At 40.0% G+C, this 143,301-nt stretch overlaps 8 protein-coding genes and 1 long non-coding RNA gene across 15 annotated transcripts in view; 4 read left to right on the top strand and 5 right to left on the bottom strand.

Moving 5' to 3' along the window:
• LOC110001774 (uncharacterized) overlaps nt 1-3,086 on the bottom strand; it is a 3,228-nt gene extending 142 nt beyond the window's left edge. The window contains exons 1-7 of the mRNA XM_065949151.1: nt 2,273-3,086; nt 2,097-2,183; nt 1,851-2,003; nt 1,655-1,732; nt 922-1,098; nt 227-789; nt 1-45 (exon numbers count right to left, since the gene is read on the bottom strand). The exon at nt 1-45 is cut by the window's left edge and continues 142 nt beyond it. Coding sequence (XP_065805223.1) covers nt 1-45; nt 227-789; nt 922-1,098; nt 1,655-1,732; nt 1,851-2,003; nt 2,097-2,183; nt 2,273-2,443 — 1,274 coding nt within the window. The 5' untranslated portion in view covers nt 2,444-3,086. The remainder of the gene's footprint in view (nt 46-226; nt 790-921; nt 1,099-1,654; nt 1,733-1,850; nt 2,004-2,096; nt 2,184-2,272) is intronic.
• Nucleotides 3,087-9,709: 6,623 nt separating this feature from the next.
• LOC136177190 (uncharacterized) lies at nt 9,710-10,165 on the bottom strand. The gene is made up of 3 exons (XR_010664830.1): nt 10,078-10,165; nt 9,920-10,001; nt 9,710-9,793 (listed from the first exon to the last, which is right to left on the bottom strand). It is a non-coding gene; the product is annotated as an uncharacterized lncRNA (long non-coding RNA).
• A 3,472-nt stretch (nt 10,166-13,637) lies between these two features.
• Nucleotides 13,638-15,499, top strand: ccl20b (chemokine (C-C motif) ligand 20b). The gene is made up of 4 exons (XM_020657282.3): nt 13,638-13,827; nt 14,066-14,168; nt 14,922-14,996; nt 15,084-15,499. The coding sequence occupies exons 1-4, from the start codon at nt 13,746-13,748 to the stop codon at nt 15,124-15,126; spliced, it is 303 nt and encodes a 100-aa protein (XP_020512938.1). The 5' UTR covers nt 13,638-13,745; the 3' UTR covers nt 15,127-15,499.
• Nucleotides 15,461-22,293, bottom strand: LOC110001777 (toll-like receptor 13). The gene is made up of 4 exons (XM_020657281.3): nt 22,134-22,293; nt 19,074-21,667; nt 17,805-17,922; nt 15,461-17,274 (listed from the first exon to the last, which is right to left on the bottom strand). The coding sequence occupies exons 2-4, from the start codon at nt 21,601-21,603 to the stop codon at nt 17,034-17,036; spliced, it is 2,889 nt and encodes a 962-aa protein (XP_020512937.2). The 5' UTR covers nt 21,604-21,667; nt 22,134-22,293; the 3' UTR covers nt 15,461-17,033.
• A 4,602-nt stretch (nt 22,294-26,895) lies between these two features.
• Nucleotides 26,896-96,955, top strand: cnksr2a (connector enhancer of kinase suppressor of Ras 2a). Of its 6 annotated transcripts, none has more exons than XM_065949116.1 (24): nt 26,896-27,075; nt 41,818-41,981; nt 42,398-42,600; nt 49,142-49,229; nt 49,655-49,696; nt 51,764-51,883; nt 54,201-54,260; nt 55,724-55,792; nt 57,792-57,938; nt 59,524-59,636; nt 59,729-59,883; nt 60,871-60,960; nt 62,673-62,887; nt 66,151-66,205; nt 69,754-69,929; nt 70,630-70,703; nt 71,099-71,170; nt 72,187-72,254; nt 72,496-72,593; nt 73,166-73,384; nt 74,668-74,809; nt 75,017-75,241; nt 75,967-76,056; nt 93,401-96,955. In XM_065949116.1, the coding sequence occupies exons 1-24, from the start codon at nt 27,012-27,014 to the stop codon at nt 93,451-93,453; spliced, it is 2,802 nt and encodes a 933-aa protein (XP_065805188.1). In that variant the 5' UTR covers nt 26,896-27,011; the 3' UTR covers nt 93,454-96,955. The 6 variants fall into 6 exon arrangements, with proteins under 6 accessions (XP_065805188.1, XP_065805187.1, XP_020512944.1 ...); XM_065949115.1 differs by having other exon boundaries at nt 75,967-76,154; XM_020657288.3 differs by lacking the exon at nt 93,401-96,955 and adding an exon at nt 78,904-79,117.
• LOC110001780 (kelch-like protein 34) lies at nt 80,558-88,211 on the bottom strand. Its single transcript, XM_065949117.1, has one exon. It carries the CDS (start codon nt 85,406-85,408, stop codon nt 83,609-83,611), a length of 1,800 nt encoding a protein of 599 aa, XP_065805189.1. The 5' UTR covers nt 85,409-88,211; the 3' UTR covers nt 80,558-83,608.
• Nucleotides 88,350-103,260, bottom strand: smpx (small muscle protein X-linked). Of its 2 annotated transcripts, none has more exons than XM_065949118.1 (5): nt 103,148-103,260; nt 97,180-97,239; nt 93,363-93,449; nt 92,193-92,354; nt 88,350-88,983 (listed from the first exon to the last, which is right to left on the bottom strand). In XM_065949118.1, the coding sequence occupies exons 2-4, from the start codon at nt 97,213-97,215 to the stop codon at nt 92,196-92,198; spliced, it is 282 nt and encodes a 93-aa protein (XP_065805190.1). In that variant the 5' UTR covers nt 97,216-97,239; nt 103,148-103,260; the 3' UTR covers nt 88,350-88,983; nt 92,193-92,195. The 2 variants fall into 2 exon arrangements, with proteins under 2 accessions (XP_065805190.1, XP_020512948.1); XM_020657292.3 differs by lacking the exon at nt 103,148-103,260 and adding an exon at nt 100,591-100,777.
• Nucleotides 103,261-105,872: 2,612 nt separating this feature from the next.
• On the top strand, nt 105,873-120,558 carry mbtps2 (membrane-bound transcription factor peptidase, site 2). The gene is made up of 11 exons (XM_065949113.1): nt 105,873-106,181; nt 108,584-108,732; nt 109,453-109,591; nt 110,379-110,482; nt 111,340-111,467; nt 114,488-114,606; nt 114,970-115,150; nt 116,184-116,290; nt 116,929-117,130; nt 117,927-118,002; nt 119,483-120,558. Exons 1-11 carry the CDS (start codon nt 106,107-106,109, stop codon nt 119,703-119,705), a joined length of 1,503 nt encoding a protein of 500 aa, XP_065805185.1. The 5' UTR covers nt 105,873-106,106; the 3' UTR covers nt 119,706-120,558.
• A 3,088-nt stretch (nt 120,559-123,646) lies between these two features.
• Nucleotides 123,647-140,646, top strand: phex (phosphate regulating endopeptidase homolog, X-linked). The gene is made up of 22 exons (XM_020656588.3): nt 123,647-124,089; nt 126,985-127,041; nt 127,195-127,356; nt 128,001-128,084; nt 128,800-129,026; nt 129,589-129,657; nt 130,211-130,327; nt 130,524-130,607; nt 131,041-131,183; nt 131,414-131,507; nt 131,992-132,120; nt 132,453-132,554; nt 134,981-135,058; nt 135,678-135,781; nt 135,871-135,929; nt 136,367-136,421; nt 137,807-137,874; nt 137,967-138,097; nt 138,337-138,402; nt 138,798-138,902; nt 139,954-140,030; nt 140,127-140,646. The coding sequence occupies exons 1-22, from the start codon at nt 123,966-123,968 to the stop codon at nt 140,227-140,229; spliced, it is 2,238 nt and encodes a 745-aa protein (XP_020512244.2). The 5' UTR covers nt 123,647-123,965; the 3' UTR covers nt 140,230-140,646.
• Nucleotides 140,647-143,301: the final 2,655 nt, after the last annotated feature.

Raw genomic sequence — 143,301 nt, 5'->3', positions numbered from 1 at the left:
GTCCTCTCCCGCAGGAAGCGGATGACCCGAATGTCACAAGCATATCTGTATTAGAAGAAAGGGAAGAGACAGAGACATTTAGACAAACACAAAAAGACAGTCCAACCTCTTATAGCAGTCTGTTTCAATTACAGACAATTTTCAAATAAACAATGTAACACAATAATATGTATTCTCATAAACATTTTTTTGTACATGCTCGTTACAGTGGCATCTTTATACTCACTTCTGAGTCAGGATGAGCCTGAATTCGAGCCGGTGAGCCAGGTCAAGCTGGTCCAGGATGGTCTTGCTGCTGGACAGGTAGTTGGTTTTGCAACCAATGCTGTTGCACCTGAGGGTCTCTGTGACTATCAGGTAGTACCTGTCCACGTCAAGGACCTGACGGGCTCTCTTGTGGGCACCGTATCCCACCAGCTGCTTCCCACACACAGGACAGGTTAGCCTGACCTTCCACAAGTGGTACGGCATCCACACAAGCAGGTGATGATTAAAAAAGCGCTGTGGAGTGGGGGCCTGATGGTAGATGAGCGCTGGCCCTGGTGGCTCGTACCACAGCTTCATGTCGGTCCGTAGCCGCTGGTTTCTCCACAGAGCTGCAGAGATCCATCTCTGGTCCTGGAGGGGGATGGTCTTCCTCATCTTCACTGGCAGCCAGGGTAGGTCAGGGCCAGGGGCAGCCAACACATCCTCCGCTGACATATTGCTGAGAGGATCAGGACCAGGAGTGGTAGAGGAGGCACAGACAGAAGGGTCTGAGGAGGCACTGGAGGGAGCAGCTGTTACAACCTAATAATAAACAAATTATGTACAGAAAGACACACACAAATAAAACATTAACACATCATAAATCACTGAACTGCTTAGGTTAGGGTTTGATGTTTGGCAAAAACAACAAAAAATTATCAATAGGATTCTTACAGCGGCAGTGGCTGGGGGGATTATTGAGGCTGATGACACAGGAGTGGGGGGAAGAGAGAAAGGGGAGCTGGTCCTAATATATTTTCTGGGACTCTGGGCAGGGGATGATGTCCTCCCTGATGTTGGTGTTGCAGTGCCAAAGTTTGTGGTGGTACTGGTCGATGTGCTAATAAGGGGCTGAGAGAGAAACAGGAGGAAATACAAGGTTATAAACTAAATCGTGTATCATTATTGGGCATATAAGATTAAAACTTGAAGTATAGCTTCAGGCAATGATAAGGCATTTAAGCACATGAACACACCATTGATCACTGAACTGCTTAGGTTAAGTTTGGCACACAAAAATTATTTGTGAACAACACAATTGAAAAGGGTTCTTACAGCTTTAGCAGTGGCTGGGGGGATTATTGAGGCTGATGAAAGAGGAGAAGAGAGAAAGGGGAGCTGGTCCTAGTATGTTTTCCGGGACTCTGGGCAGGGGATGATGTCCTCCCTGATGTTGGTGTTGCAGTGTCGACGTTTGTGGTGGCACTGGGGGACGTACTAATAAGGGGCTGAGAGAGAAACAGGAGGAAATACAGGCTAATGAATATCTACAAAATCATGTATCACTACTAGGCATAATAAATCATTGTGTCATAATAAGACATGATAAAGCATTTAACCAAGGAGAAATTATGTCACAAGCAATACTATAAATCAAATGTATGCCTAGACTGTCACCATACTGTACCTTTGCAGGCTTCCTAGCCACAGTTAAATTTGGCTTCAAAGCAGCACCATGCGACCCGCCAAACCGTGGTTTTGTAAACTGAAAGAAAATGAATGTAATCTTACAGAATGCATGATCATGTTATTTATTCTGTAAAACATAGAAGTCAGTAGTTAAGAGTCATTGGGTAAAAATCACAAACAGAATAAAGATTTACCATAGCCAGATTCAAAGCAGGCCTCTGCACAGGTCCAGCAGATGTTGATGCTGAGGAGGCAGCAGCAGCAGCAGCAGCGCTTGAAGGGCCTTGCCCTTGACCAGTGCCAACAGTGGTACAGGGAAATGGGGTGTCAGGGACTGAGCTGGAAGGCTAAAGATGTACAGAGACTTTTGAAGTCATTTCAAGCAAACGACACAACAACAAAAATGTGCACACAACAATTTGATGTTAGTTTAAAAATACCTTCTTAGTGTGGAAACCACAGCCACATGTCTGTGGCCCCCCAAACAGAGATGCCTGTCCCCTCCGTTGCATCGGGCATTTGTCAATCTGTAATATTTCATGACAAAAAAATAAGCAAGTGTTTCTATTAGCTTTATCATGTGTGACTGTATTGTAATTGCTTAATACAACTATACCTTCAGATAGAGGTCATTCCACTCCTGCATCAGAGGGCCAAACCCCTGAAGCAGCGAATCTCCGCAGGCGTGACATCCACTCCTCATCACCCATAGCCTTGTGCTTTTTTTGTTTTGTTGCCATCTGTGGCCAAAAGAAGTCAAAATTAATATCCCATCAACTCCCTTCATATGTACACATGGGCTAATGAGATGATGTAATATAAGTTCAGTTTTTCTGTTATTTCAGTCGTGGCTATTATGAAATCTATTGATAAACAGCCTACCACAACTAAACTCTGCATTATGTTTTACTAACACATCTGCTTTTCGCATTAAGCTCGTTAAATAGGGCGATTCTATTTATTCATAACTAAGTTAGCTATATAGAATTAGAATGAGATATTCTGTTTTAGATGAAGTGGCCCGATGCAGGAGCCTGAAACCCTATGGATGATGACGATGTTAACACGGCAAAATAAGATAAAAACATAACTTACACGTCTCTAACTCTAGCAGCAACAATCATTTTAGTGAATGAAGATATCGTCTGTGTTAACCAAGGTGACCGGCCGGCTTCTTACCGTCAAGTTATTCAACACCGTCAAGTTAACGTAACGTTAAACTTGGATAACAAAGTTTCTTTAACTAGCTAGCGTTTACCCTGTATACATTCAGTCAGTCAAACTAGTCAAACTAACCACAATGAACAATCTAACTACGGGAAAATAATATATTATGAGTGACAATAGTTTAATTGATGACAGTTTACCTTGAGAGATGAAGTCGAGTCCCATTCAATGGATTCTCCGCTACCGGCGAAAATGTATGGGTGGGATATCGAGGCGAGCGCTCATTTCCGATTGGCTCGCACGCAGCGCAAGCTTGCAGGGCTGCGATTGGCTCGGAGTCAAAAGATGCAATGCCAGCCACGCGATTGGCTAACATTTTTGAGGAAAGATGAGAACGGGGCGACGCGATTGGCTTACAATGATGAGGAAAGATGAAAACGGGACAGAGCGATTGAAAGCTGAGATACCGTCGTACTGCCGTCGCTCACCGCTGACATGTTAAGTCATTGTTGATTAATTTTTTGTTGAGTATCATTAATCATTAATAATAATAATATATAACTAAAGGCAAACTGAGCAAATTTGTTATTTCAGAAGAGTGTATCAAACTGGTAGCCCTTCGTATGACTCAGTACCCATGAAGTAGCTCTCAGTTTCAAAAAGGCTGGTGACCCCTGCAATAGAACATGGAACATTTGTTTTTTGTTGACCATTTTAAAGGTCAATCGAGATTTACTTCTCAAACACTCCTGGAAACCATTTTTAAGTCAAACAGCTTGAATTGAAGCGTTTTTTAATCTTGATGAAGGGGGTTTTACATGGCGGTAAAGATGAAGCGACAACATAGTATTGTTCAAGATAGCTATTGAATTCACTGCTGGGAAGAGGCTTCTGGTGCATGTATTCAGTTACCTGGCCCTTTATTTACAGCAACATAGACTTTTTGTGTTTGTGCACAGGTTGGTAAGGTTACATTTAAATTTTATCTTGAAGTAATCAAGGTAAAATCATTCAAAGTGCAAATAAGAACCCACACAAGAAAAGCTCACAAGACTGCCTTTGAAAAAGTGTTTGCTCAGCTCTTTCATTTTTCTCTCATAAAAAGTGATCATACAATAAAGATCAGAGTTCATTTTTCCAGTTTTTCCCTGGCATGATCTCAGACAACTTGTAACCTCTTAAAAATCTACATCAGAGCTTCTTTTTTTTTTTTTTTAACCTGTAGTTGAAGCTGTCAAACTTTGTGTCTTTTCCCCTTGTTATATCATCCTTGAAAAGCAAAAAAAGTCATATCAGGTGTGTTTGTTGGTTTTTGCCAATGTTCAAAGTTAACCCTCAACTCCTCTGAATGTTGACTGAATAATTCAAACTCAAGGCTCTCGAGGTGCCAGCTGATAACCAATATTTCTGTTATGGATCAAGAAAACCAAGAGGAGGACCCAGATGCAGAACCAATAAAAATATTTCATTAAACAAAAAGGCAAACAAAAACTCACTTCAGAAATCCAATCAGGAGAAAACAAGGAGCCACAAGTAAACTCACATACGACAAACGACAATGAACTGACACAGAGGAGAAGAAACACAGAGACTACATGGACACGGGGTAATCAAACACAGGTGAGACTAATAACACAGGTGAAGACAATGAGGGTAATCAACACGGAGGGAAACAGAGGCAGGAATATAAAACAAGAAACACTGAGGACATCTACAAAACTAAATCATGAGACACTGAAGACACACAGAACTCAAGAATGAACAAAACACACTAGAACATAAAGAAACACTAAACACTGAAAATACAAAACTAAATAATACCAAATCATGACAATTTCATCATCGCTAACTTGATTTTGAGAATCACCAAATCTTTGTCTTTACTGGACTTGTCATTTATGTTGGTTTAACATGAAACAACACACTTGTTCTATTTTTAATATGAGAATATTGCTTTGTGCAATTTTAACAGTTTAGCTTTGAGTTTCTTTTTATGTTTCTCTCTCTTTCTTTTCTTGGTGTCTTGTGTGTTATTTGACCTGCAGGACTGGCACAGCCCTCAATGTGAAACTCATGCACTCGCACAATCTTACTCTTCTACTCTTCTAGGGTCTATTAAAGTTACACAACAGAAGATAAGATTACAGACAGTGTGTGAAATGAATGAAATTGAATGACAAACTTTAGTATACAGATCGTGATCTTGTCAGAAGTTGGTTAAAAAGCTGACTTTTTTAGGAGGTTTTGTTTCAATAAAGTTCATAGAAGTGTATTTAACCTCATTATCTCAAAAACTTGGATCCACAATGTTAGCTAAGGGCTTGTTTTAAAACTGCTGTACTACCACAATGTAATCTGATGCTAGTATAGAAACAAGGAAACGGCATTGGACACCTCAGCATGTGTAAACAAGTTCACATTCCTAAACAATCCCACTTTGATTGATATCTGGGACTATTTTTAGCACCTGTGCTTCATTTCTGCTCCTCCCACACCTGTGTCATCATTTGATGTTTAACTTCAAGAGTTACCTGATGTCTGCAGAGTTCAGATAAGAACATCAGGTCGGACTTTTTCAACAAGGGTTCCTATGTATTTATCTCATTTAATCTTATACCTTTGGCACAGGAATAGAAGAAAATCTAAAGGTTACCAGAGAAATGAAGAACGCATTTTGAAACGATGATGATGATTGTGACGGTTGACTTATAAGATGGTTTCTATACTGATTAGAGCTCTCAAGAACTGCCCTCAATGTTGTGCTTTGCCTCTGGTCACTTCCTGTCAGCACCTGTGTGTCCAATCAGACTCAAAGCTGATCGTTTGCTCTTACTGACATTGTTCCCTTTTTTCTAGATCCTTGCTTGTGTTGTACTTACTCTCTGTACGTCGCTTTGAATAAAAGCGTTTGCTAAGTGAATTGTAGAATTGAAACGATTTTTAGAGAAATAAATGTATTTATAAAATACAGTTTGGTTTATTTATGCCTTTTTTATAGGCGACCCAAAGGAGCAAACATTCTTAAACTACCCCTGAATGTTGTTTTACGATGAACATGTCAAAAATTATGAACTGTCTTTGGATAATTTTGAAAATTGCTTGACTAAAGCAGATATTGTGCTTTGTTTCAGATTTTGTAAACCATTATTCTCCGCCATATAGTACTGACAGTCCTAACTTGGTTTTTAGTGAAGTACAAAGTGACCTCAGCATTGTAAACACGGTCAGTAAATAAAAGTTCCTGTTGCTTGACATTCCCACCTGTTACTATTTTAAGCACCTTTGTTGCTTTGAGCACGTGTGCAATTTTTAGCACCTGTAATCATTGATTTCAACCTCTGAGTTACCTCATCGTCAAAGAGTTCAGGTGAACATCAGGTCACTTTTGTCTGTACTATCGGTCTGTCGTCCTCATTTGAACTTAAAAGATTAGGATGTTCGTGCGTCATTTAGAAATTCGAAACTGTTTCTCTGTATGGCCTTGGTCTGTATCTCCAACAGGAACACTCCTCAGTATCTGGGTACAGCATGATCCTAAATCAGTTCCCTCCGAACAAAGGAGTTCTGTTGGCGTTAGATAAATCACCAGGCAAGCTGAAACCAATGACGATGTATCACACATGTATATGTAAAATACCTACACCCTGTGAATGTATAAATATGCTCTACAACCGGGACTCCCCCGGGACTCTTGGATGCACTTGTGACTGATGTTACTTTTGTAGCTGATTACCCCTTTTGCAAAAGATCTCTTTACTATATGCAATAAAACAGACAAAGACAAAAGACTTTGACTTGAGATCTTTCAAAAATTAAAAATCCACAACATGTCTCATTAGGTTTTGTTTATTTAAAACAACCATTTAATCTGATTGAGTAAAAATGGTTTTTATTATGATGCTGGAAAAAACCAAGAGTGTTGAGTTCAGACCAAATACAAGGCTGATATGAACAGACCTGTGCATATGACTGCTTGAGTTTTATACAGGCCTTTTCACATCATGAATAATCATCCTCAGCAGCCGACGGTATTTCAATCCAGAGAAACTTAATTAGGGGAGAATAATTATTTATTTATCAAGTTTAGAAAAGAGAAATATGCAATGTCTTTGGTGATAATAGCCTCGGTCATGATGTCTTCATGTACTCGAAAGCATAGTGAGGCTGACAGCAGGACAGGATATTCTCCTGATGGAGTCTAGACACTAGTGGTGGTAGTGATGGATGTATGCAGGATGTGATGAGGAGTGGGCCTCTTAGGAGCTGGACTTGGACACCTATTAAAGATCCCATATTCTGCCCTTTTTGGGGTTCATATATTTAATCTACGTACCTACTAAAGTATGTTCACAATAGCTAAAGTTCAAAAAAAGTGTCTGTTTTCATGAACTGCCGCTCCATGCACGCTCTTCTGACTCTCTCTCTAAGGCTCTGAAGTTTTACCATATTGGGAATGCAGCCACTCTGGCACCTTAGCACTACTGTGCTACCGCAGGCTACGGCATATATAATGGGCGTGCAACATGAGCTGCAGGGCTTGCCACAACGAGCCAATGGGCTTAGTGGTCTCACACTGACAATGACATCACACTGACAATGACATCACACTGGCACATTTTTATCGAGGGGGGCTAGAACCGAGCGTTACATGCAGCTAATGCTACAGCTAACAGGAGGACGTAGGAGAAGCTGTGTTTCCGCAGACTTTGAATTTTTGCAAAGTCTGCGATGTGACTAAACATGCACAGGACACTTGAAAAACACACTAAAGAGTATATAAAACCAGAAAAAAGCATAATATGGGCCCTATAAATTGACAGCAGCAGGATGATTGGCTGAGAGAGGTTGTGGCAGAATCTGGTTGGTTTAGTACTTAAAGAGTGAACGCCCAAAGAGGGAGAGAGAGAGAGGGAGTGGTAAAGTTGAATGAAGAATAATGAATGAATGTATGAAAGACTATTACCAACAGGTGGAATCAAATGACAGATATGTTTTTAAGTTTACTTTGATCAAAAACAATAGTTTGTCACTCTTTCTGATGAAAGGTGACATCAAAGAAATCTCGTCATATTTTCCCACACATTAGTGAAATGATTAAACTTCACATTTTGCATAATCCCCCTTTCACGTCTATTTGCATCCTCTGTACCTAATTTGCATAAATGATCATTACTAGGTGTTTTTTCATCATTTATTAGGCTTTATCTTTATAAAAACTTTTTGTATTTTGTGAAAGAGGAATAAAAATATGCCTTAAAGTGAAATACCAAGATAGGAATTGCTGTTCAAGAGATATTTAAACTGAGGTACAGTATTAGCAATAGTGTTTGTTCATGTCAAAACCAAGAATGACTCAGACTGCATCATAATCACAGCCTGTAAAACAATTAAGCATGAGGAATGCAGTTGTTAACCTGACCGGATGAGATCGTTTTCATAATAAAAGAGGCTAAAGTCCACAGAGAGTGTGACTGATACTTTAATCTCTTCCGACATCGTCATTAAAGTGTGAAGATAATCTTCTTCATCCTTTCATTAAACCAAGTTACCATTTCTTCTTGTACTCAAACCATTAAACTTCTATTACATTGTTTTGATAACTCACAATGAAAATTCAACCACCCAATAATGATTGCATCATTAGGTTAACCATCCAGAGTAGCAGGTCATTCAAATATGTCTTGGTAAACAACAAAATTAAAAGTTTGATTTGATCAAATCATGCCAGAGAAAAACGTACTTACACAGGCCTCAGGGATCCGTCATAACACATACAAGCCATATCTGCTGAAATAGTATGAACAAACACATTTAAGAAAGACACATTTTACATGACACCTTCGGGGAGCTCAGAGCGGTTTCCAGCTTTGCATGATGGTATGATAACTTTTATTCACCCGCTGACTTTTTATATTTTAATTGACACGCATAAAGCAGGTTGCTCTTACAAGGCAAAAATAGAATGGATGGTGAAGACCAACATCCATTTTCACAACACTAATTTTAATTTTGTTTCATAAAACAAAATTTTCTCTGTGAGCTGGCTGAAACCCATAGCGGAGGAAGGAGAACAGATCGTCGATGGGCGATCTACTGTGCATTACGCGCTGTCTGTTGATAAGCTTGTCTCAACAGAAACAGTCTGTACCATTAAGACAAGATCAGACCAGAAGGAACTTCCAGCATTATTGGCTTTTTGTTTTTGTTTTAAAGTCATGACAGCAGACAGTGACTCTCTCAGCAGGAGGAGTGCCAGCCACCACGGGGCTAGATGAAGGAAGATTGCAATCCTTGAGATGTTGTCTTACTTTAATCTGGTAAAAGTTGAGTTCACGTCCTTCACTTGTTGCCCCTTCTGTCCCTCTGGCCATAGCAACATAACACGCTTTCAAGAGCGTTAGTTTAACAAGGATAAGCGAATCCAGACTCTTACTGCCTTACTAATTCAAGCAAGGCTTTTTGGCTAAATGGAGCCTTTTGATTGACTTCCTGTCTGAGTAAATTTTCCAGTAGGTTTGTTGTCCGATCACAGACGACTCTCTCCATCATCTTCAAGGCTTTTTAATCATCATCCTGTACACAACATGCGCTGCCATCACATTTACCTTTGAAGTTTTCTGGCCGTTATTTTTTCCTGCTTTAGTCACCTTGGATACTAGTCCAAGTAAGTTTCAGCTCTAAGTCGATGTAATGTTACACCCAGGCCGAACGGCCAAGTGGTGCATACGGCTCCAGAAGCTCAAGGTAGTTAAAAAATGTGAACCTAAAATAGATCAATAAAAGACAAAAGGGAAATAAGACAAACAGACAAAATAAACTTATGGGTTAGCGTTTAAGTATGTTAGGTATACACTAAGTAAGTATGTTAAAATTATTTTATTTATCAATCAATCAATACATTTTTATTTGTATAGCGTCAACTCATAACAAGTGTTATCTCGAGACACTTTACAAAAAGCAGGTAAAAGACCTTACTCTTTGTCTGTTAACATTACAAAAGAGCAGGTAAAATACCTTACTCATTGTCTGTTAACATTACAAAAGAGCAGGTAAAATACCTTACTCATTGTTATGTTACAAAAAGCAGGTAAAATACCTTACTCATTGTTATGTTACAAAAAGCAGGTAAAAGACCTTACTCTTTGTCTGTTAACATTACAAAAGAGCAGGTAAAATACCTTACTCATTGTTATGTTACAAAAAGCAGGTAAAATACCTTACTCATTGTTATGTTACAAACAGCAGGTGAAAGACCTTACTTATTGCTATATTACAAAGATCCGGCCTATCCATCATGAGCACTTCAGCAAAGCAGCAAAAGTTACAGTGGTAAGAAAAAACTGCCTTATTAAAAGGCAGAAATCTTCGGCTGGATCCCCGGCTCATGATGAAACAGCCTTCAGGGTTGTTGTTCTGGCAGGCCGTCAACCAACGATCTCGAGGAGCCTAAGAGAGATCAAGAGCTCCCAGGAAAGTAGGTGGTTAGTGACTGAGATTTACAGATAGATACATGCAGTAATATGATGTACTGTATATGCACAGAGAGAGAGAGCGAGACAGAGAGAGAGAGAGAGCTGGTATACACCAGCACTAACTATAAGATTTATCAAAAAGGAAAGTTTTAAGTCTGTTCTTAAAAATACAGACTGTGTCTGCCTCCCGGACCCCGGCTGGAAGGCGATTCCGGAGGAGAGGAGCCTGATAACTGAAGGCTTTACCTCCCATAGTACACTTAGAGACTGTAGGTACCACTAGCAGGCCTGCATTCTGGGACCGTAATGTTCTCGAGGGACAGTACGGCCCTAGTAGCTCCTTAAGATAAGATGGTGCCTGGCCATTTAGAGCTTTGTAAGTGAGAAGAAGGATCTTGAATTCTATTCTAGACTGTATAGGGAGCCAGTGCAGAGAAGCCAGGACAGGAGTAATGTGGTCCCTTTTCCTAGTTCTAGTCAGTACACGAGCTGCAGTGTTCTGGACTAGTTAAAGAGTCTTTAGAGACCCACCATAGCACCCCGATTAAAGAGAATTACAATAATCCAATCTGGAGGTAACAAATGCATGAACTAGTTTTTCTGCATCATTTTGCGACAGGATATTCCTGATCTTGGATATATTACGAAGGTGAAAATAGGCTGTTCTTGAAATTTGCCTGATGTGAGAGCTAAAGGACATATCTTGATCAAATAGAACTCCTAGATTCCTAACAGTGGTGCTAGATGCCAGGCTGATGTCATTAAGAACAGTCAAATCACTAGAAAAAGTCTCTGAGGTTTTTAGGGCCTAGCACAATAACTTCAGTCTTGTCTGAGTTAAGTAGCAAAACATTTCTGGTCATCCAGGTCCTAACGTCCTTAAGGCACATTTCTAGCTTCCATAACTGACTGGTGACATCGGGCTTCATTGATACATAAAGCTGAGTATCATCTGCATAACAATGAAACTGTATGGAGTGTTTCCTCATAATATTTCCCAGAGGAAGCATGTATAATGTAAAGAGAATTGGTCCAAGCACTGAACCTTGTGGCACTCCATAGCTAACTTTGGTGTGCATAGAGGACTCATCATTAACATGTACAAACTGAGATCGGACTGATAAGTAGGATTCGAACCAACTTAAAGCAGTCCCTGTAATTCCCAGTAAATGTTCTAGTCTGTATATTAGGATCTGATGGTCAATAGTGTCAAAAGCAGCACTAAGATCTAACAAGACGAGCACAGAGAAGTCCCCTGTCTGAAGCTAGAAGTAGATTGTTTGTAACTTTAACTAGTGCAGTCTCAGTGCTATGGTGGACTCTAAATCCTGACTGAAACTCCTCAAATAAACTGTTGTCATGGAGAAAGTCACACAGCTGATTAGCTACCACTTTCTCCAGGATCTTCGAGATAAAAAGGAGGTTGGATATAGGCCTATAGTTAACTAAAGTTCCTGAATCTAGAGCAGGTTTTTTGAGTAGAGTTTTGATTACCGCTACTTGACTGTGACTACTATGACTGTGGTACATAGCCTGCCAGTAAAGACATATTGATCATATCTAATATAGAGTTGCTAACTAAGGGAAATACTTCCTTAAACAGCTTGGTTGTGACTGGGTCTAAAAGACAGGTTGACGGTTTCGACGCAGAAATAATTGGATTTAGCTCTGAAAGGTCGATTGGAGAAAAACAGTCTAGACTAATATCTGGTCCTGGAACTGTCTCTGCCGCATCAGACGTATCTGCACCAGGTAAGGGCAGGAGGTTACTAATTTTGTCTCTAATGTCTAGAATTTTGTTGTTGAAAAAGCTCAGGAAATCATTACAGTAAAGAGTGAGAGTCGACTGTTTAGGTGTACTGTCAGGTAGGATTGTACATTTATTGGTGTATGGACTTTTACATATATCATAGATTTTTACAAAACATTCTTCAATATAGCATCAATTATAAAACATGTTGTCGAATGAATGACCTTCACAGGAATTTCTTTATCTTTACCTGAAATGAAAAATCTTAATCAGCAGCAACAGAAGTAGTTCAAAAAATCTGACAAGAAATGGTATGACTCTAGGTACTCCTGTTGTTGAGTCATCACTGTAGTCACATTATGCTTATCTTAATCTCAGCTCGTCAGATATCAACATGTCTGTTTTATCTAGTATATTACACTTTATTTCACCCAGAACTCACCCACACATACAATTCCATTCCTTTGGCATCAAGGATGTGAAGATACAAAATGGATATAGAAATAGAAAACCTTTATTGCCATTATACGATTGTACAAAGGCATTAGAGACATGGCTCAATAAAGTAAATCTTAATCTTCTAGTTTAGAAATACTAAACTAAGTGCACAAATATGTAAGCATCCACAGCTACAAACAACTTAGCTACAAATACACTGTACTGTAAACGCTCTATGTACAGTATACATCACATCACAGAACCTACATGTATTCACTTAGTTATGAATATAATCTGAACCCCCTTCATTCTCCATCGTCTTGTTTTTACCTGTCTGTTTGTTTCAGGGAAAATTCAGAGCTTAAACATTAGCAGATCGTTCAATCAGTGATAGAACAATAACTCAGTATCTAAAGACAACAGATTATGTTTTAAGATAGGACATGGCCAAATTGTACTTACTACCATGTATTTTTTTATTACCGGTAAGTAAAGAACTGAAGAACAACCACACCAGGTTGTCACATTAGAAATTAAGAAAACAAACTGTAATGGTTTATCCTGCAGAGAGTTCCCACTCTATAGTTGACCAAAACACTGCTTTATATTCATCAGACTTTATATTTTCTTTTATGTTAGTTTAATTTAGCACCTTTTAAGTTATTGGTCTCTACCAGTCACCAACTGGAGATATATGGCTTTTGAGCTACATAATGGTCCGCTTTGTTCAACAGCTAATGATTAACTGTGTGTTTCTGCTCTTTGGTACTGCACATTTAGTGTACAAGGTGGTTTAAGAGTGATTTCACTTAAAACAGCTGCTTGCTGTGGGGAAAGAATTATGTAAATGCACACTAAAGTTGCAGACCGGAGAGCTAAACGATGAGGGTGAATCTTGTTTTAAAGCTCCTTAATGTTAAATGTGAGTTGCAGATTCAGGAGGTATTTCTTCTTGGTTCATTATTTGATTCATTATATAATGAACCTGTAACCGGAACCTGTAACCTGACCTGTAACATGACCCATCTCATTTCACACACACTTCCCAGCGTCACTTGAAGGGTGTATCTTGGCTCGCTGACAATCCAACATGGCATTTCACAATCCAGCCAAACAGGGGAAAACCCGAAATGTCCTACTTAAGAGAGAGCCGTCGTGCAGTCTATGTCACACTCTCACTGAATTCCCTCAGGCACTTCAAGACAGACACTACAGACTCACTCTGCACCAACCGGCAAGGCAAGGACATTAACTGAGGAACCATGACAAGCGGCAGAGTGTTTCTCCTGGCAGCCCTGTACTCCTTCTTCATCCTGACTACCTTTATTGACAGCACAGAGTCAGGTGAGTCCTTCAGCTATTATATACTGTACTTACACATCCCTTTCAAAGCAGATGCATTTTGGGTAAAGCTGTCACTGTTGAACATGCAGTATCTAGGAAAGTAAAGCTTTAACAAACTGGATGTAAACAAAAATAATGTTGAACTTTCAGTGAAAAAAAGTGAAAAAAATGTTGTTTAAATGTGTTTTCCATAACGTATAGTTCTTCACAATCTGATAATGTCTGTGTGTCTTTATAGCCCGCTGCTGCCTGCAGTACTCAAGAAAACATTTGAAATGCAGCAGAATGCTGGGCTACACCATCCAGACCAACACCGCTTCCTGTGACATCGAGGCCGTTATGTGAGTCCCAATACTGCAAATTACGAGAGAAGTTTTAGCATTAATTAGATTAAAACAATCAACCAGGCAGGAACCTGATGTGTAGTATGACCAGTGTGCTTCTGTATCATGTTAAAAAAAAGTCTGGACAATCAAGTTTACATCCAGGTATTTGTGGCATGCAGAAAATTGTACTAACGTTTAAGCTAAACTGAAGTACTAATGTTTTTCATGTAAACAAAGTTAGTATGGCCAAAAAACAGAAAATATATTGTAAGAAACCAGGTGAAACAGTGGCTAATGCTCATTATGGTGAGATTTCTTCAAATTAATGTGCATAATATGCTGTGTGTGTGTGTGTTACTAGCAAATTGGCCTTCATTTAGATTCACTATGGAAACGTGATTTAAAAATGTAAAAACCCAGTGAAAGCTAAGATAAGTGTGTTTGTCAGATTTGACTGAAGTGCAAATACATAAATCCTGACTCATAGCAGTCATCAGATACGACTCTACATGGCTTGTTTATCTTAATTGAAAACTTCCCAGCACATCTTTCCCAGTTAATATTTGACCCAGAAACAATCATGAAGGGACTCAGGAATTTGTGAGAGCAGCTAGTTTGGGAGGTTAGTAAATGTGTACCTGAGACACACTGGTAGGGGGTCAAACAAACAAGCTGACACTCTGGAATGAGAGCACAGGGAGGAAACGTTACTCTGCAGTATATGAGGAGTACTCATGATCATTTTTCCCTGTTTCCTGGATTCCACAGTTTCCACGCCAAAGGGAAATTTATCTGTGCTGACCCATTGTCCAGCCACACCCAGAAGTTGAAGATGTGCATTGAGTGAGTATTCCCATCCACTGTACTTCTGGTTCTCTTAACTATGGGTTAGAAAATGTATGTAATATTGTGTTTTTATTTTCTTTGCAGTGGAAGACGATCTAAAAGCGCCTCAAACAGGAAACCAAAATAACCTCTGCATCAGCTTAAACCTTCGACAACAGTTCATATGACGCCTGAACCATATCTGCTTTGGATAATGACACACTTTCTACACTTAATTAGCATGAGTTTTGGTATGTTTCCTATTTATATTTAATCTGTTTTATAAACAGGGACGTGTAGTATTCTTAATACAGCCTAAACTGAATGCTGAACTTTCAGTGCTTCAAAACAAAGTAACAAATATTTATTCTTTATCTATTTTTTTTTTGTGTAAATGGTTATTTTATAGTGTTTGGATGTCAGAGAACTGGAGTAGCAATCACTGTATGCAGTTAAAAGTGTGGACGTTTGATTGTAATATATATTGTTAAATAATTTATTAAAACACATTTTTGATTCAACATGTGTCAGTCATTATGGGTTCCACATCATACACCATGACCCCAATCTGGGGGCAATTTCACAACCATAAAACATTTTTGCATGAAAAATTGAAAAAAAAACAAAAAACATTTTCACATTATTATAGGACAGATTTACAAATCTCTAAGGTTTCATAATGCTTCATGAAGATGTGTCAGTAAAAAGCAGGGTCACACATTTGATCTGTGACATCTTACTCAAAAAAAAAAAGAATGTTGTCTCACTTATAATATGCTATATAACAAAGACAATAAAATACATTTAAACAAGAAAATGTAAGCCCCTTATTGTGTGGATAAAAAGCTTAAAGGCAGAATGTATGATTTTTTTTGATCCAGTAGATGTCACCCTTGAGCACCAGCATTAAACCAAAACAAACTGCTGTGTGGGGACACCTCCAACCCTCTACCCTAATGTTTGCACAAAGGAGTTATCAAATTGAAACGCACCATAACTAAGCGATAAGCCCAAGCGGTGGACTAAATTGTCCTTGTCTCGAGCTGCGTTGTTGTGTTAATGGTAGCTGTCTTTAGTTTGCTTGTAGCTTCACATTGCATGCGAATTTACATGGAATGACCGTGATCTAAAAAGGCTTACTACATTCAAATAAGCGGTGAGCACAGTATGTTATTCTTCTTTTCCCTAGTCCCTCACTTTAACAGCTTTTACATGCAAGGGGATGAGCAGGCTTGTAGCATGCTGCCTGCAGAAAAGTCCCCTGTAAAGTTACTGTGGACTTCTTATGCCAACTGAAATAAACACCGGTACTTCAGATTTGTAAAATAACGCTCTTCCTAGTATATTTTCTGCTTCTTCTCGGCATGGCTATGGTCACACATGTTGTCCATCATAAATCTAGATCAACAGGCTAGCGTATAGCATATCTGCCTCCAGATGTTGATAGCGGTTGATGCTACGTTGCTGTGATTGGTTAGGTTCAGACATTGACAAACCTCATTATTGTAGTTCTCCTTTATCAGCTTGTCCTAGTAAGTCTCTTATTACTAACATAAACATACTAACGATAAATGTTGTTCTTGTTGTTACTGTTTGTCCCTGTCCTTATTTTCCCTGCCACTGTAATGTTGCATCTTTTATAGAAAATATTACATAGTAAGGTGTTTTACCGGCTCTTTTGTAAAGTGTCATTTTCTATGAATTGGCGCTACACAAGTAGAGATTGATTGACTGGTTGACTGACCATTAGGAATGACTCTTCCTGCTACTCCATTCTAACCAGCCACCCCATCACCGAAACCAAATCCAATGCTTCCTTCTGTGAGAACACGTCAGACATTGACAATCTTCTACTGTGAGGTGCACAGGTTAAAACATCAGAGACTGATTATCCTGAAATTATCTAGAAAATCTCAGACGTTCAAATGTGAAAGAAGCCTTTGTAATGCCCCAAGTTTTAAAAAGAAAAGTCTTAGAAGTATGTGTCAGGGCAGTTCAAAGAAGTGAAGGACACTGGCCGTGAACATGATTCAGAATAGATCGTTTTTCCTCTTTTCATGGTTGGTCCACAACATTGAGCAGAAACCGGTCCTCGCCATGGTCTTCTCTGGTTTTCAGAGCCTGGCGGAGTTTCTCCCAGAAGAGGTTGGTGTTCTCCTCTGCTCGCGGCCAGCTCAGATAGGTCTGTCTCTTCAGCAGCTTCCTCATGCGATAATAAGGAGACAGCTGAGCAGTGGGAATCTCCTCTAGAAACACGAGGATCAGAACGTCTTTCTGCTCATCAAACAGACGGAAACTGGACGGAGGGAAAAGACAGAAAGAGGAAGAACATGAGGCAGTCACTTACCATATCCATACTGTCATTGCAGTTTCTCTATTATTTTCATTACACCATAATGTCTAAGGTTCTTATGAGTATGACTGAGTATTACATTTCACTGCACATCTGTATGAGCATGTGACAAATAAAAATCTTGAATCTTGAAAAAATCTTGAACTATGAATCCCAATGAGACACAATTTTCTTGTCCTATCAGCAGACTAATACCCCAACAAATTTCAATTCATGATCAAGATTTTAAGACAGAGAAAAGCAGCAAATCCTCAATCCAATTTAAATCTGACAGAAATTTAAGTGTTAAAACAGCTTGTGGCTTGAAGCACTTCCTATCAATTTTTATTAAAGATTTGGTCCATTTAGATAGAAACATGATTTCAGGCTTAAGAAATAAAAAATCATTTTGGACTTTAATCCCTTAAAATCACAAGATTAAAACCAGTGATTAAACAACCTGAGTAGATATTTAAAGTCAGCTGGCACATTACCTGGCCAGTGTCATTTCTCTGGAGCACCACTCACTCTCGAGGTATCTTTGGCTGATCACACAGATTGTCTTCCTGCTTCCATAGATGGCATCAGCGATGTTGTCCATGATCGGTTTACCTGAAAATTAGATTTTTAAAAAATGGAACAGACAAGTGAATAAATGGGCTGCTCCTCATGACTTCCTCTGATGGTGTTTAAGAATACAACGGCGACACCTTCTGGAGTAAAGACAAAAGTACAAAATAAAAACATCTGTTTTCCAGGTTCCTTTTTTTTTATTTTCTTCCAGTTAACTCAAAAGTCCACAACAGACTCTAAAGATATGTAAAACGAATGCTCTATAATGCACAAGGTATCCTCATAAACAGAAAGGGCTGGAAAAATTGAAGTTTAAGAACACTAAAACTTGAGGATTATTTTTTCTAAATCTGGACATTTACGATTCCATGGCCACTTTTCATATTAATATAAGAATTTAACCTTTTTTAAATGTTGTATTATGTAAAATCTAAACAACCAAGTTCATGGCCCCCTGCACAATAATGAACTGATCTCTGAAATAAGTTGGCTCTGGTCTACACAGTTTCAAAAGAAATACAGTATTGAGGTTATCTGCTTTACTACACCACACACCATAAGAACTTAACTATTAATCCGTCATGCTTTGTCATCATGTGTGGGGTCTCTCAATCGTTTAAGATTTTAGCTAATTAGGCCTTAGCTAATTTTAGAAAGGCTTCAAAGTTAACTTTTGCTATGGACCGACTCTAACTGTAGATTCCAATGGACAATTTGTCTAGTGGAGGTAAGAAAACATTAATAAGTCAATAAAGTAATATACAAATCTATACTTGTTTTTTTCTAATTATTGATTGATGACGTAAGTAGCTGTGTAATATATGATGGGATGATGTATAGTTAGCTGGTTGTGATCCTGAAATGGAACCGCGACACAGTGAGCAAGACCACTCCACTTAGTGTTGGGGTCGTGCTCACTCTGAAGGGTTCATTATGCCTTATTCAAGTGATTTAAATATGATTTAAATAATAAGAACATCTGAGTGGACTTTCATTCCAAGCCATCATATAGTTCAATAATTTCAGTCTGGACCAACCAACCTATTGACTATAACAGACTGACAATGCCATGCTACTCATAAAGAAAAAGCCACTTGCATGGCTAAGACAAACTTTAGTAAATTAAGTCTGAATTCAGCTTGTCCATTAAAGCTCAACTGTTAAATGCCAAGTGTAGAGGTTTATCTTACCTGGCTCAAAGTCTCGGTGGTGCAAACACAACCTCCAGCCCTGCTCGTTTTCCAGTTTTGGCAGCAGTTCGCTGATGACCCATGGCTCATCGTGGGCATTGTAGGAGATAAAGGCATCATACTGGTCAGAAGCTTGCGTGTTTTTATGCTTTGAGTCGAAGAGAAAAGCCAAAAACACGTAATAGGCATATACTAACTGCAACCTCAGGAAGTGGTAGGTGAAGGAAACCATCATAAAAAGGAGGGTCAAACAGGTGGTGGTGATGAAGCAGTTGAATTCAATGTTCACTGAGCATGAGTGGATGTCCAGGTCCAACAGTTTTGTGCTGTTAAGGCTTGGAGGATAGTTGCACTTGAAGTTATAAGCATCAAAAACTTGGGTTTGGGTGTTTTTTACAGTCCAATTGAGAAACGCTGCGTTATCACAGTCACATTTGAAACTTTGGCCAAAGAGATCCAAATAAACGAGAGCTGGTAGAGAATTGATTTCTTCTTGACTTATGACTGAGAAAATATTCTTTCTTGCCTGCAGGAACTCCAGCTCAGTAAGTTTGGCATTTATGAGGAAATCTAGAGACCGAAGATTTATTCTAGATATGTAGAGGCTTTTCAGATTTTGAATTGGGGAAAACAAATCTGGAGTAAGGTCTGTAAGTTCATTTGAGCTGATGTCAAGCATTTGCAGACGAGGTGTGTGCTTAAACATATCTTTGTGGATGCTTAAAAGTTGAGAACTATGTGCATCAAAGCTTAAAAGGTTTGTCAAACCTTCCAGGAGGTTGCGTGGCAGCCAGGACTTCCCCCGGTGGTGTTGTGACGGAATAGCCAATGTTTCAAGGTGAGTGAGCTTAGAAAATGGTGGATCAGGCAAGGCTAAGCTGTTTGCATAGCTTATGTGATTGTCTCTCAGATCCAATCTTTTTAAATTTGTCAGACCAGTGAACCAATTTTGTTTTAATGAATCTGTTTGAATATCATTGGATTGAAGCAGTAAAATAGTAAGATTGGTCAGCCCAATAAAAGAACCATTCTGAAAGACTTTTATTTGATTCTCATGCAATGACAAGTTCTGGAGGGACTTTAAACCATTCAGTTCCCCCTTTTTAATGATGGTAAGTTTATTTCCATTCAAATATAGTTGTCTAAGATTTGGCAAGTAGTTACTGAAAGCCTTGTTTAATCTAGAGATCTGGCAGGACTGTAGCTTTAAAACTTGGAGTCCTATTAAATCCTTAAAAGCAAACTCATTTAAAGCCGGGATTGGATTCTGATAAAGGTTGAGCTGTCTGAGCTTTGTCAGATTGGCAAAATCATTGCATCCAAGACTGCTGATTTTATTTGTGCTGAGATCGAGCTTTGAAAGGATTTTTAGATTCCTTGTGGCAGCTGGAACAGATGGAAGTTTGTTACGACCCAGACTCAAGTCCCTTAAACCTTTCAGCGACATGAAAGCCTCATCTTGGATTTTTTGTATTGAATTATCTGATAGATCTAACTCTGTTAGATGAATGCATAGGCTGAACAAATTTGAATGGATAATACTGAGTTTATTTTGTCTGAGCTGGAGTGTGGTTATTGTTGGGATGGTGCAGGATATGCTGATGAGCTCTGTGAGGTCATGTTTCATTTGATTCATCCTCAGAATTGTTAGAGAGGAGTTGAAGCTCTCTAGGAATGTTTTCCAGTCATCAGAAACCAGTTGAAGCCCACTTACGTCTAGAGTAGACACTCGACTAAAAAAAGTCTTGTTGCGTATGTCCCATATCATCTTGTTTTTAATAGTAGAACCTATGTTTAACCAGGTGAGATTTGGAAAAACATCTGCAGTGATCCTAAAGACTGCAATTGGATTTTGTGACAAATCAAGTGAAGCAAGCTCTAATGAGCTATTAGTCAATTCCCATGATTGAAAATGGGTTAAGTCGTTGTTTGTGATTACTAGACTTTGTAGATTTGGCAGTTGCTGTAGTAAAGAATGAACATTTTTGCTGCTGTGGAGTTTGTTGTGAGAGATGTCCAAAAATGTCAAGCTGGTCAAGGATTCAAAAGAGGTCGGCAGCACTGCTTTGATATGATTATGAGTAATTCTCAGCTCTGTGACGTTGCTCAAACCAACAAAAATATCATCCCCAAGTTTAACGAGTTTGTTACTATTAAGATTTAACTTCTTCAGGGAAATAAGATCCGCAAAGGCTCTTGGATCTATTTGTACAATCCTGTTGCCTTTCAGGTCTAATTCTGTCAAAACAGACTTTTTTCTGAAATCTGACGTTAGAATTTTTGTTATATTGTTTGAGGACAAGTCAATACTTTTCACTGTTGAGGGAATATCTTGAGGAACAGTTCTGAGTTTACCATCGACAGGCTTACAGATGGCGCTGTTTTGACTGATTCTGCAATCTCGAAGTGCAAACCCTGCAACCGGCACAACTGTACTGATGAAACACAGCAAGAGGACTATGAAGCGTAGTTCAAAAGATGTTGATCTTGCTTCTGTTTTTGTTTTGTCTTCTTTCATTTCAGGGCCCATTTTAAACAAAAAATGAAGTGTCTTAGCCAATAGTCCACTTGGTGAATGAAACAGCAAGGTAGTGCTGAAAACCAATGAAACAAAGAAATTACAAAAGGCAATAAATACTCAAAAATTACAACACGATAATAGTTTATCATCATATTTGGGTGCACTTTATCTTAATGTAAACTAAGGTAGCTACAAAAGCATTATTTTAAACTTGGTAAACACTTTCAATACCTGGTTTTATCCTACAGCATTAAAAAAAATAAGTCATATAGGCATCCTATATTGTGTGATTTCTTGTTTTAAATTCCCCAAATTAGCAGGAAACGTCTTGCCCCTGTCTAAATCGATTCAGGTGTTTTATGATATTATCAATCATTTAAATAAAGGAGATTGTGTTGTTTAAAAAAAAGAAGATTTTGACAACCTTCCTGGGAATAGATTAAACATACTTTCTTTAACCTTATTATAAAGTGTAAAGACAAAATACAAGGTGATCATTTATCAAACATCAATGACAAATAATGGTTTGTGATACTTACTGTGTCACACAAAGACGAGCTGATTTAACGGAGATGTCTCATCGACAGGATCTTGTTGTTTAATACCTTTTAATAAGTGTGATGATCCTCTCAGATCAAAAGAGATAGTAAGTACCAAGTGTAAGCGACCTCTGCCTGAAGTCTCTGTCCTCTTTATTATAAACTGAGTGAGGAAGTGAAAGTGACTAAAACAGGGTGGGGGGGGGCTGCCTCAACAACTTTAAATAGCAGTTTGTCAGCCCTAAAATACGTGTACGTTTAAAGAGAGAGATTTGCTGAAATGCAAACAGACCCTGGGCCTCAGTTCTGAGAAAAATGATGAATGACCCATACGTCAGTTGTGCTTGAGTTTATAGGAAAATCATTTTATGCAAATTACATGCTATCTTCAACTTTCTGCATCATTCTGGGAGTTTTTATTTCACTCACTTCCTCTGAAAAGTCTTGTGATGACTGAGAGAGGACTAACACTTCCTCTCTGCTACTGGTAAAATCTTAAGACTGAGGGACTAATGTCTGTTGGAAAATCACCACTCAAATGCATTAAAACAGCATAGATGTGGTGGTGCATTGGTATACCTGTGAAGACATAGATGTTGTGGAGTACAAGCCACCAGAACGGTTAAAAAAAAAGCTTCTGGAGTGGAAAGATGTATGAAGAACGTGCAGCAAATACGAGGGGTCATTTGTAACGTGTCGAACAAGGTGGCTGTTATTAAGACTTTAGGACAGCTCTCACCACAAAGTCATGTTACCATCACTTGTCATTTAACTCAGAACTCAGATTTGAAGACCCCTGTCCTTTAGACCCTCAGGGCTGATGAATGTCACAATGCAGAAAACAACAGTTCACGAGGTTTACGTTCGACCTATAATTTAAAAAATACACAATTGACAAGTCATCGAAATATAAATATACTGAAAAGCACATCCCTTGATTAAATTATTTATATCAACAGTATGATTTTCAAACAGCCAGAAATATGTGGGACAGTAGGCGCATGAGCTAAAAACAGGAAGAGTTGTTTCATTAAAGTAGAATCTTGTTTCTCTGCATGGCTGATGTTACATGACAATGACTCAATGTTTTCAGAGAAAATTAGATTTAACTGGAAAGCATCCTATTGCATAACTAGCTAAATGTTTGGTTTACGCTGGCATTTGGAGGAAATGTGTGGTGGAATAACTGCTGACTTTTCTTTTTGTGTGCTTTGATTCTGAAACTGTATCCATTTTATCATTGCCTGTGGTGAAGTTGTTCTTTTCGCTAACAGAATTGGATCCATTTTCTACACCTACATGTGTTGTAATGTGTCTTTTTTGTGCTCAGAATAAGAAAAGCCAGAAGGAAAAAAGAAGCATAATTTATTTGGTGAATCAAACTGGCTGCAGCTCGTATTGTCACACTGTCACATCAGTGTGAGAAAAATGAATGTTCTTAATTTCACGGATCCCCTTTTCACTTCCTCAGTTATATTGATTGTCTGTTGTCCAGCAAAAACACACACAATGCTTCAAAGGTACTGACTGAGGATGTATGCCACCGCTTTTATGTTAAAGTGTCCGCTCATTGTGTTACAAGGATCAGTTCTGCATTGAAACATGTGTTTTAAGAAAAACTGATTATAAGGAAAATTAATTTAAAGAAATACAACTTAAAGTTATCAATGCTTAAATATTTCCCCTTTTAATATTGCTCTACAGTCTGACAGTGATAGATAATATCATCTCTAATCATATGAAGATCAAATATTATCTCAAGTGGTCAATATTACTCGATGTTAAGTTGTTATCTTGTTGAGGTATCGCTCCTTTTTTAGTGATTTACAGTAATGATAATATAATTATTATTATCTGTTTTTTGTCCAAAGTAAATGTGAAGCAAAAAATATTTTATTTCATTACTTTTTATCTGGGATTCAACATTGAAACATACTTTTTGCAATAGCATACAATGTATGCAAACCAAAGAAAGTTCCCATAACAGAGTCAACAAAGGGGAATAGAGCTGACAGCTTGAAACTATGGTCAAGAGTATGATTGCTGGTTCAGTCAGTGGCCAACAGCAACAACAGCTGCCACCAGCAGAGGTCACCGTTTGGAAAGAAAACCGTTACGGTCCCACATTTGTACCATCAGCAGAGTCTACATATTCTCTACACTGTGTGTGTGCTTACATCTTTCTACTGAGGGGATACAGCTGCAGTAAATCAAATGAAAATAACCAAAAACTTTTTCATCTTCAGTCTTTTCCTTTGTCTTAACTTACCTTTGTGTGTCTGCATCAATGTCTGTGCCCTTATGTGTGAGGTTATTCCTTAAACACACACACATTCCCAACCCACACATACTAATGTAGCACAGGTAATGAATCTTTAATGATTTGATTAAATTGAATAATGGACTAATCATACTTTCTCATTATGTGATCGCACTGACTGAAATTACTACAATGTGTTACCTTAACATCCCACTGCTTAACATTAATATGTATGAGAACTGTTGCAGTGTAGTAGTGCAGTGCTGCCTTTAAAGATGCAGAGGAAAGGAGACAGTGCAAGGTTTAATACCGACAATAAAGTTATTTTGTAGATGTTGAAAATGGAAATAGAGACGAAGATGGAAACAATTAAATGATCACAAAGCATTCAAACAAAAAACAAACATTTTCAGGCAAACGTCTTGCAGTTTCTTAAAGCTGTGGTGTAGGGGGTGTGGCCTCATGTGAGTACATTAAACTCTTCTAGAAAAGAATAATGTTACTTTTGATTTTTTTTTTTTAAAACACAGTGTGAAATACTGAGTTTTCTGATTTTGAAGAGATTTTAAATAGATCCAAAAATGCCCAAAAGAACTGTACAAAGTATTTCCTTTAGTCTACTACAAGGTTAATGTCTAGATGTGTAGCTCCCCCTGCTGACTGGCTGCAGTATAGGTCATAAACTCCATGTTAACAGATGGAACATGGAGCAAACTTTCAAACTAAATTACACGTCATGTGTTTTCCCCTCAAACATAGAATCTGTCATCAAGTAAGTTATGCTGATTTATGTCCAAGTGTTCACTTATATGAGAAGTTTAGTTTTAAAGCAACATTATTATGGGAGGAATCCAGTATGGTTGTTTGGCGCCCACTGAAGGTCCCTGAGTGCAAGTGCACTGTCGTAAAACACAGTGTGTTGATAAAGCCAGCTCGGCGCTGTTTCACCAAGCGCGATGCTGCGACCTGTCAAAGCCTGTAAACATGTTCTCCTGACTGGCTACCAACTCCGTCACTCTCTTTTCCTTTTCTTAGCTTCATCCGTCCTCTTTATGTCTCTTAGCCTTAGCCATTACATCAAACAGAACCAAGTGCAAGACAGCCATGGCCTCTTTTTAGCTAAAGGTAGGTGTGTGAACGAGTGCCATAAAGCCTTACACACTTCTCATTAGAGAACCGCGGTCATAGTGTTGAAAGCAGGCGACTGGGGCACTCTTTGGAAATGGGATGCACACCAGTCACCCTCTTTTAAGTTATCGTACTATTAGATCGACTTTGACATTTTTTTTAAGGTGGAAACGTCAAGAACTGTGGCTTTAATTAGTTATTTGATGTGAAGAAGCAGATGTTCGACAAATGTGTCTCCTGCAAGCGATTTCTTCTGCCACGCAAATAAAGCACAGCTTACAATATCAACTTGAAATAGATGATATGTCACTTGTGTGTATGATAGTTGGTTAGTTTACTGTATGTTACTTGGTTCAGGCGGCTGTGGCTCAGAGTCGGTTGTCTCTCAACCGGAAGGACCCCTAGTGGAATAAAGAGTTAAATCATATAGGCTGTTAGCTGACTGCTTTTGCAACACAAAACAAAATGAAGATTAATTTTAAGAAAAACAGAAAGAAAGAAAGGAAATGGTTTGAGGCTCCAGTCAAGACAAATTCTCTTTGGAGTGGAGGTTTGGCTGCGGATTCTTTAAGTCTCCTCACAGCAGCTGGAGCAGAAAGTGTGGAGGTACTCCTTGTTTTCCAGAGTCCCCAGAGGTACACACACACACACACACACACACACACACACACACACACACACACACACACACACACACACACACACACACACACACACACACACACACATGCTCCAGCAAACACACACGCTGTCCCTCCTTCCCACACACACGGCCTGATTAAATATCTTCTGAGAATATCTCTCCCCCCCCCCCCCCCCCCCCTTATCTGCATGATTCCCTCGCTCCAGTGGGAAATAGACTGATATGTGCGCGCGGAGCCACCCACGGGGCGCGTGCACCGTTTAATCATATCTGAGGTAGAGAGAGAGAGAGAGAGAGAGAGAGAGAGAGAGAGGTGCAGCCTAGTGTTGAGTCCAGTGTGACTTATCTTTCCTACTCTGCTGCTGTCGGTAACGGACCGGCTGCGCACACACCTACTCACACTCCTCTCTATCTCACACACACACACACACGCACACACACACACACACACACACACACACACACACACACACCGGGAACACAGAACCGGACTGGTGCACTGGGGAAGAAGGGAGGGGAAGAAGAGGGCTGAAAGAGACACATGTCACACCGGACCGAGCTGTAGGGGAATGTACTGGACTCCCCTGCACACACACTGCCACGGGCTGTCCCGCACTGAGGCGTCCGCTGCGTTAACTGGACCGGACACGGACTGAGCCAGAGGCGGGCGTGCGGGGGGGTGGGGGGGGGGGACCGGACCGGACCGGGATAGAGGGGGAAAAAGAAAAAAGGAGTCACCTGGCTGCGGAGGGAAGTAAAAGGAGGGAGGAGGGAGGGAGGGTCGGACGGACGGGGAGCTGTGCCCGACTGACAGCGCGCAACGGAGAGTCGGTGCAAAGTTTCCTCGATGGCGCTGGTGATGGAGCCGGTGAGCAAATGGAGCACGAACCAGGTGGTGGACTGGATGAAAGGTAGTGGCTATTGAAACACACACACACCGCACACACACACACACACACACACACACACACACACACACACACACACACACACACACACACACACAGCCAAATGTGTCTTAAACGACACACCTGGATGCAGATAAACAAACACTTGGCGCGCTGAACTGCTAATTGCAGGGGGAGACAGAGGCACGGAAGGTGTTTTTGTTTGTTGCGTGGGAAGTGTGTGCGTGTGCGTGTGTGCGTGTGTGTGTGTGTGTGTGTGTGTGTGTGTTGATGCATCACCCCCCGGCACCTGATGATCAGTGGATGATGATGTAATGTGTGAGTGACAGGTGGAGATCGAGCCAAACTTCACCGCTAAGAGCAGGGGCGGGGTTAGAAACTTTTACGAGGGTGGGTGGGAGGTGGAGGCAGACTGTGTGTGTGTGTGTGTGTGTGTGTGTGTCTGTGTGTGTGTGTGTGTGTGGGGGGGGGGTCGGGGACCAATGACAAATCTCTGTTTGAAAAAAACATGAATACATACCTGCTATTTTGTAATGCTTTACAGCCCTCTGTAGTCGTTTCTTTTCTTTTGTAGTAAATGTGTTTCTGTTGTTTTTATCTTTGAGGTTATTTTACGTGTCTGTGGTTTTATAGGTATTGTTTTTGTGGCTCTGTTTTCCATTCTGCCCCTCTTTTCTGAGAGTTTGGTCTTTCTTTGTGCTTATTAATCACCTCTTTGTAGTCATTTGTTTCTCTTTTTGATGTAGTTTGCTTTATCTCTGTCATCATTTTTCATGTATTTGTAGGCACTGACTGTTTGTGGACAGTGATCAATATGTCTTTATGTGATGCTTTATGCCTTGTTGTTATTTTGGGAGGTCATTTGTTGGCTTTCTGTGGCCACTATGCCTCTCTGTGAGGTCGTTTAGTCCTGATTGTTGTCATTACATGTCTCTTTGTCGTCATGTAGTATTTGTATTCATTTTGTGGCTGGATGTGTTCGTGATCTTTCCTCTGCAGTCGTTATGTTTCTCTTTGTGGTTGTTTTGAGCCTCTTAAAAATGATTTTGTGTCTCCCTGAGGTCGCCTTGGTGTCTCTTTGTGGTCATTTTGCATCTCACTGCATTTATCTTTATTTGATTGACCTTTCAACCAGTAATGTTTATTACCCAAATCATACAGAAGTCTGCTCTCTACCAATCCAACGTCCTCTTACTCTCATGATTTGCACCAGAGACGGACATGCAAGCAGAATCGAGCCCAGTTCACTCATCCTTTTAGACCGATAATAGTCCTATCGATTTCAGTTCACCTAATCTTTAATGCTGTCAAATTGAGAATAGGGAATACGAGCACTAGAAGACAGTGCTTTAAGAAGATGACATCAATTAAAATCTCACACACACAAAAAAAACAACACTAAATGAGTATTTAGCCCAAATTGTGATTGGGCTTTGTTTACACAGGAGCTTGTGATGTTGCAGATAATAGATTAGGGATTTTAGTTATGCATAATTCAAGAGCAAGGCTGATTGGGTCTGCACCCAGGGGCCTTTGTAATCATTATAAAAGTCTTTTACACATAAAAAAAAGAGGAACATTGTGATCTCCAGATTCTGCACTGCTGTTCACTGTGCACTTTTTTTTATGTGGCCAGTGCAGACGTTATCATTACTCTTCATTGTGTGCATAACAGCACAGAGTTTCACAATAATATGTTTATAAAATGTTAGAAAACAGACTCGTGGTTCTCTTCAGGCTGTTATGCCCCAATCATCTCCCGTCTTTTTTTTTTTTAATCTCATTCAGCTCGTCTGTAACATAAACGGTAACATGCTGTATTGATGTATCAACTCACGGGGGTTCATGCATTATCACTCAAGCCTCACAAAAACCACCAGACTAAAGAAAAAACCTGCTGCAGTGAGGACCCGTCCATTAATCTGATTTATTATCGAACTTCATTTAAGTTCAATTAACAGCCAAGTTTAAGCTTTAATGGACGCCAATACTGCAAGTGCAAGTTCCATTACAAAATGTGACATATATCCAGTTCTGCAATGAAAGGAAAGTCATGCACCACTTTGTTAAAGAGTTTGTGCTTTTTGTGTCAATTATTCGGTGTAAAAGAAAAACTTGATCAGCAATTATAATTTGTGAAGTAGTGAAATAGTCCATTGAAAGGAAATGACAACACAGCTTTTTAGACAAAGGACATATCATTGAATTCCTCTTTCAAGCTACAATAGACATCTGATTTATAAATACAACAGTTTTAATACAAGTTTTTTCTTTAAAGGCTTTATATGCGATTTTTCACACTTAAATATAATAGAAATCAAGTATATCCTCTGAAAATAACTCTGTGAGTCATGACTGTCTACAATGGGTGTAACACCTGAGTCCCACTGTCTGTGATGTTTTCAGAGTTTTCAGAGTCCTATCTTCACTTTGTTTACATCGCCCGGACGGCCGGCTGACTCCTCCCCTCGTGTATAAAAGTTGTTTAATTGAGGGACTAGAGAAAAGAAGAATAACATACTGTACTCACTGCTTAACTGTGTTTCTAGATCACGCTCATTTCAGGTAAATTTACATGCAGTGTGAAGATACCAGCATAATAAAGATTGCTAGCATTAGCATGCTAACACAACAATGCAGCGTGAGTTGTTTTGGTTTCATGCTGGAGCTCAAGGGCGACATCTGCTGGATCAAAAAATCACATATAAAGCCTTTAAGGATCAAAAACAAATAATAAGTAGCAAATTAGTTTTTAATCCATGTACAAGTTTTAGAGCTTAAGAGTCAGTTGTTGGCATCACATCTTTTAGCTTTAAGCGGATACTATTAGTTACTATCACACTTCATGTTTGAGTTACCTGAAATGTGATGGAATCAGGGGGCGTTAATGGATGTAAAGGATTGTAAAAAGTCATGAAAGTTTTCCAACTTCAAATCTTTATTTATAGAATCTAACACTCAAGCGGTAGGGAGTAAAAAGTTTATATATGGAGACCTTGGTAAGCTTCAATTCGCAGCACTTCCAATGGAGTCTCATAACAAACTAGAAATTATTTCTTATTAAGATAATTTTCCTGAAATAACGGGCCAAATGTTGTTCAAGAATAGCCCCCCAAAAAATGCAGTAATGCTTTTCCTTCTTTAAATTAGGGATGTTCCTGAGTGACTATTTTCACTGCTGAGATCTTGAGTCAAGTCGTAGTCTTTGCTCAGTTTAATTCTTGTGCAAGTAGAAGGAGAAAAAGAGAAACAGTCTTTATATAGTTGTATCTAAAGCGAGGGGTGGTTATCGACAACCTCTGTTGTCGGGCAGATTTAAGTCTAGCCAGTGTCTTAGTCAAAAGAAAAGCAGAAGTTCATGCGGATGTTTTCTTGTAAAAACGGAAGTTCATGTGCAGGTAACGTTCTCCAATGAAGAACAGAAAATACAGCGGCACGATGTGAAATTGAAAAACAATACTTTTGCATCAGCATTATGATGTTTCCATGACATAGCTTCTTTGACCGTTAACAGCGCCACCATCAGGTCAATCTCTGACATTTCTCACAGGCAGCACCAGGATGCATCATCGCTCCGTGTCTCTTCTTGCTTTCCAAAACAAAACACTGCCTGATCCAAGGTCCCACCCTCGACATAAAAATGTGAAAAATGACGAATAACAACTAATATTAGCAAGAATTGTTATTCATCATGTTTGTTTAACACATAAAAAGCAGGTCAGGGAACTATTGAATCACACACTGCTTCAATAAGATGCAAAATTGAGAAATCGTGACAAGGATTTATTAACATGTACTGTGTCAGTTTCTCAGAGCCGCATCACTGGAAGGGTTATCAGTTGGTCATGTGCATATGGCATGTGTTTATATGTGCCCCTGTATGTGTGTGTGTGTGTGTGTGTGTTTGCAGCCAGTGTGTGGGTGGATGGTGAGTTGTTCGTCCCAGACCGTCTGTGCAGAACAGCTGACAGACACACACACACCAGCTCTGAACAGAAGGCTCCACCCGGGTCCTCGGACATTTGCTATTGCACACACACAAACGCTAATATACACAAACAGACAACACACGTGGCATGCCTGAATGTGGCATTCGGTTCATGCTGGGTCTCTTGGGTGTGTCTGCGGCGACACAGGGAAACATGATATACTGTATTTGTGTGTGTGTATACAGTAAAATGTGCAGTTCACATATGCCAGAGGGTCAAAAGGTCTGCGTATTGTCGACTTGGCAACAGCGCTGCATTGGCACGACTAGGGCTCAAACAATATGGGAGTGGTACACTTCAATAGTAATGTGAGAACTTACCGTGCATTGCTGGGGCTGCTGGGAATTCTCACCCCTATGTCCTGTTGTCACTTTTCATGCTGGAATTTTTTATATTTTTTTACCTCATTTCCCTTGCATGAATTTGATAGCCAGACTCTAAAAAAATCAGGAGGGAAATTGCCGCTACAGCATGCGGGAACATCTGATGACACCGTTTACCAGGAGAGAAAGCTGCCAGAGTGATAGTCACACGTCTTTAGGATCAGAGGGGGTTTCCGTCTGTCGGATTGATCTTTTTTAGAATTGAAGGTGAGGCATGACGAGACTGGATTGCTTTAAACATCCGCCAGTTTGCATCAGAAAATCAGACTGTGTTTGTTGGCTCTTTTGACTGCACTGAGCAAAACATGGTGTGTGTGTGTGTGTGTGTGTGTGTGTGTGTGTGTGTGTGTGTGTGTGTGTGTGTGTGTGTGTGTGTGTGTGTGTGTGTGTGTGTGTGTGTGTGTGTGTGTGTGTGTGTGTGTGTGTGTAGGTGAATTAAGGTTTTCAGCCATTCATAGGCCAAAGAGTCCGAGCCGCCCCTTCAAAGTCACTCCAGCATGACACACTTCTAGGTCAGGGCATTAAGTAGCAGGGACTTTAAATGCATTGATTAACATTGTGTTGTGTTCAATGACTTTCTTATTTTATTATTTTAAACCCTATGCTCCCACATAATTTAATATACATAATTATGAGGGTCAAGGTGGGAAACCTGTCTTAATGCAAATGAATTCAGTTATACTGGTAATTCACATTTCATCAGTTTGAACAAATACACTTCACCAGTATGGGCTGACACTGCAATCTAAGAATCAGCTTTTTTTGTATTCACTATGGATCAGAAACTGCAAGCTTAGCCCCAGTCTTTTAGTTTGTAAAGTTACAATCATGATATTCCATTTTGAAGATAGACAGGAAATATGAGGAAAAGAGAATGGGGTTGACGGTTCTCCTAATGGCAGAGGAGTCCAACCCAAGACGATGCAGCTAGAAATTCCCCACTTTGTATTGAGTGCCGTTGCCATATTTATCCATCAAATGCATTTCAGTCAGTCAGCTCACGTTTGTTCAAAAAAATATTTATTGCAGCAGCAGAACATAGATTTTTGTTTGGCATCTAGGTCCTGACTTCATCACTCCTCACCGTTTTATTTTACATGCAGAAATTTGAGGAGGGATGGGATGATCTTAATCCCCCCCCCCCCCAGGTGGGTGGGGGTGGGGATGAGTGGGCAAGAGTCCAGTACAGGTACAGGACAGGTCAGAGCTGGCAATGAGAGAGCAGAGAGGGAGAGAACGAAAAAATCTTGCAGCTTAAATAAAACACTAATTGGAAGGAGGTGTTGTCAGGTGTTTGAGGAGAATGACGCAAGTGTGAAATCAGTGCAGCCTGAGTTGGGACAAATAGGAAAATATTCTGCTTTTTTTCTACTTGTGTCATAGTCACTAGCTGTCCCCGTCTATCTTCTGTACTTCCATTACAAGCTTTCTCCTGCCCATTGCAATAATTAGTATTGAATTCTCTGTTTTCGAGATGTTTGCAGACATTTACAGGTACCTGGATTTAATCTGGACAGATACAGATTGGTCTTCCTTTAACTGACAAATGCAGGAGAAAATGTCAGTCTGGAGTGAATGTCAGATTTAATTGTCTGGGGCAGAGTAGCATTCTTCTTGGCTTAGCTACCTCCTTGAAGTGATTTTTCAAACATGAAGATTATGCTTTTTTTTATTAGATTTTTGCTATTATGTAGGAAAAATAATGAAGTGGAAAGGAGAGAAAGGAAATACAGACTCAGCCTATCACTTAAGCTCCACAGAAATGTTGAAAGAGAAAGACAGGAAACACTAATATTAACACCCAAACTGCAAGAAACTAGCACGCAAAACAGACAAAATCTGCTATGAATGGTGAGGTAACATTTTTGGTTGGTTTATTTCTCCCATGCAAAATCTCACCACAAAACACTGGGATTTAAACTGGCAACCCTCGGCTATAAACTCAGTTCTATTAGTTGCAAGGCTTCTAACATCCTGCATTTACAAATCCCAGGAACACAGTGAAAGCTCATCTTACTTTTATTGTTACTGAATCTTCAGAGTGCTTGGAACAGATGACACATAACCCGACTGGGAGGGCCAGATCTTTTATAGGACCCTCGAACATCCCAGAAGTCACAGCACAATCTAGTTTTATTAGAAGTGTGTGTGTGTGTGTGTGTGTGTGTGTGTGTGTGTGTGTGTGTGTGTGTGTGCGTGTGTGTGTGTGTGACAGAGAGAAATGGGGTGTTTGTGGGTGTTTGGCTGCCTGCTGTTGTGAAAAGTGTGCCTCTGTGGGAGTTAAGTGTGTGAGTCAGCTCTGAATCACACTTTTTCTCTTCCAGTAGAACAAATAAGCGCACAGATGAATATCTTTCTGTAACACACATGCATACTGTATACAGAGATTTGAGCTCATGATGTTACAGATTAGACACCATTATCCATCAAGCCACACACACATTTTAACTGAGAATGTGATCATCAATTTATCAACAAAAAAAAAAAAACGTGAGCAAGCTTCATTTTAGCATTTTTATTAGCTGCACAGTTACAGCAGTGATTCCCCAGGTGTCACTTCTGCTGTTGCCAGAGGATGCTCGCTAGAGTTGGAAGTTAATTAAGATAACATTGCATTATAACTTCGGAAAGCTTTAACACCTCTGTTGAAAAGGAAAAAAATTACAGCAAGCAATTAAAAAGATAAAATATTAGCTCAAATTGCTGGTTGATAAAGTTAAGGACATCAAGTTGAAACATCTCAAAATTTAAAATTTAAAAACCAGAAATTGTAAGCTAAGAAGCTAAGATCGATAAATTCTAAGCTGAATCTGATTTGTATACTTCTGGACATAAGGCTCATCTTCTCCACTGTATCTCTGCCTAGTGAAAGGCGTCTGATCCAATCTTCACAACAGGGTCCTAAGTCTCTGACTAGACTCTTCTCCTCTGTCGCCCCCCAGTGGTGGAATGAACTTCCAAACTCCATTGGATCTGCAGAGTCCCTCTGCACCTTTAAGAAAACGCTAAAGACCCAGCTCTCTCATGAATACCTACTAACTTAATGATGATGGTCTCCATATTATTGATGATGATGATGGTAATGACAATGGTTTTCTTTGATAACGACGACTTATAAGATGGTTTCTATACTGATTAGAGCTCTCAAGAACTGCCCTCAATGTTGTGCTTTGCCTCTGGTCACTTCCTGTCAGCACCTGTGTGTCCAATCAGACTCAAAGCTGATCGTTTGCTCTTACTGACATTGTTTCCTTTTTTCTAGATCCTTGCTGGTGTTGTACTTACTCTCTGATGTACGTCGCTTTGGATAAAAGCATCTGCTAAGTGAATTGTAGAATTGTAGAATCATTATAACAATGTATGCTAACAGGTTTATCAAATGAGACTACCTGTTGTTCGTCTTCACTTGTTTCTTCTTGTGGTTAGCTCGGTAAAACATCAAACTAGCATTTCTATAATATGCAAGATTACTTATTGCACTGCACGTTATCTTCGTCTTTTGTACAGTTTTTTTAATTTGCTCTCACCCAATCCGTCCCTACGGAGTTACCATAAGTGCCGTTAAGCAACATCAGATAGTAGCTTAAAGTGATAAGCTAACAATTCAAATATTTAGATTTACGTGATGTATAAATTGTCAACACTTAGCTTAAAGCAATCTTGATAGTAAAGTGTTTAAATGTTAGCAAAAAGAGTGCGCTAATAGCGAACAGATACGGTTTGAAGTACCTAAAAAAAGCTAAAAAGAACTGCATACATTAAAAAAAAGTGCTTGTGCTAAAAAGTATTGGATATATTTTAGAGAAATAAAAAGTAGAAGAGGAGTGGTTGAAACAGCTCAATGAAATGATTCATAAAACTTTTAAAACATTTGTTAAAATAATGGATGGAAGGTGAAATGGCTATAGAAGTAATGAGAAGGGAGAAATGGTTGAAATAAATGGCACAGTCGATAACAGGGCATTTAAGTTCATCTCACAGCGATTTCAGGTTATAGCTGACAAAAACACTGGGAACCACTGCAGAAAAAATAATGAGTCCTACACAGCAGTCCCACTATATGAAACCTTTATATTAACTGTATAGCACGGCTACGGTCTCTGTCCCAGTCTGCGTGGGTGTTTGTGAGCGCTCAGCGATGTCACTTACAATTTGACTCATCAGTATTCAGGGCATTCACGCTCTCCCTCACTGCCAGCGATAAGCGATGCTGATTATCAGTGAAGTTTTGCCACACAGTGTATATCTCCCCTTCTGCTTTTCTGCTTTTCTCTGTAACAGTAACACTTTGCCTGTTGGAGCCAGCATTGTCTCAATCTGCTTCACGTCGATAAGAAATCAGCTGCTATTAACACCTATTTAAAAAAACACTCTCAGACACCTCGCTTGAGTTTAAATAGCAAAGTTAAATTTAACTTTATGACCAAACTTTGGTGGAATTTACAACCCCTTTGTGATTGCTTAACATTTTATTCCAAATCCTGGGTTGTAAATCTGCTGCTAATGCCACATCCACTCCTATGCAAAATATTCCACACATTTTGTAGCATGCAGAGATTCAGCAAAAAGAACATCACTGAGGTCTACTATTGAAGTCAGACAATAAAACTCTGCTTGCAGCCTGCGAATCCATTTATACCAAAGGTGCTAAATGGACCTCAGGTGAAGGGTTCATTGCAATCCAGTCCAGTTCTCCCTCATAAAACATTTATTTCTGGATATAGGTTTTTTTGCAGGGCAGGATTGTCACAATGAAGCGTGACAAGATATTCCCCTAACTGTTTCCACAATGCTCAATGCTGTCAAATATTGGAGCTTTAACTTTAAGCTTTATTTAGAAAAAGCAAGAGATGGAACTTGTGACCTTCCCCTGATTTCAAACCAAAAAATGCAAAGTCAATATACTTTTCACATCTCTCTAACTTGCCACATTTCACAGATGTCCTGTAATCCGTATTAATTAAAAGTTTTTATTATTCATTTATTTAACCCTGAGAGACACATGCAATGACAAATTTATCCTTTATTAATCCTGCGAGGGGAAATTCAGTTTTACACTCTGTTTAATGAACATGCTACACAAACATGGGCCGAAATACACACACATGCACAAACAGGATACTGTGGACATGCATTAATGGAGAGGTCTCAGAGTGAGGGGGGGCTGCCCCCCTTTCCTTGACTGGAGGTTTAGATTAATAATTGATAATAGTTAATCATTTGTAAGCAATCATTTCATATTAATCAACTCTTTCATAGCGTTAACGTGATCTATCACACTTGTGGAACTGCCCACCTGTTGGCTTCCTCATGCTGCACTCCATGGAGAAGTTATTGTTCAATTGGTTGGTCATTTTTAAATGATAGACAGTAATTGTACTTCTACATAAAACACACATTAGACAGAAACCCCAGAGAGGAGGAGATCGTGGATTGATGCTAAAGACACTCTGATGTGAGGGAACAAAAGAACAGACTTCTCCTTATCCTGTCGTTACATATTGTGTTTGTTTATTGTGTGAACAAGATATTACTGCCTTTAACTAAACAGTACTGCTCCAGAACACTGACAGTAAGTGACAGCTAACAGTGATGCTGGTACATTAGTTAACCTTAACTAGTTAATGTTATTAGCACTGACTTTGATGATGGAGTATTTCTTGACCTTCACTTCCTAAATGGGCAATAAAAAGCCAGCCACACCAAAAATACATGAAGCTGTCTGTAATGTTGTAGATTTTCCTTCTTTAGCTGTGTAAGGGGAAGGATCATTAAATATAAGTAAACACCAAAGAAGGTTAGTTCTGGTGAGAACGTAAACAAATGTTGTTTTTTTGAAGAGATGGAACTTGTGACCTTCCCCTGATTTCAAGTTGGGAGCCACACAAATCACAACCAAGCAGTTTGATGTCTTCATTCTTATCTAAATCCTTTAATGTGTGTCCGAGGAAGCTGTGAGCCGAGATATCGCTCATCGACTTGGAGTGTTTGGGGGTCTAGATAGTGGAATCAATTTGTCGAGTTTTGCTCCAAAATAAGATAATGGTGAATGAAGGATGTTTACATTTTAAAACTCAAAGCTTTATTTTGTTTTTAGGAGATAAAATTACATGTTTCTCAAAAACTTAATGGCTTTTATTCTTCAACTTAATTTTTTCTGAGCTTGATTTACGACGATGAAGTTTTTTAGTTTAATTTAGACTTCAGATGTGGAGTCTAACTTAAGAGGAAAGGAAGTGACAGGAGGCTGCAGAAAGCGACAAATGCTGTTTGCTCGTCGCTGATGAGAGACGGAATTTGTGTGTGTGTGTGAGTGTGTGTGTGTGTGTGTGAGAGCGTGTGCAACATAGTTTTCATGCAATTTAGCAGCTGGCTTATGAGGTCTTTTCTTTCCCTCTTCCTCCTTCTCTTCCCATCCTGTTTTTCCCCAATCTTTGTTAGCGGGGTTATGATAGATGAGTGTATTATAAAGCAGAGATGTGAGGCGGGGGAAATCAATGCTCATTCCTCAGAGGTGTGAGTGTGTGTGTGTGTGTGTGTTAGGAGTGAGTGTGTTTGCCAGTTGGCTGTTTGTTAAGAGGTTAGAAGCTGGATACATTCATTGTTTTGGGAGCCAAGGGGGCTGCAGCTGCACCGCTCTGTCTTGATCTGCTTTTCCTTTGACTCAGCAATCCCGGCCAGGCCAGACAAACACACGCATACAAAATATACACACATGAACAACGCACACATCCACCCACTTATACGCTCACACACACACTCACAGATCTAAAGAGACCGTCCCACTCACAACATAGACATTATACAACCCAACAGAGAGTAATGTTGTACCTGGGTGGCTGCCTGATTGCCCATCCATTACTTCTTTTGTACAAGCCTCTCAACTCTTGTTTCACACTTTGTTTAAGGTCTTAGTGAATTCCCACACATTTCCACATCCAGTTCAACTGCGGCAAACTGTCTTCACAGTGCTGACCTCATAGGGAGAGCCAGAAAGGAAGCTGTCATAGGGTATACACTTTGCACAATTCACATTTTTCTGAACACTCTTTGTTCTAGTATCAACTGTTGAACAAAAGGTCACTCGTTGTCGACTGGATTTGATGGTGCAAATATGTTCTTTAGGGGTTTCTGTTCTATAAGCAACTCATTTAAGCCCCTAGAGTTTTTAAGAACTGTAGGTCTAGTCAACTTAAAGTCTTGTTCTTTTTTTCATATACCCAAAGCAAAAAAATCACAAACTTGACCTTAAGGGGTTTAATAATATTTACAGTATGCAACAATCTCCATCCTTAGATCATTGACACAGGAAAACAAATGTATAAAAGAAATAATATAAAAACTTGAAGGGAGCAACAGATAGCCAGCCTGCTTGCAAAGAAAATACAAATAAATAATCCACTATCATGCATTAACATTTATTTAAAGCCGTGAGTTAAACTTCTTATTCTTGAAAAAAAAACCTTCAGGGTTATGGTTGCAGATTAAATAAAAGTCAAACTTTCGCAGCAGGGAACCAGATCCGAAAATGCTAATGAGTCATTCAGTCAAGGACGAACACGTTTCTTCGTTGCATTCGTTGGTGTTCATTCAGGTCTAAATTAATTAAAGCAAGACTCTTGAAGCTTGTTCTATCTTTTGTAATCCATCACAGTGTTCTTACATTGTTGTTAGAGGGTAATGCAGTAATGCAGACGGTCTAATAACAACGCACTGACAATGTGAACTTGTTGAAATCTATTTTAGAAAACATAGTTTAGATGTTTCTCATTTCTTTAGTCATATTACAGATGACGTGATACTTCCATGTTTAACTATGAAAAAAAGGAAATCAGAGTTAATATTAACACAGATAAACAGGCAAACTGAATTAACGATATTAAAGCTTCTGATATAAGTATACTAAAATAAATGTAAAAGTAAGCAACTAATGATAACTGTCTTAAAAATATATAACACAAAAATCTAAATGTCAGTCATTTAAAGCAAATATGTTAAAAATAAAAATGTATATTGATAAATTAATAAAAAATTGAATTTGCAAGTACACTTGTATAGTTTAAGCTTCATTACTTTAAGAGGTTATAAAGCTGTCTGGCCATGATACAGGTCCAGGTCAACCAACTTTATCAGGCGTTTTAGCACTGTACATTAGGGGAACAGAAACTGTCTATCTTTGAGAAGTTTCACTCGTTCTTTACCCCATTTAAAGGTGAAAGTGCCTCAAAGTCAAATGTTTGGCTCATAAATCCAACAAAATGTTTTCTTCCTTATGTGGAAAAGAAAAAGAAAAGAAAACAAGACCCAAAAAAAAGCCTCTTCCAGCCCTGAGGTGTTTTTCAAAACAAACCATATTTTATGCTTTTCCCTCATTGCACCACGGTTTTATAAAGCAGCACTCGGCTGAAATCTGCAAAACTGCAAACAAGCTGAATGTCTGAAAAAAACAAAAAACATTACACAGCAGATGTTGCATTATCTGAGATGAACAGGAATGACTAAATCTGTGTCTAGTGTTTTCCGATGCAGACTAAAAGCATCTATCCTCCTCATAGGCTGACTTTGAAGAGGGAAAAACGTATGGCAAGGAAAGCTGATTAGTGCAACTGGAGTGCAGCCCAAAACCTATAATTTCAAGCAGGGATGTGTCTGGTTATCGATCAGGGGATGGACATTTTGAATTGAGTCTAAGCCGGGAAAAGTCATGAAGAGAGATGGTGTCAGTGGAATGAGATTCTCTTCCTGTGTCTGGTGGCTATAATCTATTTCCCCCCTTACGTGTATTCTCTTATTTGCCATAAAAACACATGATAACAATCAGAAATCTAAATTCTCAACACCTTTAAACAATAGTTCAGTCATGACGTGACAGAATGTAACTTAGCTGATGCTGCTTAAGGGCATGAATGTTTCAAAATCTATATGATCTAATATGATTTTGATTTGTGGGGCCACCATTTGATTTTAAATCTATTTTCATTAAATCGTTTCATCTGTTGCAAAGGGGGGATTTCATCAGGATCTCCTCCAGTCTGCTGTGCACTAAGAAGCGGAAAATTACTATTTGACACCAATGAGCTCAAGAAAATATGTTCAATATAACAGAGCTTTTATATGTGTAATGTTTCATCAGCTGTTAAACCTAAAACAAATATTAGAATGTATTCATGCTTAATTTGTAAAATACTTTAATGAGAATTAAATTTGTGGGCTTAGGCCAGTTTACCAAGTATTTCTCAGAATCTTGCCAGGGAAAAAAAGGCCAACATGATAATTCTTAAGACTTCATAGTTGACAACGCTGGAGGTACACAGGTGTTTTGAAATGAATAAGATAATGGATCGAGTTATCTTTTGCCAGTTCAGGATTGGCTGGTGGAAAGTGATGCTATGTGTGTTGATCAAAACATGTTGGCCATCTTTTCACTTATTTGAATTCCGGTTGGTGGCATCATATGATATGAGCTCTGCTTTTGAATTAACCCTGAAGTTCTTCCCATGCATTTGCAAAAAAAAATTATCTTGTGGGGCTTTTTCTTTATTTGAGAGGACAGTGGATGGAGTAGGAAACTGGAGAGAGAGAGTGGGATTACATGTGGAAAAGAAGCCACAAGTCTAGCTAATGTTAGAAGCGTGACTGACAAGCCAAGACGGACACTGCCTCTGCTGAATCAGTGCACTAAGGAAGGTGGAAAGGGTGCACGAAATAAAATGCCATCAGCCTCAAACTGGCTGCTAGTGAAAATGTACTTGTAAAAATAGAAAGTATGTTTTAAAAAATAGATTTTTTGGGGCATTTTGAATCAATTCAGAATAGTAGAAATTAACAATTGCATTTTTTCCCCATTCCCATAATGTTGCTCCATACCTGCTGAATCTTCAGATGAGCTTGTTGATGAATTCAACTTACATCTGAAAAAAGTCTCAGGCTTCACCACCTGCCATGAATATGTTTTCTGCAGGTTGAAAGTCTACTTCCGGATTGTAGAAATGTTTCCTGTTGATATTATTTCAACTGTTTCCGAAGCGAAAAAAAAAAGTGTTTTCATTGTTTGGTTCTCAAACAAGCTCTTGCAGTTCTTTTCATATTTTTTTATTTTATTTATTGAAACAGATTACATTTTGTTTCAATTGTTACAAATTGTTTAAGATTTACGGATTTTTTCTTTAAGTAGATATGAGTTAATAGTCAACTAAGAGAATGCCCATTACTAGCTACTGAGAAGTTTGATAGGAAAAACTCTCCTCAACAGTACCATGCCCCTAAGAAGAAAAACTGTTTATTTATTCTATTGGGGCCGTGATCTCAATTTGTAACAAATATGAGTGTATTCAATGTGAGTCACCCTTAAAATACATCTGTGTTTGCTGCAGGTCTGGATGACTGCTTGCAGCAATATGTGTGTGTCTTTGAGCGAGGAGGTGTGTGCGGGGAGAGGCTGCTGAGGATTAGCCACGCTGAACTGGAGGAGCTGGGAGTCTCTCGCATAGGACACCAGGAGCTGATTCTGGAGGCTGTAGACCTGCTCTGTGCTCTGGTGAGTTTGTGCATTTGTTTTGTAGTTTCAGTGCGCTGCTGGACTCCCATTAGCCATCTTCACAGCTGCAGCTGTTAATGTATTTGTGTTCTGCTTGAATGCACAATGTAATGGAATGCAGAAAGTAAACTCTTAGCGTACTGTACTAAGTCTTTCATCTCCAAATAGCTGCGATCACAAACTTAGAAAAAGTTTGTAATTATAGTCTTAAACTCCTCATAAACTACGAGGACCGCACTTAGACTGTTTAGAGCGATCGTCCTCAGTTGGTGACATAGGCCTGTATGTGTGTGTGTGTGTGTGTGTGTGTGTGTGTGTGTGTGTGTGTGTGTGTGTGTGTGTGTGTGTGTGTGTGTGTGTGTGTGTGCGCGTGTGTGTGTGTGTGTGTGTGTGCGTGTGTGTTTGCGTTTGTGTAGAACTCGGGTCTCGAGACCGAGAGCGTCAGGACTCTGGCCCACAAACTCGGCGCCTCAGCCAAAAACCTGCAGAACTTCATTTCTGGGCGCCGTCGCAGCAGCCAATCGGAGAGCAGGACCTCACGACGGCTTCCCAATGACCTGCTGACCTCTGTGGTCGACCTCATCACTGCAGCGAAGAGCCTGCTGGCCTGGCTGGACAGGTAATGGGTTCACAGTTTTTTCCTGGGTGAGCTTTAGTTAACGAGACCCGGCTCACAAATAAAATGGGGTAAATAACAACAACAACAACACACACACACACACACACACACACACACACACACACACACACACACACACACACACACACTATTATTTGGGAAATACAATACTGTAATTAAGAGCTATGATGAGAAGTCCTTTAATCACTGAGTAAATTCAAATAAATTATTACAGTGTGGGTACAATAAACCCATTCAAGGTTTATTTTAAGCTGTGCCTGGATATGTTGTGTCTCAGACCAGGCTGGCAGCGCCACTTTTAACCCTGCATTTAAAGAAAATGGTCTATTATTCAGTAAATATACCTTGTGGAGTGCTAGTTTGATTAAATGACCCCTCAATTAAAGCCAATGAGTGACCAGTGGAGGTGGGAAGCATTACTTGCGGGGTGTTGGTCTCTACTTCACAACTTTCACTTTAGGCCGGGAGCTCAACTACTGTACTGTATCGAGTGGGAGTGCAAACTCCACAAAGGGAACACATATGGTACTAAAAAAGCCACACAGCGACACAGAAAAAAACAAAAAACAAAAACAGACTGCGACAGACTTCCAGATTTTGCAGTACCTTGAGTTAAAATCTGCAATTTGTTGAAGTCATGCATAAAGCCTGGCCATCACTAAAAGAGTCAAAAGATGATTCGCTGTGTACGTTGTGCTGCTTTTTTTCATTCACATGACAATCAACTGTGTGTGCTCTGCTGTCTTTGATGTTCCCTCCCCCAACAGGAGATCAGATCTTAAATAGTAAACGTTAGATGTCATACTTTCGATTTGAAACCGTTCAAACGTTCTTCCAAGTAGATTGGATCATTTTGAAGACCGGGCCAAGTCCGCCTGATTATCTTGCAGTGTGTACCCCACTTAAGTTTCTGTTGTACATTTACAGTATGTATGCAGTTTTCAGCTAAATCTTAAATCTGCAGATTCTAAACTCTCCTTCTCCTGGAGCTGCCGCTTGTTGACATCTTCTCAGAAATATGTTATCTTAAAGGGATAATGTCAGACCTTTTTCTCACCTTGATTCTCTGTCTCTCGCCATCTCTCGTCTCTGTCACTTCATTTATTCATGACTTGACGATCTCCTGCACACGACGACGCACACATCACACTCGGTACTAAAGGTCTTTGGCATTCGCTTCTTGAAATGTCGGGCAACCCACATCTGTCCTCGGGCCATCGAGACACACTGAAGCATATAGAGCCACGTCCACACGGGCACACTCAGACTCATAGAAAACACACCCACACACTATGTGCACAACACACACTCGCAGACAGACACCCACACCCGCGTGCACTGACACACACTTATGCAAGCACACACATGCGATCGCCCACGCACAATGATGCAACTGTAAATGGCAAAGCGACGTTGAAGATGGGAAAGACTCAGCGGAGCCTCGTGCTCTCAATTCTCCATTTCTGAGACGTATCTGTTCAGACATTGTTGAACACTCCTTTTATTTTTACATCCTTTATATTCTAAATGTGAATTTCCTAGCTGTGTGACGCCTCAGCGCTATATTTAACAGGCGTATCATCCATTTGGAGATTTTATTTCAATGAAATCTCATCTTCTGGAAATTGATTTTTACCGCCCGGGAATAACAAATGAGGAGTAAAACTAGATGAATTTTTTATTGAAATAAGAGCTGCGAGGTGGATGATATGGTAATTTCATCAACGCACCCTAACGATGTGGAAGAGATTTTCAAGCATGCAAGGATACAGTCTGTCTTGTCTTGATTACTCCTTCCTAAAAGGTCTACAACAGCAGCACATTTGCATAAATAGTGTTGAATCTGAACTTTCATCTCTCCCTGATTGCCAGTTATTACACCTCTCAGGGAGGGAGGAAGAGTACAGCATCAGTTCAGCGCCCAGGCAGCAAATGTACATCGCTTTGTAGTTTCTCTCTAAATGCCTTGAGAAGACATTTTTGCAACCTTTCATCAGTACAATAAGAACTCACATCATTCCTTTCCTCGCTCTGATACCCTGATGTGTCCTCATATACATACTCTTCTCTTTATCTGTGCTGTCATGCACCATCAAACACAGACATCAAATCGACACACTGTGCAGAAGACAAACCCTTCTTTCTAAAATCTGTTATGGAGACAATGAGAAACTGTCATTCATCATTCTGGATATTTGACGGGTTTTTTTTCTCTTTCTTTGAAATCTTCATCTCTTCTTTACATGCACACTTGAAATCACCTCCTCTGAAGTAATAACATACCCCCTAGGGGAGGGTCCACAGATTATGTGTGATGTATTTAGCTGATGGCTTGAAAAGAGTTTTACTATTTTTAATAAAGTAAATGAGCAGGCTTTAAATTATGAATGAAATGTAGAGAGAAAAGGACTGGCTAATACTTCCCAGTGGTGAGGATCAAGATTGGTTTTGTGCAATTTTTCATTAAAAATATTTTAGCAACAATACAGTAGTAACAGTTTTTTTAAAATACTTTATTGCAGGCTGTTTTACTTCATTACAAGTTGTCATATTTCATCACAAATTTTGTTCATTCTGGCAGATTTTTATATGTAATTTTTTAAACATACAAGAATACATACAACATCAAATAAAATAAAAATAGATAAAAATCCAAAGAAAAGGTACGAAGAGAGGAAAGATAATTAAATTAAGAAAAAATAATACTAATAATAATAAATTAATTATAATTAAAAAATTAAAATAAAACCGTAAAACCTTTAAATTATGAATGAAATATAGAGAGAAAAGGACTGGCTAATACTACCCAGTGGTGAAACATTTTAGCAACAATACAGTAGTAACAGTTTTAAACTGAGTAACAATTCAGACATGTGATATTGCGTTTTCTTCAAACCAAGTACTTTGATGTTGATACTTTAAAACATTTTAATACTATTACTGATCTGTAGTACAAACACTGCAACCTTTCTTAATTCAACATGATTGGAGGACTTTAACTTACAGTGGAATTACTTTTACATTTATGCCTTTTGAGCTTTTATTCAAAGTAAGGCTCATAATTCTTCTTCCAACAATGCTCACTGTCAAATGCCATCAGTGTGTTGGCCTTTGTTGATTTTATTCCCCGCAAGTCAAAGAGAAGTCAGGCAACTTATTAATCTAAATCATCCTTAGAATGACAAGATATTTGACATGTAAAGCCGAGCATGTTAAAGCTTGTTCAAGTTATCCATTGTCATATAAGATGCTGGAGATGTGTGGCAGTTTAACTTACGTTTTTGAGTTATTTTCTCAGGTGATCTTTTGTCCTGTATTGGTCATAGTCTAAACTGTAACACCTGACGACTTGACTTTTAATATCAAATACCAGATGATGAGGTGAAGGAAAGGAATCGACTCACTCTTTTTATTTGTTGGGACACCTTCAGGTTTAATATCGCTCCATGCAGTTACAATTTCATTGGCAAGGACAGAACTACAACAAAGTTATTTTAAAGGTGTAATCAAACGAGGAAATGTCGGAAGTTAAGGAAAGGGATGGACGTGGGAGAGAAAGTTGCAGTCTAGTTAAGTCTAGGAGGCGTATATTCTAGGTAGGGAAGTAGGAGGCTTATTGTGGAGGATCCGTCTTGGGAACTGAGCCACCTGAGCCAATCAGGAGCCCCAGACAGCAGCTGTGAAGGGACTGAATAATAGGTGGTGGAAGAGGGAAGAGGTGGGGAATGGATGTGAATCAGGATGAGCAGAGGGAGAGGTAAGGTAGAGAGGGAAATATATGAGAGGGGGTGGAAAGAGAAGATGGGTTAAAAAAAAAGGAACTTGGTCGATCAGATAAAAATAGACTATGAATAACCTTGGAATGATTCAGATCATTTTTAAGAGCTTTTGCAAATAGTGATATGCTTATAGTGTGGTAAACAGTCAGTCACACTGCATTCCCATTCCCCCCCAGGGGGGAGATGGGATAAGATGTGTCATACAGTAGGAAAAGAAGTCTAGAAACTCCAGAGTATTTATTAAACTAAACATAAGTTGGCAGGTTAAGAAGAAAAAGAACCATACTTTCTTTTACAAAAACAAACAATACTAGATAGTGGTTGTGTAGTTAAAGATCAGTGTCCTTTTGATTTAACTTTCAATGTTTCCCCTTGGTTTACAGCTTTGGGGGGGTGAGGGCAGACGGACGCCAACATGCGTGTTCATGCGTTACTTTTACTGACAGCTGTCCTGTTCTATCTGAAGGTATCCTTCAATGACTTCTTTCCCAGATTTCCGACTCTATCTAATATCATATCTCTACAATAAAGGCCCAAAAAGCCCAAAAATAAATCTTAAATAAATCTTCCCCCTAATATAATGGTAGGGGAAACACTGACTTTTAAATCATTTAAAGTTTGTATTTTTAGCCGTGCGTACTGGAAAACTGAAATAGGAGATTGAACTTTAACTTTTGTCTGTGGAAGTTTTTTTTCCCGTCAATTCTCCGTCTCAATTTTGCACGTACTGTGTTAGCGCTGAAATCGTGCTGGACAATCAGGTTGCACAGTGTGAGCTGTAGTCGTACGTCGTAAACGATTCAGACGTACAATATGAGCTGACACTTTTTTAACAATCGTACTGTGTTACATGCGAAATTTAGACGTGTATTAAAAACTTAAGAAGTGTTTTTCATTGATCTTTGAGGAAGGGAGCCTTACGGTTAGCAAACAGTCTGTGTAGCCTTAGGACCTGTTTATATATAGCACACAGCCTCAATACTGATGACCCAAATCACACACACACATACCACAGATAGTACAGCATACACCAGAGGCTGTGGCCGAATTTTAATCTGGGTCTTTGGGACAATGAAGCAAAGTTATGATGTGTGTATGTTGTTGTAATGACTTTGCTGTATATTAGTGCTGCATGTGAGTCAGAATGTATGCAGGATTTCTGATATGCTTTTTTTTTGTGTGTGTGTGTATGCAGTCATTAGCACCCCATTAGCTGCGGCGTGTTCCTTATCGTTAACACCTTGTTCACACCTGAATAGTCTATTATGTTACTATACGCCTGGGGCCTCATTTATAAACACTGTGTTCACACAAAACAGGCTTTAAAGACTTCTCTTCTCACAGAGAGACAAAGGTTTCATGAAAACAAACTTCACGGCAGAATGTGCACACTGCATAGGAAGGTCTGACAAGTGAAACAAACGTGTGGGAGACTTTGTAGAATGATAGATCCACAGTGGTAAACAACCTCCTCACAGTTTATTTCATTTTTTAAAAGGAACACTCGTCTTAACAGCTTTTTTTAAATTTTTTTATAGTGTTTGGTCCCAAACGCTGGATTTAAATTAATAGTCCTTACGAGGAGTGTAAATCGGCGCTCCCAGAACAGTGTGGCCTATTTACCTGATTCTCCAATGCAGCTTCATACAACTGTCCACTGGAGCTGTGGCCCCCTTTTCCTTTGTGAAAGAACACTACAAGTTGAATCTCCACTTTAAGGAGGCAGGACACCAAAGGCGTTTTTTCTCTACGGTCTCCAGAACAATTTGGTTTTGATTTCTTACTGGCGTCATTACAAAACATTGACTCATTTTGAGCTCATTCTTTACCTTACATGCCTCACTGGCCACTCAAGATTTAAAACCTCATAATGGGGTTGCTTACGAGGTTTATTCTCGTGTGCAGCTTTTCCATAATTATGGTGAAGGGGAAATGCCTGCAGGTGAGCATTATCAGTGTGTGTGTGTGTGTGTGTGTTTAGCTAGTGTGCACACTTTTCTCCATTCAATTGCAGCACCAATCACAGTTTAATGAATGAGGTTACAGAGGCTCATTCATTCCCATAAAGGCACATTTAGACAGCACACCAAGGCAACACCCGATCATGGTTCCTCTGGCAGCATCGCTCAAAGTCATGGTGTTTAATTAGACTCAAACCATCCCATCCCACATTAAAACCAGTGAACAGGACAGTCAGCTCCACATGCACTAACGTTGTCCTGCAGACACGACCTCCCTTGGCTTTTCAGACTGCTCAACACTCGCTCAGTCATTAAATAGACTTTGGAGAACTTTGTTCCCAACATAATCACTTCCACCACTTTAGCCCAACGTCACAGGTGAATATGTGTCGTTATCAGGAGCTTGTAAAGATGAACCTGTACCAAAGTATTTTGGAGAGGGACACACTCTTAATCAATGTAATTAGGAGATGGTAACATTTGCATCTTTTCATCATTTGATAGAATTGAGTTCTGTCAACTTTGTCCATTTTTTAGTTAGCTGTACAAAAATTCAATTTGTTACCTTACTAAGCGTAAACAACTTCTTATGTACACCAATGAATTAGTCTCAAAACTGCTGCATTTGTGTGTTTGTGTGTGTGTGTGTGTGTGTGTGTGTGTGTACGTGCAGACACAGTATCTGTCTCTCGAACAATGCTCGTGTCCATCTCCTCTCTACATTATCTAATGCTGCAGAAACATTTGAAGATATACCGCTGTGTTATCTGTTCCCTCCAGGTCTCCCTTTGCTGCAGTGGCAGACTACTCAGTAACCCGAAATAATGTCATTCAGCTCTGCCTGGAGCTCACCACCATTGTACAGCAGGTGTGTGGAATTGTTTGAGTGCCTGTGTGTGTGTGTGTGTGCTTGTATTCTGCCATGGCTGTCATATCCCCCTAAGAACAGTGTGTGTGTGTGTGTGTGTGTGTGTGTGTGTGTGGGGGCGTGATGCAGCAGCCTCAGACTCTCTACATCCTTGAGCAAGTCTCGAATTTTTTGCTATTTATGTCTTTACAGGCTGTCTATTGTATGACTGATGTGTGTGTAAATAAAGATAAGTGTGTCTGTTTGCGTGGGTGTGTTTTTATCTGTCAGGGTTTAGACTTTTGCAGGGTGTAGGGTTCAGTAGTGTGAAGCCCAGAATGTATACAAGGCTGATGTGTGTGTGTGTGTGTGTGTGTGTGTGTGTTAGAGCTTTTGCACGACAGGATGTTCTGCTCGCGCTACATTAAATTCTGCTTCTCCCGCAGGACTGTACGGTGTTTGAGACGGAGAACAAAATCCTTCATGTGGTGAGTCTTGATTCTTCGTCCAGCTGTCACTTATTTGCGCTGTGCTGTTGATTAGATCCCTGTGTTTTTTTGGGGTTTTTTTTCTTTTAAATGAAGATTTCACATCTCACACCTTCAGTACTCATACAACACTCCACAAACAATGAGACTCAAATCCCCTTCTGGATCTAACATTTTAATGAAGCTTAACTGTTCGTCTTGTAGTATTTTGGGACATTTCTGAGCAACATGTGTTTTGACTTTTCTTGCTAAGAGTTACAGGAGAAGTCTGTCTGTTAAATACACAATAAAGCTACCGGCCAAATATTTGCTTAGCTCAGCATGAACAATGAAGACAGGAGAAACAACTGGCTTGTATTTACTAAAAAAAAAGAAACACTCCAATAGCAGCGAATTAAAGTTACTTAACTGAGTCTTGTTAATAACTGAAGCTGTTCGGATAACCACGGATAAACTCCACTTATCTAGAATATAAAATACAAATTGAGTAAATCAAACGAATGTCCTGCTCATGTAGTGTATTGAATAAAACATTAAAAATACATTTCTATTTTAGTTATGTAAGAGGGGCTGGTAGTTGTGTTTTCTAACACAACTACTAACTAACACATGCAAGAAGCATGGCTCTTTATGCCATGCTTCTTGCTCTCTGTCTTTAGGTTATGCTAAGCTAGGCTAATAGCTTCTTGTCTGTAGCTCAACTCTTACTGCTGTTTTCACACAACTTTGTCAGAATATAGAGAAAAGGAGAATCTTCAAGTATTCTGACTTGGGAGTGTTAGCGTCACTGCTAACCTTAAAGTACGTAATCTAAACTGCCTTGTGCGGCCAATAACATGTTGAAATGTTTTCACTTACTTACATCTGCAATGTATCTTAATTCAAAGTTATTCAGTAATTGCAGCTTTTCTGTCAGTGATGTAGAGTTGAAAGTATAAAAATGTGAAATGGCACAAAATGGAATTACTCCATTTAAGAACCCAAAAACTAAAAAGTGCTCACATTTGTTCTACAGCTTGCTGCTGATTGTTTTTATTAATCCAAAGTTTGTCAAACCCTGACAGGGTTCCCTCTCGTACAGGAAAACATGAAAAACTGTCCTGAAAAAGCACGTGTTGTCCTGGAAAATGATTCCAACACTCTCCGACAGGGTTGGACATTTTTTTTTACAGCCACACGTTAATAAAAGGAGCTGCGATCATCGCTGAAAATGTCCTGGAAAATGATCTCTGGAAAAAAAGTGGGAACCCTGCCTGGTGTTTTGAATTGATCCGCTGCCACTAAGCATTTCAGTAATTGCTCTCAGGGAGCCATCTTTAATCATATTAGTTCTGCCCGAGCTTAACCTGCTACAATAAAGTCCGTCAAAATGATAAAAGAAGGTACATCTTACTTTATAATCGACAGAAACACCAATCGATCCAGAATCAGGTTAGGTGGAAGTATATCCAGAGGAAGATGTAACAAAACATTCAGAAGATTCTCACGCGTTTGATTAACTGTTGAAGCAGCAGAAATCTTTTTACGTCTCTTGAAGTTTCTTGAAAAAGTTTTGGGAGGCACTACATCATGCGATCCATAAAATGTGTGTCAGCTGTTTTTTATTCTAACTACTTTCATTCTGGGAAATGGTCCTTAAAAGTGACAGCATGTTGTGCACAGTCTCATCATCCCTGCTTTGAAAAATATTGCTCTTCATTTATATTCAGTCTTTCAATGCTTTTGGCAGCGCACATTAAAATCACCGCCATTATTTATTCACCGTGGATCAGATAAAACATTGGAACAAAACATACAAATAGCTTTATTGTACTTTAAGCAAAGGAATAAGATGTGTTCTCTTTGGAAAGTTTACATGAAGTGACTCTTTAAAGTACCACAGGAAGCAACACATAATAAAAACAATAAAGAAGGGGGAATCTCTTCTTTAATTTTCTCTGTAGAGCAAAAGAAAATGACTCTAATAAAGAAACTGTAACATCCTCTGTGAAGGAGGGTGATCAGACACACAGGGTTGTTTTCTTTGTGTATGATTACTCTTCTTCTCTTGTTTTTTCTTCTCCGCAGTGTAAGACTCTGTCGGAGGTGTGTGAGCACATCGTGTGTGTGTCATCAGACCCGCTGGTTTCTCAGTCAGCCCACCTGGAGCTGGTTCACCTCACCAACATCAAACCCTCTGAGGGCTTGGTAAGGACTCTGTGTGTGTGTGTGTGTGTGTGTGTGTGTGTGTGTGTGTGTGTGTGTGTGTGTGTGCAGGGTTTTATTCTAATGCATAACAGCAGGATTGTTAAGGAGATCGTTACCTCAAAGCCCGACATGTTAGTGTTTGTATTGTATATTATTTACTGTAAAACATGTTACGGTATCATCATAGCTTTATAAAGTAACACAGCAGTGGGCAACGGTAACATTGTCTTCGGCCAATAAGAGTAAGAGCATTGTTCTGTATGTTATTTCAATCTGCACAGATTGTTTCTCCTGCTTAAACCAAAGCCTGTTGATACGTTATTGGTTGATACAGCTTGGACTACAAATGCAGCTCGGACTACAAACGCTAACACATCCCACGCTGAAAATCTAACCCCAGAGTTCAGAATCTACATTTCTGTATAGAATCTGTAAATAGAGATTAATGCATCAAACACTTTATTGGATATCATCGTATCATTATGTGAAGTCATTCCACCTAATAGGAACTTTAATGTTTTGTACTTTACTTATTTATTTTCCATTACAGTTATTGCAACACAGTTCTTCTAACCTCGGGTATTTATTCTTATTCTGCAAAGTTAGAAACTCTGAGTGCTATGATGACAACTTGCAGGGTATGAAATACTCTATTCATTTGAATATAAAACATCACAGTGCATTGGATGACTTTTAGTCATGTTGGAAAAGTTTTCCAGAGAAACTCTTAATCCGGAGTCAGTCGTTGTCCTTGAAGCCTCTTTTCCTGTAGCACCATGAGAGAATAATCCAAACGCTACATTTGAGTTTCTTGTCAGTCAGACATTCAAAAATTAAACTTTCAGGGTTTGTTAAAAGTCAAATTTATTATTATTTATTTTAACAGTTAACATAGTTAACCTCTCTATTTGAGCTCCTGATGAATCTGTCACTGGGCTAATTAAAAACTGGAAGAGACAAAAACCGTCATCATAAATGTATTTCCTTCAGGGTAATAAAATCAGAAACTCTTGAATGTTAAACTGGATTTTAAAAAGCATCTTGTTTCTTACATAACCAGACTTTTTCCTTTCCTCTCGTCATAATTACTCGAGTCCTACTCAGGCTGCTGTTTCAAGCCGTGTTATTCACGTCCCTGTGACCTTTCCCCTTCAGTCTGAATGTTGCAGAGGTGCAACAGGGGGACGAAGTGATCCCACATCTGTACCGTGTTCAGAGGTAGAAAGAGAGGCGTTATAGAGGCGAGGCGAGCCCAGCGCTATGTGTGTGTGTGCGTGTGTGTGTGTGCGCGCATGTGACTGTGTTTTTATGTGGAGCTCCCCTTGAGCGCAATTTGAATTCACAGACTGGGACACCGATATATTACGCCTTCTCGGACTCAATATGAATGTACAACGACATGATGACAGCTGAGGTCAGTTACAGCTCTCTTATGACTTCTACTAGTTTACTGAAGGTGCTGCATAATAATGAACCATAGACGGTAAATATGAGACAACGTTTTAAGCAGCCATTTCCATCCTGGTTGTTTTGAAGTTACAAGTTGCCATTGCTTCATTTCTGAACTAGTTCACAGGTGTGGAAGCAACTTGTCAATCCAAGATAGCCTAAAGGATACCTTGCTCACACCGAATACTGAACCTCACAACATCAGTTTTGCACAGTTTTGAAGAGGGCTTGAAACTTTAATTATTTGGAACACAAGCCTATGAGGAAATGGTTTACGAAGGAACAAATCATGAGCGATATTATTGACTCTTTTATACAATCTGACTTCTTTTTACAACCAGTGCAGTGTCCCCCCTGCTGGCTGTAAGAAAGCACATTAATCCAAAGTTACAATGGTAACCAACATAAAGAAATCATGTTAAAAGAAACCGTACACAGAGAGCCAGTCGTTAAAGAAGGTTGAGGCCCTTCCTCGTTGGTTTCATCTTGAAGCTGAAATGCAAAAGTCCATTTCTTTCAGATATTTTATGCATTAAACTTAAATGTAGAGATTGTAAGAAGCTGCTCGCATCTTCAACCTTCTCCATCACTTTGCATTTCAGACATATGACACTGTCAGATTCAGATGGGTTTCAGAAGACGTTCACCAGATCTGGAAATATCAGGATGATGATAAGCTCCACTTCTAATAAATCTCTTGTTACACCTTTAATTCATTCAGTTTGAGTTGGGTTTTTTATGACTTGAAGCTGTTGAAGGTAAATGTAAGAAGATTTGATAAAGCAAATGGCAAGATTCAGATTTCAGGGATGTATGTAAGTCTGGATATTAAACAAAAGTAAATTTTTCCTCTTTTTTTTTCCTCTAGGGAATGTACATCAAGTCAACGTACGACGGCCTCCATGTGATCACCGGAACCACTGAAGGGGTGAGATGCTTACGAGTCCCTTTACACACAGTGCCATGGATCATTTTAATCAAATGGAGACTGTTGTATACATTTTACATCCTATTTAACTTTAAGTAGATGCTGTTTAAGATAGAATTATTATTATTTGAACGCGAGTTTTTCGCATCTACATGAAACCAAAACAAACTGCTGTTTGCCGACACCTCCGCTAATCTGAAGCCTCCGCTCTCCTCCAGCGTCACACCTCCAACCCCTCTCTCCTCGTGTTCACAAGACAGGGGTTATACATTTGAACGCATCATAATTAAACACCATTAAGCACAAGTAGCAAATTATCCTTGGCTTGAGCTGCAATCACCTGTGTACTGCATTGTTGTGTTAGCACGCTTTAGTTAGCCCCTAGCTTCACATTAAACATAAATTGACAGGGAACGACCGTGATCTAAAGACACTCACATGACATCCAAATAAGCAGTGAGTTTGTTATTTTTCTTTTCTCTAGTCCTTGACTAAAACATCTTTATGCACAAGGTCGTCCCGTCCATGTAAACATGATGTAAAACTTTATTTTAGGCCAGAATAAAAAAAAAAGCACAGATATATGAACTCTGTTGAAATATCTGAGACCTTAAAACCACCCAGTTATCTTTTTTTTATTAACATTTTCAGGAGCTTGTTATGAAAAATATGTCTGCGCTTCGTTATCACTAGTGCACTGTGATGTATGCGCCGATACTGAATTTAAAGTCTAAGATAAGATAATCCTTTATTTATCCCACAACGGGGAAATTTTACAGCAGCAAAGAGCAAAGATTGCAAACAAAAAGTGAACACAGCACAATTTAAATAAAAAAAGAAAAATTAAGAATGTACAAAAAAATAGATAGATACTAAAAAATAGATTTAAAAAAATAAATAAATAGATCCGCTGAGCTGCAGTTTTGACAAAAATGTAGTCCGTAATATTCTGTGTAACACAGACACAGACAGGAAGTCGGAAATGATTGAACTCTCCACCAAAATTGTTTTTTAGTGCAAATTGGGAAAAAACCCCAGTGGCAACAGAACATAAAAATATTTCTTTAGTCCCAAATTGTGTTCAGAAAAGGTTTAAACTGAATCTAGAAGGTAAAGGAAAACCTCTATTTGACATGGAGCAGAATAATCCATACAGATCTAGCAGAACGCTTTGGCTCTATAAACTACTTCCAACAAACACCAGTGAAGTGGATTTCTCACCCTGCCTGAGGCTTTAAAGGAATAAGACGAGCTCCTCTCTCAGCATATCTTTAAAACTCCAATGTTTGGATTCACAACAGCACATCAGATTCCATAGGGACGACCCTGTGAGGCTTCCCCCCCTCTGTTGCATTACAGCGTGCTGAAGTGCAGTTTGTTGGACAGCTGGCTCGCACGGAGCGCAGATCAATTCATACTCGTCTTGTTTTCTCTCTCTCTGTCTCTCTGCTGTGTCTCTGAAGTCTCCAGCTGACCGCTGTAAGAAGATCCACGCAGGAGATGAAGTCATTCAAGTCAATCACCAGACTGTGGTCAGTGTCTTCTAGTGTATTCATGTGTGTGTGTGTGTGTGTGTGTGTGTCCTTGAGTTTGTGTTCATGTTTATTTTTAGATTCGGTGTTCATGTGTGTTCATAATTCCTCTTTGAGTCATAAAGAGTAAATTAAACATCACAGCTGGATCAGTTAAATGTAATATTTAATGATCCTGTTTTTATCCTGTATGTCACCATTAATAACTTCAAGGAAGAATCTAAGACATTTCACTTGTAAAAATAGCAGAATTCCAGTATATCCTATCTCTGTAAATATCTCTGTGAGTCATGACTGTCTACAATGAGTGAGTCCCGTTGTCTGGGATGTATCTACATCGTGTTTACATGGACAGGACGGCCGGCCAGCTCCTCCCCTCGCGTTTAAAAGCTGTTTAAGTGAGGGACTAGAGAAAAGAAGAATAACATCCTGAACTCACCGCTTATTTAAAGCGAGCAAACTAAAGAGAGCTGCCATTAGCCTGCTAACACGTCAACGCAGCTCGAGACAAGAACAATTTTGCCTGGCGCTTATCGTTTAATTGTGGTGCGTTTCAATTTGATAACTCCTTTGTGCAAACGTGAGTGAAGAGGGGTTGGAGGTGTGTCGCTGTAGGAGAGCGGAGGATTCAGAATAGAGGAGGCGTGGCCAAACAGCAGTTTGTTTTGGTTTCATGCTGGTGCTCAACGGCGACATCTACTGGATCAAAAAGTCAGTCATTCTTCCTTTAATAATTTGTCATACAACTAAAATAGTGACGGTTAGTTTGTTTTCTCAAATGAACATAATATTTTACTACATTACTGCTTATTATTAGTGCAAGTCTTACAGCTCCTGCCTCCCTGATGTGGATTATTTCTTGGAAACGTTTGCCTCCGTGGGCGAGATCCTTTTTCATGACCTTTTAATGAAAGAATAACAACTTGTACTTTTCTTAAATGATCATTAGAATACAATCATGTTTCTAGAGTGATTGCAGATGTAAAGGACCGTGTTAGCAGCTTTTCTCCATATGTTTTTAACAAAGAATACATTCAAAGGTCTTAGCATTTCAGTCAGCTCTACTGAGCACTCTTTCAGCTCAGTGTCTTTGTATTTACGTCAAACGTTTTATACTTTTAAGCCACAGTATGAAGCCATTTTAGGCCAAAACAAAAAGAAGCTGAACATTTAAGACTTTGCATTTTTGAATCAGCATGATAGCTTCTGAACATTGTGGAGATTTTAACCTCTATGGTGCCAGACATCTTTCTCAGGGGATGGTGGAGACCAAAACAGAGCTTACAGAGAGTTAACATTGAACTTAAAAATATTAAAAATATCCTCTAAAAAAGTGAAGGTGATATTTGTCTAAAGCTTGTTTTGCTGCATCAAAGTGGCGAAAGACACTACAAAGTCCTTGTACTATAAGACTCTGGAGTTAAAGCTCCATCGATCCGTCTTGAATGTTGTTGGAAAGCCGACCCCGGTGTTTACACCAGAGCTGCAGATCGTGCCCTCACTTCTACAAGGTGCTAATGCAGGCAGCAGGCGTTCAATTAGAGAAATCAGATCCTCCAACCTTGTCTGCACCTCCTCGTGCATCATGATCAGATCTCAGGTCAATCTGGTAAATGCAATTAAGATAATGAATTGTGTTTGCCTTAATTATAAAGTTTGTCCCTTGAAGTCACAGGCAAGAGGACTTCAAGAACAGAACTTTATTTAGTTTTTGTGCTGGTTGGTTTGGTGGAAACAGAGGCTCTAAACACAGAAAGATTTATGATAAGATGCATTTGTTTTCAAATTGAGGGCAGGTTACATCACATGAAAGCTTCTATAGATAGACTCACCACCTCCACACCCACTTGCCTTGCACAGAAGGCTCAACAAGCGAGAGCCAATCACGACTTGGACCGTATTCAAACTGCACGCAGAATATAAAGGCTGTGATTGTGCGGCTCATTTCATCCAAACATGAAAGCATCATCTTTGACCCCGTGTCCTCTCCCGTCTACAGGTGGGCTGGCAGTTACGTAACCTGGTCGGCTCGCTGCGGGCCGATAAAGGCGTCGTGTCCCTGACCCTGAAGAAGCGTCCACAGAGCACGCTCAGCTCCGCCCCTGCGCTGCTGAAGAACATGCGCTGGAAACCCCTCGCACTGCAGGTGGGACAGGCTCTACCTTTTTTTTTATTATTTTTTTTTTTAATAGACTTTATTAAAGCACTGCACTGGCCCACATAATTCCCCACGGAGTTCCCCGCTCTCCCTTTACGGCTGCAGCCAAAGCGTGTAATTAGGTCAGGGTACTGTGGCTCAGCGGGGCTTCTTTTTTTTTTTGTTTGCCAGCTGAAACACAGCGGATTGAATTGGACAGGGGAAATTGATGGCACCCTTCACCCACACTCCCAGTACTACAACAATTATGAAATGTATCGCACTAATTAGGCCTGATTATCTGCACAAACAGCAGGGAACACAGAGGGAACGTGTTCCTCTCTGCCCCTCCATCCCTGCTGTTGTTTCTCTTTTAAGAGAGTGTGTTATACACTGCACAGTGGATTTTAATACACTTTGAATTAAATCTGTTTCTTGGAATCTTCAAATTATTGATTTTACTGAAACATTTTTTTCACGCGCCCCAGGCAAAACAAAAAGGTCTTTATGTATTCATTTTAGAAAGGCTTGTGTCTGTTTTTGTAAATGACCTCTTCAAATGCTGACAGGTGTCAAATTAAAGGAAAAGAGAAATCCTTGAAGCCCACAGGAAGGGGGTCTGTTGTGCTTTCAGGGAGCATTTAGTTTCCATGCTTCAGGTCACTTGTCCCCTCAGAGGGAAGGGTTAGTACAAATCAATACAAAGTTATTTTGAACCATCACCTTTTATCCTGTGATAGAACATTTCCATCCTAATGAGGATCCCCCAGGATGATAATGTCCCTCCTTCTAAAGGGCCTGACGGGTTAGTGACTGGTTTGATAAGAATGAAAATGAAAATGATTTGAATTATATGCTGTGGCCTTTCAAGTCACCAGATTTCATCCCAGTTGAAAACCTTCAGGCGATTTTGGACTGAAATGTCAGGCAGCGTTCTCCGCCTTCATCGTCCAACTGAACGTTGGAATATCGTTCGGAACAATCACATTTATAAAAGCAGAAGAGTTCAGAGAACCTGTAGAATCAGGATGCATTGAAGCTGTTTGAGAGATTATTAGAGCTTTCACACTTGCAGAAAACTCCTGAAAAATGCAAAGAGTAGAATTTTTCACTCTGACTTCACCCGGGGTTTCTCCTGTCAGACCCCTAGTTTTGTTTTTGCAGCAAGTCCGAGTGGGCTAATGTGAGAACGCAGCAGGATATTATCCGGATAATTCACCTCGAACCAGTAGGAGGGGGGAGTGACGTATATATACTGTGACTGGAGTCAGTGCATTGACTTTCCACTAAACTTTTTGTCGTGTTTTCCTTTAATTTGTCCCCTGTCTTTATCTAAAACCAAAATTTACAGCCACTTTCTCTTTTAGCAAATATACAATCTGGTTGGATGTTTGGAGTAAAGAGAGCTTTGAATTCCTTGACAATAACCTGAAATAACCCTGAACAGTTCTTTGGTTGGATTGGAATGTCTCCTCAAACCACCTCCTCTTCTTAAATTTCACAATCATTTGATTCTTTTGAAGTGTGAAATGTTGAAATTTAAAGGCCAAGAAAAGTTCACCTGTCCTCACCGTATCCACTTTTCTTTCTTCAGCCAACCAGAAGCCCTGGCAGCAGCTCGGCCACACCCTCAGGCACACCCACCAAGAACTCCGCCCTGCAGGACCTCCACATCCCCCCTCCCCCTGCTGAGCCGTACACACCCAGGTACCTTTTCTTCCTTTGTGTATTTGAAAAGCTAAAAAAAAATCCAACGATAAAAAGTGACAAATAAAGATCTGCCTTTGCTGTTGCCATAGAGATGAGACAGGACCAATGTCCGCAGACGACGCCTCGCGTAACCACGGTGGCATCAGCATCGCCAAGCGCTCTGAGTCACCAAACTCCTTCCTGGATCAAGAGTCTCGGCGGCGAGAAGACGAGGAGCCCGTGTACTGCACCACGCCAACTTATGGTACGCTCTTATGATGAAAGAGCTCCCGACGTAGAGGAGGGAGGGAGTTCAATCTCGTTCTGATGGATTGAACCACTTCAAACACAATCACGAGTCCACCTGCCACCCTCAGTCAGGTGTGAAAAAGTCGAGAGAGAGATGAAGCTCTGAGAACAAACTTTGAGAGAGCCTAAAAAACAACACCTTTGTAATTCAGCTCATCTCTGTTGATCACTTTAGCCTCTTTCAGCTCAGAGTTTTGTTGTTAGTACCACACATTATTTGCTCTACTCTCATAATTAGTTGATATATCTGAATTAGCCACAGTAGAAAACAATCTCCAGCAACAAAGTTCTACATTTTCATTTTCTACTTATGACTCAGCACCAAGGCACCAAGAGCATCGGGGAGAATTCATCTTCTAAATGCTAATTAATCCTGTCAACCTGAGGAGGTAAATGGTACGTTTTCTTTTAAAGAGATGGCGCTCTGAAAATTAGAGTCCATGAATAAAAACTTTACGAGAACCTAAATGTCAAATATCAGAATATTAAAAAGCATGTTCAGTAAATGAAAAGATTCTTAACTGCAATTTAAGGGATGAAAACATGATGGTGTTGTGGTCACGGCCAACTAATGCTGCACCAAAGTTAGAAAAAAAAAAACCAACATTTAAGAATGCAGCTTTGAAATGCTGTGAAATCCAGATACTTGTAAAGCCAGCTGCATCTATTAGTCTTGAATTTTCAAGGAGGGTGTAGCTGTATTGTTGTACTCATGCTGCCATGTTGAACCATTTTAAAAACAATCATGAGGATTTCAGCTGCCAATCAGAGGGAGTAAATAAAACAGTTTTGGAGAGAGAGGGAGTGCTAAAAATGTAAGAAAATAAACAAAAAGGTTCAAAACATCCAAAATATGAAATATCAGAATAACAAAGGAGAATGTGACGTTTTATAAATGTGTGTGTGTGTGTGTGTGTGTGTGTGTGTGTGTGTGTGTTTGTAGGCAGGCTGAGGCCCATCTCCATGCCAGTAGAGTGTAGCTGGGTGGGCGACTACGAAGATCCAGCCAAGCTTAACAGAGAAAGCCGCAGAGGTGAGTGGCGGCGTGTGGAGCGCATATGTGTGTGTGGTGTGTGTGTGTGTGTGTGTGTGTGTGCGCGCACCTCCTGAAGAGCCTGTTAGATCCAGCTAAATGTTCCCGTCTCTCTGAATTACCCAGAGATCAGTGTGTGTGTGCAGATCAATTCACCTCCATCCCTTCCCCTAATTCTCTCTCTGATTAGCATCACAGAGAAATGAAATAAGAGGGGATGAGAAGAGAAGGGGGGGAGACAGTTGGGACAAAGGTGGAGAAAATGAAAGGCAGCGGCGATGAAGAGAGAGAGAGAGAGAATAAAAAGAGAGGAACAGAGGAGGAGGGAGAAAAGGAGGGATGAGAGGAGGCAGAAACAAGAAGAAAAAAAGACTATTCTCCCTGACCTCCACCTGAATCACTCACGCAGTTGCCATGGAGACGCTGACAGCAGCTCTTCTCAGTGTCTCATTTTCCTCCGGCCGCTGCCTAGCAACCGCGGGAGGACAGGGTGGAGAGAGGTAGTGAGAAGAGGTGAGTTTTTCCTCCCCGGTAGGAGAGCAAGTTGGTTGAAAAGGATGGAGGAGAGTTGCAGAGTGTGTGAACCTGAGAAATATTCAATAAACACTCCGTCATACCGATGTTTTAACAGACAGCGCTATATTTTTAAGACTACATTTTGGGCCATTATCGTCTTTATGTGACTGTAGTGAAGAGGCACACAGGGAGCAGGGATGAAAAAAGAAAGAGAGAGGTAAAGAACACTCGCTCGATTGAACTAAATGGGTGATGTTTTTCTTGGCATGCAACGTTACCACTCAGCTGCTCAGGCACTAATATTTGTCAGTAGTGTCCACCATAGATCTAACTTCCCACATTTTTTGCAAAAACTACAACATTTAACGCTCAAAATGTGAACATTTAGTGCTTTTATGTGCAGCAAAACCTCTAAATCCTCTGTTAATGTTCAATTCAAAACCTGTACAGACAAACAAATTACATTTAAATTCCATAGCAGCGCTGAAACAAAGCTCCACCATTACTCCACCTTTGTACGTTAGTATTGAACCTCATTATGGAGTCATATCCGTGTCCCAGTGTGTGATTTTGCACAGCTTTGAGATATTACAGAAGTGCACAAGGCATGACATGTAAACAAACAGCACAAGCATCACACACACGCACACACACACACAGCGCTGTTCCATCTTGCAGACTCCATTCAAGAGACGCCGTTTTGTTGCTGCTTCTTGATGCCAGCTTAGCAGCAGAACAACACTGTCTGACATTTACATTGATGCTGAGGCGAAACAGTAGCGTAACAGTCCCATCTCAAACGGTGTTTTTTGGCAGTGACTTATAGCTTTTAGTTAGCTAACAATTAACCCAAGTTTGCATTGATTTTAACAGTTAACAGTCAGTTTATCTAAAACCCCTCATGCAACATTAGGCCTACACCTCAAAATAATTAGCCTTTCTGCTAAAAGACTGTGGCGGTGTTTAATGTGCTCTGTAAGTGAAGAAAACAAAACAAGACATGGTAAACTAAGATACCATCTGGGACTTGATCAATAATAAAATATTTAAAACACAGGATAAACCCCTCAAGTTTCTGTAGATAGAATCAGAGGGATGAGTTGAATTGGCTCTGAAGCTCCAGCTAAATGTTTGTTCGTTGCATCAGAATGTGTATCGTTTGATTAATGTGCGCCGTTGTCATGTTACAATTACAGAATCGACGCTGATGCGATACGTGGGACTGTCCAGCATGGACGAGAGGCCGGGCTCTGACGACTACTCCTCCCACACAGCTCGTCCCGGCAAACGGTCCAATGACACGGCCAAACGAGCCAAGAGGCGGAGCCACCACAGCCAAAGCCCCTCCCACTACATGCTTCAGGCCAATCAGAGAGACTCTCCTCCAAGAGAACCCGCCTCCATTTATCATGTAAGTCACTTATTTTGTCTGAAGACTTTTGAATAGTCCTCTTTAATGCTGGTGAATAGAGGTGAATAGAGTAGAGAGAGAGAGTGGGTAATGACGTACGGTGGAGGAGTCACAGGCCAGACTCGAACCCAGGCCTTGGAGGACTATAGCCTCCGTAGATGGGGTGCAACCAAACCACTAGACTTTCTGCGCCCCCGTAAATAGTTTTAAACCTACTTTTTTAGTATTTTAACTTTTTGAATCATCTCAAAGGAGCAGATTTTAAATCTAGAATATGGTTCTCTTTGGCGACACCTGTGGCCATAAACGGTAATTACAGGTATATATTAGGTCTCACGCTAATCCAGGTTCAAACAATGTACTTGCTGGCGGTTTTTAACTGTTTCTGGTTTTGATGTGTAATCATCTGTAGGGTCTTCTTCGGTCTTATATTTTATTATTTGGCTCTGTTATCATTTACCCCCACAGAAACATGACAGCACTTCTGCCAACTCAAAACACAGACCCAGGTCTATGTCACTGTATATAGTCAAAGAAAGGAATGAATTAATCTGAAATGATTCTATATTAGAACCTTAGAGACTGGAAGCAGGCAGTCTGACTGTAAATCACAAGTAAGGTTTAAACAAATAAGATAAAGACCTCTGTGTTTATGTTCTTTGTAAGTTCTGCAATGCTTCTTTTTTTCTTACATTTGCTCAAAGCCGAAGGCATTATGCTAAGCTAAGCTAACAGCTGCATCCTGTTACTTCATATTTACAATAAAAGCCTAAGAATTTGATTTGATTTCTTTATTTCAAACATTTCAAAAACAAAAAACTAACAAAGATGTAATTAAAAATATGTAGAAAACAAATAAAATAAATACACAACAAAAGAAAGTAAATTCAACGTCCTTCATTCGCTCTTATTTGCCCGAAAAGTTATACATGTCAGACAATGACATTTTTAGTAGTGTTTGCCTCCTTATTGTAGCTGTCAGGGTTTCGGTTTCCAATCTGTCCTTTCTCTCTTCGGCTTTAACTGGATGAAAAAAAAATCTTAAAAAGAGTTCTTATCCAAAACATCACAGGCACTGAGCACATTTCATGATTGACAGGTGAAGTGCAGAGAAAAAAAAACGGTGCAACAGAACGATAAAAAAAAGGAGCACCAGCATTCTGAAAAGTGTAAAACACAGTTCAGTCCACCTTGAGTTGCAGGTGGTAGCTGCTAGATTACATGATGTGGTTGCATAATGTTGATCAAACAATCTTATGAAACATTCTTTCTGTCTTCTCCGTTGCCTCTTCACAGTAAAACAAGTGAAATGAGGCGACAGTCTTTGCCCCCTCTCCAGTGTTTTTAAAGAAAAAAGGGAAATGTTTGAGCTTTTACCCCCAGATGAAAATGTCTCTGTGGTGACGTGTGATCTGAGGGACTGCTGACTCGTTATTACCCTGCTGTCACTTCCATGACATCGGCCTGCGCCGCCTGTCCGTCTGAGCTCACGTCCAGACAGTTTGTTTGGCCGGCGGTGACCTTATACGTCCTGACAGCATCTCTTTGGAAAATGAAATGAGATTGCATGCGTGTGTGCGTGAGTGCGTGTTTACAGTGCGCGCTGGTTGCTGCGTCGGCAGATGGCGTGTCAGTGTGGGTGTGGGCGTGTCATCGCGGGGGATGTGAGCGGCCTGAGCTCCAGGCTGTGACACGTGTAATATCGTGACATCAGAGCTGGTGTGTCGCCCCGACTGACCCGTCCAGAGCGGTCGAGTCACAGCTGTGTCGGATAGAGTTGAATGTTTCAGATCAGAGGTTTTGCTCCAGGCAAAGATGCTACATGAGGCCAAAGAGACAAGTGTGTCAAAATACCTTCTTCTCTGTGTCGTAATGACGTCAAACACTCGACACATGTTTGTGTTGAGAGGAGCACAACTGACATGGGATACAGATGTTAAAGGATAAATATATGTATATATTTATGTCTCTGTAGTTAAGTGTGATCTGATTGATAAATAAATATATATTGATGTGCACAAGTCTCACTTTTTGATGTGACTTTAGAACATTTTGTAGCTCTTTCCAGAGGTGTGGACTCGAGTCACATGACTTGGAGTCAGTCACACGGTACTGTTATTTTATTTTAAGAAGTAGGCTAAATAAAATCATATAAGCAATCATGATTTGTGTAACTGCAACAAATTATTACTCTGTTAAAATGGCATTTAATTTGGTGAAGAGAGCCAATGACTTGTTTAGGACTCGAAATTCAAAGGTTAGGACTTCTGACTCGACTTGAGACTTGCCTGTCTTTACTTGGGACTTGAGACCAAACACTTGAGACTTGCTTGTGACTTGCAAAGCAATGACTTTGTCCCACCTCTGGCTCTTTCTGTCCTTATTTTTTGAAGTGTTTCCTGATATATAATTTTCTTACTAAATAGAGAAAGTCTCATCTGCAGATTAACGACAATGCAGCTAATGGATTGAATTTTTTTTAGAAAATAAAGCTTCTACTGTGTGCATTCAGAGTACATTTTCCAAAAGTAGTATTTTGCAAAGAGAATCAGGATGCTCCGTCCCTAAACAAATAACGTCTTGTTTGCAGAATATTGGACATTATTACGCTTTGTGAACCACTTACAATGTCAGCCGCAGTCCGCTGAGCCGTGGCGCTCTGCTACGAGGGATGTTCCTACTGACTAGCTTCATCGTCGATCTTGTTTTGAAATGAAGAAAAGCAAAAAAACAGTCAACATTAAAAAAAAAAAAAAGGATGGAAAGTCACGGTACAAATAGGTAAAAGCAGGTTCTTGCTGTACTTACAGTCTCAGACCTTGAAAACTGTTTGTCCTTCATGTTCTGCTTACTGACATTTCTGCCCGATCCCAGAGGCCCCCGAGCTCTATTTCCTCCTTTACCTCCGTCACCTGGGTGTCCTGTTGTGCCCCCGTCCCTCCCTCTCTCTCTCTCTCCCCCTGTCTCTTTGTTCTATGTTTAGAGGTGTGAGAGGTGCTGAAGTCCTCCATGAGGTCGACTTTTCCACCCACACACGCGTGTTTATGCGTGTGTGTGTGAAAAAATGAGATAATGAGAGAAGGACAGTTTCCCTCTTTTATCTGCGCGCCTTCTGTGTGCCTCCTTTCCTCCGCTCCCTAAGATCTGTCATCTCCTATATCCCAGGATTCTTTGCAGCAAACAAAGGCCACTGATTCATCCTGACAGCCTGCTCTCCCTCCCTCTTCTTCTACATCCTCTTCTTCTTTCCATCCTGCTCTCAGACATACCAGCAGTCCTCCTCCTCCCTGCAGTCAAAGACCAGGAAGAAAAATAAAGGTAAGCAGAGACGCCACCTGTTCCGTTTCCTTTTTTTTTTTTTTTTACACCGCGAGTGAAGCGGGAGCCGCCGTCACAGTCCAACACTCACCGGTTGTGGTCACTCACTCATTCTCTCTCTGAGGGACTCAGAGCTAATGGACGTTAAACAGAAGAGTGAGAGCAGCTGCTGCTCGACTTTAACTAATTATCTTTTCATACTTTACTTCACAGGTCTGTGACTCTCTAGTAATTCCCTAAAAAGTTTGGTTATAATTAAACATGAAGACACAAGGCAAGACTATAATGGGTTAAATTTCTGTTTACAAGCTCTACATTTAGAATAATAGAAACATTTCAAATGAGCCAAATAAATCTCCATGTAAGTACCTTCTATTTATGGAAACTCGTTTTTCCATTCTTGTGTATAGCCAAATATAGAGATAATTTCCGCCTCAAAAAATACCTCAATAACTTGAGTCTGATGTGATTTTTCCACATTAAATGTGTGCAGATATTGTTCATTTTTTTTGCGCAGTTCAGAGAGAAGTAAACTTTATATTCTGGGTGAAATTTTGATTCCAAGTTTCCACATCATACTTGTGTGACGGTTTCATGAAACTATCTTCATTTCTGTCTTCAATTATTTTTGTCCACGTCGTGCACTCCGATGTAAAAGAAGCAGAAACTTTGAAGAGCTGATATTCAATTCAGCCTTAACGTGTCAAACTTGATTCTGCAGTGGAGCTCAAACAGAAAAATGAGGGTGGGGGGTTCCAGTTTAATGATTTACTGAAGACCGAAAAAAACAAAAAACATTTCAAATATCTTTGACCACACAAGTTGTGGGATTGATTTTATAGAAGAAGTCAAATTATAATTTTAATGTGGTTGTAGCTCAGTTGGTAGAGTTGGTTGTCTCCTAAATGGAAGGTCGAGGGTTCAATTCCCAGCTCCTGCAGCAACATGTCCGATGTGTCCTTGGGCAAGACGCTTAACCCCAAGTTGCTCCTTCTGCTTCATCAGCAGCATATGAATGGGATTAGTTCTGATGGTCACTTCACATGGAAGGCTCTGTCATCAGTGTGTGAATGTGTAGGTGTGACCTGCGGTGTAAAAGTGTTTTGAATAGTCAGAAGACTAGAAAAGCACTATAAAGCTAAAGTCCATTTACCATTTTCCATATTCTGCTTCAACAGAATCATTACATAACATTCTTCATGTGTTTTTTTTTTCCCATCTAAGCAGAAAGTGCTGCATTAGCATTTTAAAAGCTCATTATTTCAGACTGGTCAGGAGTGGACTGCAGGCGAGGCAGCTTTGCATCTGTTCCTTCTATACTGTACATGTAGTCTAGATAATTACATATAAAAACACTGACTCAGCATTTCTTTGGTCAGAGGGGCGTTACAGTAAAGATGAAAACTAGCGGTGTTTGGATGTCTATGCAAAGCATTAAATATGTATAGTATAGGTATGTAGTATACTGTAGGAGCTTTTGAAAACTTTTGAAGGAAGTGTCTTTATGCCTTTAATAGAATATCATATTTTATCCAGATACTGCCTCCCCTTGTTTTGCTGACTTGACTCCTTAATAGTCCTCTCTTTTACTCCTTGCTATCACTTTCTTTGCCTCTTTGACCAAATGTAATTTTTTTCTCTTTCACCACACTAACGAGGATCAACATGTTGGAAGTGATTTTGTGTTTTTTTTTTTTCACTTGCTCCACCATCTGCCATCGTGAGAAGCTCTGAAAAGCTTTAGCTCCATCTGCGCCTTCATTTTTTTTTTTTAGGCGGGGCGACGGCTTTGTTTGTTTGTTTACAGCCATGAAGCCCGAGTTTGAAAATGACTGTGATAACATTGATTCTTTACATGCACCAAGCAGCACTCTGATAAAAGATTAAATAAACTATAAGTCACTGCTTTTGTATAAGGCTTCATTTCCTCAAAGATTAAAATCCCTCCCAAAGCCAAAACTCTATTGGTTGAATATATCAGAGTCCTGCTGCAAAGAGAATGTACAGAAGATTTTCAGGATGTACTGTTTCCTTTAGATCAGCACACAATACTTGTTAATGAATGCAGAGTATCAGTAGACTTCAAACCTCTCCATGCAGCATTCAAGAGCTTTTTTTTTTTGTTTCTTTTTTGTCTTTCAGTCAAAGAAAGTTGTTTCGTTTGGAGATACACCGTACGCTGCACTTTCTGAATCCACAGAATGAAATTGAATATTGAATAACTTTCCTCTTTAAAGTCCTGAGACTTTTGATGCAGTCAATAAAAGTTTCTCGGTGGGGCCTGAGCTCGGAGCCAAGTTTCTCGGGTAATCTCTAATGAGGAGACTGCTGTGAAAATATGAAATGGCTTTTATGCCAAAATAAAAAAAAATACAGTTTTTATTAAACACCTCTTCCCGTACTGCAGTGGGGTAATCGAATTTAGAGATTGAACTCCCGCCAAGGATTATTGGAACATAAAGCATTATGTGAATGTTTTTTTCCCCCACACACCAACAAGAGGGTTTCCAAGCGATGGCCTGGGGTGGCTTCCCCTCTCTCCCACTTCCCTGAGATCCCGTGGGCCCACAATCCAAACTATTATTGTCTATCAGCCAAGTCAGAGGCAGGGCTCGTGTTCAAATCAATTCTTGTGCTGTGTTGCAGCCAAGCGGCATTCTTCAGTTTTTTAAAATAAAGCCAGTGGGGAAGTGGAAATAAACTGCAGTTCCTTTAGTGTCCACTTGAGGCTTCCTGTGAGAGCCAAGAAATTCCTACTGGGTCCAATGTTAAAATTTCCATTTTTACTGCATGTAAAAAAACATGTTTTCAGTTTGCTACATAAGAGTTTTGTTCTCTTTATACGCTAAGACTGTGCAGGGATCATGTTTTTTTTTTACAAGTCATTAATTTTGTGTTGTATTAAGGATAATATTTTTGCACAAATTTACATAAATTGGTGCTGAGTTGACTGACCGGTGGACACATGTTGCCTCACCTACACCTCTCTGCCTGCTTCTGTATAGAAAAGGTCAGGTTGAGATAGCATTTCCAATTTGGCAAACGCCATTGATGGGCTTCAAAATGTCAATTCAGAAACCAATGGGTGACGTCAAGGTGACTGTGTCCATTTATTATACAGTCTGAGGTTGCAACAAGCTGCGTTGCATAGCTTTTGTGACATTTCAATACAGCACATTTTCATTATCCTACTTTACTGTGACGTACAAAGATGAATCTTTTTGTCGTCCTCAGAGAATGCATGACTGATTTGTTCTTTGCCCCTCTGCTGTGAACTGTAAATACTTCATCAGCATGATACCTAAATGTAAGAAATGAATGAATACAAGGTTTAGCAGAGTCAGAAATGGTATATTCATGCTTTTTGGACATGTATTTATGTGCACATGTCATGTCATGAATGAGTACCCCAGCTGGGTCACCCCAGTCTAATGAGTCTGGACATACCCCTGCACATTACTGTCAAAGCGTGAACAGAGTTACGGCTTATTGTTTGAGCGACTGTTGTCCGTCATCACTGCGTTCATGTTTCCTCTGTGTCGTTCCAGGACGGAGTTTGGCCTCCCTAAGTCGTAGGCGTGTTTCCTGCAAAGCTCTGGGCCGTGGAGACTGTGAGGGCTGGCTGTGGAGAAAGAGAGACGCAAAGGGTTACTTCTCACACAAATGGAAGAAGTACTGGTTTGTTCTGAAGGACAACTGCCTGTACTGGTACATCAATGAGGAGGCGAGTCTTTGTTTTTAGAAATGTCCTCTACTTTTTTAGCCATTGAAATAAAATTAAAAAAAGTGTAAGTTGTGCTTTTATGCTTTGTGATGAGAACAAAGCCAGAGATGCCTTTGTAGAAGTTAGCCTGAAGTCAAGACTTAAGCTAAAATTTCAAAGCTGCAGGATGAGTCGGGAAGACTGTGCTCCGGTATTTAAAGTAAAAGAGGATTTCAAACTTTTGGCTCATATTTGTTACAAGTTTAACCTGGCTGAACATCAACAGGTTAGCAGTCCGTCATTGATGGGCCTCTTCAGAAACCAATAGGTGACATCACTTAGACGACGTCCATGTTTTTACAGTCTATGATGGTAGCATGATGACATCATCTTATAGCTTAAAGATCAAAGCAACCAGGATAGTTTTATACTTTTAATTCCTTTACTTTTAGAAGACAAACTTAAAACAAAGACAATGCTGAGTATTTACCTCTAGCCTGACAAAAATAAAACATCTAATGTGCAGATTGATCCAGATGTAAAGCTCTCTGGTTTTAATGGCTGTTTTGATTCATTAAGTTTGACAATTAGAACATGCTAAGTGTGACGTTAGCAGGAGCCATAAAGTTGCTCTAGCCATATTCATAAACCCAGCTTTTTCCTTTCCTCTTTCCCTCTTCCTATTTCCGTATCATTTATTTTTAATTTTCTGTCCCTTTAGGACGAGAAGGCCGAGGGTTTTGTCAGCCTTCCAGAGTTTAAGATCGACCGGGCTAGTGAATGTCGCAAGAAGTAGTAAGTGCACGATGACACCATTCGATTCTATATTTACGTGTATTCATTTGTGTGTTTACATACTCTAATGCAGTGATTCTCAAGTGGAGGGACGGGACCCAAAAGTGGTCACAGAGCTGTTTCCAATGGGTCATGAATTTGTAACTGGAAAATCAATGTTGCAAAAAGTCTGTGATGTTTTTGTTTTGAGGTCCAAACTGCACCGTGTTTTATTGAATAAACAATTTCCCATTATGGAGGAGGTGGTGAGTCCTGAGGCCATATCACTGAGAACCACTGCTTGTATGTGTGTGTGTATATATGTGTATGTAGGCTATGTCCCTGTGGGTATGTATGAATGTATGTTTGTTTGCCTGCAGAAATAACTCCCTCTGTTTCCCCTGTTGTCTTTCTAGTGCTTTCAAAGCGTGTCACCCCAAGGTCAAGAGTTTCTACTTTGCAGCAGATGGAGTGGATGACATGAACAGGTAAATCAGCATGCGGTAAACACGCATGAAGGTCATGAAGAAGGGCAAACTATCTTCAGGGAGGCAAGGGTGCAACTTCCTGTTTGATCTGCTTAAAGCACATTTCAAAAACTAGGTTTTTTAAATAATAAAATGAAAAAAGTTCTGTTTTTATGTCAAGTGATATTTATGAAAACCATAATCTGTGAGATGTTTTCAAAGACCCTTTTGTTGTTTTCCAGACTTTTGCATCAATTCTCAAAGGCACCACGTCTTTACAACAGAGGACTTTCAGAACCTAAATAATAAAACCTAAATAGATTTGACAAAGATGTTATAACCAGGTTGAATTGTGCACAAACCAAGACAAATATTGAGCTATCTTTAAGAGACGCAAATCTTTGACTAATTTGACATTTTTGAAAATGTGCTTCACACCTTTTTGATAAATCCAAAACTGTAAAATGTTCAACTTTGAAGGTGAATAAAACACTATACATGTTAATTTGCAAGATTTAAAGGTGTGGTTAGCAGATTTCCCCCCCCCTGCTTTCAGCCTATACTCTTAGCTAGTTTCTTCTGTCTTTTTACTGAAAAAGCAAAGGGCTGTTTAATCTGAAGAAGTACCCAAAGTGATGTCACTTGATTAAGCATAAAAGAAAATATAGTAAACATCGGGTGGTGTGGAGCTGCAGAGTAGTGAGTGGTGAGTGGGCAGTGCTCTTTGGTATTTTCCTCATCTTTGCTTGAAGCTCGCGGCTCAAGGCTACAATAGCTGCAGGTAGCATGACAACGCTGCATCCCTCTGAGCTGAATGATAGAGACTGGGTTGTCGCTGGCGCAAAGAATAATCTTTACACTTTATTTTCTCTCACATTTAGTCGTGATTCTAACATCTGCAGCGGTTGTCGTTTTCTTTGTTCTGGTATATGAAACAATCTGTTTTTATTTAGTTGAGCTTATTATGTGTGTTGCCTTCTGTCAACATTTAATAATCAGTTTGGGTTTGTTTTGACATTCGATCTTTCTTCTGTTAGATGGCTGAGTCGTCTGAACATGGCCGCTGTGGGCTACGCCGAGCGAGAGAGGATACGCCAAGAGCAAGGTGAGGGGTTCACTCAGTGTCTTACCAAAGAGCGCTTCAGCAGATTGGTAAAATATTCAAGCAGCAAATAAACTAATTCTCCTATTCCTAATGGATGAAAAAAGCATGCAGATAGATTTAGATTTCACTGGATGGAAACATGGATAGATGGCTGTACAAACAGATAGATCTGGTTGGTGTTTCTGACTGTGTGTGTGTGTGTGTGTGTGTGTGTGTGTGTGTGTGTGTGGGTTTCCTGCAGATTACTGGAGCGAGAGTGATCATGAGGATGACACCACCTCCAGCCCTAAACAGGACAGTCCCCCACCTCCGTACGATACCTACCCACGGCCTCCATCAGTGAGTCACCTACACACACACATGACTGTACTACAAGCTCATACGGAGAACAAGCTGTACTCGAAGGAGAAACTCGCGCACGTTGCTCCTCCGCAGTCCATTTTTACTGTTAAAGTTATTGCCAATTTAGCCTACAGGGAGCGGAGGGGATACATTTGGTCTAATTGATGCTATTATTGTCCATCACGCTGCTTTGCTCCACAATAAATGTTTTTTTTCCTCTTTGGGTTTTCACTTTTGAGCTTGGCAAAGGATTGAAAATTAACAAACGACGACATCTTTTATCACACGTTTTCAGACACCAGACTAATATCCTGCTGAGTTGTCAAGTCAATAAAAACTACAAGTCCTCGTATTCAAGAGTCTTTCGAGTTCAAGCGCTCATCTCATCTTCCCTGTTTTCCTGTCTCTCACGTCCAATCTCGCATACTGATTCAATCACCACCCTGCCTCCTCGACAGTCACAAAGCTCCCTCACCAGATTGAAATCCAGTTTTTTGAAGTGTTTTCATCACAATCAAGTGAGATCAGCACACAATCCACTGACGTCCGCTTGCCCCTCTCTTCGTCAGATGAGTGCCTACTTGGAGGGCCGCACCACTCGACTGTCCTCCACGGAGACGTCTCGTTCTCGCTCCTCCCAGGAGGACTTCCTCTGCGGCGAGCCCTCCGTGGTGGCCGCAGAGCCGCAGTACCACCCTGGTCCTCTAGGGGGAGGCACCACGCACAGTGGGAGGAAACCAGGGGGGAGCAGCAGCAGCGATGTGCAGTACAGATGTGATCCTGTTGAGGTAAGTCATTCTGAAGCAAGGTAGCCGTCTGCATTTATTTATAGTTCCTGTTAGGAGATTTATCTGGAACAGAATTAAATATATTCTGATGCCTTAGTATGACCTACAAAAGCAAACAAGACCATGAATGACAAGACTGATACTTTCTATATCCTTATTTCTAATGCTTGTTACCACTGTCAGGGCGTAGGTGTGAGACAAGAAGTGTTACAGCACGCTGCAGGAACAGCTTTTATTTACATTTTCCAGGTGGAAGGTTCACAATGAGTGATACGTTTGACTGCTAAAACAAAACACGATGAGATTTTTAATAGGGATATGCTCCTTATGTGTCTGTACAACATCAGTAAAGACTAAAGAGTTACTGCTTTGTCCACAGGGGGCGCCAAAATCAACACAAACCAAAAGTTCTTCACAGGAGCTTTAATATTTTTGATCTTCAGACAATTAAAATTCTCCTTTAGCACCAACATCAGGTCAAAATGTAAACGTCTCATTTCCATGTTCCTGTTCCCCAGAGAATAAGCAATCTGAATTTCGAAAAGTTGCTCTTAGGGTGCTTTAAGATAAAATGTCACATTTGCACACAGTGTCCTGTCATCTTTTCATTGGCACACAGTCTGCTGATCCATCCTTCCAGTGGGGACTCTTGAGTTTAATTTCATTACAAATGACGGAACATAACTTTTGTTGAAGCACCACCTGTAGGACAAAATGTACTTTTTGTACCCTGTCAGCAGGTGCTGGGAAAGACTCAGTATTTTGTGTTTTTGTGCAACTCATTTTGGGATGTGATAATCTTTGCACAACTAGCCGGTCTTAAAGTATTGTTTTGTGTTTTTTAACGATGGCTTTAATTCAACTAATCCTGAAAAGTAGAAAATTAGATTTTTAATGTTCACACCAATTATGCAAAGATAATCTGTTCAAAGATACCAGATCTTGACAAGACATGTTTGTGAATTGATGCATATGAAATAATAACAACCCAGACATTTGCTACAACACAGAGACAACATGATGCAAACAGATCTATTGATGAGCTGATGTGAAAAAAGTTTAAACCCATTTTTATCTGGAATGTTTACTAGAATCCCGCCTTCCCCCTCCCCCTGGTGTCTATATATACTGTATATATAAAGGTCAAGAGGATGGAATATGATCCATAACCTTTATGTCACCCTTCTCACCTCTGATTAATCAAAGCTCCAAAAACAAATTGCACAATAACAACGTTCCCCCTTTTTCTTTTCTTTTTTTTTTTTTTAAACAATTTTCTGTAGTACCGTTCCAGTCCCGCAGGGGGCAGCAGTGAGACGGGGTCTCCGGGCCGCTCTTCATCATCTCAGAGACGCTCCTGGCAGGACTTGATTGAGACACCGCTGACTGAAGCTGGACTGCACTACTTACAAACTGGACCTCTGGGTACAGAACCACAAACACACCAGATACTTTAATAATCCAACCTGTTGATGGAAGAATAAATGTCAAAATATATGCTGGTCAGTTTTCTATAAACTGACACATTCACTTGTTTTAGGTGTGATTATAAGCCAGTAGTTGATTTCTGTGGTTCAGCAGAACACATGAGATGTGTTGTGTTTATTTTTCATTGCCCTCTTCACGTTACAGAGGACGCTGTCTTTGCCGAGCCCGGTCCAGGTGGAGGTACTATGATGGCTGGCGCTGTTTACACTCTCCCAGCTCAGAGGAATGTCCCGTTGCCCATGGCGATGCAGAGGCTGATCCCTATGGCAACCCAGGGAGGAAAACCCCGCAGCTTCACGCTACCACGAGACAGCAACCTACACACCCTCCTCGCAGCCCCCGCCAAAGAAGAACAGCAAACATACAACGGTGAGTTCAGACGGGGAACATACATGTGCTGCGAGACACGTGGACGCTCTGAAGAAGGAGAACAAAGAGAACACAAACAGATGTGTGCTGCGTGTGCGTGGGCGGACTGGAGGTAAGAGCAGAAAGGAACAAATGTGTCTCACGTTGAAAGACGGCCTCCAGAGTCTGAACTGAAAAAAAAAAGGCTTTTTTTTTCTTTTTTTTTTAAGGTGAAGACGTTGACGTCAGTTCACATGCCAGAAATAAAAAAACGCTCTCAGGCAGACACATTTAAATCCTAATCGTTGTAAATGTAATAATGGAACAGACACGCACTCCAAATGTACGCTGAGCTAATGAGGCTAATGAGGCAATGATGCACTGGTTACCAAGGTGAGCCCAGCGGCACCCAGACAGAAGAGTGAGAACTAAAATAGTAAACAGGAGCAAGTCGCAGACATAAACAACGAGATATATCAATGGTGTGATGTTTATTCCCCCGTCATGAAAGCAGATGAATTAATCTGCCAGTGTCTGAAAGGAAAGAGAGAACAGGGTTTTATCAACGTTGTTGTGTAGGAGAAGGTGTGTGCTGCTGTCCTCCAGTGGCAGCTCTGAGGTAGAACTCAATCTAATCATCTTTATGACAGCTCTGACTTTAAATCTTGTTCTGAAGGAGGCTTTAAATCAACACTAAGTGAGCCTCTCTGTCATGTTTTTTTTTTTTTTTTTTCAATCCTGTGAAGGTGGCAGTGAGGGTGCATCCTTAGGCGACCTGTTTCGTGCCTGCGAGGAGGGCGGAGTGTGTCCCCTCGGTCGGGAGTCGGAGATTAAAGGTCAGTCGGAGTTCAGGCAGTCATTCCTCAGACGGGCCGCCGACCCTCAGCTCAACGAGCGTCTGCACCGCCTCCGCATACTGACATCCACATTAAAGGTTGGTCCGCACAGAAAGACACACATGCAGGAAGTGTGCAGGCAGAAAGGGTGCAAATACACACTTAGATAATAACGCATATGAACATCGTGCAGGTCATGCACTATCAAAACCAAGAATTCCAGTCTTTTCTTTCTTGTCTTTTCTTTCTTTGGATCATTTGTTGAAAATATTATCCTTCATATGAGACGTCAGGGTGACGCCAAGTGTGGTTAAAAACGACTGCAAAACTTTCTGGAAAGACTTTTGTTTGTGAAATAAGAGTCGGGGATTTATGTGACAACAAGCCCACGACGTTTTGATCAAAACTTAAACTACAACTTATATTTCTGCAACAGGAGAGGTTGCTTCTTCCTGTTGCATTAACACCTGCAACATATAAAGGTTATGTAGAAAATTATTTGGAGGGGGGGGTCTACGGGTTTGTAGGTATTATCTGTACATTTAAGATGAACGTGTCAGTGCCCATTCTGATAAACGCTCTGCACTTCCTGTGGGTGCTTCTTAAAAAAGAAGTCCGCGCTGTGCCTGCTGAATCTAGCAGCAGTGAGACATTTTAGCTTTGCATTGCTAGTGACTTAACACAGCTCGGAGTCGTCCTCAGGAGAGTGAAATCCAAACAATTTAGCTTTGATCAACCAAATTAAATGTAATTCCAGATCACATCCTGCAGTGTTTCTTTTAAATGTCTCTGGTGTGTGCTGGCTCATCCAAACTATGAAATCTACTGTTCAGAGCCATAGTGATGTTAAATTAGAATCTATTAAAGGATAGCCCCCAAAAATGAGATGATGCATCCCAAAAATTACAATCAGTGGCTTCTGCTAACAAAAAGCTGACTAATATATCACCAATATAACAGGAGTTTGACATTTTTAGGACTATATCTCTAAATCAGTTTATACTTTTGGCATTTGCACATCTCAGCCCAAAATTTCCGATGCCTGATTTTGTATGATCTCACAATTTTCTGATCTAAATCCACCTTTTTTCATACCCAGAGAGTGACCTTTGCTTTAGTTGTAGTTTTCTTGGTCCATTGGCTTACAGTAATCACATTCACACATGAAAGCACCTGAACACATTAAAGGTGGGCAGGGTTAAACAAGTAGAACGGTGCCTGTAGTACACTGTGAATAACTGACCCTGATGTGTACAACACAAGCAGATTACACACACATATTGACACACACATGCTGGAACATGTCTTTGTGTTGTTGTTGTTGTTGTTGTTGCTTTCAGTTCTCGTCGTCTGTCCCAGTCTGTCTCCACCGTTTGTTTTTTTTACAGCGTTTTTGTCAGCTGTGGCTTCATGCTGTACGACATGTGCTTACCGTATGTTTGTGGGCCGGGTGCCGGTGAACGGCTCTCATGCTGGGGCTGAATCTTTGTTGCGTCCTCCGTGTAGGTGGGCGGGGATGGTTGGCGTGGGCGGGGCTTTGTGGCCTAGTCTGCGTTTATCTACATTAGTGTTTTTTCTTTATGTCTCTGTGGCTTTCCCTGTCGTGTTTGCAGGTAACGGTTGGCTGTTAGAGCGTACATGTTTGGTCTCTGTCTGACATCTCTTAAAGGAATACACCGAGTGTTTGGGGGGAGGAAACGTACCTCAGATAGATAGCCGGTAGCCTAGTGGTTAGTGCGTGCGCCCCATGTATGGAGGCTGTAGTCCTCCAAGAAGGCAGCCCGGGTTTCGAGTCAAACCTGTGGCTCCTTTCCTGCATATCAATCCCCTCTCTCCCTCTCTCTCTCTCTCTCTCTCTCTCTCTCTCTCTCTCTCTCCCTGATGTCTGACTCTATCCTCTCTCTAAACCACAAAAATCAAACTTCATACAGCAGACAGCTCAGTCATCAGTGTGGCCCTGGTAGACTTTTTTTCCCTTAATTTGCTCTACTGATTTTTTATGTCTTCAGGCAGCATCAAGTCTTCTGCAGTGGTTGCTGTGGAAACAACCAAAAATATGCATAATTTCTCAATATCCTGAACCAAAACAACAAGCTGCAGTCGAGATGACAAACGATGATGTGTACTCTCACTCTTCATAATGAGGCAGAATTTCTCTGTTGACACTTGACTGTTACAGAAAGAGAGCTGCTTCATACACGCTGAGCTCTTTCTTTCTGTACAAAGATATCTTCTGGGGTTTTAAGATTTTTAACGTAAAGCCCAATCACAAATTTGTCATTAACCTTCAGTTCACACCAATATTTCATCTAAACTTCAACCATTTCTAAAATAATCATTAAAGGTAACTAACGGTCCAATAAATCCCTTAATCCTTATAATGCTTCATAGATGAGTAAAGAGCCTTTTTAAAACACATTTTAAACTCATTTTAAAACACGGTATCGATAAAGTATTGAAGATGTTGACATCCTTAGTCTGCAGTAACGTCACTGTCCTGTTAACAAACATCGACAGAAATGCCTTTTGTTCTAACTTCTGGCCCCGTCTTATTAATTCTTTCTGATTGGCTATCAAGCTTTTTAAGAGGTTCATTACGTGGGACAGTTTAAATGTTTCATGTGACATCTTGGAAAAATTAGATCAAATAATCTACCAACGACAGATGGATGGGTTTAGAAGTGTTTCTTACAAAGTTTAAATCTCCCCAAAGCTTTGTGCATCCCGTTAAGTGTGTGTCCTGCTTCACGTGTGTCTGCGTTTGAAAGCTTAGTCGTTTAAATCTATAAAATCAATTAAAAAAAAAAAGTGACCTGCTCCTCCTCCTGTGTTTCTGCATCCCCATAGGACAGGGAGGGGGAGCTAGCGCTGATTGACAGGCTGTTGGCCAATCCCCAGCTGTCGTCGGCAGAATTCCAGGAGTGGAAAAGAGCCTATCAGGAGCTGTTCTCTCAGGAGCCAGACTCGACCGCTGAATCAGACCCCGGCCCACCCCTCACCCCCTCGCTCTCCCACACACACTCCTACATCGAGACCCATGTCTGACGAATGTAACACACACTTCCACACGCACAAACACACACACTCACACACGCTTCAGTTACTCTCCTTGAAGGAGTTGAAGGAGTTGTCAGCAGAGAGAGAGAGAGAGAGAGAGAGAGAGAGCAGGGAAAACTCCTCATCCCCGATACGCTTTCTGCAGCTGAAGTGCAACATGACAGCTTTGTGAGGAGACGTCCGCGTGCCCTCATGTCACATCGATTCTACGAGCTGATTGGTTATGCCACACCAGCTGGCTCGGTGGCGGACGATAAACTGATTCTTATGTTTTCACACGTTAGCTTTACTGCTCTTCAAATCCTCTACATGGAAGGCAAAAAGACTTTTCACTTTGCTCCACCTGAAACGGACACGGAGCTCAGAATAATATCTTCACAAGCCGCCATTAAAAAGTATTCCATCCTGCTTGTTGTGCCATATTTATACCGACTGCACAGTGTGTCATAGACATACATTGTATTATATTAAGCCTTATACTTAAAGTCTATGATGATTTTTTTTTTCTGTACAGTGAAGTGTGACATAGTTATGAGCACACGTCTTTTGGTTTTAGAGACTCTGGTTGTGCTGGTTGAGGAGAAATGCTCTTTGTGCTGGGCTGGACCTGAAGCATGCACTCTGCTGGAAAAGGAAGAATCCACCCTGAAACACCTCAACACTGTTGGGAATATCTACCGAGCACACATCCTGGTCTTCTCTGTGCCTGATAAATGCCTGTTCAAAAAGGAATCGGTTCTGAAAATTGATTCTGTCAATCATGGTCGTAGGAGATAAATATGTAAAGTGTGATCAGATAAAGATATGGAAACGACAGAGGCCATGAAGTCCTGTGTGATTAACCAACACAATCTTTTTAGTTCCAGAAGCAGAGAGATTAGCAGATGAGTTTATAAAGTGTTCTTATTAGAGAGCGCCCTCGGAAAACAAATGCAAAAGTTCTCCAACTGAACTCGTAATCTGTGAAGGAAGACATTCAAATCCTTCTCACAAAATGACTTCTAAAACTCTGTGAATATCACACACTGAATCTAAAACAGTGTTACAGTTTGTGAGTGTGGATTTCTCCTCGGAGACCTCGTGGCTCTCCGCTTTCCTGCATGTCGTGTAAAGATTATGAGGAACTATTTGCATAAGATTTGAAAAATGGATTTGATTAAAATATATTAGTTTATTTGTATGCTGCTGGCAAATTACTTAATACTCAGCACCACTGCACAGAACTATGAAAGCAATTATACACACAAATACATACACACACACACACACACACGCACACACCAATAAGCACAGTCACAGTTTGAATGCTCTTTCTATGCTGCTGCCCGTGGTTGGTCGTAGTAGCATGTCTTTGTTGTAGATAAACGCTCTATTCTTTTTTCTGTTGTTGTGTTTGAAATCTCTAGATACAGTAGATCTCTCTTTATAGAGTGCAAACTAAGTGTCTTGAAAAAATGTTCTGAATTTCTTATCAGGTATTTTTGGACAGTCGAGTAAAAGATTGTTTATTGTTCTATCTATAAATCAAAATGAAAGTATTTATTTAATGTCAGATTTAAGAGGATGGCTCAATAAAGTGTGGTCATTTGGATGAAGGTTTATTTGTGGCATGTTTTTTTTTTTTTTTGGTCGTCTCTGGGAGAGGAGAGAGGACGAGTTCTTGTAACAGCTGCACAGTCACTGTGAAACAAATGAGAAATAAGAGTTTGTTAAAACTAACAGAGATCTTCTGGGCCCGGTCGTTCTGAAGGTTTTATGTGGATGCTAGTTAGCAAGAAGCTAGGAAGCCTAATGTGTTCAGCACTTGAGTCTAAGACCAATTTCCCCATGCTATAGTCCTCAAAGGGTGTCGGCCCGGGTTCAACTCAAACCCTTTGCACTTTACCCCATGTCTTTCTACACTCTCTCATACCAGTCTCTGTCCTTATCCAGTGTCATGTCCTCATCTAATATTAAGTTACCCTCCCCCTGACTCCCCCCCCCAAAAACAAAAAACAAAAAACGCAACCAAGCTGTAACAATTGAATGTTCACCTGAAACTTGCTGCTAATGACGGACATTGCAGCAGCATATCTGACCTCGACTCAGCTGCTTGTCCACAAACATTATCCTGCTAGGAAGAAGTAATGAAGAGGGAAAGATGATGTAAACATACACCAAACCAGTCAGCTCCCAAACAAAACAATGTCTTTTGTCATCATGATTCTGTACTGCGCAGCATCCATGATTCATATCATTACATCATGAACATTACCTACTTGAAAGCCTTGTTATGGATCAAATCTGTGTTGAATTTGACGTTTTGACCATCATCGACAATCAACAAGTTAAGGCATGATTTATTTTTAAAAAAAATTGGTTTTCCTGTATTATTTCATTTTAAAGTTAATACTTGTGCAAAGAAAACAACCTTTTTTCCATATATGTATTTCATAAAAATGCACCTAAATCAATTTTGAATCCAATAATACCTTTCAATACGATAACATGTTCAATAAATAATGTTTTACCGATGTATTCACTAATAAATGGAAGAAGATAAAAGCAGGAAAGCCCATAAATAGTAAACTCCAGCAGGTCACCTTGCTGTTACCAACATATCATGCATATGATTTCTTACTCGTGCTCTTTCTCGATTCTACAGCTTTGACCTACAATGTTTTATTGTCAGTGCAGAGATAGTGAAAGAAGTAAACAAGACAGGAATGTCACTCAATATTCTTGCCGTGCTTCTATTTTTATATCAATCACATAGAAACTTTAATTATTCAAGGTGAGTCAGTAAACAGAAAAATTCACACGCTGAACTTTTATCTACAACTTTTATAAAATATTCAGCTTAGCTCTGCTGTTGTTTTCCTCCTCCACCTTCACCTCATTATCTCCTGCTCTGACCTCTTCTGTATTCCCTCTTATGTCTGATAGCCTCCTGATGCCAGGCTCAGCCACTTCATGAAATCTCCTTTGTTCATAAGTTACCTTCTTCCCACTAAATCTCCAAACCTCTCCTCCACATGTACCTGTTCTAAAATCCTCTTATCTCCCCCTTCAGTTCTTGTTTTATGTCTCTTCTTAGGACATGTCGAGTTAGGTCACAGGAATATCATTGTCAAAACACCCTGTGCCCTTCTTCTTACTAGCTGGCATTTTAAGCTTTAAGCTTATTCTATTTTAGTCATGGTAAGTAGCTCTCCATACCTGCCTCTGCTCAACACTTACAAGTATATAATATATTATATTAAAAGCAACAACTACAAAGTTGAGTGAAATCTTTTTCTCTGTCGATAATTTCCAAGAATCTGTCAGATTGATGCAACCTAAAAAAGGAGTAACATGTTTGTTTTAGCCTGAATAATTGTGTTTTAAGATTTCAAATTGTTCAATGTTTTGGTAACTCAACTCACTTTTTAGTACAATGACGTGTTAGCAAATTTAGAAATGTTCAGATGAGTTCAGGGTAAAGGCTTCGCTACCTAACTTATGTCACAATGTATCCAGTTTTAGATTAGTTTAGCCCTTTTTTTTTTTTTTTTACATAAAAATTGGAGTTAGTATACTTTCAGACACTTGTTTAGCTCACTACGCTCAATCTATTTCCAACAAAAACTAATGTACTGTATATAAATGACAAAGTTAACAGGAGGTTGTTCTGTTTTGACACAAAAATATGGATTCCCCTAACAAACGATTATTTCTGTAAGTAATAGATTATCACTAAAATTAAAATGTTGCTTGGTTTAAATTTAATGGCTTGGGATATTTTGCTCAATAGGCGGAAATTCAACTTTTTGACTTTTAAACTCTGAAAAGTTTGAAAGTCCCAACACAGGCAGCGAAGTTTAAAGGCTTTATATGCGATTTTTTGATCCAGCAGATGTCACCCTTGAGCACCAGCATGAAACCAAAACAACTCGCGGTGCATTGTTGTGTTAGCATGCTAATGATAGCGATCTTTATTATGTTCGTATCTTCACACTGCATGTAAATTTACCTGAAATGAGCGTGATCTAGAAACACAGTTAAGCAGTGAGTACAGTATGTTATTCTTCTTTTCTCTAGTCCCTCAATTAAACAACTTTTATTCGCGAGGGGAGGAGTCAGCCGGCTGTCCTGGCGATGTAAACAAACTGAAGATAGGACACGGAAAACTTGGAAAACATCACAGACAGTGGGACTCGGGTGTTACACCCATTGTAGACAGTCATGACTCACAGAGTTATTTTCAGAGGATAAACTTGATTTCTCTTACATTTAAGTGTGAAAAATCACATATAAAGCCTTTAAACTGTGAGGAATAAAGTTGTGTGGACGTTACACTTTTCAGTCAAAGTCAAACCCAATAGTTAATTTTCAATGAAAGGTTACTGTTGTTTCTATGTCAAATACAAATTCAGGGTACAATTCATGGTATTGTCCCATGAGCATTTTAACACAGTGCTTGCTCTACTTTGATGGTCACACTTTCATGTTAAAATGTTCTTACGCTTTTTACACTTCAGTCCGGTAGAGGCAGCAGGGTGCATTCAGTCCCAGTAAGAGGTCTTGGGAGCTGACAGATCTCCCTCCAGCGATCTTTCTTCGTATCGTACTCCAACACACTCCTCACAATCACCTCCTGCCCGTCGCTCCATTTCCTCCCTCCGAACACCAGCAGATTCCCAGACGACGTCGTCACCATCCCGTAGTTGAAGGAGCCAATGAGAAGCGGTCGAAGGCGGGTCCAGTGGTCTGACACCGAATCGTATTGTTCGATATCGCAGAAAGGCTCGTACATTCCCAGCAGGGCGTAGATGTACCCATGGGCGGTTGCAAGGCGGTGCCCGAATCTGGCAATGGACATGGGCGCTCTCTTCTCCCAGGTTCGACCATTGGGATCCCAGAAAAGGAATTCTTTGCTGCTCTCTCTGTGGTCGTACTGGTAATCAGTGCAGGTACTGCTTTCCTGGTGTCCTGCAACACCACCTGACACATAGATGGCGTTGTCGAGCACAGCAGAAGCATGGCCATAAAGTGGGCGAGGCATTGCTGGTACTCTCCGCCAAGCTCCTGTTGCCATGTCGTAAAACTCAGCAGATGCTACAGAGGTTTGCACGTTGTTGTCCAGTCGTTTGTGTCGTCCACCAATAGCGTAAATAACATCCTCAACCACACAGCAGGTGAACTGCGCCCGCCTCTCCAGCATGGACTCCATCTTTTTCCAATAGTCAAAGCGAGGATCGTAGCGCCACACCTGGTTGGATGTTGCCACGTTGACAGACTTTTTTCCATCCTCGTCTCCGTCCTTCACTTCTTCTCCGCCCATCACGAAGAGGAAACCTCCGACCGAGCACACGCAGTGACTTCTCAGTCGCAGCGGGAGGCTGGAACTCAGAGATGAAAACCTCCTGCTTCTCGGATCGAACGCTAGCAACTGCTGCTCCGGCCAATCAGGGCTGGATCCTCCGCCGACAAGAAGCACACGACTGAGCGACGCTCTCAGGGTGGACTGTCTGCTCTGTTTAATTGGCTGAGCTGAGCCCATCCTATGGTACTCCTGCGCCCGAGTCAGCTGACTTCTGATTAGCGGTGTGGCCATGGCTTTGTGGGCGTGGCTAAGATCAGTCAGTTCAGACGAAGCAACCAATCCAAAGCGTAGATGACTCAGCAGGAGGTTTGATTTCAACAGAGGGATGGGTCCATTTTCATCCAGCCAATCCAGAGCCAACTTTATAAGCTCTGCCTCCTTCACAGCAGGAATATCGTCAGCATCAAGCACCGCCATCAGTGATTGGATATTCAGCCTGAGAAGGTCTTCCTGTCTTTCCTTCAGCAATTTCCCCATCTCTACTGCGACGGTTTGATTTGCAGCTTCAAGTGCATCTGTGAGCGTGTGCCGCTCGGCTAGGTTAGCATAGCAACAACAATTCTCTGCATTCAGGCCATCAATAATAAATTGCTCACATATTGACACAGCCGGTTCCACCTGCAAATACCTGGCTGCCTCCAAGACGGCAGGAAGTGTAGCCTGTGAAACATTTAACCATCCGGAATACAGGAAGTCCAGAATGGCGTCTAAACCCTCAGGCGTTAGCACCGGTAGGCTAATGGAACACGCTAATCTCTCGGCGGTTGTCTCTCCAAACAAAGCCCAAAAATAGTCGCTGGAGCTGGCCAAAAGGGCACGATGACAGGGGAAAGACACGCCGCCAGCCTCCAGGACGACATCACACATCCTCCTCTGGGAACGCAGGCGCTGGAACCCGGAGAGAAGTCCTGTTCTGTGGGAGGAACTGTAAAGGAGGGAGTAGCTATCCATCCAAAAGACAGGAAGCGAGGAGAGAGTAAGTGAGAGACAAGGGAGTCGGAGTTAGGCAGGAAGAAATATTAAAAGTAGAAATTTCAGGAACTGCAGCAGTCAAAAAAGAGGTAGCGGACAAGTAGCACAAAAGAGATTTTGACAAAAAGAGAATCAGACATTAGAAGTAGAAGAAAGAGAAGAGAGTCAAGTGTGCGTCCTTAGTCGAGGTCTCTCCATCTGTGTTTTTGTCCTGCTCTGTCTGCAGTGGCGGGCATGTGACACTATGATAGGAAGGTTAACAACTGCCCCCTACCCTTCCCTCCTTTTTTTGGCCCTTAAACGTGGCCCGTCTCAAAGCCTCCCGTCTCTTTCTGTGATGTCCTGGCTCTGTTTGGCTTTGTGTTTGTCTGCTGCCCTTTCCTCTGTGTCCGTGTGGGAGTATCACCCAAATACATGCTTCCAACATACACACACACCAACCAACCCCACAAGTGAACAGATGCATGGTTGAAACGTACACAGACGGAGCCTGGCGGGATTTTAGTGTCTATCCCGGCGGATGAACTCATTGGTAAATACAGCTGCTGTAGTCTGCGACCGAGATTCCAGGGCACGGTTTCCACAGCACCTATCTGCACCCTCATCGTCATTTGAACAGGAATAGAAACACAGGCACATCTTGGCAGAAAACACACCGAGGTGGCTGCACATCAAACCCCGGGAAGTTTTGCCAAGATGTCAAAATATTTTACACGTGTCAAAAGTAGCACATACCATTTGGGTATTAGTGCTAGCCGTGCCCTTTGGGGGAGGCATTCTACCTCGTTACGACCGCTGAAATGCTTCAAAATCACGCACATCCATGTCATGTTATTATTTTTATGCAAGAGGGATGGAGAAGAGGTGGGTGGCAGGGGCGAGAAATAACAAAGGAGAGGATTTGTTTCCAGGCTCCGAGTTGTCCAAAGTGTTTACAGCCGTCTGATTAATGCTAAGCTACTGTGCGAGTGTTACGCAAACACACACACACACACACACATCAAAATGCAAATGACGTCGCTTTATCACACACTTAAAAACCTCTTGCATCGTTCTCTGCTGTGTGCATTTTATTGTGATTTATGATCTCTGAGTAGCTCTCTCCTAAAGATGAGTGTGGTTTCATGTGCATGTGTGTTTGTTTATTGAAGGGTTACACTACTTTTTAAATTATGCATGGAGAAAAAAAAGACTCGTGCATTTTTGGAAGCAGTTTTTAATCTTGCCCACACAATGTCAAATCCTTCCGTATGTTTGCACTTTTTTTTATCTCATAGCTGAATAATCCTCCATGACCTGATGGAGGCTAAACTTAGCTACAGCTGCTCTGTGTGTGTTTGTCTGTACGAGAGGACATGTGATGTGATGATGGAAATGTGGTTTAATCTTGGGGAGAGATATGGGGGGTATCTTGGCTTGGGTGTGGGTGTGTGTGTGTGTGTGACCCATTATTTTATGTAACAGTTGGGTTTAGCGGTTTAGGTGTTGAACAATATATCTCTATGAACAATAACGCCCTCGACTCCCACCTTAATCCCTGTAACACCCGCTGGTTATGCACATAAAATAAGCATGTTTCAGTAATGTGAAAACAGACACTTAAAGACTCTCAAAGCTACATTTTCCATCACAGTATACATGGAGTTTTAATGTGCCTTTTATCAGAGTTATGGGGTTAGTTGGTCGCGCTCCGTTTAACGTCCAGACACCCACAGGGAACGAATGTAGTCTCCTTTTAACCATGACATTGTCCTGAAAACTTTTCTTTCCCCACTTGTCCTCTTATTGGAGCTGTAATTCTTAGCTAATATAGAAGTCACCTCCAGCAGCAAGATGATATTTTTTTAATAAAAAAAATGACAACAACAGAGAAATAAAAGTCTTCTGCCACAACAGAAGCTGTGAGGCTGTTTTGAGGCACAGCAGTGCATATTGTCAAATGCCAAAATCAGCATGCTAACCACTCACAGCGACTATGCTAACATCCTAATATTAGCATGGTACACTTGAAAACACTTGAAAAGTTTTTCTTATATGTTTTAACCTTATAATTATCCGTTTTCAAGGCTCACAGTAGGCTATATGTTTATTATTTTCAAAAAAGATAAAGTATAAATCAACCTTCAAATCATGATTCAATCAGTTGACAGGCTAATATTGTCTGCAGTTATACAACATGTTGTTACAACAAGACAATTATCTTTAAAAAAAACACCTTAAGGGCCTCAGTAGTTCAACAGGTTAGCTTAACCTCAGCTTGTTAGCATTAACTCAAAGTCCAGCCTCCATCGAGTGGATGTTGATATTGATTGAATAGAAGAAACCTTAATAACCTAATGTTGTCCATTAAGAAAATTTGAGAATGATAATCAGAACTTTAGATATCTCTGCTTATAGTGTGAAAGCCCGTCATCATTTTTGACCTGAGTCATTGTTAGCCAAAATCACCAACGACATTACCATCTATACAGTGACAGAGTTAGCAGTGATACAAATGCTACATAATTCAAATCAAGCAGTATTTCCAAATGATAGAGGCAACCTGAAAAGAAGCTAGTACCTTAATTTAAACTTTAAGTTCAGCTAAAACCTTTATTTGGATGTTGATCGATATGTGAAACGTTTTACCTTCTAGTGGCCCTCAAGTCAAACACAAGGTAACCAAATGTATCTGTGTATATCCTTAGGGAGCTTCAGATATCTGGGCTATTTTTGGCGCCCATTTATCTGATCATTATTGAGATATTTTGGACTCGACCAAACTGTTGAACCAATGCTTCGCAATGCTTTCCCCATGCCAGCCTCTCTGCTAGCATGGTAAAAATGTTTTAAAGTTCTTCCAAAGGATAGCGGAGAATTAAAAAAACACAGATCATAATAATAATATTCAAGTAATTTGCCTGAAATAAAAAGTTTGGACTTTTGTTTTTAAACATTTTGTTTTATTGCAATAGTTTACTGGAGATAACAGTTTCTGGGTTCATTCATATCAATGAAACAACAAAAACATAAGAATACCCCCATCCCTCCCAAATGTAACGGATTCTACATTTATAACCACATGATCTCATTGAAAGCGTCCATTCAAATCCACTGTTAAAGTTTTTACAGAATGGTTTTCTTAAATTAATGTCAATTGCAAACAAACGTTTCCAGGCTTCAAAATGACCCTTTAAACAAGAAAAGCAAAGACAATGCTGAATTCGACATTATCAAAACACAACTCACTTACTTCTAAAAGTCAAAGTAGTAGGTAGTGTTATCTGCAGTAAAAACGAGCCAGAAATACTCTCTTTAACTAGACAGTACTTACATTTTTTTGTACAAATTCTGATACCAACTTTAGTGGAAAAAAAACAGCAACCAGATAAATATAGATATTTTTCACATTTTTAATCTATCAGAGCGCTGATTGCAGGAGAGCTTCTTGGTGTTTGGATGTTGGCTTCCCAGAGAGATATCGTTCTTTTCCAAACAAGTCGGGATAAGACTGATTGGTAGACTTCAATGGCAGTGGGCGATTATCTGCCTGCGTCTCTGCCGGGCTCGGGATCCTGGAGAGGGAAATATACAGATAACAGTCACTGTGAGAGATTTTAATTTTCTGCTATCAGCGGTCGTAGAGCTGCCGACCTCTCTGGGGAAAGCAGGAAGGCCAAGACAACACAGGAAGGCGGGGTCACTGTATTCAATGTGGAGAAACATGAGATACGTCCTTGGCTTTCTCTCTGCACTTATCTCTCTTGACCTTTTTCAGTCCTGTCTCTCTCCGATCTCCATCACTGTCTGGCACATTTTTCAATTTATTTCCATCTCAACGACTCTGAGTTTGAGTCTTGCAAACACTTCTCAGACAGAGCATAGGTCTTCAGGAGAGTAGGTAAACATCAGTGGATGTGTGAGGAGTTATTTGCTGGTTTTAAAACAGACACTTATCTACACTATTGCCTTTCTGGCAAACAAGATCATCAGCATAAAGGCGATTTATTCCTATAAAGTCATTTTTATGCCTGAAACCCTATCGTCAGGTAGATGTCAGACAAAGTGATTGACAGCCTTTATTTAAATTTTCCCCGGCAAAGATTCTCGATGAGTGTTATATTAGACTTGAAAAAGACAGCGGGAGTAGATTTCTATTTCAAAACACGACTCACATGTACAGCAGAAAATCAGCAAGGTGATAAGAGGTACAGTTTTGTCCACAGGGGGGAGCCACAATCGGCACAAACAGAAGTTCCTCCCAGGAGCTTTGCATGTCATGTAGTTTTGGAAAAGGTATATAATCATACATGTTATATTTGGGTGTCCACATACTGTGGTCATGCAGGGACATACAAGACACGGTCAAAGAATGCAAAATATAGTTTTAATTACTGAACTTTATACTTCAGTGTCCTCGGATCTTTCTTCAGATAACATTTGTTTATATGTTTCCCTCAAGCTGTAAATATATTCTCCAATTGTGCATTACTTTGCATTGCACAGGAATAGAATCCATCACATAGAAATCATGCAGCTGCAGCAGCCTTTGTGGTTGTAGTGGTGTCTTTTTCACAGTGTGAACACCCTGAATCCACTCAGAAATAGCACTAACGAGAAACGTGTTTATATCTCAAAGTTGCACTCCCTCGCTGTCTCTCTCTCTCGCTCTAATTTATCTCCTACACAGCACACCCACATGCATTGGGCAGGGCGGAGCAGCCCCAGCTTTTGGATGTATTGTGGTTTCTGTGTCCTGCTGAGAAAGTCACAGCACAGACTGCCCCTCAGTGCTCGCACACGTTTTCTGAAAACACACACTCTTGTTCTATTAAGTTTAAATATAGAAGCCTGACTCAACCTCTCCAGCCCACACACACAGGCAACAACACACACAAACACACTGCGCTTGACCCAAACAAAGACTGTACGGCACACACTGACCCCCTGTGGTGAGCTGTGACCACTGCAAGTAATTATGTGGAGTCTCAGTAAGGCAAGCCTGCAGGACCTCAGTACTTATCGGACTGTCAAATACAAAATGACACCTTTAATATCTACTGATTTAATGTAGATAATACTTTAGTGGAATTGTATATCCAATGCAACTTAGTTTTTTGCAGGGCAGCAATCCACTCCACTGCACTTTAGAAATGTGTTAATGTACTCATACACATGCATAGATCTTTTTAGGATTTTAGGACAGGATGTTAGATTAACTGCAGTCCAAGAGAAGTCAGATTAGATTAAAAGAAGTGGGGGGAATTCATTATTTTAGCAATGAAGTAGGTTAGAAATGAATAACTTTTACCTCCTGAACCATTAAATTTCTGCAGCCAGACTAATGCATTAGTAATAATCTAATGACATACTTTATAATACATAAAAGAGACAGTGCCAAAATAGTCATCCATTATCAGGATGCGAAGGACAATGTGGAATGTGGAGGGTTGCAGTAAATTGTAAACAAAGGCTTTAACAGCAGCCTGTTGCTATGGTTACTCATTTTCAATACAGAATGTACCATGTAGCGAGAACGGTAAACTGTCTCTTCTGACGCAGTTTCTTTGTAGGTGACAATAGTGATAGTCAGAAAAATAATGTACACCCTGCATCCAATCAGAATGAAGTATAAACCCTGACCATGTTTAAAACACAATAACACACCGAGGACCTTTCTTTGCATGGTTTTATTTTCAATCATTTAAGTACATTTTCCTATCTTTGCTCAGTGCAGCACTTTTGCTTGTAAGTTCAGCATTAGTTCTCCTGAGCATTTCTTATCCGCACACAGTATACAGACTTCTGTTGTAGAGTTAAATACTTATTTACTGTTTTCAGACTCAGTGACAGGATTTGCATTTTCCACACAGACTCTGTTTGCGAACTCCTCTGTGTGTTTCCTTGCTCTAGTTTGGTTCTCATTTGAATAGTTCTCTTAAGACCTTTTACCAAAAAGAGCTATGCTATTGCACATACGTATATATCCAAGTTATCAAACAGGATAACTGGATAAAAGCCAAAGTTTCCTGGATGATAAGGACAATATAGAAATGATCTGTTTATGGAGCGCGCACCTGCATAATCAGGATATTTGGGTTTTCTTTTCTATGACGGCAGAAACAACTTAGAGACATCTGTTTTAAAGTCAAGGCAAGTACTTTTTTTAATGAATGTTCATATTGAAATTAGATTAATAACACTGTGATATATTTAAATAATGTGGTAAATAAATGACTTTATGGGCTACTTATAGTACCTACCACACATGTATTACTATGACATGTTGGATCGAGGGTGTGACTTTATAGCGCTCACTGTAAAATTGTTTTATTGGTTACAACTATTTATGACATATTTATCATGCTTTTAATACAGCCACTTGTATATGTATGTTTTTGTTTGCTCTTTTACACAACTGAATATCCTAACAGATAAATAAAGTTATTTGAAGTTGAAGTCTGAAGTATGTTGTGAAAGTGGTTATTCAAACACGAGCTGTGAAATGTTACAGTAGTTACAGTGTCGTAAAAAAACAAACAAGTGTAAATTTGTGTGTCCAATCAGCTGGCTTTTTCACCTTCACTTTTTTACTTTCATGACATTTACAAGCCCAGCGTGTCGACCAATGACGTGTACCACTTTAATGCTTTTAGTTTTAAAGATGTAAGAAAAATAAGTATTTAAAGCTATAAAACTCGTTGATCTTGGTTTTTTATTTAAGTGTTCAGACAAAAGCATCCGGGCTGAAGTGTTTTCAGGGGTCATGAGTGTCTACACCTACATGTTACTCCTTGGTGACCCATCGTAGTTCGCTCTTGACGTTCTGCAGCTCTGAGAGGTTAACAGCGGGCCCGGGCAGTTTCACCGCGCCCGGTAACGTCTTCTTCTCCTCTGACGTCTGTGCTGCAGCGCAGGGTGACTGCTCTGGTGACTGAGCCTGAGCCTACAAACAATCAAAATATAGAGCAGAAGCTGTTTATCATGAGTCTCCACTACCAAAGCATTTTAACAATATAAAGAAGGGGGGGGGGGGGGGGGAGAATGTGAAGAGAAGTCATCTTATGTGTTTTGATATCTGCTTGTCATAAAAGTTGAATTTAGTTTTCTGTATTAAGATACTGCATTTTTTGTGAGGAATTACATGTTTAATAAAAGTGCTTACAATGTTTTATGATATTAATGTTATTAACTTACTCAAGGACGTTTTAGCAGGGGCGGCTCAAAGTGTTGGCCAGGGGTGGCCTAGGCCCAAATCTGATTGGCAACCTTAAAATCCAGAGCTATCATTGACTATTTGTTTTGTCTTTTTCAACAGGCTGCTAGTAGTTTTCTTTGAATCAGCACATTTCCTATTTTTAGTCTTTAAAGTTTAACTTTGTCCTTAAGAAACGAAGCTTAGAAAATGTATATGTTGCCACTCTATAGTGTTACTTTCTGAAGGAAATAGATAAGATTAGTGGAGACATGAAAGGTCAATAAATGCTACTCATCCCAGAGTGTGAACACAAACTTTGTGCCACCCCTGAAAAAGGCATATTATGACTTCATGCACATTTTAATCAGGAGGCTCAAGTACTGACAGATTTGTCCTGGTTTTATTTCAAAGATTTATCGCTGTAACATGATCTCATGTCGGACCATTTTGAAGGATTTTACGACAGGTGTGGCTATTCAACCTCAAAACTTTGAGCTCTTACTTTCCTCCCTTCAACTTAAATTTAGCTGCTGTTGCTTTGACTCTTCGGGGCTATTTTGTCCCAACTTGGTACCAGTAGAAACACAGATGTGCTTTAAATATAGGTGCTCATAATTTTGCAGTAGTATTTCATGTTTGCACACAAACCTATTTGTTTTTCACTCAGTATAGATCTACAGATACCAGCTGATAAATATACTTCTCTCTCTTGTGAATGAGTGTGTCAGGGTTTTGGGTGTCTGTGTGTTTTCTCACCTCTTCTGTGTCTACTGTCTCCTCTCTCCTCTTCACAGGATGTCCCGCCCCTGGACGCAGAGCTCCCATCGGGATGTTCAAATTAGCCTGACGGATGGCAAGGAACAGCCAATGAGATATTGTCAACATTTAAACAAATTTGAGTTTCCTGTATGTGTGTGTATGTGTGTGTGCGTGCGTGTGTGTGTGTGTGTGTGTGTGTGTGTGTGTGTGTGTGTGTGCACGCTGTTTCCTCAAAACCCCTTGTTTTGGTTATGACCACTACTTCCTGGTAATCGTCATGTACCTGAAAGTATGATGTGTCTTTATGAAAATTGGGACACACACACACACATTTACACACACTTACAGAGCTCAGAGATCTGCCTGCTAACTTAATGTTCTTCTGCCGCCTGCCCCGACGTCCTGTCACTTGGATTTGATGTGTTTTGCATTGTACTGTACCTGTAATGTATTGTATATATGCTCATATTGTACAGCTGTACAGAGAGGGAGTGTGCTGTGTGTCACAGAGGATGCTGGTACTATTTTTTCTCCAGAGATTAAGGGTTTTAGGATTTGAGAGGATAAGTTCTGGAAGAATCGCCTCATTTGCAGCATGTTTGTTAAAGATTTGTATTACTCTAATGTTGCTTTAGCTGGGGTTGTTTACTGTGTTATGCTTTACGTGCTGTTAGCAATCATTTTTTGACACACCAACAGGCCTAACCAAATGTTAAAGGAAAACGATCAAGCTAAACTTTAAAAGCAATCATACGTTTACCTGTTGAAAGTATGTTTAATAGCTTCCACGCAGCTAGACAAGAATAGCTCTCTCTTATCTGTCTCTAAAGGAGAGCTGCAGCCAGGATATCATTTGCTTAGTCTAAAGGCTTGAAATTGTAACCTTAGATTTGCAAAACACTTGCACACATGCTCTCCCACTAACACCCGTAGGATGGCTTTTTGAGTCCTAAGTGAAACCTACAGTAAGATTCATGTTTTATATTCAAGCCCAGACCCAAATCTTTAGCTAAACCAAGTTTTTGTCCCAAAACACTTGCACACGTTTCACAGCATTTACCAAGCATTAGTAATCGTAACGTTGAAGGTTAACTTTAGGCACTAACTCCTGGGTAATAGTCTTGCATTAAACCCAATAATTGTCTTATTGCACTATTCTACACGGACTTTCTTGCCCTTTCTACACTGCAAAATAGAATAACAAACACAACACACAATGAAGAAAATGTAAAAAAAAATCTTGCGAGCTTACATATCTAAGGTTCGTTTGACATAGAAGCAGCTAGTTTGTCTCTCTAAAGTTTTAATACTAACCGTAAGGCTCCTTCAAAGCTGACTCATTGGATAGAAAAAGCCAATCAAATGTAATGCTAAGCTAAGCAGATTTTCTCAACGCTTAGATAGACATTACAGTGGTATTTACTCTCAGAAAGATATATGATAGAACATAGAGACTGAGCATGTATTAAAAGTGCTTCAAATACTTTTGACATAATTATTTTTGAGGCACACATATACGACCTGCAAAAAACTGCTCCCGACACACTTTTCAGTTGAGAACCACTAAATTAAAGTAGGCCTATACGTTATTTGTGCTCTCCTAAATCTTCTCCAAACAGCCTGAGCAGCCAAACATTTCTAGTAAGGACTTAAATATTTACTCATTTATCGTCTTTAAACGGCGCAAACACTATGATTTATCTCTGCTCCCCCACTTTAGGCTGAAAGTGCAAGACTAGTTGTTTATTAAAGAAGTAAATATTGGACTCTCCCTGGGAACTAAAGGCTGCAGTGCACAAGCTCTTTGGGGAACCTGAACAGATATTTAATGCTTAAGTTTTGGAGTTAGAAAATGAGATGCTCTGGAAGAAGGCTGAGAAGGATCAATCTTATCGGGTGTTTTGAGGAAAATATACAAATAATCAAAATAATGATTTATATGGAAGTCGAATGAATCCCTCCTGAGTAAACTTGCTCAAAGTGTTTTGTAAATATGAAAGGGAATCAAGGACACGATGGGGGACCAAAAACTCGAGGGCCAGCAGGGTCTGTGGTTAAAGACATTAAAACAGACATTTTTATGAATTGATCAGAGAATAACTCATCACAATTCAGATATATAAAGTTCAGACAGACTTCGCCTCTTGGTGAGAATGTTTTGTTTGCAATTGTATTTGTTGGGAACATTTGTCGCCTGACAGCCATTTTGGCCGCAATCCAACACTGTTTGAAGGTTGCCTTGTACTTAATAATAGTTCGGGAATAAAACAGAGTGTGTCAATTGCTAGAGTGGATCGATATCTGCCTCTCAGGCCAGAGGACGATGCTGATGCTTGGAAAAGTCAAATGCATACCACAAACAAGAGTTTATACTGACATTGTTAAAGGTGTCATTTTAATTACTTCTGACTGGCTTAAGCTCGATCTATGTCTTGCTGTTAAAATCCTAAATCTGGAGTTTAGCAGCTGCTTTAAGTTAAGTAATGTAAACAAACGTACTATTTTTTAGGAAAAAATCTGAAGCTCAATCAGGTATTGCCTCCCAAAATGATCAAATCTATAAAGAAAAGGTCAAACTAGCCTGCTGACATGAAGCTTTGAAGATGTTTTTGATAAAAACGTTATTATTTAATGTGAAATCGTGCTGCTGTTCTTGTTTGTGTTGGACTTATAAAGATGATTAAGTATTGCTGAGATGAGGACTTAACTGAGAAACCTCATATTTGTACTGTACTGGTGTGAAAAAACAATGTCCTGATGCCTATCCCATGGTTAGACATGACAATGAGCACAATGAGAAGAGAGACGGACGATGAGAAGAAAGCCTCTCTGACATGCACGCACAAAGCCATTACAACAGAAACAGTGATACAAAAAACCAGCAGTCTAACAGCAGTCTATGAAATAGTCACAAAATGTATCTATTGATTTCAATAAATGGACACGGATTTAGCACTTTAGCATTGTTTACGGACGATATGTATTTAACCTGGAAGTATTCTCTGCTGTGGACAACCAATATATCTTTCTTTTGAAAAAAAAGATTAGGTTGTTTCTTTCAACTGAACCATTGCAGATAGGATGACATGTGCGAGTATCGAATGTGCAAAGACTTGAGATTAAACTATTATTCAAGCACATTCACAACTTCTACTAAGTATTCATCAAGTCAAAGCCCCAAAACTACTTGGTTAGGTTTGGAAAAAGATCATGGTTTTGGCTAAATTGTTCAAAATAATTGACTTTTGCACGACTTTGGTTTCCAGACAGTTTCCCACCAAGAAGCTCTGAGGGCTAACTTTATTTCACATGTTGCTGGGAGTTAAACATTTAATTCCATCAGCATACAATTTCACGTTAAGAGCTTGTGGTAATTTCACCCAAATTTAAAAAAGGGAAATCCCTCATTCCTTGTATTTTTATTTCGTGATGATTTCATGAAATGCTGTGACGCTGGCCTGGGTTGGATACAGACAACACCTCATTCTTCGCCTTGCTACAACTCTGCACTAACAAAGCCTTGGTACTGTATATGCACAGTCTGAACTCTGTATTTGCCTTTACCAATAAATACTTTAATGTGTAAACAAGAGTGTCTTCTGGAGACTTTATTTGAACAGGACTAAGTTCAATTGCTATTTTATTCAAAAGCTTTAATACAATTTTATTCTTGCAACATATCTGAAGTGTTGTCAGGTAGAAATGAATCGCATAGCAGCCACAGAATTCATACAATATGGTTTTAAAGTTGTAAAATGCAATGAAAGTTCAGTTCAGGACACCCATTCACACAAACAAAGAGTGAGAGTTTTACCTGCAGGGCCTTAACGTTGGACGAAGGTTTGGACATTATCCCCCCGGTAAGTCCACTGACCTGGAGGAAGCAGAGACCACAGGCATCAGCTGTGTGTGTATTTGTGTGTGGATGTGTGAGTGTTGGGGGCACTGGGACTCTGTTTCGGTGGTTTTCAAGGCCTGGGATAGCATTTCAGTTGCTAAGCGACTCTTATAGAGTGAACCAGGTACAGGAACTGCTCTCTGAATCATTCATGAGAGGGAGACAGAGAGACAGCAGGAAATGTCAAATATAAGTCTAGCAGTGACTCAAGTGCAGCAGGAGTGTGCAAAGGAGAAACCTATCGTGAAGTAAGGCAGGATAAGTGGGAATTGTGAATCTAAATGCATTTCACTTTCCTCCACTGAGCCGGAGCAGCTGTGACAGGCTCCAAATGTGTTCGATTAAAGTCTCAAACCGTTAACTCTCCCATCCTGAAACATCCACAAATTGTTCAAGTTTGAGGCACGTTACTTAAACTTACAACTATGTTTCTAAAACTGCTCAAGAAATGTTTTCCAATGATGTTAGTAGCAATGAAATGTTATTTTAGGATTTTATATTGTTATTAATGGGAAGACACTGGAATCATTTATATGCTTCTATATGCTAGAAAACTTTAAGATTTTTAAAAGACTATCACATCCAAAAACAATGTGGGTTAGGGTTATAATTTAACAATGTAAAGCTTTTCTTCATGATTTAAGATTATGTGAGATAAAAAATGTTCCCTGGCAGCCTCAACCTTTTCCTCAATCACTTTGCCTGCTCACTCGCTTGCTAAATTGCCTTGCGACTGCTGGACGCGAGGCTAACAGGTAGCTAACAATTTCACGCCATGTAGCTCTTGCATAGCCGCAGTGTTCTCACAACCTTCCTACTTATCAGGTTAACATTTAATGGATTTATGTTTCACAGCTTTAATTATATCATGATTATGACATTTATGTTCATATTTCAGACCCCCTCAGATCTTTGTTTTTAAATGAGTCAGCAGGAAACATTAAATAGCTAAGCTAGGGAAAGTTTTCAACCAACTCCTTTAGCTACTGTTAGCTTATAGGTGGCTACAGATGACAATTCTGCAACAGCAGCTGATGGTTTTATTACCTGAGTACATTTTAATGTCTATTTGTATTGTGTTTGCCTGCTTTCTCTATTCTCTGAACATCTTGTTTTTCTTTTGCATAGATTAAAGTTGTATGTCTAAAAACAGAAGCAGAAAGCCAAGAGGAATGCAAAGCAGCGTGATAGTCAGCTGTTCAAAAAGTCCTAATTGTCAAAATGTGTAGGTTTCTGCTGAGGTTAATCTAGACTACCCTAACATTATAACTATATTGCACCAATGCCAGATTAATGCCAGAATTAGCTCTTAAAAAAATGACTGAATTGGTCTAAATTCAGTCTATGAATTTAACATTCCTTCTCTTCCTTATCTTTTAGCTTAGCCCGTTTTATATTATTTTCTACATCCGCCCCTCCTGCTGTTTCCTGGGTCGACACTGACCCAAGTGGTTTCTAATCGTAGAAGTTTCCATGGCCTATTTATCTTATCTATGAGTGGCTCAGAGGAGAGGACCAAAGAGGCAACCGCAGGCCCTCTGACTGCTGCTGCTGTATTCAATGGCAGCCCTTAGATACCGTTTCCAGGGTGCTGTTTGTGACACAAAATACAGTGAGAGCTTTGCCGTCCTTGACATGAGAGCAATAGCATGGACATCTTTAAATACACAACCAAAGACACACACACACACACACACACACACACACACACACACACACACACACACACACACACACACACACATGCTTGTGCTTACACAAGGGGATTATGTTAGCCATGAGTAGCAGCTGCCCCCCTGACGCCACACTGCAAAGCCTGACAAGCCCTTTCACTTTTACACAAACTGTCTGTCACACACACACACACACACACACACACACACACACACACACACACACACACACACACACACAGGCAGGCACACACATAACCTAAGGTCCAATTATTCCTCATACTTTAAATTATTCAAACATGGAAACTCTTTTAACCTGACCATAAGAACTTGTGGAATATCAACAAGAGAGCATATTTAAAAATGTGCAGAGTAGCATGAATTAACACAATTTTCTTTCTATGGTGAGATTTTATTTTTCAAGCTGCTATTAAGCCATGCAAGTATCAAAAGTTAGCTCTAGGGATGGTGATGTTATTGTTTGTCAGTCTATCCCTGGATCCACACTGAAATTCTTTTGAGAAATTGAATGAGGAAATTGTGTTAGGATGAACTTAGTCCTTAAAGGATGAATCCAAATGACTTTTGTGATCCTTTGTAGATGAGGTTGAAATTTTTGGTTCAGACTGAAATATCTGGATGACTATTTGATCAATTGTTGTGAATTCATGGATGGTTTCCACAATATACTGTACCTGCAAAACTAAAAGAACCGTGGATCACTTTCTTTGTTTTGGTGCTAAAGAAAGAAAGTCAGCAAATTTACATTTTATGCTGAACAGAAATAATCATTGTATCATTGATATTGTCGGCTTGTTAGCATCCTAAAGTTCAATATTCATATCTATCAATTATGATGTTAAATTTCCATAAAAGTAACGTTCAAAAGTAACTTTAACATGATTGAATGGTCTATGGCAAGAAACTCTTGCCATAGACCTCCATGGTCTTCAAAATATATTAATTAGCAGCAACATTAAAAGATACAAAAAAGGAAATATGTGTAACCTTCAAAGGAATAATTTAACATTTTGGAAACAACTTCTACCTTCTTTTTTTGTATTATTTCTTTTTCATAGGGTTCATACCATTTTTGGATGCATGCTAAATGTGAAAAATGTGAAGCCATTGCCGGCAGGCCATTAGCTTAGCTTAGCATAGCATAAACACTGTCAGCATGGGAAACAGCTAGTATGCATCTATCCATAAGGTCAACTAATCTGATTAACCAACACCTCTAGATCTAATTTACTTAAAAACACTTTATATCCCATTTCTTGTGGATTTAATAAGTCTATGTGCTGGACGTTTTATTCGGCGGGAAGTCGAGCTAAGCTGTCGTTAGCTCCGTGTTTAGGCTACAGATATGAGAGTTGAGCCAATTTTCTTATTAACTCCTAAAAGAAAGCAAATAAGCTTTTTTTTCCATTCCAAAAGTTGAACTATAACGTTAAAGATTAGCACTTTAATAGGAACTAATAAACCTTGCCAGGATCACATGCAGGCAGTGAGGAAAAGTTATTTTGAGACAGTCTAATCTAATATAGGCTACACTTCAAGACTACAAGATGCCGAATGAAATGACGATTGCTATTCAAATGGAAACACCTATTCAAACGCTCTAACAAATATAAACAAAGCATATGTAACTCACCTAGGGACACAACACAAAGGTCAAATGCTTGGCTGTAAACGCTCTCGGACTTCTTTTGCTGGGTTACTTTCTGTCCATCTCTCACACTCTAGTTTCCTCTCGACTCTTCATCTCTTTCTTTACCCTTCTCGTTTCTTCTTCCCTCTGCCCTCTCTCTTTCTCTCTCTCACTCTCTCTGCCTCGTAAGTGGTAGAAGGATTCCTCTCATATCTGGGATTTGTTCTCACTATAAATAGAAGATGGATACGCAGAGGGGACCTGCTTTCTGTCCACACACTCACACACTCTTAGACACACATGGACACACAGAGTGACGAACCAAAACATTGTCAAACATCGGCACCGTGCAGCTTAATCTCTGAGATTTAACCACCTTTTAAGGGTTTTCAACTGCGGAAACAGTCAAATGTTCCAGTGCTTGAAGTTACTTAACCAAACCTCTTTCAAAAAGTGGAACATCTGAGCAGGAAACACAAAACTGATCTTACGATATGCAAAAATGTTTATTGTGCCGTGTGTGCTATTTTGGTTTGAGCATACATCTGAAATCAAGTTTTACAAGTTGACTTTTACCTGCAAGACCAAACCCCATTCAGAAAAACAAGCATTTAAGAAGGAAATACTCAAAAACATAGCTGTCTGCATCTGATATTTATAATGAGAAGCACAGTCCTTGATTTGAACATTTTTTTTACTTTTGGTTCCACTTGGGGGTTATTTTTAACCTTCTAAACCAAACTCCATTCAGAAAATAAAACATTTAAGCATGAAACTCCAAAACACATGAATACAGTACCTGCTTAAACAAATGTGGTCATTGATTTAAACCTTTCCTGACAGTTTCCATACAACATTGAGGGAAATTAATTAGCTGCAGACCGAACTTCATTCAGAAATTAGGGCGTTCAAAGTAAAAATGTGCCACATTTTATACATAAATATATCAGAAATCAAGTATCCTGTGTAAATGTCTCTCTGAGTCATGACCGTCTACAATGAGAAGTGAGAGTCCCGACGGTTGTGTTGTTGTCTTAGCCGTATTTACATCATGTTTACATGGACGGGACGGCCAGCCAGCTCATCCCTTTGCGTGAGGGACGAGAGAAAAGTCAAATAACACATCCTACTCACTTCTTAATTGGATGTCTCACGGTCATTCTCTATCACTTTACATGCAGTGTTGAGCTACAGGCTAACATAAGCACGCTAACACAACAAGGCGGGTCACAGGTAATTGCAGCTCTAGCAAAGGACATTTCTGTTTGCCGCTTGTGCTTAAAGGCTTTATATATGATTTTTTGATCCAGCAGATGTCGCCCTTGAGCACCAGCATGAAACCAAAACAACTTGCGGTGCATTGTTATGTTAGCATGCTAATGCTAGCGATCTTTATTATGCTGGTATCTTCACACTGCATGTAAATTTACCTGAAATGAGCGTGATCTAGAAACACAGTTAAGCAGTGAGTACAGTATGTTATTCTTCTTTTCTCTAGTCCCTCAATTAAACAACTTTTATACACGAGGGGAGGAGTCAGCCGGCCGTCCTGGCGATGTAAACAAATTGAAGATAGGACTCTGAAAACTCTGAAAACATCACAGACAGTGGGACTCGAGTGTTACACCCATTGTAGACAGTCATGACTCACAGAGTTATTTTCAGAGGATATACTTGATTTTTACATTTAAGTGTGAAATCACATATAAAGCCTTAAATGGTGTTTGATTATGATGCGTTCTAATTGATAACTCCTTTGTGCAAACGAGAGGAGTTAGGGAGATTTGTCACTGGAGGAGAGCGGAGGCTTTAATATAAGGCGGAGGTGGTGCCAAACAGCAGTTTGTTTTGGTTTCAAAACAAACTGCGCGACATCTACTGGATTACAAAGTCGCACATTCTTCCTTTAAGCATGAAATACCAAGACACAATACTGCCTGCCTAAAAAATTCTCTAATACTTATATTGACACGACGAGTACCTCATTTGAACCTCTCCAATTTGCATTAGGTTCTAATTGTAGTAGAATTTCCATTGATGGAAATCATTTACCTGATAGAGTTGGTTCTAAATGTGGCACACCTTATTAGAACTAGATGTAGTTACAATTCAATGTTACTTCGAGAATTGAACCGCAGGACCAAAAAAAACATTTGAGAATGACACATTTAAACGACATAAATATCTACTTCTATTCACACATGTTTATGTGAATATAAAATCTTCTTAAAATGGTTTTAAGATAATCAAAGTAATGGTTGTTATTGAGGGAAACATGGGACCAGGTACATGTCTGCTTACATGCATCTTCATCAAACTCAGACACTTGAGTCCCCAAAACACTCCTTCTCATCTTTGTGACTAAAATGGCACTGCCCTATTTCTGCTCTGACACTCACACACACACACACGCTTATACACACGCAGAAGTGATCATGCTGGTATATCAACATTTAAACACTGATGCTCATCGACGGGCCCAGAAGGGAGCTGTGATCTCCCAGAGTTAAAGGTATGAGTGTGTGTGTGTTTGTGTGTGGATGTGTGTGCGCTGTCTTACCTCCTGACGTGCGTGGCTGCTCTGCCCGGCCTGCTCGCTCTCTGAGGTCCTCTTCAGCTACCTGACCTGTTTCCGCTCGCCCTGATTGGCTTGGAAACACACGAGACTCCTCCCTGAGCAGAATCCGAGTCATTAGGAGAGAAGCAGAATGAGTTATCCGCCTGAGAGTGTGTTTTTTGTTTCTATCTTAAGTTGTGTTTTCTCATCTGCTCATTTGACATCTCTTGAGGCGTGTGAACTCACCTTTCTCTCATGCAGCGTTTCCTCTCATCAAGTTGTCCACCTTCATTGCATCAAACCACAAGGATCCTGTAGAGTCCCTCCTGTAATACTTATCTTCTTCATGCCCAGGTAGTAAAATGACCAACTCAAATGCAGGCTTGTTATGTAGTTCAGACTATGCAAATTCAAACTACATACGCACACATGCACTGGTCTCACCTGTTGGCAGGGACAGCCCAACCTTTTAAAGCTTCATCACTGAATGTCTTTATTGTTTATAACCTATAAACCATGACTTTGGCATCTCTGTTTCTGAAGTTCTGTGGTTAGCTGCTTGGCTAATAACAAAATATCAAGGCGGGACTCACTGAATTAGCTGCTAAAGAAATGCTGTTGTATGGGTGATATTTTTCTACAGATGCATATTTGTGTCTAGAGATCTGGGAAAATTATAATGAAGCTTCCATCTGTAGTTTACACATAGTGGTCTCCTGAAAATGACACCACAGTAACAGGAGGTCAGAGGGCACTGGAAGAATTGGGAGAGAGAGAAATGAAGAACAGCATCAGTGCAGAAAGATTTGTGGAGCTCCATATTTCAACAATCACCCAAAAAAAACAACAATAATTGAATGCGCTCAACCCGTCCACTATATAAAACATGGCCGTAGTCTCAGTGACATCACCCATTAGTTTCTGGAGCTCAATTTTGAAGCCTATTGATTGTTTTTGCCATCTTGAAAATGCTTTTTTTTCTTTACATCTTGGCCTTTGGTTTAAGTTGGAAAAGCTGTATTTGGAGAATAAATAACTTTTAGTGTTTTAATAAGTCAATAAAAAAATGCAGCCACGTGATGATGAAAGTATAAGAAATGACAAGCCGGCTGAAAGATGAGTCCTCCTGCTGATTTAATCAGAGATCAAATAATTGTTTTCGCTGCACTATAGTTAGTTCTTCTTGATGCCAGTCAGCTGTTAGTGTTTGCTTGGCACTAAACTGGAGTTGGGGGGTCACATGAACATGAGGGCATTGCCCTGTGCGTCTGCTCAAGCTGCTCATGTTGTCGCTCCAACAACAGAGAGAAGACACAAATATTTCATTTCATTCTCAAGCAGCTTTCTGACTGACTGAGGTGAGTAAATAGATGGGAGTTAAGTTACTTGTAGCACACAGAATGAGAAATGAATCCAAAGATTTGTCACTTGGATACAATATACTGAGAGGATCTGTGAGACACTGAATGGTCACAACATTACTGGACTGGCATCAACACGTGAAGCTTCATCAACAAGCAGTTTTATGTTTCCTCGGTCCTGTTTATGGCTCAATGAGTCAGACCGAGAGCTGGTTTTCTTGTCGCGACTGAATCAGACCATCAACATTTATCAGTGTCCTTTTACTTTCCTGACCTTTTGGATGTATGAAACCTCATATCCAGACCCGCGCTCTCATTTTTTATCAGTGCAGCTAAAAGCCAAATCAACCCTGATCGATTGTTTTGAGCTCCATTTAGACAAGCATAGTGCTGCCTTCAGGTTCTCTTAAAGTCTGTAAAAATAATGTATTTTTTCTTCTGGTAAATTTAACCTTTCTTGAAATAAAGTAGTCAAGTTTGGTGGTGTTTACGTTTAGATCACAACATTTCTGGTTGTAACAAATGCATGCCATCACATCTGTGGAGCTTGATAAATGTAATGTATTTACATCTATTGGAATTAGAATTTTCTGGTTCACAGCATGGGACTTGTCTTTCCACAGATGCATAGAGAATGACTTAGTTAACACGTTTTTGTTAAACTCTTGGATTCGCAAGTTAATATTTCACATTATTGAGGAAATATATGAAATAGGCTTTATGGATTTTGTCTTTATTTAGAGAGAGGACAGTGGACAGAGTCAGACATTGACGAGAGAGACAGTGGGGAAATGACATGCAAGAAAGGGACCAGAGGTCGGATTTGAACCTGGGCAGCCTGCTTGGAGGACTGTAGCCTCCGTACATGGGGCGCAGGCACTAACCACTAGGCTACCAGTGCGCCGACTATGGTTATTGATTATGATGAAACACTGATACTCAGATCCTTACTCACTCAAAAATATTATATGTGCTTATAACATGTAGAAAATGTTCAACATAGAGAGAGAGATAGATAGATAGATAGATAGATAGATAGATAGACAAACATAAAGGCAGAACATGATATTAGTAATGGAGAGAGCTGGACTCATATTGGAGAGATCAGAAAATAATCTGGTTTTGTTTTGTCCTGGCTTTATGGAGAGGTGAAGTGTACCTCTTGTGTTGTTGTTTGTCTATTGGGTGTTACTATAATAAAAATTATTAAAAAAAAAAAAAAAAATCTAGATTGTAATGAAGGCCCAAGATGCATAATTTAATTATCTATTGAGAACTGAATCTAAGCTAGTGGTGGAGTTAATGTACATCCAGCAGATGGCAGTAATGCAACTTCTTAAATGCCAGCTGCCACTAAAACTCAAAGAAGAAGAAGAAGCAACCCGGAAGTTTGCTGCAGAGTGCTGACGGTTGTTTTCATACAGAGCGGTGCATCTTTGACAACAAGTCCTTTTGTATTCAGGAGTTTACTTTCCACATTTTTAACGTAGCGCTAAGAGACGAGTGGCGGCTGATTGCGGAGTGATAAAGAGCGGGCGGAGGGAGTGATGGAGACCGGGCGCATTGATTTCTTCTGTGTGAGGAGAGTCCTCTGACGCACCATGATCCCTGTTCCTCTGCTGGTGTGTGTGATGGCAGTCTGGTGCTCCGTCTACCTCGCCGACACACTGCTGAAGGTGAGACAAAGGTGTTCCTGTCACAGCTGACACACAGGGAGAAGAAAAACAAGAAACAGCCTCACGACACACAGGTCGTTTTGATTGGAGGGGGGTTTATCTCCCACTTACTTTCACCTGCAGGAACTATTTCCTGGAATTATGAAGGATCTGGTTTTCATAGGAACCCACAGGAGACTCATTTATATGTTGATAATGAGAAATAATAATACATGCAGAAAGAAATACAGCTAGTTTAGCATTAACACATTTATTTATACAGCACAAATTAATGCAAAGTGCTTCACATAAGACATTAAAAGGTTAGTGATACAGTAAAAAAGAAACATTTAAAAAAGAGGATTGTTACGGCCTCCTTCACAAAAGTAAATAATGTCAGCAAGGCTCAACACAGAGAGATAAAACATTTCACTTTTAACCCTGAGCTTTATTGAACAGAAGTCATCATCATGCCCTGTCAAAAAACAACAACTAATCACAGATAAATAAAAGGACTGAAGATGGGAAGGAGCCAAGATGGCAACTTAAATGATCTAAAACAAGACCGCTGGTGGTCTCCAGCTCAAACTGAAGTAACAGAGTCCAGCAATCTGAACATGCCCGGGGAAAAAAACTGGATTGGGGAGGATACAGGGAACAATAACTCCTCTGTGCATTTCTCTGTCAGGTGTGCAGCAGGTAGGTAGAGAGAGAGAGAGGGGAGAGAGAGAGAGAGAGAGGGAGGGGGAGAGAGAGAGAGAGGGAGAGGGGGAGAGAGAGGGAGAGGGAGAGAGAGAGAGGGGGAGGGAGGAGAGAGAGAGAGAGGGAGAGAGAGAGAGGGGGAGAGAGATGAGGAGAGAGAGGGAGGGAGAGAGCGAGAGGGGGAGAGAGAGAGAGGGGGGAGAGAGAGGGAGAGAGAGAGGGAGGGAGAGAGAGAGAGAGAGAGGGAGGGAGGGAGGGAGGGAGAGAGAGAGGGGGAGGAGAGAGAGGGAGGGGGAGAGAGAGAGGGGGGAGAGGGAGGGAGAGAGCGAGAGGGGGAGAGAGAGAGAGAGGAGAGGGAGAGGGAGAGAGAGAGAGAGAGGAGAGAGAGGGAGGGAGAGAGCGGAGAGGGGGAGAGAGAGAGAGGGGGAGAGAGAGGGAGAGAGAGAGGGAGGGAGAGAGAGAGAGAGGGAGGGGAGGGAGGGAGGGAGAGAGAGAGGGGAGGGAGAGAGGAGGGAGGGGGAGAGAGAGAGGGGGAGAGGGAGGAGAGAGCGAGAGGGGGAGAGAGAGGGAGAGGGAGGGAGAGAGAGAGAGAGGGGAGGGAGAGAGCGAGAGGGGGAGAGAGAGAGAGAGAGAGGGAGGGAGAGAGCGAGAGAGGGGGAGGGAGAGAGAGAGAGGAGAGGGAGGGAGAGAGCGAGAGGGGGAGGGAGAGGGAGGGAGAGAGAGAGAGAGAGAGGGAGGGAGAGAGCGAGAGAGAGAGGGGGGAGAGAGAGAGGGAGAGAGAGGTAGAGAGAGAGAGGTAGAGAGAGAGAGAGGGAGAGAGAGGGAGAGAGAGGGAGAGAGAGAGGTAGAGAGGGAGAGGTAGAGAGAGAGAGGTAAGAGAGAGAGGGAGAGAGAGAGAGGTAGAGAGAGAGGTAGAGAGAGAGAGGGAGAGAGGAGAGGTAGAGAGAGGTAGAGAGAGAGAGGAGAGGTAGAGAGAGAGGGGAGAGAGAGTAGAGTGAGAGAGAGAGTGAGAGAGAGAGGTAGAGAGAGAGAGGTAGAGTGAGAGGGAGAGAGAGAGGTAGAGAGAGAGGTAGAGAGAGAGAGAGAGGTAGAGAGAGAGAGGTAGAGAGAGAGAGGTGAGAGAGAGGTAGAGAGAGAGGGTGAGAGAGTGGGAGGGTGAGGAGAGAGTGATGAGGGAGAGAGAGAGAGAGAGAGAGGTAGAGAGAGGGAGGAGAGAGGTGAGAGAGGTAGAGAGAGAGAGAGGGAGAGAGAGAGGTTGTGTGAGTGGTGTGTTTGTGTGTGTGTGTGAGAGTGAGTGAGTGAGAGTGTGTGTGAGTGAGAGTGAGAGTGAGTGTGAGAGTGAGTGAGAGTGTGTGAGAGGGTGTGAGAGAGAGGGAGGTGAGAGAGAGTGAGGAGGTAGTGTGAGAGTGAGAGGTGAGAGAGAGAGGATGAGAGGAGGAGGGAGTGAGAGAGAGAGAGAGGTGAGAGAGAGAGGAGGTAGAGAGTGAGAGTGAGTGAGGGAGGAGTGAGTGAGGTAGAGAGAGTGAGAGAGTAGAGTTGAGAGAGAGAGTGAGGGAGAGAGAGAGGTAGAGAGAGAGGGAGAGAGAGGTAGATATTAAGATTATGATGCTGCAGATTCAGATAACTTTATTTATCCATTAAGAACTTCAGTTGTGATAAAAGTATCGGCGCTCACACGCGGTTAACTTCTGGATCATTTTCTCTTCTTTTTTTTCCCTCAGTCATCAGCGAAGCATCGGATCAGCTACGAGTCGTGGTTGGCGAGCCGAGGGCTGATGTTGTCTCCTTTCCATCTGAGATGGCAGACCACCATGTTCAACCGGCTGTTTGCGTACTGCGCCCGCATCAACCCTCGAGCCCTCTACATTTGGTGAGGACGCCCTTCTTTTTTTTAATTTAATTTTTTGTTTTAATTACTGAACCTGAACTGTTTCTGCGTCATGTCTTCACTTGTTCACACTTCTACAGTCCTGCTGATTTAAAGTAGCCTCATGTTTTTGGAGGGATTTCCAGAAGGTCATCTTAAACTACAAGATGCTTTAGTGTTAAACTTCTTATTAAATTCACTTTATACAAAATAATCCAAACAAATAACAATAATTAATCACGTGACAGAAGAGGTCATGACATTATTGGATACTCCAGGAGTTAAAAAACAAAGGTAATGCATCACATAGAAATTGATAAAAAAAAACAAATTATGGAAATAAAATAGTTTTTAAATAGTTTAAGATCATGTTTAATTTATTCAAACAAATAAGGCTTGGTATTTATCCAATGTTATTTCCTTTACAAACCACTATGAAGGTTAAATTTAGAGTACCAGTACTGGAATTATGTGGTTCCTATCAAGCCCTTAACAAAACTACAACATAAAATATCACTCAGGGTCTTTAGTATTTAATTGTGAAGCTGCTTAACTTTCTCACATCATCACGTATTGTTTGGCTTTTTCCTCTGCACTGTCACCTTTTCTGCACCTGAACCTTTATTTTGTTTTCAGATTCAATCAGCACATCTCTCAGGGCTCCGGGGTAAATCGAATTGCTTGAAATACTTTCCATATTGTTAAATTGTGCTACTCTTCTAGGTTCAACGGTGGTCTGGTGTTCGGTATTGTTGCCATGGTGGGCTCTGTGGTGCTGCTGATAAGGACGCTGCAGCAGACGCTCGCTCAGATGACCACAAATAACCCTCGCATGGGAGGTCAGCAGGCGCTGCAGGTGGTGGTATGTACACACAGAACTGGACATTTATATGTTTTATTGATACATGCACAGCAGGTGTACTGAACTGTATTTTACAGTACATAGAGGAGGGGGTTGTCTGCAGGTTTCAGCGTCGCCTTTCAACAAGAAAATATGCTTGAGGCGTCTCTTGATAAAAATCAAAGACAGACATTTGGCTCTTCTGCTCATATATTCATTTAAATGAGTTTTTTACAGCGTTGTGAGTCTCTCTCCAGTGTACAGGGCCGCAGATTAAGTGGAGTTTAGAGCTTTTAATGTCCTTGAAAGTTCACACTAAGCTTGTAATATTCAAATGAGGGGGCGGAAAAAATGCCCCCAATTATGTGAAGGGCCCTTTTTTTTTTTTTTTTCTCCTCTTCTCAGTTTTTATTCATTGAGGTGTCAAATAGCCGTGCATTAATGTGAGCACTATCCCCAGTGGATCACTGTATGTGATTCATGGGAAGCTATTAGAAGGACATTTATAAGCCAGTATTCAGCTGGGAGCTGCAGAAAATGCAGCTCGGTGTGGGAGGAAAAGTGCAGACCACAAAGAAACGCTCGGCTTCAGGAGAACATGGAGCAGTTCATAAAAAGAAAGAAACGAAAGAATTTCTAGCTCAATTTAATGTTCTATAAAAAAAGGTGATAAAATAACTTCATGGTTGATATAATAAAGGCAACAAGTTGTTTCTCCATTCACAGTAACTGCTGGAGCCCTTGTTGTGTTTCTGTGTCAGTCACTGTCATGTTTCTTCTTCTTCTCTGCTCATGTGTGTGACTTTAGGTCCCGGGAGTCAATCTGCCCACCAGTCAGCTGGCCTACTTCTTCATCGCCCTGCTGCTCAGCGGTGTCATACATGAGCTTGGCCACGCCGTGGCAGCACTGAGGTAAAACACACAGCACCTTCTTTTGTTTTTACACAAACTCAAACTGGTTCCATTTTCCTCTCCTATTTTCCATTTGGATGCTTTAAATCCTGGTTGTATATATTCCCATTCTTAGTTTTGATTTTTTTAGTGCTTATTTACTTTGTATTTAATATTATATTGTGTTTAAATTTGCTAATATTGTGTTTTTTACTCATATTGTGTGTAACCTGCTGCTGTAACGCCACAATTTCCCAGTTTGGGATCAATAAAGTAATTCTATTCTGTTCTATTCTATTATTAAGGTGTGTCCAAACTACAGTTAACATGTGAATAAATAATTCCTCTGTACACATGCTTGGTCACACATCTGACATAAGAGTAGATGTTATATTAATTGATCTTGTGAATTTTATCAACAATGCAGTACTGTGACTCTATTGAGGCTGTCAAAATGTTGAATACTTCAATATTTTTCCTTTTATCAAATGTTTTTATAATGACACAATCTCTGTTTTTTTTAGTGATCTTAGTATCAAAAAGTACAAAAGCTTTAAAAAACTAAAGCTCTTTAGCTCTGTTTGGCATCTCATGAAAATGCAAAAAGGTACAAAATGTCTCCTACAGAGACAGAGCAAAAGAGGCGACGCAGCGTTATTCAGACAGTGTGAAAGAGGTCGCTTAGATCCCTTTTCTAAATCTGTAAAAGTCTGTATTAGTGTGTTTATGTAGGATCCCGTCACTCATAGTACACTGGTCATGTTAAAGCTTTTAATGTTTTCTTTTCCTGGTCATGTTAAAGCTTTTAATGTTTTCTTTTCCTGGTCATGTTAAGGCTTTTAATGTTTTCTTTTCCTGGTCGTTCTGACCCCCAACAGGGAGCAGGTGCGAGTGAACGGCTTCGGCATGTTTGTGTTTGTGGTGTATCCCGGTGCGTTCGTCGACCTGTTCACCACACACCTCAACCTCGTGTCCCCCACTCAGCAGCTCCGCATCTTCTGTGCCGGTAAGCCTTTTTTAAAATTATTTTACTGATTGTTTCAATCACTCCGTACAGCGGAGGCGATAATCCTGATTATTATTATTTATTTTTCTCCTGCTAATGTGATCACCGCTGTTAATCACAGGGATTTGAATCATTCTGTTAGAAACTTGTTTCTGTGTCAGCGGTGAAGGTCACACTGAGGTCGGTAATGTCTGAACAGCAGACAGCTGCTTCACATCAAATCATTTCACTCTGCAATTAAGAAAATTAGATCTTAATAGACTGATTGCTGGGGCTGGCAGTTATTCACGCTCGAATGTGATGATAAATGTTTCCTACGGTGGCCTGTAGGAGACATCAGTCAGGGCCAGTTAAAGTGATTATTTTCAATGCAGGTTGGTCTAGAAGAATTTTGAAAAGCTGTGATCAGGTAACAGTCGAAAGGACTTTTGCAACTACGAGAAAGGATTTCATGGAAATAAGAATAAATGTTATAAAAAAGCTGGATAATTATTGGACTCTATGGTTTTAAGCTCTTTGCATTCTTTTAAAACGAGGGGTATACAGCCAGTACTGTGAATACACAATGCTCACATTTGTGTATTCTTCTTAATGACATTTAGAAGATTAATTCAGTCACTTTCTTGGGTTTTAAATCCATACAAATTCTTGGAGGTACCCTGTAGAAGAGGGGCCTCAGTTTAGAAATATTGTTGTTACAAGTTCAGAGTCCTGTGATCAAAAATTCTACGTTTTTTGCTTTAAAGATACAATATGTAGATTCGACCACCAGGGGGCTCTAGATAAATATTACAATAACAAGAGATGACGTCCAGGCTAGCGGGTAATCACAAGCTAATGCTAATGTTAGGCGGAACGATAACTTTAAAAGTATTTGTTATGATTTACTGTCAGTTCAAGTCTTTTAAATAAGTTATTAAGCTTTTTTTTAGAATGCTAATACTAAACCTTACTCGCTAATGCAGTATGCTACCATTTAAAGCTAATAAGATGATCAATAAATGTTTGTTACGGCTTAAGATACGTTTTTTTTTTTTTTTTCCAAACAGCTAAAAAACGAATGTAGCCGGCAAAGACTTAAAACGTACTCACTTACGCAGCATGCTAATGCTAATTTGAGCCAAAACCATGGTAATTAACAATTTCAGCTAATTAAATATCTATTTTTACTTCTTATGATAACCTACCGCTGTTGCTACTGGATAAAATATTTTCGATTCTGTACATACATTTAATGTTTTTAACACACAAAGTACCGAAACTGTTCTTGAGTTTCATCTTTTTAAGCCCCACAAACTGTCCGGGGTTGATGCTCCGTGTCAGCATGTTTGACAGTTGAATTCCAGTTATACTCAACAAACAGAAAGAAAACGGATGTCAGGATGATTTGTTGTTCTGAGACTCCTAACTCGCAGCAAAACGCTCTTGTGTCAGTTTGCTGCCAGAGTGTATAACAGCAGGACACAGATGACACACCGGGACTCTCTGGTTGCTGTTTGCAGCCTTCAGAGGGCGCTGCAGAGCTTCTCCACAACCATCTGCATCTCTAACCTCGATAGCATATTCCTCAAGGCTTTTCCACAGCTCACTATGACAAGTAAATAACTGGGTTGGGCGGCTGCAGGCACCGAACCGTGACGTCCAATCAAACCATGTGACAAACACGACAGAGAGAGAGAGAGAGAGAGAGAGAGAGAGAGAGATGTTGTTCCCATCAGGGGAGTGGTGACATAACGGCATGCTGAGTTTATTTATCCGTCTCTCTCTGTCTGTCCACAGTGGAGACGGCTCTGTGCGCAGCGGGTTCTCTCACATAACATGCTTATTAATGAATCCTGTTGAGAGGTGATGCAACCTTTAAAGTCTGTTAACTGTAAAAAGTCAATTTGTAGAATGTTTGCACCCTTAGCTCCGTGTTTCACAACTTTGGGTGAAGTATTTCTTCTTTAAGTTGGATGCAGTAATGAGCATTGACTATATCCTACTGTCTTACTCCTGTCTGCTCTCCCTCCTTCCTTTGGTTAGCCTTTTGCCTCCTGCTGTCTCCTGTCACCACATTGCTTCTTTTTTCTTTCTTTTTTAACCTTCTCAGAAAAATAAGCTTTTAAAGTGTGTGGTTTGACCTTGAGAGGCAGGGACACATTTCCCTGATGTGGTTTTGGTCAACTGAATGTTTCATTTAGCATAATTCAGATGGTATAGAGATCTATTTTTAGTGAGAGGTGGTTACTGTTTTTCCTCGACATCCTACACAGTATGGAGACACCGTGCAACACTGTTGTAACAACACGGCTGTAGTACATCACCTTGTTTTTTTAGTTAGAGGCCTCTTTTCACTTAAAGAACAGCAGGAATATAAAATGTTATTCATAATTCTACGGGTTTGCTTTCGATGTGATGAGCACATGAGATTAGATTAGTCCCACCTTTGTCATAAATCAGCGTGACAGGTTTAATTAAGATTTTTGTCTAATGTTCCCAAATTAGGTTTTCAAAAGTTATTTTTAGAACTTATCTTAAAGGAGCAATATGTTAGATATCTACTTAATTAAATCATAAAATGACTTTACTGTGTCGTCAGACATTAAGAAAACTTTGTCAACAAACCAACAGGTGTTGCAGCGATGGAACTGATTCAGATATAACTGATTCTACCCGACCTAAAAAGCCTTTTTTATGATAAGCTGCATGAGCAGAAACGTGGTAACACTCGGATAAATGTTGGAGATGCTTTTGAAAATGAAAACGCAGAAAGGTTTCAGGAGCGATGCAGAGCTGGCTAAACACTGAAGCTTCCCTGTCCATGACATGGCAACCTGTGTGCACATCGACTTTAGGGAGGAGGGGGGCGGGACGAGACAGCTTTCTTCAATGATTTGAATTTGGACTGCAGTACCCAATCTGAACACTAGGTGTCACAGTTACATATTGCTCCTTTAAGGCATAAAAATAAACCTAAAAACTCCAACGTAAAACGGACAATTGAAAAGTAAGTACGTGTTCCTGTTTTCTCTCTCCAGGAGTGTGGCACAACTTTGTTCTGTGTGTGGCAGCGTTGGCCTTCCTCTTCCTGTTGCCTGTTTTCCTGTTTCCAATGTACTACACCGGAGCCGGGGCGCTGGTCACCGAGGTTATCCAGGTGAATGTTACTTCTATCCTGATATATTACCTGTTAAACACACGTTCATTTAATGTTTGACTTTGGAGTAACAACACATGAGAATCCTTTTATGCCTCTATCGTGTGTCTGTCCTTTAAGAAGTCTCCTTTTCCACTAAATCATGTTTTCAATGTCACAGTAATCGATGTTTTATCGAGGCAAAGTGAACGGGGCATGAAATTATATTTTAAATCGTCTACAGTTGGCTGCTGAAGGTGTTTAATGTTAAGATTATGTAGTTAGCAAACAAACAGATAAGAGGTTTCAAACCATCAATCTTCTCTTTTTGTTGACCAGTTTTAACCACTTCATGTTTCCTCCTCGCGTCCTCCTCTGGAGCAGGGCTCTGCGGCTGACGGTCCTCGGGGTCTGTCGGTCGGGGACATCGTGACGGGGCTGGAGAAGTGTCCGGTTAAGGGAGTGGAGGACTGGAGCAGCTGCCTGTCTCGCCTCTCTTACACCCCGCAGACAGGATACTGCGTCCCTGTCATCAGCCTGCAGCCCAGCTGGGCCCACGGACGAGGTGAGAGAGGGCACCCAAAGGTCCTCTTTAAACATCACTATAGACAGATTATTATTATTTTTAATTGTAGAGTAATAATAGGATGTATTTTTGTTAGAGCAACTCTTTTATTTAATTTTGTCTGTAATTGAGCTCAATGTAATAAGTTGAAGCTCTTGTTGCTTATCTGAAGTCTCTGATTATTCCCATTGTATAAACTAGACTTCATCATAACAGATAAGTACAAACACTGAAGCTGTTTTATTAGAATACATTTCTTTTTTAGAGGTGCAATCACCTGAATGTTCAGTGAGCAGAGTATGAATCTGCAGCCACTCAATGTTTTTCATTTATGTATGTTTGTATGCATTCATGTATTTATTTATTGTGACAAATTGTCAAATATTCTCAGCTTGAAGCGTCTGAAAAGTGACAATTTCCTCTCTTTTTTTCATCTTTTTGTTTTTTATTTATAACACACAGGTCGTTATCCTCAGCTTTAGATTTGTCGGTCAGACCAAACACTCAAATGAAAGGACATCACTGTTTCGCTCCAGAGTATAATTTGACTATCTTTAAAACATTTAAACACTGAACAATAATCAAAAACAATTTATAGATTATTTATTAAGAAAAGTATCATTCATTCAGACTTATTTTTTTTATCCAACCCAAGGGGAGAATTAAAGCTTTTACTGAAGCTCGTGTACAGACTTTCCCCTCTTCACCCCAGCAGGTGTTATTTTAAATTATTTCAGTGTGTTAGAAAGTGAGGTTAGTTAATTGAGAACACAGTTTGAGGCGGTGATGACGTTTCAGGACTCGGCAGGATAATCTCAGTTGTGTCATAAGTGTGTGATACTCCGTCCTTTTCTTATCAACTCGTTCAAAACGAACAGTCAGAGGAAAAGAAAACCTCGGTGACATGAAGCTTTACTGTTTGATTTTTTTTCCATTTTCTCTCTCTCTCTCTCTTTCTCTCTCTCTCTCTCTCTCTCATCCATGAATCTTCTTTATTTTTACTCATTTATCTCCTTCGCCGTCTCTTCTCCAGCCTTTAAGCGTCTGGATGGAACGATGGACTGCTGCAGCAACAACAGCCTGACAGATCTCTGTTTCTCTTACATGAACCCAGAGGGCAGGAACAGCAGGGACAGAGAGGTTACACACACACACACACACACACACACACACACACACACACACACACACACACACACTGGGACTTTTAGTGACTGCGTCATCATGTGAGCAGTTTTCCATCCTTCTCAGACAGTCAAACATATTTTTATTCCTTCCTTTATTTCCCTTGATTCACTTCCTTTTATTCCCATTTAGTTCTTTTTTTTAAATACATGAGCTCAATGCACACAGAAAGAAGAACTGTAAACACATAACAAATACTATTTTAACGTTTTAGTCTTCATTATAAAAGTGGGAAAAAAACTATTAAATGTCCTTTTTATATGAATCTATGATTTGCTAATGATAGTTATCTTCTGTTGAGTACATTCAGTTCTTCTTAAGATGAATCAGGCTCCTGAAAAAAGTTAAAAATATCAATATTTCTAACCAAATGTTTTGTAGGGAGGCTGTCTGTCTCAAGGCCAGGCAGTGCTTCATACATTATGAATAATAGAAGTATAAGAACCATAAGAACACCATCATAAAAGAAAACTAAAGAAAGTCGGGGAGTCATCAAACATTTGGAAAAAGTCAAAAACTATAAGCTGCTTTTTTCCCCCACAATTCCTTCTGTAATAATTCTTCTTCCCCCTCCTGTAACCCTGTGATTGCAGTACGCCTGCATGCCGGTGCGTAAGATGGTGACGGGCACCCACATTTGTCGTACAAATGAAGACTGCGCCGCTCACACCCACGCCACAGCCAGCATTTGCGTCACTCCCTCTCTGGAGAACCAGACTCGCTTCATCCGAGTCACTCACCCGCCCAACACTCACATGCTGTTTGTGGGGTATCCGCCCCACCTCCAGTTCTCTGGTACGTATCGTGTGGGGGGATACTCACTCCAGATATTCTTTTATTATGTTGAATGTGTATCAGGAGGTTTGTTTCAGGTGAAGCTAGGTACGATGGAGTCACACAAATAAGAAAAAGTTTGGTAAATGTTTCTGATTTCTTATACAAAGTGATAAATAATAATTACATTTTACTTAAACCTTGTCATTTCTTCTTTTTTTTTTCGAAAATATAACAACAAAAAACAAGCAACCCACATAAAGAAATACCCACACACACAAACCCAAAACAAAAAAAGTGACACACACATCACCAACGACATAACCATGATTTACTTTCAGTTTTTGCAACCACAATAGTGTTTCCATACATCCCCTTTTCATTATATATTTTATTAAATTAAGATATCAACACATTTTCCCTTGCCCACCTTTATCTAAACATCCTCCATCACGTGTTGCCATGGAAACCATCTTTCAAGGAATTTTGCATTTTGCCGTCTTATTTTGAAAGTTATCATTTCCCAAAAAAAGAAAATCTTGTCATTTCAGTGTAAGAGTAGCAACAAGATACTTTTTTTTCCCACACTTGAAGGAGACATCTGTAATATTCATATAATTACAGTTTATTCTGGGCCGCCTCTCCAGTCCTAAGTGCCTGACATTAACTGTGCAGGAAGAGGCTCGCTCTGTCGTCTGCTGCTGTTTCACCGGGTTACAAAAGTGCCGACTGGCTCCGATCTCCACAACCACACACAGTTTGTTTGAAACATTCTCCTGTGACTGTAACACATCCTGTGTTTTTTGTCTTTTCTCAGTGAGTCTGACCAATTTCATCCCCCGCTTCGGTTTCCTCCACCTGGATCTGCCCGTCTTCTTGGAGACCTTCTGCAAGTATCCTTTCATGTGTGAAGCGCTGCAGAACGTAATCAGGTGATGGATGCGCGAGGTGCTGGCTTTAGAAATGTGAGCGCCGCTCCTCTGTCAAAGTCACTTAGCCAAATCTAAACAAATGATGTATTTATTTAAAGGGCAGACATGTAATGTATGACCTTGGGGGATAGAGTATCGTCTGACTCACAGTGAAGAACATTTAACTACATTTCTTCAAAATGGCCACAGATCATTACAGCCATACTCTAATGTCTGTGATGTCAGAATAACAGTCTGCTTTTGATGAGCAGCCAATCATTTTTAGCCCACAGCCAAGAGGCACTTCACAAGTCTGATGACGGCCTGAAGAGATGCATTCAGCTGACCAAGGCAGAGCATGATCAGCTGAACGCAATCTACTTTTCATGCAGATGTGAACCTTCCTGATTGAAGCTCTGCTGCAGCAACAACAACGTTTTCTTTTTTTGGTATTTGTTACCACAGTTGTGTGTTTGTAAAAGTTGTGTTGTTTGACTGTTGAATGGAGGTGGTATTACCTACATTTTGTTTACACCAGCAACCATAAGATGCATGTCATGCCAGACCAAGGAAAGCTGTAACAACACATTAAAGTGATCAATAGTGCTTTTAAAATTCCTATGCTAATTGTTTGTAAGAGAAAGTTATTCCTTTTTCTATGGTTACACAGTCTGAAGCCAGTTCTATGATTTAAAAAAACAAAAAACAACTGCAGTTCCTTGAATGGCCACTTGACACCGCCTTAAAAAGTGAGTCAACTATTGAACAGGCCATTATTCAAATGCCAAACTCACTGATATTTTGCTAGACAATCATACATCAAGATATCTGATCTGATCTGATTAAGCGGAGATTATTAAACGGCCTGTAAGAGCCCGAAATGTAATTAAAAAAAATGTAATTAAACCCAAAATGTAATATTTGGTCGATAATGTAACAAGATGCTGAGCCCAAAACGTGATAACTTTTTCCTGAAATATTTTTCTCACTATAGTGTAATAATTTAATTAAATCAGTGTGAGTCAATAATTAATGGATGAAAGGGCGTTAAATGTAGAGTGTAGTATCATACACAAATGTTCATGTATTTATTCACTGCAGTTTGATCTCTTATATCACTTCATCTCTTAACCTCTTGTCACCGCTGTGTGGCGTTATCTTGCCGTCTGCTTTTACATTCAGCTTTCTATTTCTTCTTTTGCCAATCAACTTCTGATCACATTACCCTCAATAACGTCTTTAACTGTTTAGAATGTTTTCTTTTAATAAAAACATCAATTGTATGACGAGTCAGGACGACCGTAAATTGGTGTATAGGTGTCGAGTCATGAGATGAAATCAGCATTAAACTTAGTCGATGGTTTTGACTTTAAGGTTGTTAAAATTGGATTGGTTGTTGCGTCAAACTTAAACGTGTGTGTGTGGTTTGTGTGTTATTGCCCTTAACCCTCCTGTCCCTCAGATATCTGGTGTCCCTCTCCGGTGCATTAGCTGTAGTAAACTCAGTGCCGTGTTTCGCTCTCGATGGTCAGTGGATGCTGAACGCCCTGCTGGAGGCCACGCTGGTTACAATAGTAACGGACCGTCAGAAGCGCGAGCTGATTGGTTTTTTCCTGCTGCTGGCGGGCAGCGCCCTGCTGGCGGCCAACGTGGCTCTGGGCCTGTGGATGGTCACAGCGCGGTAGCCACAGCGGAGAGCCAAAGCCGAAGGGAGGACAAAGACTAAATGAATAGAACGCCACGAGGTGGGAGAGTTGTTCTCTCAGGATGTGTTTGACACGCGTGGACCGTTAGACTGTGAACATCAGTTTGTGGAGACTGTTCGGCAGAATGTGGCTCTGCCTCTGAGGCTTCACTGGACCACCAGGGAAAACAACAACAACAACAACCTTCTTCCACCTTGTCGCAGCCATATGCTCAAAGCACACAAATCAAACAATGCACTTGCTGTAAAGCACTTGTCCTACATGACTGTTTACAAAGACTCCACTTCCTTTCCAAATAGAATTGTCTGTACTGTGTCGGTGTTTGAGAGAAAACGTCTCGGTTTATGATGTTCTGCGATCTGGAGCTGCGCTGTTTTGTGACTGCTTTGGCGTTCTGTGTGTTTGCAAAGAGAACAAAAGGAATCCAAGATATATGGAAGTTAAAGAAGCCTTCTTTTTTTTTTTTTTATCAGCAAATGCTGAAAAATAGCTTAATCCTCAACTCCGTGTCACTGTTGACGAAAGCCTTGCTACCTATTATTCAAGTTCAAAAGAAAAGCCTCAAAGTTACCAAATACACACATCATATAATACAATAAAGGGACTCCTATCTTTTCCTTCTACAGGTTTCTTCTGTCAAGTCAAGTGTCTTTCTCAACCGCGGGGATTGTAGTGGGGAAAAGTTTGGAATAAAGCTTTTACCACTTTTTCTCAGAAATTCTTTTCTCTTTGGCTTCTCACTGTTTGTGCGCCGTATAACGTTGAAATAAACAACTCATTTTTATTTAAGACCTTCTTGTCAAACTGTTAATAAAATGATTTGTTCTGTTTATTCACTAGTTTTTTTTTGACTCCGTTTATTGCACTGTGTTTGTCGACCTCAAGTTGTGTGAATGGAAAACTTCGGGACATAGGAAAGCTGTTTTGGTGCTGATTTTGCTGATCATGACGGTCTGAAAAATCATGAAGCAGAGCTGGATTTTCTGGAACAATTTCACCAACTAACAACGTGCAAAAAGAGTGAAAGGTTTGAAGAGGACAAAAAACACTAGTAGCATAAATAGCAACTTCATTAACAAATTAGACGCTTGTTCCGCCTTCATCAGGGTCAGAAAAATCCCCAAAATGTAGGGCTGCCACTAATTGATACAGAGAGCCATGAAATCTAAGCTTTCTGTTGCTGTAAATAAGAGGAAACCCTGCTCAGAATTTATAAGCACAACTTCCAACATTTCGTTCCACACTGTAACAGCAGAGTTCAGTGTTTTTTATTGAAATTGTCAAAAAGTGTAACTCTTCTCCGAGTAAATCAAAAGCTGCTGTAACGGATAATGAAGAAGCAATTGACCTATCACATAAGAGGGAGTGACATTGTATTGAATATCAGAAGTGTTGTAGTCACAGCAGTGCTGATGTTCAATACACCGTGTTAACTTTAAGTGTGATTATTGCTTTTATAAAGTAAGGACCAGCATAAAGAATAAAACAGAAAAATAAAACAAATTGATTAGAATATTTTCCTCCACCAATTAAACTAGTTTCACATAATTAAAAATGGCCTGTTGCCAAGCAACCCAATTCTACTGCATGCTACTTTGTTTGTGTCCATGGTAACCACAGACCAACTGTTTAGTTGAATGTGCATTTATTTGTATTTTTTAATTGAATGTGTAGCGAGCTTATAAAGACTGATTCATTAATTGAGAGTGAATTTCATACTCGTTTAGTTTTCCTGTATGCTCTGTGTTTTCAACATAACTCAATAATAATGCAACATCTCTTACTTCTAACAATACTTGGAAAAAGGTGATTTTTTTTTACGTCTTGGAAAGATCTTAAATTTGTCTCTGACACATACAGGAATGTGTGATTTTCCTCTTGGGAGACGGCACCTTTCTAATTTAATATTCCCCAGCACATTTGCACAATGTCCTCCACAAACAAAACAAAAAACACACATGCTCCACTTTTAGTAACATCTCCTGACCCGGTGTTGATTTTGTGCTTTCGAGGAGTCATGCAGTGATGATTTTTCCTGACTGTGTGAGTGGGAGAGATGACACATTGTAATTTGAAAGGGTGTTTCCCACAGACATATAAATACTGAACAGCCTTCAGCTCAGCCTAAGAGGTGTATTTACCCAAGATGAGCAGACACCTCTGTCAGCAGGTTCAAAATTGTTGCCTTTTTTCAGAGCCTAATCTTTGAATCAATAGGGTAGTGCATGAAAAGATCAGACACTGTTGCATGCAGAAGTTAGCTTCTGGTGTGTGTGTGTGTGTGTTTGTGCTCATATAAAACATTTTGAAGGCGGTTTTCACCTGTAATCTAAAAGATTACTCATGTGTCCTTGCATGTGTGTTTCAGTTGATTATCTTGCACTAATGACCGCCTGAAGGGGTGTTTGAGTAAACAGACATGGGAGGATGATGAGGGGTGAAGAAGAGGGCAAAAGGGAGGCATGTTTTTAACTGTCTGCTTCATATTGACAGATGAGACTTTAGAGTCCCCATGAAATGGAAAATTCATTTTCCCTGTTTGAAACCAGTGTTCCTGTGTTAAATGTTCATTTATCTGCCACTTTCTGCCAAATATGTTTCAGTTAAGCAAGAATTTAATTCACACCAAAATAACTATTATCTTTTGCTGTAAAAACATTTCAAATGCCTGATGACTCATCCTGCACTCAGGGGCGTTTACACATTTTCGACCAGCTAAAAAGCTTTGTTGAAGCTAACGCTCCAGTCAAATTCATCCTGACGTTATTCCCCACCTTCTCTTTTGTGATTGGTCCTATCCCGTTTCCGTTTTTGGAATCCTGCTGCGTTCATGTGCTCCTCGGAAAGTCCCAGCATCCGAGTTGGCAAGTCAAGCAACTAACTCTTTCTTGAGGTTTCCGAGTACCTGTTCCGACTTGAGCAGGCGTTCATGTGCGTTTTCCATCTCGGAAATTCATTTTTTTTCCGATGTGTATGACTCCACATTAATGCAGAGTACGTCAACACACCACAGTCACACTCTGGGACCTTCTCTTAATTAGCGATAAATACAAATTACAGCTGTGACTGATGGAACTATTGAGACTTGCAGATCCATCTCATGTTTTTTTTTAGATATTTCAGTCTGGAGCAAAGTGGTGAGATCAACTGTCTGAGTGGCGACAATGAAAACTAGAGCAAAGACTCACATTTGAAATGTGAAACAATGAGAATAAAAACAGGACACAAATTATTGTGAGTCACAATGGGGAACAATAGAAGTGTGGTAGGCGCATCTGCTTGATGAATGGGTGTTTTTAGCAGCGCAGGAAGTCAATTCTATATAAGGGATCTGTGGCCAACGCCTCAAACCCTAATGAGCATGTGCAGATAGAGTTCTCACCACGGTATGGGGGAGGGGGGAGGACGGGGGGAGGAGGGGGTGGGGGAGGTGGACCAATCAGGAGCTGGGGTGTCATTATCATCAGCACCTCTGTCTCTTCAAAGAAATTATTGATGCATCCTGACAAAAACACTGATGTGTTTTTACAGGCTGCGGCGTCATTATCATCACCAGATTAATCAATTGTAATCAGTGTGTGTGTGTGTGCGTGTGTGTGTGTGTGTGTGTATCAGCGTGTGTAACTTTGTCCTGGTCTACTGACTGTCTGATCCGATAAATGTTTCAAGCAGAACACCATGCTGTTTTAAACAGGACATTAGACCCACACTCTTATATGTTACCAACAAGGGGGTCTGCAACCTTTAATGGTCACACAGTAAAACAAACAGATAACGTTCTGGCTCTAGTTTGAGCTCTGTTCATCACAGGGAGGCCTGTTCCTTTCTGTCCTGTAGGGAGGGAGGGAGGGAGGGAGGGAGGGAGGGATGGGAGTAGAGGAGGAGGAGGAACAGTTAGGAGAGCCAGGGTGAAGTTAGAGTTACTACAGTTAGACAGATAGCAGCACAGAGAGAGACAGACAGGCAGGGAAAGTGAATAAAGTCTGTGTGTTTGTGTGCAAAAGACACATGAAGACTTAGCAGAAATGAGAGCAAAGGAATGATTAGATTTTTTTTAATTTTCTGAAGATATAATTATATATTTTTTTGATTTAATTTCTCCATTATTTCAATATTTCTTTATCAGATTTTTCAAGCAGTTTTGTTTGCTTTTGGTGTGTTTTCCTCAGCGCTTCCACTTCAGAAAGTAAGAGCGTGTGGGTGAGTGTGTGTTTATATGTGTGTGTGATATAGTAAACCATGGAGCTGGAGCGTTTAGGTGGCGGTGGGGTTAAACCCGAGAGGGACAACAGTCGTCTCTACAGGATAGCACTGGCCATGTGTGTGTGTCTCTGTGCTGCTCTGCTGCTTGCACTCATACTGGGTAAGTCCACCACCAAACACACACATACACTTTGTTTTTCTAAACCTGCATTATAATTTGTAAGGAATTCAGTGGAAATGTATCACAGTGAACATAATGCATGCTGAACTCAGATTATAGTCCATACAGACTGTAAATAACACACAGAGGCACTCTGTTCGGAGCAAAGGTCTTTGTGGAGGGGTCGTGGGTAACTTGTGTCAAACTATTTTTGGTTCATATAGGGTTTCAAACACACCCACGTGAACATGCAGAACCTCAAACTCCACCATAACGCACTGTGGGAGTCAAACTGAACTCTGGGAAAGGAGGAAAGAATGTGTATGTTGACACTTTGTGGGTATTATTTCCGGCAGAATGTGAAATTAATTAGCAAGGAATTGTTTAGAGGACTAATGGGTTGTTGTGTGTGTATTTCTTTATTTATAGGAGTCTTAATTAGCACTGACATTTTAAAATACCCACATGGATGTGTCATGGTTAGATGGAGCTGCAATTAACATCCATTGTTTGGCTCAAAACAGGCACAAATACATTCAGTTAAATAAAATGAAATGAAAGTTTTACAATAGTTTTACTTGAAATTTGTAAAGGTTGGACACTGTTCTACATCAACATCATGTGACAGCAATAGAGGCTTTAAGACAAGATATGAATGAAACAAGACAATTTAAAACGTAAACAACATGGAAAATATATTATTTTTTACAGAATCTAACCAAACCAAACCTAAACCAAATGTTAAGTTTCTGACTTTCAGGGAGAACACTGAATTGTCCATATTACACCATCTAAACAGAGCTCATGGAAACTTTCCCTCAATTTCTTGAAGCTGCTGTCCATTAGCTGAAGCCGATTCTACAGCTTTAAATTTTGAAAATCAATGAACTTGTTGGCAAGTACTTTTATGCATGTTTCTGCTGCCATTTAGTCCAATTACAATGAACCAATTTTAAAAATGCAGACAAAGAGAGCCTTTGTTTTTAATTAGGTGGAAAAGCTTAGTGTTCATGTTATTTCCAGTCCTCATGCTGATTGACTTCTGCTGTTAGCTTTGTTTTTAATGAACAGACATAAAAGTGGTGTCAATCTTCTCATCAAACGTTCTGTGTAAATGTTGGTATATTCCTGTAAGGGCCGGCCTTTCTGTCAGATGTTTCAGTAGTTTCGCTCGCGTGTAGTTGTGAGAATGGTTGCAGTCGGGAGGGGTTCATATGTTGTGGGGGGGGTTGGGGTAAGTATTGTTTTGCAGTTATTGAGGGGAGCAGACATTCTTGTGGTGGCATTGAAGTGTAATTATGTCATGTGGCAATGTATGCATTACCACACACCCACTCTAATAAAAACCCTCCACTAGTCTCCAGCCATGCGAGCGGCCAGACTCAGCAATGCCAAGTGTTCATTTTTTTTTTTTTAGTGTTTAGTGTTTTTTGTACATGCATGTCTTTGGCCTGTTTTGTGTCTCAGTAATGAACGTGATGTCGGTGTAAGCAGTGACACTTGAGTCTCAGACATCTGTGCATCTGTTTAACCCCCCGTGTGTGTGATTCTGACGGAGCAGTCGGGGAGGGTTGTTGAGGTTGTTTTAGGCCAAGTGGGTCACGCAGGGTTGAAGTTGTGAGTGTGTGCGTTCATGCTAAGAGTGGGCACAAACTCAAGGAGCCCTCACGAGCGAGCTCTAACTAGACAACATGACCAGTCAACCTCCGAGGTCAGACATTGTGGCGCAGCTCTGTAACGCTCCGCTCATGCGTTTACAATAGGGATTTGGTTTCTAAATCCGTCTTCATGGGCTTGTTCTGGCTCTGTTCGCCCTCAGAGCCACATCACATAACCCTGGTTACTGCCAAGAGGTTTTTGAGCAGCAGTCGTTCATTCACCTTCAGGAAAGGAAGTGAATGGGTAAACCTGTGGTCACACTACGAGTAACATCAACAATGAGGGGCTCTATTTTGTCTTCTTGAGGCTTTCTGAGTGCCTTTTTTTAGACATGTGTGAAGTAATTACTGTTGACAGTGAAGTCGAGTTTAAAAGCTGATGTGTATTTTAGGAAGCACTGTATAAATAAATATTATAGGGAGGTATAAAGTGAAATCACACTGCTAAAAGCTGCATGGTGGTTGTAGGTAGTGTTTTTCCATAGTGCTGGCAGGCATAAGGTTAAAAACTGAATCCACTAACTGTTTACTCTGCCTGACAGCTCTCCAGCTGTATCAACTGAACTTTGGTCTGTATTTGTTCCATTTTGATAAAAAAGTGAATTTTGGGAATGTTCCACTTCTCCCTGATAACACATATCTTTTTGAGATATAGTCAAGTCAAACTTTCCGTCCTCTGGTCTACCTATGCTGAAAGTGATGGAAACAACATTTCTTATTTTGCAAATGATTGCCATTTAATGTTGTCATCAGTGATATTTATTTTCCAATAAATATACTTTACCAATGCACTACTAGAAGCATGATTTTGCTGGTTACTAAACGGCTTGAAAAAAAAGTACACTGGTAACAGCAGCATTGCTCTCTCAAGTTAACCTTCTCAATTGTTTTGGAGCATGGAGTTCTTTAATAAATGATTAAGAAAATGTACTTGAAAATGAGGTTCGTTGTTTTGGTATTTTCACAGAGTTTTGCCAGTAATTTATAGTTTTTACCTGAACAGTTCGCTAACTTGTCACAGAGATCAGAATGGCAGAAAAAGAAGACAACATTAGCCATCATTTACTAGCCATTAGCCATCGTTTCCTTATCAAGTTTCCCTGGTGTCTCTGCTCTATCAATGCCTTTTTTATAATATTAATGACTGCTCAAAACTAATTATATGACTACATTGCTCAATGGCCACTCAAAAACAACAAGCTCACCTTATTTTTTAACCCTTTTTCTTTTCATTCAGTCTCTCAAAAATCAAATCAGCACGAGTTCTGTTTGACCCCAGAATGCATCGAAGCAGGTGAGACATACTGAAAAACAATTTATGTCCAATTTCTCAGAATGTCCACTATTTTGTGTTTGCATTGTGGTGAATTTAGTTGTTACTTAGTGATCTGATTCTAAAAAGTTATAATTTGGGATCCCTGTGACTCCCTTTTCCTTCTCCTTGTAGCGGGGTCTGTTCTGAGTAAAATGGATCAGTCTGTTGACCCCTGTGAGGACTTTTATTCTTTCTCCTGTGGAGGGTGGTTAAAAGAGAACCCGATCCCTGAAGATTCCTCCTCGTATGGCATCTATCCTTGGCTACGGCAGCATGTGGACATTCGACTCAAAGGTGTGTTTGTCCACAAAATCTCCACCAGATTTGTCTGTGTTGCTGTTTAGTCTGATTGTTGGTCGTGTCTGTAGTCTTGTGTGATCTTTGTTTTTTTTTTAATGCACTGCAGAACAGGTACCTACTGTAAACCAGTTTCAACTGAATCAGGCCCATTTAACTGTAACTTTTAATCTTTCCTGTTTCATAAATGAAAATGAAAATGAGAAGTAATTGTGAAGACAGTAGCTTATCTGTAACAGACATTTTAATACACTGAATATGTGGGAGTTATCTCTTTTAGAAGAAAGTGAAATGTATTGGTTTACAAAGGAGTACATCTATAACTTTAGGGTAACAATGTAGGATTACAATTAATGACAACTCAACCACTTTTGTTGAGACCTGTTTGGGTTATGCTAGGAGCAACATGTTTACCCGTGTGAGCTACAAAAGGGCTTCATACAAATTTCTTATAAATTGCAGTAGTACTCCTGAATACTTTAATTCATAATATTGTACTTGCCCTTTAAAGTAACTCTTACGATGTTAGGATATTATCACTGGTTCACTAGGCAAGACTGAACTTGTACATAGTAATTTAGCAGTATAATTATTTGTTAATTTTTGGATCTTTGCGTAACAAAGATTGTTTTTTCTTTTAGAGTTATTAGAAGCTCCATCAGAAACTGATGAACTGGAGGCGGTGACCAAGGCTAAGATCGTCTATCGCTCCTGCATGAATGAAAGTGAGTCGGACAACACAAACTGGGTTTTATTTTTTATTGATATATATATTTGTTACATGGAGACTAAGGCTAACCATTACGCTAACCACAGCATTTGAACTCTGATCTTCTTCTACTCCTACCTGTAAATGTTAGGTGAGTTCCCAAAATAGGTATTGAGTCCATATATTGTAATTTATTGCATCCTGAGTGTGACTAAAACAACTAATAATGCACACACACATACATGTTTATGAGCTCTTGTGGGGACTACTGTTTGAATAATGCCTTATGAAGCCCCTCAGCCAGAATCACATGCATAAACCCAGCACTCAGACTATCACAGCATCTTAACTTGGATCTAATTTTAATACAAAAACAAAAACCCTTTGACTCAAAATGGCTCATGGGACAACTGTGGTAAAATAAAAAAAAGTCCCCACTCTCCATGACTATGAACAGGTACACGATAACACTCTATTGTTATGTCACCCTGTCCTTTAGATACGTATAACGTATCTAAAGGACAGGGTGACATGACAAGAATAAGATAGGATGACCTTGCCGAGACCTACCTAGCAGGTCCAGATTATTGGACATGCATAAAATAAAGATAAAGGAAAAATAACATTTTAAGACAAAGGTAAAAATAATAATAAAGGAAATAATAGAAACAATCAGACACAATGATATACTTAATCTGGATTTCTTCTTTTTTTTGTGTGTTCTAACACAGCTATACTGGAGCAGATGGATTCCAAACCTATGCTGAAAACACTTAAGCAGCCTGAGTTTCGATGGCCTGTTGTGGGGGATGGGCTAGGTGGAGATTATCAGTGGTCGGAGAGGCAGTGGAGCCTCCTAAAAACTCTAGCAGAGATGAGGAATCAGCACAGTAAGAGCGTCCTGATTCGTCTTTATGTCTCCCCTGATGACAAAAACTCCTCACACTACATTATCAAGGTTTGACATCAGTGCTTCACTTCCTGTGATTTATTCATGCATGATTTTTAGTTTGACATTTCAGAAAATCAGCATTTTGTCCAACTTAACCAGCAGTTAATACATTTTTTTGGTTTTAGACTTAGATTTGTGTCTTATGTAATAAACAAAAAAACAATGATGTTGTATCAGGCTTCCAGTCTTTACTGTAACTTAAACTAAACTTACCACCAGCTAACAGTTAGTAGCCTATGTATTCTCTATAACCAACAGAGATGGCCGTGGTTTTAGGGGACTGGCTGATTTATATTAGCATTGTCACACTCCACCACTGAGCCTTCTATTATCGTAAAATTGGGATTTAAATTCCCAATTACACAATATATAAACCTTTGAATGTTTGGCAATCAAGTCATATATGATATAATGTCTTAACAATTTGTACGTAAGGCACCAATGTTGACATGTAGGCAATTGCTGATTTGCAGCCTTGGCTGTAAGTCCATTGCTGCAGCAAATATTACATGTTGAACCAAAAAAACAGAACATACAGTATTAACCGTTTCTTTGTGCCTTGACGTAGCTCGATCAGGCATCCTTGTCTCTGCCCTCCAGGGAAGACTACACTACCAACTCCTCCTCTGCACGGGCCGTGAGTTCTGCTTCATCTTTCAACCCTTTTTTTTAACCTGTCATCTAAAAAACCCCTCTTCCTGCAGTAGCTATTTCCTTCCTGCTTGAGTGATGAATTACAGCAATAAAATTCAAAACCACTCGAAATATCAGCAGTGAATATTGGTTTTTATAATCAGCGCGTTTTAATCAGAACAAGAGCTTATTTCCAGACTCAACATTTTAATAAATTATATAATGTCTTGATTCAGAAAAACAATATTAGAAAGGGAAGCTTAATTATCGATTTCTGTGCTAATAGCTTCTTCATTTGGCCAGGACTAAAAAGTTCAGTGATTAGTTTTCTAAACTGGAAGACTAGTCACTGTTTTGCTTTAGATGCAATTTTACTATTATGATTGCACTTACTTTGGTTAAAGATGGTCATTATAATTTGACATGAATTATTTTAAAAGCAGGATTTTTATATTTCAATGTTTTAGGCTTTGAACTTTTCTGTAATTTCAATCATTATGGATATCTCTCTCTCTCTCTCTCTCTCTCTCTCTCTCTCTCTCTCTCTCTCTGTCCAGTATCGTGCGGCCCTGCTGAGCTTGATGGTAGATACAGCAGTCATGCTGGGCGCTCCGGAGAAAGCAGCACTGACCCAGATGGAAAAGGCTCTCGCTTTCGAATCAAAACTGGCTCATGTAAAGACGTCATGTCTGATAAATAGGATCTCATTATCTGTATAAAGTTGATTTGATAGGCCTCAATGGAGCTAAATCAGAGCCCAGCATTATTAACTGTCATTGAAATTGATTCAACAACTTAACCAACAGTGTAAATGGAAATAATCCATGTTTGACTCTATGTCTGTGTAATATTGCTTTTTTTTCCCTGCAGATCTTGATTCCCTATGAAAACCGCACCAGTGAGAACATGTACAACAAATTCACACTCTCTCGCCTGCAGCGAACCATACCACAGGTATTATAATACAGGAAGACAGAATGAATGACAAAATAATCAGAATAATCTATTAATTTTATTTCCCTTTGTTTATCAAAACTATCACGCCTTTTTTACTTTTACTTAGCTTTTTCTTTTTTATAAAGAAACTGACAGTAAAGAATTTAAAGTGCATCATATATCAAGATGCTCGGACCTTTAAACTGCGAAAGATTTAATTAAAGCTTTTTTATCCACATAAATCATTTTTGGGGCACAAAGATTGCAACTTTCTTCTGAAAGATTTAAAATAACTAAATACTTTAGCCATGGTTGTAACATTGTGTCAATGAAAGTTTTGGCATAAAAAAAGGAAAATAAATCTGCAAAATATTTTTTTCAAATAAACGTGTTCTTCTTTGTCATTAAGGGATTTCTTCGACATATGCACACTTGTCCCCTCTTTCCATAGTTAGACTGGTTGGGTTTTGTTAAATCTGTGGTGGAGTCTAAAACCGAACCGGTTCGGTCCATCTCCTCCTCTGAGCCTGTCATCGTCCGGGCTCCACAGTACTTTAAGGAACTCGTCAAGCTCTTAAACTCCACAGATCCCAGGTATGCACTCACACAGACACACTCATGCACAAACAGCTAGATAGAGAACACACGCAGACTGATGAGCACACACACTGGGGCCTGAGGGCTCCTGTTTCTCATTATCAGTATATTATAGTGTATAATGAGATTACATGTAGGCATTTAATTAATGGCCCTCCTCTCTCTCTCTCTCTCTCTCTCTCTCTCTCTCTCTCTCTCTCTCTCTCTCTCTCTCTGCCTCTCTCCAGGACTGTAGCTAACTATGTGCAGTGGAGGACAGCATTTTCCAGGATCACCACTCTGAGCCGACGTTTCCTTTACAGATACCTGGACTATGCTCGGGTTGGTACATGAAGAATGTTCCAAACATCTATGTCCATATTCGGCGATTCTTAAGTGTTTAGATAAACTGAAGAATGTGATGCTCTTTAATGGGTCAAAGACAAACAAGGCTCCTTAAAAGCCTTAAATCAGGTATAATATGCAGTATTAAAAGGCTTAGACTAGAGCTGCTCCGTTAGTATTTGACACTTTGCAGAAACATGGTTTACATATGTTTGCAAAGTTTTGAATTTGGTTTGAGTTATGATGTGAAATTCAACTGTATACAGAAAGCGGTACAAAACATGTGATAGAATAATGAAACAGAAATGATTCACATAATTAAGAAACGCTTCCCAGACTTTGTGACGCCATTTGCGACTCACATCTAAGTGATGATTCGGATGTTAAATAAAACAATGAAAGTCATCGTGTTATGAAGGGAGTAACACTGTCATCTTGCATCTTTGTCCCCCCCCCCCCCCCCCCCGACCACCTCCACCAGGTAACCACAGGCACCACTTCTCTCACCCCGCGCTGGGATAAATGTGTTAACTACGTTGAGAATTCACTTGTTTATGCCACCGGGCGCCTTTTTGTCGACACACACTTCCAGGAGGACAAGAAGCACATGGTGAGTTTGTGAGACACATTATCTAGTGTCCCAAAGTGGGGGATTAAGGGGTTAACATGTTTCATTTGTATATGTTTAAGTGTGTAACAGATGTGTGTTGATTATATTTTGCCTCTGAGTCACAGAGATGTCAGACATGTAATGTTGTTTCTTATGCGTCAGGTGGTTTGTTTATGTGGCATTGACAGAATGCAATTTTTCTCGATGATTTATATGTATGTCGTCTGGAATTTACATCACATTTAATCCTCCGTCAGCTTCTAATTAATTAACGTGTATTTGTGTGTGTGTGTGTTTGTGTGTGTGTGTGTGTGTGTGTGTGTGTTTTTCAGATGGAGGAGTTGATTGGGGGCGTTCGTTGGGCGTTCATTGACATACTGAAGAAGGAGAACACCTGGATGGATTCACCAACAAAGGAGAGAGCCATAGACAAGGTAAGAACAGCTGGAAGCACCGCATCACTCTGAACAGTGAATTAGACGAGAACATTTAAAAAACTACCTCATTATTTTTCCATCTCTCACTCATTTTTGAAATACATTTAAAAAAAATAATAATTTTCAACTTATTTTGTGTGAAATGTTATACTCTGTAAAAAGTTTAGCATTGAATATCTAAAAGCAGCTGAAATGTATAAAACAAAATTATTGAGTTTTGAAATGAAGTTATCCAAAATGTACGAGTACCGTATTTTCCGCACTATAAGGCGCACTTAAAAGCCTTTAATTTTCTCAAAAAACGACAGTGCGCCTTATAATCCGGAGCTCCTTATATATGGATCAATTGGTTAATTGGTCGATCCATACTGGTTGTACACGGCGCTCAGCGACACTGACTCGGATAATGACGAGAGGGAGCCGGGCATGTTGGATGCCGTACTCGCCCAACTGTTCAATTCGGACACTGAAGAAGAAGAATTCGAGGGATTCGTGGACGGGGAATGAACTGAAAAAGTGAGCTTTACGTGTTATACGTAACTGAACAATGTTGAGTTATGCACTAACGTTTGAATTAGCGGTATCAGACTGTGTTTCTTTTACGTGTTTACAACTGAACTAGGCTGGGAGATATTGTGAATATGCACATTAACGTTTGAACAACGTTGAGTTATTGTGAATGCACTATGTACAAAACATAGTTTTATACGTATTTATATTTATATATTCACAATATCTCCCAGCCTTGTTCAGTTGTAAACACGTTCTATTCTATGCGCCTTATAATCCGGTGCGCCCTATATATGAAAACAGTTCTAAAATAGGCCATTCATTGAAGGTGCGCCTTATAATCCGGTGCACCTTATAGTGCGGAAAATACGGTAAATGACTGGTTTGTTTTTAACCCAATGTTTACGTTTTAGTGCTCCCCTTTATGTCTTATTTCCTGTCAACTTAAGATTGTATTGTCAGGTCCAAATGCTTTTAATTGGGCCTTGGGGGCAGTTCTATTAAAGCGCCTTTCACAATGTGTGAGGGAGATCACACTGGTCACCCACTGAGTGTGGGGAGGTAATCATCTCAGTGCAGTGTCAGGTGTGTGTGTGTAACTGATTGGCCCTGATTTGGCTCAGGTGTGTTAAGTTTATAGTCCCTCGAGTGGCATCACTCTGCGCTGACTCATTATCTCATCATCAGTGATAGTGAGCTGTTCTTTGTGTGTCATGTGAGAAGTGTGTGATTCTTCATAAGCACCTCTTGACTTGTTTACTATTTTCAGAGGCTCTACAAGAATAGTTTATTGGTGCTCCTTATCTCAAGGCTATTCAGAAAAGCGAGCCTATTTGTTTGGCTGGTAACTATTTTGGTAAATTATTTCCTTCCAATTCAATTGCTTGAGATGTTTGTGGTTATCCCTCTGGGGATAACTTGAAGATATGCACTACCCCACATCCTTACACAATGATAAGAATTTCTTGCACTCCTATAACGTACGGCCCAAACAATGACTTATTTGATTCCATACTCTTGATCAACTCGTAATAATCGTTTAACTTTCTGTGGTTTTCTGCTTCAAAATAAGTCATTACACATTCCATGATTAAAGACCTTGGTTTAACACATAAGTGCTCGGCTGTCTTTCGTTCTGCTGTCTGTGTTGTGAGACTCTTTTCTCTCGATGGAGTGATTTTGTCCTTGAACCAAACCGCCACTCTTTCAACAACTTATTCACAATGTCACTACTGAAAACATTTAAAAAGATAATCCCTCTAGGGTTTTGCTACTATGTGCTGGAAATTTCTGTTAACAATGCAAAAGAAAGGATCATGAGTCAATCAATGTCTTTGTTTAGTTTAATTCTTCTTGCAAGTAGAAGGAACAAAGTTTCAGAGTGTCAATACAGTCTGAAGGAAAAGCTCCAAGTAATCACAATATGCTCGGGTTTATATACACAGAAAAACCTTCATGCCTATATAAGGGTTGCTGATACAGACGCAGTCAAATATCAAATACATTTTGTCATACATTTCAACACATTGCACAACAGTAATGTCAAGGAAACTTCAAGTCTGAGTATCTTTGATATTTAGCTATTTGTGAGAAACCTTCATCCTCGGGTAAAGACAAAACAAGAATATTATGTCTTAACTTATTGTAGCATTTCTCAAGCGGGCTGTAAGTAAAATGTGTCCTCGACAGTAAACAGAATTTTTCCATTACAACTACCACAACCATGTTAGACATGCACAGTTAAAAAGTCGACGAATTTAGTCTCTTAAATATTCTTCCTGGTTCTTAAATTCTCATGTCATAAAAAACACCAACTCACACTCTTCAATGCCTTCTCAATTTTTTTTTTTTTTTTTTTTTTTTATCATTTATTGTTTTCACTTAATCTCAATCTGCCGTCTGCTTCTTTCAAGGCTCATGCGGTTCTTGCTAAAGTTGGCTATCCTGAGTTCATACTGAACGACACCTACCTCAATGAAGACTTAAAGCAGGTTTGTATAGCGCTGCTTTACAACAGTGGTCATCAACTGGTCGAGCCTCAGGACCCACGACCAACTCCTCCATGAAATATTAAGACCCAAATGTATTTTTTCAATCAATCAGGTTTTATTTACTTCATTTTGTTTTGAAGGTTTTATTAATTCTGATTTTAGACCAGCGAGAGAGTGTGGGGGCTGTTTTTAACCCACGAGTCTTGGAAATTACTTGTCAAAGGAATTTACATAATGGAAATGATAACTTTCAAAATAAGACGGCAAAATGCAAAAATTCCTTGACAGATGGTTTCCATGGCAACATGTGATGGAGGATGTTTAGATACAGGTTGGCAAGGGAAAATGTGGTGATATCTTAATTTAATAAAATATATAATGAAAAGGGGATGTATGTAAACATTATTTTGGTTGCAAAAACTGAAAGTAAATCATGGTTATGTTGTTGGTGATGTGTGTGACACTGTTTTGTTTTGGGTTTGTGTGTATGGGTTTTATTTTTTTATGTGGGTTGCGTGTTTTTTTGTTATATTTTTCAAAAAAAAAAAAAAAAAAAAAAAAAAATGTTTTAAACAGTTCTGTAAATAACACAATGTGTTTGCGTTTGTGTATGTTCCAGCTAGAGTTCAATGAGAAGGACTACTACGGGAATGTGATTCAGACGTTGAAGTTCATCGCCCAGTCGGATCTCGCCTGGCTCAGAAAAAGTGTCCCACGAACAGAGTGAGTAGAACGTGCTATCTCGCCCGACATGCCGAGCAACTTTCTCTGTTTCACTTTTGACATAACGTGTGTTTTTGTGTTTGCTGCAGGTGGTTTACTAACCCGACAACTGTGAACGCCTTCTACAGCTCCTCCACCAACCAAATCAGTAAGACACAAAGTCGGAGAGATTACTGAGACTCAAGTTTTTCATTTAATCATTCAGACGTTATTTTGATTTCTGAAGTATTCAGACAGGATGACGCTACACTGCACCTCAGTGATTTCAATTAAGTATCCGCCTATGATACATTTTCAGGGGTTTATTCTTCCCCTAAGAAGGCTGAGTTGACAGTTCAGTGTCAGAAATGATTAAGAATTTGCATAAAAAAATAACTAACACTGACGAGAAGAGTGCTCTCTAGAACTGTGGCTATGTGATCAGGCTTTTAATAGTTTCCCCTAAAGGGAGAGCAGAAAATGACTCAGCCTGAAATACAAACTAAAGCCTTTGAAAAACTTACCTGACCTTCAGCAGTAAATAATTTCTGCTCGGACACGGCTGAAGACACACCAAGAAAAACCTATTTTGATTTTCTCTTTAAGGATTCCCAGCTGGAGAGCTTCAAAAACCTTTCTTTTGGGGAGGAGAGTATCCAAGGTGAGATTAAAGAAATGTGACACGCTCTGCTAACAGACCAAAGAAATGCCACCTCATGCTTATACCCGGGAGCAAGGTGAAGCTCTGAAATTATTATTCTGACATAAACCTCCTGAAAGAAAACCACAGAGAAGAAGAAAAGTAAGGGTAAGGTCAGTGGATAAACACTGTAATTTAATAAGCTACCTTACAATCCACAGTACATCAAGTTTAAGTATAGTACACATAGTCCTGCTGTATGAAGCATGTTTTTTTATAAATTCATATTCAACTCTTTAGAGTAGTGATGCTTGAGAGTTGGAGAACACATAACAGATTGTGAAAATATGACTTATTGTGTCATCAAAATACATCCAAGTTATTTTAAAGCAGAAGTTTTTGAAGTGAAGGGTCAGACTCATCTCTTGATGTCACCATACTGTACGTTTACTAAAACAATTAAAGGGACATTCATATTATATTATATTTATATACTGTATATAAATGGAGCTTCATTTGATAATGGTTTCTCAGGGAGGGGAAAACGGTGTTTCCTGTAGTATGGTATTACACGGTAGCATATCGTATCAATCTCGATTAATCTTTCTATGAAGTGTAGCCCCAGTTCTTAGCAAATGTTATCACTTTACAAAAACTGGAGATCTAGACTGTACAATGGCCACCGTATCGTATCGCATGGTATGGTATAGCATTGTATTGTAGCAATCTCAATCTATCAATCTTAATCATATAGCCCCAATTAATATCAAATTAAATTAGCCCCCAATTATATGGAGTTAGATCAGTTTTTCCATATATAGTACGACAATCACAGAGACAGAGTCAGATTAAAGATGGCTTAATCAGATTGTCTGATAGCTAGGCTAATCGCTGTATGCGCAGATGCAACGCTGAAGTGATCATATTAAGTCATACCCTTGAATCTACGCTACTGTGATTGGCTGAATAGGAAGTTGACATCTGATTGGCTACAGACATTTCCCTGCTGAAATGTTTTTATTTGTGAATCTAACCACAGCAGGGGAGTCTCAAAAATCCCACACACAAACGCAGTGAGGTTCACAAATGACAAACAGTTTGTAAATGCAGACTGAATAGTTTCTATATTTGTGGAATTCTATTACATATACACAAAACTATAAATATTTGTGTGTGAATCAGAAATACATTTGTGAATCTTATTTTATTATTTGTGGATTTGTTTTACATTTATATAGAATGAAATATATTTCTCTGTGCATTGAAATACATTTGTGAATCCTTCTTTGTGCATTTGTGAATATTGAGACTGCTCTAACTCCATATATCGTAGCATATCGTTTTGTATCGCATTGTAAGGTATCATATCGTCTCGTTATCTTTATCCCCTTGTTGTCTGTTTGCAGATCTCTAAGTTATGGAGCCATCGGTGTGATTGTTGGACACGAGCTAACACACGGCTTTGACAATAACGGTAAACACGCCACATTTAAAAACATCCAAAATAACATCATAGATTTCTAACTCAGAGTATAATGGGATTTTTTTTTTTTTTCTGTGAACAAGGTCGAAAGTACGATAAAAACGGTAACCTTGATCAGTGGTGGAGCAACTCCTCCGTCACAGCCTTCAATGAGAAGAGCCAGTGCATGATCGACCAGTATAACAGCTACCACTGGGAGGAGGCAGGCCTTAATGTAAGAGTGTTTTTAGATGTGCGAAATGAGATCAGAAAAGTCTCCTGAGACATGCAAAACACTGAGAAAAAGAAAAAAGTGTTCTTTGACAACACCAGTTTGGAACATTACAGGATTTTTGAATTTTATTCGATAATAAAGGACAAAGAGCAAAGATGCTTTGATCCCAGACTAACTCACTTTAAAACGTAACTTTGTTAAATTCTGTGAAGGAACATTGTGGATGTTTTGTTCTGCAGGTGCGGGGAAAGAGGACTCTGGCAGAAAACATAGCAGATAATGGAGGAATACGAGAGGCTTTTAGGGTATGATCTGTTTTCTCTTCAATTATCTGTCTCCTCCTCAACATTACCCCCACCAAACAATAGTTTCTCTTTGTCTCTGCAAACTGGAGGAGGTAAAAGCTTTTTAATATTACCAGGTATTTGCATAATTATGGGTGTAACTCACAATAAATCATTTTGATTTGATGTTTTTATGTGTTCCAGTAAGTCATGCCAGTAAAGGCAGCATGATTACTAAATCTCTGGTACTGTCTGTGTTTGTAATAGCTGCACTTTACTGCACCTGTACAGTTTCTCACCAACCTGTATTCAGCTTCTCAAAATGTCCTCGTGTGTGAACGGACTCTTTTTCAAGATGTTATGTTCAGAAGTCCGGGTGGAAAAAAACAACAACTTGTCTTCATCTTTGTGTGCAGGCGTACAGGCGGTGGGTGGATGAGAGCAGAGGTGGTGTGGAGGAGCCTCAGCTACCAGGAGTCGGACTGAACAACAACCAACTGTTCTTCCTGAGCTACGCACATGTAAAAATACACACACGGATACACACACATTAACACACAGACAAACTATTTCTGCTGCTCTATCAGTGTTAGAACCAGTAAGAGCATTTCTTTCACACGTGTGTATACTGGATACTTTGTCAACATGGATTACTTTTCAGTTTAAGGTTTTAAACAGGTCAAAGGTGAAGTTTAGGTAAAGGATGGAGGTTTGGAAATTGTTTAAAGGAAATTGTGACAGAGGACCTACGATGAGGCTGATAGTGGCTGTGTTTGCCTGGAGCCAATTTATTGAACATTATTAAAGGCTTTATACGTGATTTTTCACTTAAATCTAACAGAAATCAATTATATCCTCTGAAAATAACTCTGAGTCATGACTGTCTACAATGAGTGTGACACCCGAGTCTCACTGTCTGTGATGTTTTCAGAGTCCTATCTTCAGTTTGTTTACATCGTTGGGACAGCGGCTGACTCCTCCCCTCACGAAAAAAGTTGTTTAATTGAGGGACTAGAGAAAAGAAGAATAACATACTGTACTCACTGCTTAACTGTGTTTCTAGATCACGCTCATTTCAGGTAAATTTACATGCAGTGTGAAGATACCAGCATAATAAAGATCGCTAGCATTAGCATGCTAACACAACAATGCAGCACAAGTTGTTTTGGTTTCATGCTGGTGCTCAAGGGCGACATCTGCTGGATCAAAAAATTGCATATAAAGCATATAAGTGTTTTGTTTATTCATGTCTTGTGAAGGAGGGGCAGATTATATAACATTAGTCTTCTTTAGGCTCCTTTTCATTCAAATTTGAGATTTTGTGTTTGAATGAAGTAAATGTACAAATAAATAATAAAATAAGAATAAAAGTTAGGTTAGACCTTGTGGACTACATTTACTGAATTATACATAATGTGCAAGCTTTCATATTATTGCAAGAAAGAGTGGGAAAAAAATGGCTTTATTTGAAATACACTAAACAACTTGTAGTCCGTTGAACATTGTAATATTTTGGTGATAAAGCAGGAAAACGGGTTGAACCATCCCTCTAATGTACTGTGTGCTCTGCAGGTGAGATGTAACTCATACCGACCAGAAGCAGCCAGGGATCAGATCCAGAGTGGAGCACACAGTCCTCCAAAGTACAGGTGAGCACACACACACACACACACACACACACACACACACACACACACACACACACTCCCCACAGCCTGACCTTTACCATCCCTGTTGCCCGGCAGAGTCATCGGAGCGATGAGTAACTATGAAGAGTTTCGGAAAACGTTCAGCTGTCCGGAGTCGTCGACGATGAACCGTGGCGCGCAGTCCTGCCGGGTGTGGTGACCTCAGCTTGACCCTGAACCCGGGCCTGAGTTGTCCTCAGCAGGACGCTCGTTAAAGGGCTGATAGTGATGCTGGAGTCGGCCGACATAGTTTACATGATGTGAGAACAATGACGCCGAGATGTTCTCAAGAAAAAAAATACACCCCAATCTATAAACGTGATCGTATACAGGTGGGAACTTTTAAAGATGGCAAGATGTTGTTTACTTTTACTGCAACAAATCTGTAACTTTTTCCACTGCACATGTTTCAGCTACTGCATAAATTATGACTGAAGCCAATTGTTGAGGACCATAATTTATGGATTATAAGAGTGTTGTAAAAAAAAAATCTACTGTAAGTGTGAGTTTATAAAGCTACAACTTTCTTAGGAAATAAAAAAAATGTAAATATTAAACTAAAAATGCAATCACCAGATTTTTTCTTGTTATTGGAGCCTAGGATACAAACGTGTAGTGTTGTAGTCAAGACAACACCGAGACCAAGACCAAGGCAGTGCAAGACCGAGACCAAGACCTAGTCCATAAATATCACTGTGAAGTCATCATCTTGTCTGTAGGGGGCGTGTCACTCATTCAGACTGTAACAGCGGGAAGGTTGCAGCGGTAACCAGGGGGGAAAAAAAATCAAACTACAACTGAATTCAAGTTATTTGTTGTTTACAAAGAAGGTATCACAGGGATGACATTGAGAAGAAAAGTGCGCCCAGTCTCAGACTGAGACAAGACCGGGTAAAAAGTATTTAGATTCTGAGACGAGACCTTCAAAAAGTGGTCTCGAGACCAACACCAATTGTTTGAGTTCTACAACGCTACCAATGTGAGGGTAACTGTTGAAAGGAGAAATATCTCATCTTTTGAAAAATACTCGAAACCAAAAACTAAATTGTTTCTGCACAATTTTAATATAAAAAAAAAAATGCAAAAATGTAAGAAAAAACGTTTTTAATCTCGCATTTTGTAATTTTGTACAATAACCTTGAAATGCTTGCATACATGGATGAGGTTTACTTATGTAAGATGTGTTTGTCCCACTATGTGTCAGTTTTGATCTTGGGTTAGACATTCATATTTATCGAGCTGCAGGTCAGCCAGAGGCAAATGTACTCGCTGAATTACAAGCACTCAAAAAGTACAGTACAAGAGGCACTCTCTCCATTTGTCTTCCTGTCTCCTTCACTGAGCTGCTCTGTTGAGGTGAACGCTCACGTCAGCGTGTTTGGAGTCTTTGATGTTGCTCTGGAGTGAAGGCAGTTATTTTTATTTATTTATTTTTTTACACTGCAGATTTCATGAGTAAGTGAAAGAAGGTCAAAACAAGGAGTAGGATACGCACATCCTAAGAAAAAGTTTCAAAGGCGCTGCATCAAAAAATCAATGCAAGAATCAAAAAAAGTATTAAGAGCTTCGAGCGACTTGGATTGCCAAAGTAACGTTTCGATCCCTCTGATCTTTTTTTAGGAATTGTGAAGATCTGTGAGATCGAAACTTTTGAAATTATAAATATGAATCTATTTAAATGGAAAGCTACAAACGACACCGTGGAGCCTGCCTCTGCTGTCCCGATGTTTAGCATTGCTCCATCCTGCCCTTGCCGGCCCTGAGGTTCAGTAATCTTACCGGAATTTGCACAAAGAGCGTCTACACCTCGTTGTGAGGACAACTTTTTGGTGTACGATGGATTCATTCATGAATTCACAACCGCAGCCCACTGTCGAAGTTACATAGTGCTATAAACAGACAACTGGAGCGATCAGTGGACATGGAATAGATGCTTCTCTCCCTGTTGAAGGTTGTTGTACTTAGAAACTACTACTTCAAGGAAAATATACATATTGTTGGTTTGAACCAAGAGGCAGAGCAGGGGAAACAGAGTAAAAAGGGTAAAAGCAAATTAAATTAAATGGTCTTCTTGGAGGAAACCCAAGAAGGCCGAAATATTAAAACAAAAAGAAAAAAAAAAGGGGAACAATGAGATGTTTAAACAAATAAGGACTATAATGTATGATGTGTATAATGTGATTGTGTCTCACTATGTTGCTGTTTTTCTGGTTGTGCGTCTGTCTCTGGGTTCCTACAGAGCTGTGAGACACGCTTTTTACTTTGCCTTTTAACTTTTGGGTGATTGATAAAATGAGTCTGTGGGAGCGAAGCGGAGCGAGGTGTCAGATAGAGAGAGGAGGGCGCTGATGGATGGACCACAAAAACACCTAAAGAGATCGGGGAGGGCACCTGAAAGCATGTCTGATTATCGATTTCACTCCCAGCCTGCTGTTACACGCATCATATCTCATTCATTTCTGTCAGCAGTTCCCATGGCAACTTCTCTTGTGTTCTTACAGGAGGCTCTTGAACCTATCACTGAGTGTGTGTGTGTGCGTGCGTGTGCGTGTGTGTGTGTCTCTTACACAGCCAGGCAGGGGGTAACATTAATGACTTGTATCTGTGGAAACACCAGCAGGAGTCTCATCAATACGCACCAATTACAAGCCAGTGCCACAGTCTATAATAGTATTGTGTGTACCCTTTGTGTGTGTGTGTGTGTGTTTGGGCGGATTAAGAGACAAAGAGAGGGACTGAGATGGATGATAATGACCTTGGATTCTTCTTTTACTGGATGTGTAAGCATCATTATGCATCAGGCTCCTGGCAGCCGTTCTTACACTCAGATGTTCGTTATAATGGCAACAGATTTGATCGCTGCTGCTGCACACATTCAATAGACGAAACAACTGTTGCACACTTTCTTTCACTTGTTTGCTCGCTCCAGGTCTCCAGGTAATGCCTTATTTTAGTAGATCAGATGTTTGTAAACACACATTATGTAATTGCCACAGCTAAATGCCTTCAAGCATAATCTAAAATAGTAAAAAAAAAAGTGTATGATGTCATGAAGTGGGCTTTTTTCTTATGAGATCCAGATAGAAATCAATTTAAAAGATGCTGTGATGTAATACAGTTTTATTCATGTTCACTCTTGTTGTACTAAACACAGGATACAATACGAAACGATACACAGTACACTGGACAACAATCATAACGCGATGCAGAGATTCCCCAATATTTGATTTTT

This window comes from Labrus bergylta, chromosome 20, assembly GCF_963930695.1.
Source record: "Labrus bergylta chromosome 20, fLabBer1.1, whole genome shotgun sequence".
NCBI lineage: Eukaryota > Metazoa > Chordata > Actinopteri > Labriformes > Labridae > Labrus > Labrus bergylta.
Note: the sequence above shows the minus strand (reverse complement) of the source record. Positions and strands in the feature narration are given on the sequence as shown.

Bases quoted from the DNA above. Each gene is read 5' to 3' on its own strand.
- LOC110001780 (XM_065949117.1), bottom strand. From the start codon at position 85,408: ATGGATAGCTACTCCCTCCTTTACAGTTCCTCCCACAGAACAGGACTT.
- cnksr2a (XM_020657283.3), top strand. From the start codon at position 27,012: ATGGCGCTGGTGATGGAGCCGGTGAGCAAATGGAGCACGAACCAGGTG. The intron at 27,076-41,817 runs GTAGTGGCTATT...TGTTTGCTGCAG, and splicing joins GGTGGTGGACTGGATGAAAG to GTCTGGATGACTGCTTGCAG. The intron at 57,939-59,523 runs GTGGGACAGGCT...TTCTTTCTTCAG, and splicing joins GGAAACCCCTCGCACTGCAG to CCAACCAGAAGCCCTGGCAG.
- phex (XM_020656588.3), top strand. From the start codon at position 123,966: ATGGAGCTGGAGCGTTTAGGTGGCGGTGGGGTTAAACCCGAGAGGGAC. The intron at 124,090-126,984 runs GTAAGTCCACCA...CTTTTCATTCAG, and splicing joins GCTGCTTGCACTCATACTGG to TCTCTCAAAAATCAAATCAG. The intron at 128,085-128,799 runs GTGAGTCGGACA...GTTCTAACACAG, and splicing joins TCGCTCCTGCATGAATGAAA to CTATACTGGAGCAGATGGAT.
- ccl20b (XM_020657282.3), top strand. From the start codon at position 13,746: ATGACAAGCGGCAGAGTGTTTCTCCTGGCAGCCCTGTACTCCTTCTTC. The intron at 14,169-14,921 runs GTGAGTCCCAAT...TGGATTCCACAG, and splicing joins TGTGACATCGAGGCCGTTAT to TTTCCACGCCAAAGGGAAAT. The intron at 14,997-15,083 runs GTGAGTATTCCC...TTTTCTTTGCAG, and splicing joins AAGTTGAAGATGTGCATTGA to TGGAAGACGATCTAAAAGCG.
- LOC110001777 (XM_020657281.3), bottom strand. From the start codon at position 21,603: ATGGGCCCTGAAATGAAAGAAGACAAAACAAAAACAGAAGCAAGATCA. The intron at 17,923-19,073 runs GTAAGATAAACC...TCTAATTTTCAG, and splicing joins CCACCGAGACTTTGAGCCAG to GTAAACCGATCATGGACAAC. The intron at 17,275-17,804 runs GTAATGTGCCAG...CCCTCCGTCCAG, and splicing joins AGAGAAATGACACTGGCCAG to TTTCCGTCTGTTTGATGAGC.
- mbtps2 (XM_065949113.1), top strand. From the start codon at position 106,107: ATGATCCCTGTTCCTCTGCTGGTGTGTGTGATGGCAGTCTGGTGCTCC. The intron at 114,607-114,969 runs GTGAATGTTACT...CCTCTGGAGCAG, and splicing joins TGGTCACCGAGGTTATCCAG to GGCTCTGCGGCTGACGGTCC. The intron at 116,291-116,928 runs GTTACACACACA...CTGTGATTGCAG, and splicing joins GGAACAGCAGGGACAGAGAG to TACGCCTGCATGCCGGTGCG.
- smpx (XM_065949118.1), bottom strand. From the start codon at position 97,215: ATGTCCAAACCTTCGTCCAACGTTAAGGCCCTGCAG. The intron at 93,450-97,179 runs GTAAAACTCTCA...GCCATCCGTCAG, and splicing joins CCAACGTTAAGGCCCTGCAG to GCTAATTTGAACATCCCGAT. The intron at 92,355-93,362 runs GTGAGAAAACAC...GATTGTTTGTAG, and splicing joins AGACAGTAGACACAGAAGAG to GCTCAGGCTCAGTCACCAGA.